This window comes from Mytilus edulis, chromosome 9, assembly GCF_963676685.1.
Source record: "Mytilus edulis chromosome 9, xbMytEdul2.2, whole genome shotgun sequence".
Lineage (NCBI taxonomy): Eukaryota > Metazoa > Mollusca > Bivalvia > Mytilida > Mytilidae > Mytilus > Mytilus edulis.
In genome coordinates, this window is record NC_092352.1 from 20,136,113 (window position 1) to 20,259,315 (window position 123,203).

Consider the following 123,203-nt stretch of genomic DNA (forward strand, 5'->3'; position numbering starts at 1 on the left):
TCTATGGACAAAACATATAGATTCAAAATGCATAACAGTTGTGCTATAACAATAGATTTAAATTGCAATTTGAAGTCATCATACATTACACCAGATTCCTCATTAAACCTCAGTATCATAATAATTGCATAATTTAGCTATCTAGTCCTTTATGTGTTCAACATATCACCAACTAAAGTGCAATTTATCTTCAGTGGGCATTATAATCAGCATGTAAAGTGTGTATAAAACTTAGTTGGCTCAATGTCTTTAATTGTTTTTACATAGGCAGTAATGGTAACGTTTTTTCCTGTAGCTCAGTCCATATCGTAAACTTGGATATGTATGATAGCTCGTTTCGAAGTGTGACATTTTCACATATGTGGTTAAATTTTCGGGGTACGAAGTGAGATTACTTTTTCCGTAAATTAGGAAACCCCGAACATCCTTTTGTGATGCGGCTCCTTGTGGTAAAATATCACCTTTTTAACACAATAAGTTCTTTGAAAATTTAATACTTTGAACACATTCAATAGCTCCATAGTTTTTACACATTTATTCTATGTTCCTCTACTTTCCTAATCACCACAAATAATTAAGTTCAGTCATTTGTTAAAAATAGAAACATGTCCAATATCACTACACAGAGATTTTTTCTTTACACATGACTTTTGAATTCCTCATTTCGAGGCGCATTAGGGATGTTGTCCCAGTTAAACCTATTATCCATAACAAGTATATCCTGTTTAATATTAATGATTTTGTTTTAGAAATAGGGTTGTTGCACAGTGTTTAGCAGACAGTCTTACTTTTTGTCTACTTTTAAAATCATGTTATGATGTTATACATGTACCAAATAGTTTAGTTTTTTTTTTTTTTAAAAGCATGTAATTGACATTTTTTTCATTTTGACATTTTTTTGCACTTTTAAGTATGTTGTTTTACCCCAGTATTTCTATGTCTCTGTCTTTCCATAGTAGATTTTAGCAAAATTGTTTTTTACTTGCAGAATATTTATGCATATAGTGAAGGTGTGCCTTCTATCAGGGTAATGGTATGATTTATTTACAGAATGATAGGTAGTTGAACAAGTCATGTTGGTTGGCTTTTCTTATTTTATATCAAATATGTCATAGGGTTGTAATAACAAAAGGACTTTATATGAAAATTTTTGGACAATTTTATGCTAAAAGAACTTCACTATTTTCCAAATCAAAGGGGCTCTTCATCTCACCCACCCTGAATTACTGCCATCATATTTGTTTTAGAGATACAAGAAACTAGAAAGGCACACAAGAAATCCTCTTCATTTATCAAATGTCAGTGTTTCATGGCATGGGCATACTTAGGGCTAGTTTTAATTTAATCCAAAAAACTATATTCATTAATAATAAAATAATTTGCAATTCTGAAACTTTTCCCATTACATTGTAACTTTCCCTTTGCAAATAAACGCCAGACGCATAGACCGACGTCTACAAAAGACTCATCAGTGACTCCAATCAAAAAAAGTTTAAAAGGCAAAATAAAGTACAAAGTTATAGAGCATTGAGGACCAAAAATTCCTAAAAGTTTTGCCAAATACAGCTAAGGTAATCTATTCCTGAAGTATTTCAAATATTCAAAAGTTTTGTAATCAGTTGATTCATAAATATGACCATATCAATAATAATTCATGTCAGCACAGAAATCCCTTTGCAATGTACATGTAATTTTTCCATGTAATTTTTCCATTACAATGTATTTTTTCCATTACAAAGTAATTTTCCATTACAGTGTAATTTTTTTAATTACAATGTATTTTTTCCATTACAAAGTAATTTTCCCATTACAGTGTAAATTTTTAATTACATGTAATTTTTCAATTACAATGTGTTTTTTCAATAACAATCTACCAGTATTTTTCCAATTTCAATGTCTATTACTATATATGTTACTATATGTTTATTTGTTTACAAGATGTGCAATATGCTTTTTACATTCAGAATTTCTCTCAATTTAATGTTGAATGCAAATGTTATTTGGGACAAATATTTTGTATTGAAAAGAAAAATACTGTATCTTTTATGTTAATGTCTTCAAGAATGACTTCTATAAATTATGAAATATTGTCAATTTTTCAGGCAACACTTGAATTTTCTGTTATGTAACTACACAAGCAGGTGTGACAACTGGTGTTAACACTTTACGATTAATACTTTTAGGGACTGTTTTTTCCCTGTTGTTCTGTTCCTCAGAATGTTGTAATATATTGTTAGTAGATTAATTTATTTACATTTAGATTTTGAAATTACATATGAAGGATTGTTGATTGTTGATATATTACAGCAGTATTTCAAATCTGTTTATGGTGCTTTATTTTATTATATTCTTTCAACTTTGCAAATAAAATTTATACTTACAAACCTTTTGTTTATTTTTTCTTCAATTTCATGTATTTCGTAACTTGTTAATAGTCAACTTCTTAGGTGCTTCATTTTAGCATCTTTTGGTATATTTGTAACTTACTTTATCTTAAATGGTTTACTTGGTGTCACTGTTGTCTTGTTCATCTGGTTGTATGTGTACTATATCTCTAGTTTATCTTACATTTATCATGTTAGTTATAGCATGGTCTATGTTGTTGGCTTACTTACCCCAAAGATCATTGTAAGATGTTCCTTTCACTATATAATCTGTTTGTAAAGGATAGCTGTTGCTAAGTGTCTTATCATTTTTAATATTGTCAATTTGTAAACAATCCCTGAGCCAATGTAAAATCTAATGAGACAGGAATATTTTCTATAAAGATCCTACATTTTCATTTCTGACCTTTGCATGGGCATCAGCTTGTTCAATAATTTGTTAAAATTTGTGATTGTCATCAGTGGTTGGCTTGTGTTATTTTGGATGTGCTTTTGTTATTTTGTCCATGTAGAGTTGATAGCAAATCTTTGATGGTTTTAATTTATCATATTTACGACTTTTATAGACTCCAAAAATTTAGGGCTTGACATATTGTATAATTTGATGAAGACTGCATATGCATACCCTGATGACTTTTGGTTAATATTTATCATGTGGTTGCTCCACACCATCTTTTATTAAAGCTTTTTTCACAAAGCTAGTAGTAGTCCGGCCGATTGGTGCAGATATAGAGCAGAATTGTTCACTTGATGAGGAAAGCATGAAACTTTGCATAGTAGTTCTTGGTTATATACCCTTTGATTTCAGCTATGGACCCACTCTGAAAAATCCAATATGGCTGCCATTTTCAAGATGGCGGAAAAACGGTATAAAAATCAAGATTGTCCTAAAGGTATTCTATATAATTTCGGAAATTAAAGTTATAATTCTTCAAAAATGGACTTCATGTTCTTAAATTTGTTATCAATTAATTTTAAAATATAAAAAAAAATAATTTGGTTATTTCTATTACACATACATTTGCAAATATGGCTGCACATACAAAAATAAATAGTGAAATTCAAAATGTTAATCAATATGTTACATGTTATTCTTTAAACGCTTCCAGTTTTAATGGTTGGAATGAAATAGGTTGAAACGAGTAGATTGAAAGTTAATATAGGTCGGTTAAATGTGGTGGAATAGTAGATAACTCATCTGAACTTTGAGGGCACCCTGTCTCGTGTCTCTTCAATGTAACGTCTTACGTCACTTATTGCGTTTTCATCTGCCGTTCGCACTACATCGTCAAATTGTTCTATGTAATCAATAGGTGTACCTTTCTTCAGGCGGAATATGCGATTCCCATCATTTAAAATGGTTAAGGGGCTACTATTTCCTTTTCCAACGACGTGCGAAACCAATTCAAAACTATTCAGTGAGCATGGTCCTAAAATGCACTCCTGATCAGCCCTTGTATTAGTTTTAATGGTAACAGTCATTTCTGAGTTTGGTGGAACTGTGATGGTTCGTTTTATGCAAACTTGCCGAGTTGAAATCTCGTTTCCACCGTTAACAAATGCCGCATTTATCACATTATTGTTGATGGTAATTGTGGGAGTACTCAGGTTTATCACTGCGCTCAGTATGTCCAAAATATCTAGCCTAAGTATAACATCGTTTGTTTACTCGAGAGTCGTTCTTTATAGTCTTCCCAATAACAAGCTGTTAACACAAACCATGTAGCGTTACGCTCTCAAAATCTCCATTTTCTGCCGGAATTAATTTCTCATTTACTAATGTTATCATTGCAGCAGTGTCCACAATCATGCTCACATTCTGGTCATGTATAGTACCTCGTTCTGCTAAGCTCTTTCAAATGGTTCGTCTGATGACAATATCGGACGAGGCCATGGGCCTCTGTTCGATTTTGTGATGAGGTGATGTTTCATGTCCAATGGACTTTGGAATCGTGCGTTGGCCTACTGGCCCGACCCTTTGCTGTTTAAAGACTCCATTGTTGGAGTAGCACTTTGATTTGTTCCGTATCCTTGTGAAGGTGATCGTTGTCTGAAATAACCGGGATTTCTGGAGTTTGCCGGTGGAGATGTTAACCGTTGTCTTTGGGGACTATATGATCTCTACATTAGTGGGTGTGTTGCTGATCGATAGGCATTAAGCTTGGGTGTAATCTATCAGGCGATCTACCGAGAATGTATTGCTCAGGAGATTCTCCATGTGTATATTGATCAGGTGATCTTCCATGATTATTTGATCAGAAGATCCGAGGTTATACTGATCGGTCAATCCACGGCTATGCTGATTAGTTGAAAGCATAATATCAGCTAGTTTTGTGACAATTTGTGAGAGGTTATGCCCCTCATTATCCAAAGGTCTGCTCATATTTCCTTTATCGGTCGGTGATACTGCGCCATCAGCAAAGTAGATTTGTCGATGGTTATAATTGGCACTTTTTGATTCATATATCGCCATCTGGTTTGCTATTGAGGTTTTTAGTTGATTCAACGCCTCGTTGAAATTTTCTGGGTTCCTCTTTATTACATGCCTTGAAGAATCTTTGTCTTTACATTCTCGATGGAATGCTTCGGTTCCAATCAGGTTTGGTCGTCTTTCTTGCTGAAGCGCTGCTCCAAATGAATGCCTTTTTAAGGCCTTGGAATCATCATCTGTGCGAGCGTACTCAAAGCCAACATCGGCTGGCAATATGGGGCCTACACACATTTTTCGGTTTTCCCGTTGTCATCTACCGGCAAATCGTTCAAATTGGTAAATGAACGCCTCCCAAGTCATGGATCCTCTCCAATTGCGTTTTTTTTATTTTTGAGAGCTGTGGGCTTCGTCTCCGGTCCCTTGCACCAAGATTTTCTTGCCATCGGGTATATTCTCTCTCCAATGAGGAGTCTGAAGAAGAGGTGTTGCCACACTCTTTTGGTTTCCTCTGCCCTTTCCTGGACCGGCCAGTGGAGTCAGCTTGCTGTAATGGGAAGCCTGTTAGAGTTCCAGTAGCTGACGAGGTTGTCATAATTGGAGTGATAAATGTGGGATTTGCCATTGACTCGACGTGGAGGATACCATAAGTAGGCACTGCATTCAGCATTGGAGAAACTTGATAGAATCTTCTTGCAGTCAGTTGTTTCTGTAATGGTGTGCTGCTCTGAACCAAATATTATTGACTCATAGTAGATGGTAAGTGTGCGTACGACGACACATAAGCCTGTTGCTGGTAACCTTGATAAGTACTAGAGGGTTTTAGTATGTTCTTAATTGGAGATTGTTGTTGAATAATTTGAACTGTTTCATGCAGGGCCAAAAACCCTGACATAGGACTTTTGACTTAAGGTGCAGACACCTTCAACAGAGTTGGCGCGGTTGCTGGTTCATGCGAACTATAATTGGGGAAAGACACAAGGCATGGATTTTGTTGTGTACTTTTGGTAAACTTGTGTTGTACTAGCTAAGGTAAATTTTTGGCTTAGATGATGTGTCCATTGCAGGAATTTTAACTTCTTTATTTCGATTGTCCACTAATTCACTTACAACAGATGCCAGTTGTTGGAATGTACCCTGCTGTTTAAATGCACTTTTAAATTGAACTGTGTCTACTTCCTCAGGTGTTGTCAGCTTGTCATTTCGTCTCACAACAGCATTGAATATCTTATTGTTCTGACCATAAATTCTGCCAAGCAATTATTGTGGTCTATCCTGTCTTCAGACTGCTGAAGTTGCTGAGATATTGCTCTCATCTGTTCGTTATTAATATGCATTGCCTCTTTATGTTCAGCTTGAAACGTAATGAGACCAACACATATTTTATCAATTCGCGATGATACGCTCTGTTTTATATTGCGGTAATCTCAGCTGTTCTTTGGGCATTAAATTTACTACCTGCTAAAAATTCTTGGTACAATTGTTTAATAGTCATTTCTGAGCTGTCCTCTGTTAAAGCATCCGAGTTCAGCTGTGGGTTTATCCATATCCCCAAGTGATTAATTTTCTGCCATTTCAATGTTCTTGTCCTTGTTGTCCCCAATTCCTGATATGTGTTCAAATGATTCTCAATTCTCAGTTTGATATCTCAAGTCACAGCTTTTATGTGTGACCCAAGACAACAAATAGTGCAGCTTTTAATGAAAGCTACTACTGCAGCTTTTTATGAAGGCTACTACTTTGTGTATGAAATGACAAGCATGGCAAAATCAAAAAGGACAGATACTAAATGACACTATATATCAATAAAGTGCTTATATTCAGGTCAATTCTCAATAATGAATATTTGCTCCTTTTTAAGGCGGCCATTTTAAAAATAGCCGCCATTTTGTATTTCAAAGATAGATCAAAACAAAATCTTGCTAAGTACACCAAGTCGATCATTCAAAATGTTGATTTTTGTGCTTCCAGCATCAAATCCACTGTGGTTTGTGTAATACTGGAAAATATTTTAGAACGTACGGCAGCCATCTTGAAATAAGCCGCCATATTGAATTTTGAGGGTGGGTCCATAGCTAATATTGCTCAGTACACAAAAAAGTACCATCATGCAAAAACTGGTGCTTTCCTCATTATTTGAGCATTTTTTTCACCGATCGGCCGGACTATAGGGTATAGAACTAGATGTCAGACACTTATATGAAATAATGCCATTTCATTAAAATACCTTTGTTTTATTCTTTCTATTGTTCAAACTAGTTTTTAGGTGTAAACTATTTCTTTAATGCTTTATATTTCAAAAGGAAGACATGGATTCTTCAAACCTTTTATGCAGATGCCTTATGTTATGAAGTTTCCATATGTCACATGTCCATTGTCCTTGACTTCATTTAAATGGCTCAGGGACTGCTTGAAATTTTTCTTATTTTCTTGTAATGTAAATTTCTGATTTAAAATGAGTAATAGGATAACTATATTAGGTATATTGATTCTTTGCCAGGTCTACATTTTGGACAGATGGTGCTCACCCCGACCTTGTCACTATTTCATGGATCAGTGATCAAGGCAAAATTTACATGGTCAAGTCAGTATCTCAGATACTATTAGAAATAGGTCAACTATATTTTGGTGTATGGAATAATTGTTACATGTACATGTCTGACTGGAAGAGCTCATTTAAGCTTGACTTCCTATTAATGTTCATTGGTTAATCTTATTTTTTCTAATATGGTCTTTTTGTCAGATACTATAAGCAATACTGGTAGGTCAAATATATTTGGTGTATAGAATGCTTGCAAGGTGTATATGTTGATCTGACAGGATTCATCAGACCTTTTCTTCATTTTAATGGTTCATTGGACAATATTATGTCAGTTTATCAGACACTATAAGCAATATTCCAGCTATATTTGGTCTAAGGTGACGTACATGTCTCTGACAGGGATACAATAAGCAATAAGTCAAATATATATGGTGTATGGTATGTATCCAACTTGGACCTTGACCTCATTTACATGGATCATTGATAATGTTAAGTTCATTATTCACTGTTCATATAACTTATATTTCAACATAGATTCAATCATGATAAGTAAAGCAGGTTAGACATTTCAGCATGTGTACTCAATTTTAAGAAAAGGACTGGATCTTAAAACTAGACCAATGGAGATGAAGGGGAGGACAGGGGGTACCCTTCTCCCTTCTCTCGCCCCTTTTCTCCTTTCTTCTACCCCCATTCTCCTTTCTCCCATTAGAATAAAACATCTCCTTTTGAGATAAATTAAAAAAAATTCTCCTTTCTCCAACTTTTTCTCCTTTCTCCCAGCCTTCCTCTCCTTTCTCCTACCCCCTTTCTCCCTGTCTCCCTTACCCCTGTCCTTCCCCTAGAAGATGTATGTATGGTTTTTCAGTGATCTTCATGTCGTTATTTATTTTTAAAATCCTAAACTATGTCTTGTCTGTGCCTGTTCAAATTCAGTATATAGCAACATTTGACCTGCATTGTGATGCTGAAGGGACTTTGGTAAAGTTTCACATAAAGGTATGTTTTTCCCCAGAAACTTATGTTAACATATCAGTGAAATTTAAAAATAGATGCGTTCTTCTTTGATTCAGCTTTCCAATTTAGGTGCCATTATTCATTTCTTTGTCAAGTTTAGTAGTTATTCCTTGGTAGCTGGATTGTGCAGGTTTTTTTTATTGTGTTTTATCTTGTTACTTATAGTTAAAATAGTTGAGGAATTAGGTTTGTGTATATTAAAAACTGTTACACCTTTTACATTTTGTGCTTGAACGTCTTTTTTTAAGTCTACTTTTTTAGAGGTGTTGATGACAGATGTCTTTTGTACCAGTATTAATTTTTGCTATTGCTGTTTGAGCCTGTTACTATATAATGGAGTATAAATTTGTCCATGAACCAAGATGGGTTATTATTTTCCCTAAGAAGGACCCTAGAATTGTGGTGGTGTAACTAAGTAAAACAAAAATAACAATTAAACTTTAATCAGTCATAAAGCGACTAGCTTTATTAACACTCGTCATGATGATTTTTTGTAAAATAGAAGATTCCAAAAAACAAAAATGAATAAATTTTACACCTAAAAATAAATCACTCTTTTTATCATGTTATATACAGACTTTGTAACAACGAAAACAAAAATAAATCTAACAAGATAACACATGAAATCTTAACATGTAAACAAAATCATTAACACATTGTATGTTCACATGTAAACAAAATCATTAACACATTGTATGTTAACATGTAAACAAAATCATTAACACATTGTATGTTAACATGTAAACAAAATCATTAACACATGAAATGTTTACATGTAAACAAAATCATTAACAGTATTCAGTATCTCATCTGAACAACTTCCTGAATGTTCTCTCAAGTAACTTCAATACAATTTCCTATAATAAAATAATTGATTATCAGCCAAAAAAAAATAAGAAAATACTCTACTGGAAACTGAAAATTTAGTTTTTGAATCACCATAATTTAATGACTGAATAGCAAACTAGTTTCTGGATAGGTTTTTTTTCATGAATATTAATATTTTGTCCAGAGTGAAAAAGCCATATGATATTTCAGGCTGCATAAATATAATTTAGAGAGGCAGCCATCTTAGGATAACTCACTCTATTTTTATCAATTGTATTTACAAAGAATTATATATTTCAATATTTGGTTTTAATACAAATGGCCCTTTTTCAGATCGTAGAAAAATTAGTCGAGATTTTTTTCTCCATTTTCTGTTGAAATATGAGATTCCACATAATACTTTTAAATATTGAAAAAAAATAATAAAGAATAGAATGTATGATTTTATTTGTTGTAAAAAATAAGAGTTTGGTTATTTTAGGCCATTAAATAAATGTTTGTTTCACAACCCTTGTCAGAGCCGAGTTTGTTAATTTCATTTCATTTGAAGATCTAAGATTGACCACTCAAATTAGAAATTTCTAGAAAAGAAGAAAGGACAAATTTGTACGTGTTAATAACTAAAGTTGTGGGTTGAAAATAAAACATTTCCAAAAGGAAACATTGATTTGCCATAAATATTTCTTAAACATAATGAGTACAGGAAAGGAAGAAGAAAAAGTGAAACAAACCCACCCTATACCATATTTAAAAGCTTTAGTAACAAACATTTTTTAAATGGTCTGCAACAACATAACTATAACTGAATGGCATCAAAAACTGTTTAAATTCTCTTGTATTTATACATAAATATATTTAGAATTTCAAACATCCCCATTAATTTCAAATTTTCCAGGTATTCAAGCTACTGAAGTTTGATTATATTTCTGTATAATTATTCATATATTAACTGCTGTCATGTTGGCACAGTAAACATAATTTGCATACAATAACAAAGTCCTGAGCACTATTGGTTGGACGGAATGAATGATATAAAAACTTAATAACAAAAAAATCACAGCACTAACTGTTGATTGGTTTATACAGCAGCTTTAATTACATCATTTCACCTGCTAGTAATTACATTGTACATATTTAATTACATTACATTTTAAATAACATTTAATCATTTAATAATAAATATTTTTAATTTTGTAGATTAAAACTCTACAACTTTACTTATCTAGCCAAATATTATTTTCGATACTTTACAAAGTTCGATATTATGACTGAATGGGATAAATGATCTTATGTATGCTGGAATAAAATGTGTAAACTGTGTCCTGTGACACCAACAACCTTTCAAGAGAAAAAAAGAAGTAAAATAAAAAGTATTTTTTCATGTTAAATCTAGAATGTTATGATCCATTCATTGATATGATCATGGTGAATATTCATACATAAAATCTCACTGTGAAGTTTTATTTCTAAAGTGGTTTAGTATTCATCTAATAGATATCACTAAAATTACACATGTAAAATGATACATAATGCACTGACAATTTACCCTTCGAAACAGAAAGACAGGACAACTAAATTAAAAGAGATATTTTGATTGGTCAATATTACTACTATTTATACAAAATTTATAAAAGTTAACGAAATATGATTACAAAAGATTTCCAAAACCCACCGCAAACCTGATTGTCAATGGCAGTATACACTATAGATACATATTTACAATGGTATAGCACTAGTACAATAAATAGCACATGGGATTATTCTACAAATAGTAAAATAAACAATGGTTTATTTAAAAACATATATTTAATAGACTAATGCCTCCTTTTAAGAAATTTATAGTAATCTGTACATAAATTAAAGCATAGAAATGCTAAACTGAATTTTCAAGAGAAAATGGATATTGTTTTAATTTTATTATATAAATAAATAAAAATATTCCTCCTATCAGTTATTCTTTAATAAAAACTAATATATATATCAGAAACATGCAAATGATACTCAAAGCACCAGAAAATAACCTTCAAATTCTTATAAAAAAAAGGCACTTGCATACAGGTAGTTGATTCATTTTCACTTTAAATCATTTAACACTCTAAGTAACTTTTTAAAATGTTAAATATATTCTTAAAAGAAGGCAACTTATTTAGCAGTTATTGTAAAGTAAAATACAATGAATGCAAATCTATAAAAAGGTAAACTAAATTTCAATAGTAAATAGATCAATGTAAAAACTAAATTCATGTATCAAAGTTATGTGAGCTGGAAAATAAATTACTTCATGAAATGGTTCAAACTAAACTACTCTCTTCTATACAAATAATTAAATACTATATTTAAACAACTTGGCACTTTTTGCATAAAACTATTCTGCCCTTTCTAAATTGAGGCACAAATGTTTAAATAAGGCATAACAAAACTAAATAATAACAACAGCCTCTATCACAGTTCCAGATATCACAAATAAACAAGTCTTTATTTCTCTTTCATGCCGAATAATACAAACAAGCACCTATTTTTATAAAAATGCTTTTTTTTTCAGTCTGGGATAATTTGGATCTCATTCTCATTGGGAGGCCTCCCCTCAACCATAGGAATGAGGACCCTATTACACTTCAAGTCTAATAAATGAACACACATATGTATCGAACACTTTTTGTTATTCATTCCAAGCATCCTTAGAAGGTTTAATACTCTTAATTAAGTTGTATATGGAAAATCGTTCTCTTGAATTAGTTCTTTTTGGCTGTGATGAAGCTCGTCCACCTTGATCACTCAGTGGCCGACTTCTCACACCTGTAGTCCTTGAATCGGGAGTGCCTAAGCCTCTCTTTGAATTGCCTGCTTCACTTCCTGTTGTTGATGTCCTTCTTGGAATTCTTGAAGCACGAACTGCACTTGGAGCACCTTTTGGTGGCTTATCTGACCAACTCTGAAGTTCTTTTTCATAGTTTTTAATTCTGTTTTGAAATTTCCATTCATCAATATTCTTTTGTGTTGTTTTAACCATTTGTTCTTCTTTCTCATCGAGACCACAAACCTGAAGTAATCAAACAATTATCAGTAAGAAACAGGATTTAAATCGAGTGCAATTCTGTGAATTTCAACTAAAATATAAAATTCAATTATGTTATTTCTGATTCTTTGTAATTAAGGTAGACATAATATGAACAAGGCTCCAGCATTTACACATCTCCCTTGAACTAAAGATTAACATCTTCAAAATCATTGATCTTTTAGAATTCAATAAAAATGCTTTGTCCCAAAAAAACAATCCCAACCTTATATGTTAAGAAACATGAACATTAACTAAATCATGCAAATCCTATTTCAATTTCGTTCCAACAACACCCTTCTTAAATAAATATCTTTCTGGTCAATCACTTTTTTTTCAGATTTAATTGTCATCAGTTGCAAGTTGCTTGGTTTTTTTCTTATCTTGTTCAATATTGATGGACAGTAAGTGATCTGATTTATTCATATCTTTTCAAAGTGTTTGTATAAGTTTTGCTCTTGTTAAATTTTTATTAGTTAAAACAGCATTGATTTCTAATAAATCTTACTCTTTCCAGTGTACACAAAGCATCTTCCCATGTGGCCTCTAAACGATCGGCAGCTTTAATGGTTGTTCTTTGATTTGTTTCAAATGGATCATAACTTAAGTTAGAATCTCTACTAGATGGACGACTAGATCTACTGGAGGCAGAAAATTGTCTTCTGTCAAAGTGTACTCTTCTTATTCCCTAAAAAGCACAAAAAAACATTTTGTTAGAACAAATATCTTGTGCTAACTATGGCTGATTTTAATACCTGTGGATAATAGAACAAATCCAATTATTGTATCGCTGGATGACTTATAATCTCTTCATCTCAATACAAAAAATAAAATCAAAACTGATGCAAATTTGGATGAAATACTTATTTAACCCCCAAAAAGAGTGGTGGGTTAGGAAATTGTTACTTTAAACTCCATGATGTATTTTTTCATAAAAGATAATTCACTAATTCTGTTCACTTTTTGAATTATCAGAGGCAATGTATATTCTTAGTCAGATATGCTTACAAAGATTGAATCCCGTCTCAGTTATGTACTATTTGACACTTATAGAAGACATTTTTGTGTGCATGGGTTGCTGTCGCTTTGACCTATCCAAAAACTTTCTAATATTTATATTCTTTTTAATGACTGTACTAATATTCCTTAATTATGTATGAACTTATTATAATCATTGGAATGATTTCTTTACAGCCGATTGCATTGACTGCGTAGGCAAAGGAAATATCTTTGGTTGGCTTGCTTCCTAGCTGAACCATGAAGTCATTATCAGGTAAGGTTAACTACCCTCCTTTAAGCATAAAACTAGTCTGACAGATAATGACAGATAACCAATCTTTCTGTCTGTAGGACTAGACTACTTCAAAGGAGGTAGGTATACCTTACCTTATAATGACTTCATGGTTCAGCCAGCAAGCAAACTAACCAAAACTATTACCTTTACCTACACACTTAATGCAATCAGCTGTAATTGACCATATAAATTACTTACAGTATGGCATCGATCAGTATTGTTCACATAACCTAATAATACATACCTGTTTAGGTTTATCTAAGCCTGCCCATAGTTTAAATCTCTTCATTATAAATTCTACCATCTCATAATCTTGCATATCCATGGTAGCTTTAAAGTACATTTGACCTTTGGTTGTTTTGTAAGTATCGGTCAGGACAGATATTATCAATGCCATTGTAATTCCATAACAGAAGGCATAATAAAAGTAGAGAAAGAAATGAGTGAAGATTGGTTGGTGATCCATTAACTTCCAGAATGAGTAATGTCCATGTAACATTCCTGTGAGAGACGTCAACGTGTGCCAGTATGTCTCAAAACCATCTATAGATCTTCCATACCACTGAAAATCATTAAATAATGGATATAAGTTCATATAATAGTCAAAATAGTATTAGAATTTAAATTTAAAAACTTTTGGGAAATTCATCCTTGTAGATGTATGAGGATTACCAAAATAGTGTCCCAATGATAAATTGTTTAAAATTAACCTAGCTATTGGCAAAAAAACTAAATATCTATTACAATCAGAAAACCAGTATTGCAATAGTATTTTGTTTTCATTTGCTGTCAAAATAAATCTTTACAACACCTCTTCAACTGTTTTGATTCTAATACATCCTGGGCTTTCAATAAATTGACTGTGAGCGTTCCTGGGGAAGATTTATCCAGGAAAGTGCTTTGAAAGCATAAAATTAATAATGTGCTGTTTTCATTTTTTTCTAAACTATTATTAAAGAGGTAAATTCCAATAATAAATGATTCTGCCTATCAAACTGTATAATACATACCAAGTATCCTGCCATGGCAAATGAACAGAACAGGATTATAAAGATGACAGCGATTCCAGCCAGTTTACCACAGGCATCACTCAATGTTCTCTCATATACATACAGGAATTTGACAAATCTTAACTGTTTCACAACCTGAATGAAAAACATAGTAATAGTTAAGATTTTACAGACATATGTTGAAATTATGATTTTGTAAGATTGAAATTTACTGTTATTAAATTTATAAATTTATAAAACGAATACATCTCCTCATGCAAAGTTCCTTGTTCAGATTTGGCTATTCTTTGTTTGATAGATCCTTTGTGTTTTGATGGAGTCCTCCTAATTATTTAGTAGGTTTTGGATTTTCATACATTTCAGCCTAGAGCATAACTGAAGAAACATTAATTTTTAAAATGTGCATCTGGTGAATAAATGTTGGTACCATTAAAACTATTAAAATAAAAGCAAAGATTAATTTTTAAAAATACCACTTATTCTCAGTAGATTTTTTTCTTTTTCTTCTTGAAATTTTTTTAATTGTTTTTTTAATCTTCAACAAATTTCCTTCAAATCTCATGGTAATCAATATGCCAAATGCCACAATGATCATGATGATAGAAGTTTTTAACGGCCTTGACTGGCTATACAGCCCTCTCACAGTTGGTACTAAATGCCACAATACCATAACATAACTTGCATAGATTATTTTTCGATCTCTGACATGTTAACATGCACATACAATACAGATTGCTTCACTCTGTCCTATTTTACTGCTTTGAAGGAATTGCAAAAGTTTACTAGGTACAGCTAAAATGATAATGGAGTAGACAAATTCATGAGGTCTACAAGAAAGTTTAGACAAATTTTCTCTCTGTTATATGTGCTTCAAAATATTCCTTCCATAACTTTAGACTATTATACCTTTATCATAAGGCAGAATATCAGAATGCCTTGAATATATCTCATAGCAACATGTGTATCAGAGATAGCCTCGAAATTAGTAAAGCCATTTTTGTTGTTAAAGTAGTCGTTAAAGGTACTGGAAGCCTCTGCCACACAACCAATATATAATCCATTGATAACAATAGCCATAAGTGTAGTCAGCATCTCAAACCAGTTCCAGGTATGGGTGAAATATTCCTTTCTGTGGTCTTTGATTGCATTGAAAATATGGCAAACTAGGTAGATATTCACTAAGAACAGGATACACTGTGAAGATCAAAGTAAATTAAGAATATAATTACAATATCTCAATGATATTTATACAAATTATCAAATTGCTACAAGCTGAAAAACTGCAGTATTTCTTCCCAATAAGAAATCAAATAAACATTTGTAATCTTAATAAGACAACAACAAAAATACCAATAATTAGCTACTGTGGATTCATTTATTTTCATGGGTACCAACTTTTTCTGGATGAAGGAAAATTTGCATGTTCGTGTACATTTAATTTCATGGTTTTGCTGAAGTAGGATCATAATACAAGTCTTCAGAAAATTTGTCATATATTGAACATTAAATTTCATGGTTCACCTATACCAACGAAATCCACGAAAAATTGGTATCCTACGAATAATAATGAATCCATAGTATCTAAAAATAGAATACTACAAGCTAACAGAAGAAGAAAAGATGACAACATACCTGGCAGACCATTAATGGATCCACAACTTCCTGTACAAATCTAAGTAATATCTGACTCTGTATATCTGAGGAAGTGTTCAAACCACCTGAAAAGATTCAGAATTTAACATGTACACATGTTTTACAAATAATTTTTTTCTAATCAATAAAACTTCTAAAATAAAAGATAATTTTTTTATATTATAAATCCTATTTCAAACACTTTTAAGCATTAAATTATTCCATAAAACTCTGTTTTAAAAAACCTAGGTATTATATTTCTATCTAAAGATTATGAATAAAAATTCTAAATATAAATAGTTTTTCTTTCTCCAGAAATATCCAATAAAATCTTTTCAAACATACTTCTGATAACATTCATTGAGTATACACTATCTGTTTTTATAAGCCATACTTGTAATTTATTTTAAGTTCGGTATACCTGCACCTCGAAAAAGTCTATGCATGTTTTGTATGACATACCTGTAAGTGGGAACTCTATCATTAAGTTGACAACAGTGGTTAAATCATTGGCAGCACTATACATGGTAAAATCTATAAATATGGCTCTGGTTCTGAAAAAGATAGTACACATGTATTGAAATAAGATATGATACTCTTGACAAAATGTACACGACTATTGATTTGCTTCTGATTAATCTCCTTTAATTGCAATCCTTTTCCCTAGAAAAACTGTTAATACCTACATTTTCCAAAAAAGCAACTATTTTAGATTGCATTTCACTTTTTAACGAGTCATCTTATATATCATAAACTCTTGAAAAGGTATGGCAGAACTTTAAGCTAGATTAATTTACAATTCCAATATGCAAACATTCATATTACTAAAAGTCTATGCCTTCTATCATTCAATTACTAAACTTTCCACAAAATAAAAAGGCAAATAGAGGTATACTAATGATCTAACTTAACATGCATTACTCTAAACAGGATACAATAAATGTTCTTTTGAGTAAAATAAGTTTCCATTCTATACAAAGCAATGACAACTTACTTTTCATCAATCCAATTCTTCGCCTGCAAGTCTTGTAATTTTGTAAGAGTATCATTATATGTTGTCCCTAGATTCTGCACATACCCTCCTCCGCCATACGTATATACATAACCATAGCGAGTTTTACTTCCTGTTTGGGAACCAGTAGAATATCTCCATGACAGATTCTGTGAATAATTCCATCCTTCACTATAGTTGTTTTCATCTTCATTGTAACCATAGTTACCCCAACATGTTCTGTTAGTGAGGCTGTCCAGTCCAGAGTGTAGTGGGTGTTCTGTTGCAGGACATGGTTCTAAAAGTAAAATAGTCCATTTAAATGTTTTCAAGGAACATGTTTTACCTTTTGACCATAACAACAATTTAAACAAGAATGTGTCCATAGTCCATGCAGCCCCTCTTGCACTATCATTTTTTATGTTTAGTAGACTGTGAAATTAGGGTCAAAAACCCTTATTAGGCATTACAATTAGAAACATCATATAATCATGAGGAACATATGTACTAAGTTTCAAGTTGTTTGGGCTTCAACTTCATCAATAACCACCTGGACCAAAAACTTTAACCTAAAGCAGGTTAGACAGACAGATGAACAGACAAACATTATCAGGATTACAAATATTTCTAAATTGTCTAAAACATTCTTAGTTATTCTTTAAAGAAATGTTTTTTCCTATACAAGTTGTATGTGTTAACATTTAGTTTTACCTTCTACACTTCTGACAAGCCTCATACGAGCCACTCCAAGTAATGTCCCAAATTCTAAATCTGTATACAGCTCTCTGTGGTGTAAACCGGAAACCAGAACAGACTGGCTCCAGGCCCAGAAATCATCCACATTACTCATGTTAACAAACGATTTCTCTGTACCAGGTGTTGTTGGTTGAATAATGGAGGTATCAACGGATGTCTTGAACAGATATGTGTCATAACTGAAGTTGACGTAGCACAATGTCATCACCAACCAGAGGTAAAATATGTACGCTGTAAACTGTCTCAGCATCAGCCTCATTCTCAGTATCTTGTGACCTTCTTCTTTAGCATTCAACAGAGCAAACCCTGCTAGTGGGGTAAACTTGTTTTCCTGAAATAAAAATTTCATTTATGAAGTAATGGCACCAAAATAAAGACTACAGAATTATAAAATTAAAGTTATTTTTCCACGGTTAATTTTGTATGAGTTTTCAACACATTCCATTGTCATTCACAAGTGAATTTTAGAACTGCATAAGGAACTTTGAAAGAAGGTCAATGGGCTTCCCCCATATCTAATTCAGTTTATTCAATCAATGCAACATGTTGTAAGAACATCAAAATAAACATAACCACTAGAGGTCTACAGTATTTCTTATTTGTGTTGTTGGGTTGATGTTTCATTTAAGGAATGACTGTAATATTTTTTATGTTATTTCGAATAGACAGAAAAAATATTACAGTCATTTCTTATAATTTAATTCTAAATTCAATTTTAAACCATAGAAAACCATGAAAAAACATTGATGACGTCGGTCACATGACTAAATTATGTCTATGGGCTCATAACAAAATAACGTCAGCCAATCAGAAAATGTGTTACATCCAAAATCAAACTATTTACATATATTCCATATCTCCTTTTTAATTTATATTTTTTCCTGTTTAAATACGATATTTACCTTGACTGTTTCATTAGATGTATCGACTGTTGGTTGTATATCAATAGCATCATCATCAATGGTATCTTCTTTCTTTAGTACACTTGATGCATAGAATGCTATAACTAAAGCCTAAGAAACAGTAAAATAAATAAGATTAATATATAGTGGTGCGAAATTAAATAGCATAGAAAGCCTAAATACAATTCTTCATGAATAAGACTTGTATATTGATATCTAAACAGCATTCAACAGTAAGTATATTATCATAAGGTTTCATGCTTTGAAGATGGACACATTCATTCAGAAAGCCCTTCATAGATATTTTCCAATGATGCAACATCATTTCTAAATTTGGTCCATTAACATTTAAAGAAATATTCTACTGATAAAGCATTGTCTTTTTGACAAGTTGATTGAAACTCAATTGTTGAAATAGGTCCATTTTTTTAAAATTTGTATATTTTAAACAACTTGGTGTACAAAAAATCTTGATGATTCAAGGAAATTAATACTTATCCTATTAACTATAAAAGCTACTGTACAAAAGCTAGTCTTTATTAGGTTTGCAGCATTGAAGTAATAAATTGACATAAAACCCCTGTTCTTTTATCATGTTCACATACCTTCAATGGTTCTATAATGATGAATGACATAGCAATACAGAACAGTAATGCCAATATCCATTGTAGTGCTATATCTGCTCCAAATGTCTGACCGTACAAGATAACCATGATGACTGAGGTGACACATAGTACAAAGCAGATCACATAGGCAACATAGACAAACCAGGCAGGTAATGTACAACTCTTAGAATCGTCACGTTTCTCTAATAACTGAAGATCTTCTCGGTCTGAAAATAAAGGTCAAAATAATGACATAAAACTAACTAGATACCACTGAGATGGGAGCCATCTCTGTGGGCCCCGCTGTCAATAACGTGGGGTAAATAAGTTGTATGGATAATCTGATATGAAGCATTATTTGAAGTTATTACATAGTCTCATGTGTGATTTTATTCTAAGATTTTAAGTTAAAACTGATAAATATTGACGGACAGACCTTTGACACACACTCTGGTAACACACACTCTGGTGTCATGTACAAACCGACAGACAGACGGTCAAGTATAAAGTATGAAATATTAACAGTTCTCGAGAGGTAGAGTAGACACAATTTGTTAAGAACAACGAACGGATGGACAGATTGACGGACTGACCTTTGACCTAGGATGCATACATTATGACACATTCTCTGGTGTTGGTTAATATATATGTTAAGTTGAAAATGTTTGTCAGGTATAAAGTATGAAATAATAACAGCTGTCCTCTCAAAATATAGTGTGGATCAAATTTGTTAGCGATGGACAGGCCAACAGACAGACAGACCTTTGACCTAGGAAGTTGTACATACATCATGACACACCCTCTGGTGTTGGTTAAAATGGATGTCAAGTATAAACTTTGAAATCATAACGGTTCTCAAGATAAAGAGCGGACACGATCTTCACCACAGGACACAGGGTTGTCAACTGAAACCAAAGTTTTTTTACCTTGACCTTTGACCTAGGAAGTTGTACATACATCATGACACGCCCTCTGGTGGTGGTTAATAAACATGTAAAGTATAAAGTATGAAATCATAATGGTTCTCTAGATATGGAGTGGACACAAAGTTAAAGTGTTACGGACGGACGGACAGACAGACTGATCACTATAGGACGACCCGCCTAAAGGCGGGGCCCTAATGAAAATGTATTATCAAGGGAGTAAAACTTTGTACTTTTTTAGCTCTAAAAGTATTTTGATCTGAGCGTATCTGATGAGTCTTATGTAGACGAAAAGCATGTATGGCGTATCAAATTACAAACCTGCTACCTTCAATAACTTTAAGTACCCACAGACCAGGATTTAAATATCTCAGCATGGAATTAATTAGGGTCAACAAACAATAGAGCTTATAGAAATTCAAGGTCACTCTATATGTATTCATATAAAGACAACAAGAGTGCACACACTGAAATGTCTCGCCTTCTTTACTAATCATTGATATTATGTTGAAAGTCCTAAGTATAAAGCTTTATTACAACTGTCACATACACTTAACATTGACCAAGATAGCTAAACAAAGACCAATGAACCATGAAAATGAGGTCAAGGTCAGATGAAAACACAAAAACTTAACACTGTGCAATGAACCGTGCAATTGAGGTCATGGTCAAATAAACCTGACATATAGATCATAATATATTTCCATACACCAAATATAGCTGACCTTTGGCATATAATATTAGATAAAAAGACCAAAACTTAAAAACTTAACTTTGACCACTGAATCATGAAAATGAGGTCAAGGTTAGATGACATCTGCCCGCTAGACATGCACACCTTACAATCATTCCATACAACAAATATAGTAGACCTATTGCATAAAGTATGAGAAAAACAGACCAAAACACAAAAACTTAACTATAACCACTGAACCATGAAAATGAGGTCAAGGTCAGATGACACCTGCCAGTTGGACATGTACACCTTCCAGTCCTTCCATACACCAAATATACTAGCCCTATTGCTTATAGTATCTGAGATATGGACTTGACCACCAAAACTTAACCTTGTTCACTGATCCATGAAATGAGGTCGAGTGAAAACTGTCTGACGGGCATGAGGACCTTGCAAGGTACGCACATACCAAATATAGTTATCCTATTACTTATAATAAGAGAAAATTCAACATTACAAAAATTCTGAACTTCTTTTTCAAGTGGTCACTGAACCATGAAAATGAGGTCAAGGACATTGGACATGTGACTGACAGAAACTTCGTAACATGAGGCATCTATATACGAAGTATGAAGCATCCAGGTCTTTCACGTTCTAAAATATAAACCTTTTAAGAAGTTAGCTAACGCCGCCGCCGTAGTCGCTGCCGTAGTCGCCGCCGCCGGATCACTATCCCTATGTCGAGCTTTCTGCAACAAAAGTTGCAGGCTCGACAAAAATCAAAACATTTATAAACACACAATCATTTACTTATTTGAATACATTTTCAGTAAATTGTAATAAAATGAACTCTCTGTAACATACCCAATCCTTCACTGGACTGCTGGGCTAGTCCCATGTCTGGTTCTAATGGACCAATTCCTTCTACTGCAGGCATGGAAGTACCTTGGATTGTAGTAGAGTCCATTGAACTAGAGGCCCTCAGTTTATTGGCCCACATAAAAGTACTTCCAGCAGATGGCAGCTTTCTAAAATATGGAGAGAACAAATTAACAACAAATTAACATTAAAGGCTACTAATTTTTTTTTATTTCATTTAGTGTCTAAACTCAGGAATTTGAAGCAAAAAAAAACAACACTTGATCATTAAAAATAAAACATGATTTAAGTAATCTACATCTGGTTTATAACTACTATATGTTGTTCATTGTTGTTTGTAAATCTATCTTCTTTGAGGAATTGCTTGTTGTTTGGTGTGGTTTGTCATTATTTTTTTTAGCAATTCTTGTTATCTTTTTATGTAGTGCACATATTGTACATTTTTGTATTACAATAGTGTTTTTAACTTGAAGTTTTGATTCAATTTTCAAAGTCAATCAGTCCTCTAATTGTCAAAACATAGCACACAATGTATTAAGTACAATAAAATCTGATAGGTACCTGTCTTGTCCATTAATTGTAGGGTCTTCTCGTGGGTTATATCCCTTGCCTGACTGTGATGATCCAGGTTTACCGTAGGAACCAATGGTACTGGTAGAATCCCTTTTACGTAATGGACGGGATCTTGATTCTTTTCCTTCATTGTCTGAATTTAGGATATCATCTATTTCTTTCCATTCAGTTTTCTTGGTACCTGATCTTCTACAATACATTAATCTCAGACTGTAGAGTTTCATTGTATTTTATTATTTCCTACCCTTAATACAGAGGAAAAAATTATATAGAAGATGAAATAAAATTCTGATCACCAATGTTTTTCTGTTTACAATGTTAAAAATTGTTTATTTCACTGTAATATTTGAATAAAAATAGGTAACTTTATCAAGGTTTAATGCTCAAAAAAATATTAAGCCCCCTGGTCCACGCCCTTATGTTTATGTACAATTTCAAGTGAGGAACTTCAACAGTGGTTTATTCCCTATTTTAAACAGATCATTAAAACCTTCATAAGGTCCTATTGACAGTTAATAGATTTAATATACCAAGGATAAAGATGATTAGCAAAGGAGCAAAGATGGTCTTCAAAGAAAACAATAATATAAAAGAATATTACTGCCCTTTCATTCTCATTGCATTAAGTCAAGCTATCTAAACATTTTTTTTAGGTTTTAGTCTTTAGTCACCTTGTTATTTTAAAATTTAGGATTTGTAATTAAATTTACTTCAATATTAAAAATTTGTAATTAAATTTAAGTATGACAGTGATTGTCTCCCCTTACTTACTTGAGTGTAGGTTTTCCTCCTCCTCCCATACTGTTACGTTTCTGTATGAGGGATTGTTCTTTAGTCATACATTCTGTCTCTACATCATCTAAATACTGAAGAATTCCATCAGCTACCTCTTTCATCTGAAATGTAGCAAATATGTATTTTACTTATTCCACATATATTCAGATATTTTTCTTATTTGTTTTAATGTCTTTTGTCTTCCTTCTCCTTTTCTTATTTTTTTCTTTATCTTTATAAATAATTTTTCTTACACCTATTTTTGGTCTTTCACCATCATATTTTTCTTTTACAAATTTTTCATAAAAATTATCTGGAAAATTAAATATTTCCTTTCAGCTATTTTTGCCAACTTTTTCCGTAATATTATTAGTTACACAGTCTGCAATTGTCCTAATACGACAATTTTATTGACCTGATAAATTCCGTATTAGGACAAGTGAACACTGTGTGACGAATTTATCCTGATTTTGTGATATAACATAATACTATATTCAAATTCAATATTAAGACAATATCAACCAAATATATTTTAGATATTTAATCTAAAACATTGAAAAATTAAAAATATTAGGACTATAAAGCAACTCAAATTATTTTTTTTTTATTAGGGCAATGGTATATAAAGGGAAATAATTTCAACTGACTTAATAAATAAGGGAGATAATTCCAATTGACATATTTAAAAAAAATTGAACTGAAATTTATTAGGACAATATCAGCCACTCAAATTGCGAGAAATTACTCTAAATCAGGAGAATATAGTTTATTATAGAGCTTACCTCCTCTTTTTTGTCTGTATTGCTCTCATTCTTAGTAATGTAAGTTTCATCTTTATGACCTACTTCTGTTTTAGACCATAAAGTTGGATTGTTAGTTCTCTTTAACTGTAAAATGATTATCAAATGATTACTGCAATAGTTAATAGCTACTCACTTGGTTGTAAATGTTCCTCTATTGGGAATAGTGTTTTTGCTTTAAAAAGTGTTTTTTTTTAAATGACTTCTTAACACAAGGCTGTCACAACGACAGCAAAAATATTAAAATTTGAAAAGCTTAGATTGAATGGTTCATGAGTAAATGCAACAACCTGAATGGAAACGCCATTTTACAATCTTTCAAGAACCATAACTCCTGAACGGTAAAAGTCAAAATCGTCATTATTGAACTTGACCTCCATTTTGTCATCAGTAACAGCATATTAAAATTTCGGAAGCTTTGGTAGAACAGTTCATGCATAAATGCACGGACACAACTGGAAACTCCATTTTTCAATCTTTCAAGAACCATAACTCCTAAACGGTAAAAGTCAAATTCGTCATTATTGAACTTGACCTCCATTCTTTCATTAGTAACAACATATTAAAATTTGGGAAGCTTTGGTAGAACAGTTCATGCGTAAATGCACAGACAACTCCATTTTTCAATCTTTCAAGAACCATAACTCCTGAACGGTAAAAGTCAAAATCGCCATTATTGAACTTGACCTTTGTATAGTTGTCAATAATAACATATTAAAATTTTAAAAGCTTTGGGTGAACGGTTCATGAGTTAATGCACAGACAACATTTGATTGCCGCCCATCCGCCCGCCCGCCCGCCGTACATCCCCAAATCAATAACCGACATTTTTGTCACAAAAGTCCGGTTAAAAACATAAAATATGGACCAACTCGTAAGTACTTTTTACAGATATTCAATAGCCCACTTACAAGTTTGTTGCTTTTCCGTCAAACATTTTGCTTTTAGTGGACGTCATTTGTAAGTTTCAGGGCATTGTAACTTCCTTACCATATTGAGCTTGTGGTTGAAAAATATGGTGCTATATTGCACAAATTATTTGGCAAATTAAATTCTTATAATTGATAATATGCACTGCTGTCAGTAGGAAATTGTGATTAAGTACCTATGAAACAAATACAATTTTAAGTGTATCCTGCATAATGAAGATTACAAAGATGCTTGAAGAATGTTAATGGTGCATGAATACAGGCGATCCCTTTTGTCTGGTAAATGATGTCATAGCGACACCCATAATTGACAAACATTTCCAATGAAGGACATAACTCTAAAGTAATCTGTTATATTTAAACCAATGTAAATACTGGGAATCCATTCATTTTCAGGTGAATTAATTTTCATAGAATGAGGGAAAATAGTGGCATTTACCAATTTTGCATACAATAAAATACAAAATATTTTGTTGAACCTCAACTTCATGGATCCCCATGGATAATTATCAAGAAAATAATGGTGATAAAATACTTTTCCTTTGCAATTAGACTACAACCAATTAGTACCTTGCTATCTGTACTAGCTCCAAGGCTACTGATACCACTGTCAATGGAGTTCACAGCTTTACTAAGACTATCATCCGTAGCTTGTCTTGTTATCTTCAAAGTTCTACTTCTCCTTAAATGGTTACGGGTCATACTTGCTTCCTGTCAACATAAATACACTATTATACACAATGTTACAACACAAAAGTTGCAAAATCTACTTAAATGATGACATTTTATACAACAGATCTTTCAAGTTTGCTGGTCTCATTATTCCTAATTTGTTAAGTTTTTAAACTACTGTAATTCAGAAATTATTGCAAGGTTTTATTATTGCGAAAAATGCTACTGAGTTGAAAACACAATAGTTTAAACTCACATTTTGAAATATTTTATATAAATAAAACATGATTTTTCTCAAACTGTAAAAATTAAAATTGCAATAATAAATGCGCTCAATAATTTCTGAATTTACAGTATTTAGAATTTTTAAAAATGACACATTTTTTTACTATAATTAAAATCTTACCACTAAGGAGTCTGTAGTGCTTTCTCTGTCATAGCATGATATTAATTCATCATTGGTTTTGAAGGAACCAGCTAAGTTTGGATCATAGTCTATCTCAATTGTCTGGGCTGTTCCTATTCTCTGTGCTGGCTCAAATATGTTATTCTGTAATATATAAACAAACACATTTTAGAAATGAATGGAGATTCTTTTTTATGAACTGATATATAGTTAGTTCTCACTCGTGTTGAAATAATATATGTGAAAGTGATCCCATGACTTCTGATTGCTTATCTCAATGAAAAAATATATACTTTCAAGTTGACATTAAACTGGTTGCTGTAAACCCATGTTTCACTACAAACTGTGTCACTGGCAAAATGTTCTTAAAAGAAAGTTAACATAGAGATAAATGGCTTTAGAACATATGATACAGCAAACAGAACAAGCATCCACTGTCCAAATTAAGTGGGACGTGCATAGAAAATGATTCTTTATACTTTTAGATTTACAATAAATGTATTACCTTAGATTTACTTCTCTTAAACATCCAGATGATTATAAGTGTGAATGGAAAGGCTATAACATTGGTAACAAGTGACAGAACTACTTCTTCCCAGCCAAATGCTGATATATTTCCATTATCCTCCTGTTTTAACAGTCCATACCAGATAGCATTGATGGCCATGAATGTGTACAGAATAGTCACTACACAAGTTGCTCGCTGGACACGTGTAAACCTGCTCATTGCTGGTCGATCAACGACAGAATACCATAAATGACGATCTGCCATACAGTTAGAAACAGCTCGGCTAAACATTCGGCCAAATTTCTGAATTTCTGAAGATCCTACAAATATTTGAAGTCAATTAAATCATTAATATTTTTTTCATCTATGTTCTCTATTTCATAACATTTTTTACAGTTTACAGTACAAACTGTGCATTCATTTATTTTTCAAGGATATCCATTTTAGAAGATTGAGGGAAAGTCTTATACAAATATTGAAAATAAAGCACTTATGAACTTGTATTTTGTTATTCACTGGAATATCAAATTCTGTATTTTCAAATGAAAAATAGCTAAAGATTAAAAGTGCAAGTAATAATAAAAAGTTTTTCTTGTCAATTTCCAGACTTCTATTACATATCTAAAAAAGTTTAATAAAAAAAAACAATGGTATAACTGACCTGCAGCTAATAATTCTTTCTGGATAAAACCTCTTTCAATTTCAAGTGACATCCAGAAATTAGCAAAAAAGTAATATTTATAGTCTGTCTGCAAATCTTTGACTATAACTTGAATGAGGTACCAGCTAGGATCCAGTCCAGAGTTGTCATGCCAGATCATCAACTTCTCAATATTTCCAAGGTTTGTGTCGTGTGCCATGATAAATGTGTCCTGACAATTTCTTTGGAATGCCCACTTTTTATCTAGTTGTTTAGAATTTGTTCTGCCATATTCTCCGTACAATCTGACACCAACATTTGCAGTAGATCCTGTTAATAAAAAGTTTTAAAATAGAATCACAAATATTTGCTCCAATAAGAATATTTATGGTTCTAAATGTATTTCACACAAAAATATGAAAAAAAATCTGTCACAAATCTCCCACTTTTTTATATTTGCTCTTTTGTTACAATCCTATTACAATTATGAATTCACTTCTATACAGGGAATTATTTTCAGTGTTTTCATACACACCATTCATTCACTGCTTACATTATAGATGTGCTTTTATATTCAGCCTTAAAATATTTCATTTTATTGACACATATTTGTTCTCTTTTGTTAATCTTTCTAGAACCATTTCTTAGATTCATCTTTTTTTTGTGGAAACTAATTTTTGTTGATAAGGGAAAAAATCTTTTTGAAGTTTTTTGATTTCATGGTTTTACTTTAGTAAAAGTAAAGTCTATAGCAAATTTGTACATTCAAATTTGTGGTTCACAAGTACCAATAAAATCCACAAAAAGAGGTACAGTAAGTAAGTAAATTATTTATTATAGTGACATGTGTAAATATGTACAGATTATAAACATATAATATATGATGAATATTAATACACCCGGCCCAATGGACTTTTTTACATAAATAAGGCCGTTAGTTTTCTCGTTTTAATTGTTTTACATTGTCTTATCGGGGCCTTTTATAGCTGACTAGGTATGGGCTTTGCTCATTGTTGAAGGCCGTACAGTGACCTATAGTTGTTAATGTCTGTTCATTTTGGTCTTTTGTGGATAATTGTCTCATTGGCAATCATACAACATCTTCTTTTTTATACTGTAAGTCACCTCAAATGAAATTAAATACTAATGAATAGAAGTGAATCCATAGTACCATTTACAAATCATTAAATTTTAATTAGGTATGTTTACATACCTGCCCCAGGTTGTCTGCCCGTGACTACAGTCACTTCGTATTTAAAGGAGCCGTCTTTTCCACATAATGGTATGGAAGATATTCTTTCTAGGTTACTGCGATCTAGTCGTCGACAGATAATTACTGCTATCACATACACCACAAATATCAAAGAACATGTCACAAACACGACAGGATTGTTCACAAGATCAAGATTCTGAAATACAAATTATGCTAGTTTCAGTCATTACATACCAATCAACAACAAAAACTCATATATCATTTTGATTTAAATGAAAAATGAATGGATACATATTTTTTTATTCCACTTAACTGAGTATAATTTGAAAAAAAAATTGCCTTAATTTTTCCAAATTTCTTTTAGCAGGCGAGTAAAAAAGGCAAATCTAAAAAATATCTCACTCTCATATTTATGTTTTTTGGCATTATTATATTATAATATTGAAAGCCTGGAACAAAAACATCAAATATTTAGATTCTTGGAAAGATAAATGTGCTAATTAGTTAAATTCTTTTTCCCTACAAAATTTGAAGAACATTTTTTCAATTTGACAAAAATGTCTACAAACCAGTAGAAACATATATCAATTAATTAACTCTGAACTCTCATACTATAAAATTCATTAAAAGTTTTGAAACTTACCACTAAGTCAGCAAAGCTAAGAGTGTTTGGTGGCGCCAACATTCCCCCTCCAAATGGTGTCAAGTGCTCACATTCACATACAGCATACTTTTCAATTGACTCGTCAGTAGGTGAGCATCCATTAGTATCCCACGTGTTAGCTGACGTATCAAAGAACTGACAGGTGGAGTAATAGATGGCAGCACTGATGTTTACATCGTAATTAGGATCGTCATTGTACACAGTCAGAGCATAGGACGCATCAGTGTCAAATTCACTTAAAAAAGAAATTAAAAAAACAGATATTAAATTCAGAGACAATCTCTCTCACTCTGGGAGTCAATACCTTCAATTTTAATATTTTATCAAATACATGTACCTGGTATTTGGTTTTGAGCATCAATGACACGACGTAGATCATTCAAAATGAGAACAAGATGTATGGTATCAATCAAAATTGGTCCCTTGGTTTTCTTTTCTTCATATATATAAGTATTATATAACCACAAATAATCATGGTATTTAGGCATTATAAGATAATGCTACTGTCAAATCAAAACTCAATAAGAAACCATGAAAAAGTACATTGAGTATTACCTATACTATTATTAAATTCTTCATTCTTTCTTAAACTATGCAAAGTATTTTTATCTGGATTACAGTTGAACAAAAGTTCTAGTTACTTGATAGATGTAATGACTTGGCAGATGCAAATTAAATATAACAAGTGAAACTGCGAGCTACTGCTCACTGATGATACCCCCGCTGCAAGTGGATAATATTAATAGTGTAAAAATATGCAAGTGTTCGGTAAACAGGAAGTTGTCAAGTGATGAATCTGAAAACGCATCACACGGTATAGCTGACTTATATAAATCCTGAAACCAAATTTCAGAAATCCTTGTATTGTAGTTGCTGAGAAAAATGTGACGAAAATTTTCAACTTGGCTATCATGTGTAAAATCATACAAGTGTTCGGTAAACAGGAAGTTGTCAAGTGATGAATCTGAAAACGCATCACACGGTATGGCTAACATATATAAATGTTGATACCAAATTACAGAAAGGGTGGATGTGTAGTTCCTGAGAAAAATGTGACGAAAATTTTCAACTTGGCTATCATGTGTAAAATCATACAAGTGTTCGGTAAACAGGAAGTTGTCAAGTGATGAATCTGAAAACGCATCACACGGTATGGCTAACATATATAAATGTTGATACCAAATTACAGAAAGGGTGGATGTGTAGTTCCTGAGAAAAATGTGACGAAAGTTTCATGGGACGGACTGACTGACGGACGGACGGACTGACAGACAGAGGTAAAACAGTATACCCCCCCTTTTTTAAAGCGGGGGTATAATGAGTAGCAGTAGGTGGCAGACATGTATAAGATAAAATCTCTGAAAATACCTGTAGACATTTACATACCTATGATCTACAAACAGTGTATACAGTCTATGATCTGCTTGGGAGGTCATATGTTTTACTTTGATCTCTTTTGTGGTCTCATAGTTGGACCGTGTAGCTTCATAGTTTTTTCCTAAGAATGTCTTAATAACTCCTGTGGCATTGGTTGTGGCACTAGGATTAGCCACCACAACAAATCGTATTTGTAAATGTAGAGCAGAACCTCCATACCCGTCAGATGTATCTATAACAACTTTCTTTGCAGATCCTTTCTCTACAACTACTGATGCAAATGTTAAACCTTCTTGTGGAGCATAGTCAGTACTATTAATTGGACTGCTAGTCAGGTTGTAGGCTGTTGCCTCATTTTTCAAGATAATAAATTTTGGTTTTTTCCCTGTTGGAATATTTGAGACAGATATTTCCTTGCCATTAGTGTCTGTAAATCCTGCAGCAATGACTTTAGTATTAAGTTCCACATCCCCACTACTTCCCCATGTAAATGGATTCTGGGGGACCACCATCATGATCTGAAATACCTCACTCTTTGTAGGGTATAGAGAACCTAACATTCCAGAACTCAGGACTGCCACACAACCTTCTGATGTATACATTTGTTCTATTTCATCTGACCAAGTTCTTTTCCCATATACTTTTATACTATCTAATGTTATAACTATAGGATCTTCAGCAGGTAGTTGTGTTTTTAAATTCAATATGACAATATCGTCACCGAATGTGAACGCCCTCGTAATGATACTCTGTTTATGATCCTCTGTGGATGCTGTTGTTGTTGTTAAGTCTAATGTACTAATAACTGGCTTGTAATCTGTCACTGCATTACTCTCTAGAGAAGTGACATTAGATATATTGACAGAGCTGTATACTGCAGCGTTGACAGCGTCCATGTTGTTAGATACAGCTTCTAGTAGAAGACTTGAAGTAAACTCACTCTTGTCTGCACCCTGAACAGCTTGGGTTTCCATATCATTCTTTAAGATATCAACTTCATTCAAAACCAAAGTTTGACATATACTGGTTTGAAATTCGCCAGGGTATTTCTGAAATTAAAAAAAATGTAGCTAATATTATTCTCTGTTACTTTTATTTTTCTTCAAGAACTTTTATAAAATTTCCTGTTAGAGTACAGTTAGATTTTTCATTTCCATAAAAGCAAACTTCTGAGGACTACATTAATGAAAATTTTCTTGTATTTTTTAATTTGATGTAATTTTGTTTTGAATGTAACTATTAACTATTCACATTCATATACATGTATTATTGAAATACTAACATTACAATCAAAATAAGCTTTTTAAAAAGAAAATACCAATATTAACATTCTTGTTAAAATGAAACTGCTTTGTATGATAATACAACTTACAGTTAGGTGATTGAGTATGAATGCCATTTGTTGTTGTTGGTAGATAGTTTCTAATGGCAGGCCAAGGATTGATAGTGTTATCCTATTCCTGACTGTGTTTCTATCATCTACATGGCTATAGGTGGGAGCGGCATATTCTTGTCGGGAAATTTCATTCATTTCATGGATAAGTGCTATACCATACTGTAGCAGTGCTGTTGGATTGTTGTCATTGACAAGGTTAATCAAGGTCGTAGTGGTGTGGGTCTGTACAAATGAAAGCTGGTTACCATAGGTTACAGTACTACTCATTGTTACATCTCTGCAAAATTAAAAAAAAACCAAACTAATCATAATGATTATTATTTTAAATTTCTATCCCCTTTAAAATCATGCTTTGAAAAATAAAACTGATTATAAGGAAACGGTTTTACTTATTCTAACTATACATTTTTTTTATACATTAATCTGTTTAGACATTTCATTGGTTGATTGTTGGTTTGTTGGTATGTTACACTACTTTCAGAAATCTCTGCATAATGGCGGCCAGTTTTTATTGGTAGATAAAGCCAGAGTAAACACTGAGAACCACCAACATTCATTTTAGATATGTTCAGCTTCATGGGTTTGTGAGGGAGAATTATAAGGAAACATGTAAACAAAATACATTAAAAAACATACCAACTTAGAAAACTCATAAATAAAAAGAGTCACAAAGTTGTATTGGATACCAGAGTACACTAAACTTTTGAAATACTTACCTGTCAAGAGATAAAGTATCTGTACCATCTTCATCAACTACATATACTTTGATGTTGACTGCAGTACGAGCTAATCCTGGCCACGGTGCCAAGTAAAATGCTGGTGAAGTGAGTGTCCCATAGTATATAACAACAGACTCATCAGCAGAGGCAGAATCTTTACTGTGTGACACAATCTTGTAATTGAGTTCCCCATTCACATTATCTGGATCACTGTACCCTATGCATGAGATTTCCACTTGGTCAATTAATGGATCAATAGCTATGCTGGTCAGAAGTGAACAGGTGCCCCCTGTTGCTTTGCTGTTAGCTTTTAGTATTAGTTCAGTTTCACCTTGTAAAGTCACCACTGTATTAGTTTTACTGATTTCCAGCTTGAAGATGTAGAGGGAATTAGTAGCTGGTAGATTTCCAGCAGTTATAACAAAATTTTCACTATTTATACCAGTTGTTGACATGGCTGAAGTAATTGACAGCTGAACTCTGTTTGAACTAGAATCAAGGGTATAAACTGACCATTCGTAGTATTTTGTATCAGTTGGATCACAGTTTAGACAGGTTCCAGTGAAAGCCAAGTGTTCCCCTTCATTGACAAGGTAACTACTGGTGGACTGACATGTAATACAGTTCAGTATTGGTACTGGTACATCACTGGAGGATATCTCAATCTGAAATAAAATATCAGTGGTACAGAAAATTCGATTTTTGAACTTTTGTCACGAAAGAGCAAATTGCTGATAAAAAAAAACTGTTTATGTATGCATCACTTTTAAAATGTGGATTTTATTTTGGTTTGTCACTTGAAAAATGTTGCTGTGTAAAAATACCTTCCAAAGGAAACTTAAATGAGTGATTTTTGTACTTCAGTAGTGTCTATACTCCATAGCCTTACAGAGTTTATATGCATGTTAATTTTCTACTGCACATGATTCTGTCATCTGTCATATTGATATTTGATATGTTTTAGTTATGTTCTTGTCACAATTTATAGTACCAGTATTAAAATTATAAACACAAAAACAGAAAATTTAAAAACTGTTGTTTTCGTAATAAAATACAAGTATAAGGATACCTCTTGTGTAAAGGTTCCAGAAGTTCTTCCACTGGCTGACACATTCAAGGTTATTGTGTAGGTCATTCCTGAGAGTAGGTGAGCAGTTGCCAAGGTAACAGTATTACTGGAACTTGTCCCTACAGTGGCACAAGCATCAGTGAAACCTGTTGGTAGGGTCTGTAAAAAAAAATAATTATATAATACATAATAATAATGCAAGGTGATACTTTAAAAGAAAAACTGCTTTATTGAGTAACAAATGTATATATATATATATTGAGAACTTTGTATCTGCTGTGTTTCATAGAACAGTACTGAAATTTAATGTTTAATGGAACTCAGACTTAACAAGTGAAACTGCGAGCTACTGCTCACTGATGATACCCCCGCCGCAAGTGGATAATATGAATAGTGTAAAAATATGCAAGTGTTCGGTAAACAGGAAGTTGTCGAGTGATGAATCTGAAAACGCATCACACGGTATAGCTGACTTATAAAAATCCTGAAACCAAATTTCAGAAATCCTTGTATTGTAGTTCCTGAGAAAAATGTGATGAAAATTTTTAACTTGGTTATCATGTGTAAAATCATACAAGTGTTCGGTAAACAGGAAGTAGTCGAGTGATGAATCTGAAAACGCATCACACGGTATAGCTGACTTATATAAATCCTGAAACCAAATTTCAGAAATCCTTGTATTGTAGTTCCTGAGAAAAATGTGACGAAAATTTTCAACTTGGATATCATGTGTAAAATCATACAAGTGTTCGGTAAACAGGAAGTTGTCGATTGATGAATCTGAAAACGCATCACACAGTATAGCTGACTTATATAAATCCTGAAACCAAATTTCAGAAATCCTTGTATTGTAGTTCCTGAGAAAAATGTGACGAAAATTTTCAACTTGGCTATCATGTGTAAAATCAGACAAGTGTTCGGTAAACAGGAAGTTGTCAAGTGATGAATCTGAAAACACATCACACGGTATGGCTGACATATATAAATGTTGATACCAAATTACAGAAAGGGTGGATGTGTAGTTCCTGAGAAAAATGTGACGAAAGTTTCATGGGACGGACTGACTGACGGACGGACGGACTGATGGACGGACGGACTGACAGACAGAGGTAAAACAGTATACCCCCCCTTTTTTAAAGCAGGGGTATAATGATTCATTTACTGTAAAACATTAATGAGTATATTTTATTTGATGCGAAATGAGACAAGAATTTAGGATTCAGACTTAAAGATGAAAAAACGTCCATGGTTGATTTTCAAAGTTATATCAATTTTGTTCAACAGACATTTGCTTTATCAATTAATTTCTTACAAAATAATTACTTTACAGCTTATATAAATAACTTTAAATGATTTTGATGACGGTGCTGTATGTGTAAAAAAATGTCAATCATATAAAATTACTACTGCAATTCCTAATGGGTTGTTGTTAAAAGAGTCTATAATGCATAACTTTTTTGTTCTATGTTGAAAGTAGCATCATAAATTGCTTTATATCTATAGCATACCATTATAAAATGTAGTTACTAATTTCAAAACACTATACTTTACTGAAATAATAGCAAAACCTATATTTCAACCTTGCATGCTCTAAAAATCCCTATATCATGCCTTCTTATTGCTGATTCAATGTGAACATGCTTTAAATGTGCCACCTTTTTAAACCACAAAAGCATTCTCAATACCATGCTTTACACTGTCACCATAATGCTACTGATATGTGTGCATTAACAATCTATCAATCTTTCAGTTGCATTTTAATATATTCAAAGATAATATGCCTTTTATTTTTTCCCTAATTCATCAGAAAGAATACTATCAATATATAAATTAACATCATTATGTTTCCCCCAAAAATATATCTTTGCCATATTATCTTTGAAAGTTTCCACATCCCAATATGCTTTGCTGAAAAGCTATATATGTGTGTAACCATAAACTTGAAGCTAGCTACAAAGTTAATAACTATCTTACTGTAAAATGTCCTGCATCCTGGTAAACAGCAGAGAAATATTATACAACATTAAAAGTATTGACAAACAACCATGATTCTACTGTAATATGTTTTAAATTATCACCCTATATAGGTTTTGTTTGTATAACATATTTTTTCAAGATTTTTTCCTCATCAAACACTTCATAATGATATCAAAAATAATCATATAAGTTAAAACCCATCATATTTATTTTTTTTAAAGTTTCTTTTCAGAGAAATAAAATATTTACACACTAAATTTTTTTTTAATTTTTGTGGTCTTATAAAAATTGATCATAAAAGGCTTTTTTCTATGATTTTATAACAAGTAATAAGAGCCAGTTCGAAAGAGAGATGACCCTAAAAGGAAAAGAAAATGAAAATCAGGAATTATTCATGTAGCAGTCAACAATGAATGTGTGTGGCCAATTTCTGAAGTAGAAAAAAATCCAACAAAATAAACAAGAATCCAATTTTGATTTGTTTTTTAAATTAATTTAAACATTTATACCAAAAACCATTCATTCGTTCCCCAATTTTCTCACAAATCTTCATTTTTTTCTAGATTGTTTTAAATTTGACAATTTAAAATCAACTATAACTTCTTAAAATTGTATAAACTCAGGAGGGCCTCAAGGTAGATTAGCGAAAGCTAATTGAGTCACCCTCTTTAAATAAAGTCATTACTTACTTACTTACTGACTGGCAAATTTTGATTTCAATGTCTAAAATTTACTTTCACAAATTGCTATAAAAAATGTAAATGAAACATGTATTTACTATCACAAAATCATGTGCTCTAAAAATCTATAAAAATAAAAAGGTGGCCTTGAATACAATGGGTGAATAGTTCAACATATTTGAAGAATCATAATGTTTTGTCATAAAAAGCTAAGAACAAATTCTACTTTAAGTACATGTACTACAAAATCTACAAAGACAAATGGTTATAGAGAAAACAAGAAAGGGTTAAGCTTTTAAAATAATTACAACAAAAAGGAAAGCAATAAATAGATGTAGTTTGTACATGACGTTAGAAGTGTTAGTTATACAGTCATACTCAAGTTTTCATGGTTAAGACTGATTTTATACAAGTTAATTCATTACAATTCATGAGCTTTTCAAAAGCAAGTAACACATTTGTTAGAATATTGCAAAACTAGAGAGTTAAAGTATTAAAAACAAGTTAAAATTATATATGCAGGTTGAAATAATGTAAAAGTCAAATTCACAATTAGATAAAAAAAAAAAAAAAACAGGTGCTCTGCAGGGCGCAGCTTTATACGACTCCAGTGGTTGAACCCTGAACAGTTAGGGCAATTTTGGTCACAATATTCAAGCTTGATTCTGTCTGAATTTGGATTGTGATCAAATTTTTGACATAATATAGGTTTTTGTCACAAAATTAATGATGAAAGATCTAACAAATCTATTGCACAATACTGTGTAATTGAAGATTTCTTCTTGAAACTTTTCATTAAATTCGAAAATTTTAAAAATTTAAAAAAAAAGGAAGCCCTTCAAAAAATGGTAAACAAAAAATCCCCCCCCCCCAACTTTTTGAAACCCCCTTGGAGCAATAACCCTTAAACTCAATCCTATGCTTTCCATTGCAGTATTGAACCTTGTAGTACAATTTCAGAGAGATCCATACACTTAAACACAAGTTATTGATTGTTTGGAAACTAGAAACATGCTTCTTTTTGGCCCTTTTTTGGCCCCCAATTCCTACACATTTTGGGCAATTAACCCAAAACTTAATCCCAGCCTCCCCTTTGTTATCTAGTACATTGTTGTACAATTTCAGAGAGATCCATACAATTACACATAAGTTATTGTCTTGAAACTAGAAAAATGCTTGTTTTTACCCCTTTCTGGCCCTTAATTTCTAAACTTTGGCCCCATAACCCCTAAAATGAATCCAAACATTCTACTTGTGGTTTTAAACATTGGGGTATGATTTCAGAGCAATTGAAATACTTCTACACAAGTTATTATCCTGAAACTAGAAAAATGCTTTTTTTGGGCCCCTTTTGGGCTCCTAATACCTAATCCCTTGGGACCATCATCCCCAAAATCAATCCCAACCTTCCTTTTGTGGTATTGAACCTTCTGAAAAAATTTCATGAAGATCTATTCACTTAAACTAAAGTTATTATCCGGAAACCAATGTGTCTTCGGACAACGACGCAGACGACGCAGACGACAACATCATACCATTATAAGATCCCAAATTTTTTTTTATAAAAATCAGACAAAAGGTAAGGTTAAAATAAAAGCAAGATGAAGAAAACATCAATGCCCGTTGTTACAATAGATTAAAATAGTAAAAAAAAAATTGTATATAAACTCACCAGCGGATAAGTGGCTGAACATCCCCAGCTGTACTGTAGAGTAGTGGAACTACTGTCAGGATCAAATGATCCACTTCCATCCACGATAATGTCACTTGACTGTGGATACTTCAGCTTACTACCCCCAGCAATGATGGCTATAAGGTTGGAATCCACCACAGTCAAGTTGTATCCAATTGTTTGAATCAATGGCGTGTCATCGTACCAAGTGGTCAGCTGTACACAGTATGAACCGATATCTTGCTTGCTGTCTAGCATTAGTTTGGGAGTATTTGTAACGGTGGCTGAGTCTAAAGTGACTTGATTATTGAGAGCTCCAGCACAACCTGTCAAAGAATTGTAAACCTTCCAATCATACTTTAGAGTGTAAGATGTACACCCCTTTTTGTCAACAGTGACTTCGAAAGTAGATGTTGATGATTTCTTTCTGATCTTCTCTGATTGACCTCCCTTTGCCACATTCATTGCATCACAATGTAGAGGATCTATGAAAAATGTTCCTGATATTGTGGCAGAACTTATGCCATTTGAGACTTCTAATTCATACTGGTATGTTGCCGATGTTGTAAATATCTTCTGTAGTAAGCTGTCTGATGTAGTGATATTTTCATTTATTGGTGAAAACCTCCAATTATACGTAACTCCAATAAGGTTATTTCCTGTGACCTGGAAATGTACTGTATAGTTCACAAAGAAATTGGAGTTGGTAGTATCGACAGCGAGACCTGATATAGGTCCTATAATTGTGAACAAGCACTGATGTGATTCCTGACTGACCTGATTAGTAGCATTCACATACAAATTATACAGTCCTGTTGTTGTATATGTGTATAATATTGAAGATCCAGAGCCTGTAATGGAGGATGAAGATTCTGTGTCCAGCCTGTAATTATACGTTACATCTGTTCCCTGAGTTACGTTGAAGATTGCTGATACAGCATTGTTGATCTCCTGAACTGCATTGCAATCTGTTATACCAAAACCAGAAATAGGTACTTCCACGACCACATTTACTACGGCTGTCATCTGACTAATATGATTGTACACTTTTATATGAGCTGTAAATGTGCCAGCGGTATTAAATATATGTGACAAGGTATCAGATGTTCCATTAATCACAGTTCCTTCTATTGTCCATTCAAACACCAAATTATCTGCCCCTGTGTTGTAATTAGCAGTAAATTGTACAGACTGTCCAGTCTCAGCCAAACTTGTGTTTGCCACCAAGGTGAGCGATGCAATAGAACCTTGAACATAGACTGTGAAGGAATAAGAATCAGTGCTAACAAGATTCTGTACCGTGACTGTAATCGTAAAAGTACCAGATGTGGTAAAATTGTATGGAAAGTTGATTCCACCGTGTGTAAGTGCTGTAGAAATACCATCTGCTAATGTCCAGGTTGTTGTGTAACTTTCTCCTGTGTCAATTACTGCTGTAAATGTTATATATGAGTCTACAGCAATATAGGGATAAGATTCGTTGACAACTGAGCTGATGTTGACACCAGTTACAGCTTCCATAACACTGATTGAATTATTTACAGTCTCCATGCCTAAATCATTACTCACTTCTAAGATAAATACGTAATCTTCTTTATCACTGAAAGTATAGGTAAAAGACTTTGCTGTTTCATTCAGTGTATACTGTCCTGTTGAATTCTGTAGAATCCATTTGTATGCAAGTTCAGTTCCAGTTGATGTCATGGCAGCAACTAATAAAACTTCCCCTGTTGCTATTGGCGATGTCTTATCTAAATAAATGTAAGCACCAGATATTTCTTCTTCCACCATAACATCAACAGTAGCAGTGTATTCACTTGATAGAGTATTCCAAACTCGGATTTCAACTTCATACTGCAGAGAATTAGTGAATGTGTAGGATAAATTTTTGTATATGTGTACTGGTGAGGAGTACAAAGTTGTTGCCCCTGTCTTGACCTTCCATGTATAATACATATGAGAGTTATCAGTATTTGCTACGGCTGCAAATGTATAAGCCTGACCTTTCGCTGCATACTGACCTTGAATCAAGTTGGAGGTCACAGTAACATTAGTTATATAATCTATTACTGAGATAAATTTTGATGCCACCACAAAGTTTATTTGATTCAATGCCTTGACTGATACAATGTAAGTTCCAGACTGATAGTAAGTGCCTGTTGTGTATACATCTGAGGTCTGATAGTTCTGAGCACATGTTCCACAATCCTGCCATGCATAAGTGATATCACTCCCACCAACAGGATTGGCTTGTAAGATAAATGTGGAGTTGACAAATTTGGTACTATTTGTACAGTTAATTGAAACACTGGTTATCTCCTCTTGAACAGTAATATTGAATGTTGCTATAACAGTGCCGACATCATTGACACCTGACACTGCGATGGTATATGTTCCTGCTGAGGTATATGAATGAGTCTGAGATATTCCTGTTCCTGATCCTGTGTCACCAAATGACCAGTTATATGTTACGTTAGATCCTGATGTCAAAGAGGCAACAAATGATGCTGTTTTCGTGGATTGTAGATAAGTGACACCACTGCTCTCCGTACAATTAAGACATGTAATTTTCAACCCTTCAACAGCATACTGAACTTTATATGTTGTTGTCCCATTTTGTGAACTAACATCATTCCAAACCATCACGACAACAGTTTCAGAAACTTCTGTTGATTTAGTTAACGTAATAAAGTTACTTGTAGTTGTTTGAACTGTTCCTCCTGTATCCCATGTGTATTGTAACTTATCACCACCTGTTGTTGATGCTGTGACTGTAACAACAGCAGAACCAGTTGAAGCCAGTCCCACCGGACCATCATTGGAAACTATAAGTCCTGCTACAGAGTCCTGTATTTCCACAGTAGAATAACCAGATACCACTACAGCCATATTTAATCTTGACTGCATAACTACAGTAAAGTTGAAGATTCCTGGTGTTGTAAATGTATAGGATGTAGAAAGACCTCCAATGCCCTTGACAAGGTTACCATCAAATGTCCATGTTATGGTTAAATCATTGATATCATAATATAGTACATCCACTGTAACAGCAAGCAGAGTATTTGTAGCTTGATATGCACTGTGTTCGAATCCAATAATTTCTAAAGTTGACGTATCCACAACATACAGTTCCTTGGTTACTGTTGCACTACTGAGGTCATTCCAAGCCCTCAAGGTTATATTGAAGTGACCAGTCTTAGACAAAGATGGATTGTAAACATTGTCAGTTATATTTCCAGATGACAAAGCATTGTCAGATATTTCAAAGCTGTATGTCAAGGCATTTCCAGTTGTTACAGATGCTGTTATAGATGTCGTGGTAGATACTTGGACTATTCTGTCTGCGGTAATTGTTAATCCTGTTATTGTATCAAATACTCCAACAATAACTGTATCTTGCACAATTTCAGCTTGATTTGAAACTTGAACTGTAATGTAATAGGTTCCAGCTGTACCAAAAGTGTGAACTTTTTCTTTTGACGGACTAACTTCAGTCGTAGTATCGTTAAAATCAAAGGTATATGACAATGTTCCATAATCTTTGGAAGCTATATCAGGAACAGTTGCAATAAAATCAATGCTTGATCCAGTCATAATTGATGTGAAACTGGCTGATAAAGAAACTGATGGTAAGTGTTCGACAACACGGATTGACTGAGTTTGAGTAGCTACAGTACCAAAGTCGTCAGTGATTGTTAATCTGAATGTATATGTTCCATTCATTGTATGTGTGTGGGATTTGCTAAGAGTAAGGGAAGTTGTTGTTGTTTCCAATGACTCTGAAACTGTACCACTTTCAAATTCCCACTGAACTGTAACATAAGCTTGAGCATTTACAGTACAAGTAATTTGAAACTGAACGGCAGTGCTTACTGCTGCTGTCGTAGGTACTCCAACTAAGGTTAGACTTTGGACATCTGCTGCATATTTACTGGTCACACTTATAGACTTGTTAGCTGTTTTGAAGCCATCTGATATTTCCACAGTGACTTCATAGTAATCTTTTGCAGTGAATGTATATGTGAACGTTCCAGAAGTTGCTGAAGTGTGCACTTTAGTTCCATTTACATAATAATCAAATGTTGTTGGATTTCCACTGCTAACGGTAGTTGTAAAGTCTATGGCCTTATTAACTTCAACAAGGTATCCATAACTAAAGTCTGTCAGGTTAAAATCAAGCGAAAGAGGCTGAAAGGCTTTGCTAGCAAATGTTTGTGTCGATGACCCAACCGTATTATTTACTGTGATAACGACTGGTACAGATGTGCCACTATTATAAGGAAATGTATATTGTAGGTAGGCAAATGGTTCAGATATCCAGTAATTAGTACTATCACATACAGTTCCAACTTCTGATGTTACACTACTTGGACATGAAGACTGGAAGGTAGATGTGTAATCATTCCCGTCAACTGACCATGAAACCTGTAGATTTGTACCTCTCTTAGCTGCAAATACTAAGTATGTTTGAACATCGGCTTCAACATAAAATGTACTGGTACCTCCGCTTGTTGATTGGATGGTAGGATATATCCAGTCTAAATCTCCAACTTCTTCTTCTACGGTAAATGTACAGGATTTCGCAATGTTATCATTTGGAAGACTTAACTCGTAAGTGTATGATCCAGCTACGGTAGAATACTGTAAAGAAGGAGGTAATGTAACTGTCTCTGGAATAGTATAAACTGCCTGGAAGTAACATGCAGTATTGTTACGCCATGGTGAGGCAGATGATGACATATCTACTTCATCACCAACAGCCATCCAAGAAGTTTGGATTTTTTGCAGTATATTCTGAAGCAGTTTTAAATCAGTGCTATCACATAATATAACATCAACGCTATTGTTTGTCTGGAATGCAATGATGTCTCCCTCACTGACTGTCAATCCATCAGCATTTACTGAAAAATATCCCGCTGGACCACTAGGTAGATTAACTACAGTCTGTCCTACAAGTCGATACTTTGGTTGATCTCCAACAAATGGGGTACTACAATAGGGATATGTTGTGCTGTCTAACTGGTTACAATTACAAGGGTCAGAGACTGGGATACAGTCATTGGTGTGATAACAACTTTCTTTCCCTTCATTACAATAAGGTGTAGCACTACAGGTGGTTACAGTACTTGAGCAGGAAGCATATCTGGCACCATTCCCATCACAGCCTAAAACAAAATGAACATAAATTTTTTAATTTTTAACATCAACTAAAATTAAGATTTTTTAAGTAAATTCATCCAATATTGCAATATATATGTGAATATATAAGATATCAACAGCAGTGGATACAGTGAAATGTCTTGCCTGTGTAACTTATTTTAAATAATCAAATTGTTAAAGATTTCTGTTATCAAGGTCAATTTCAAAGTTTTTTTTTAAACTGGTCAATCAATGAACACTGAACAGGATATATGTTTTGGTTTTTGTGTTGTAGGAAAACTGTCTCATTGAGTAATGATGTTAAGGTAATACATGTACTGGTTTTGTGGAAAATATTGATGTACTTAATCACTAGAAGGGATTATACCTGAGGATAATATCAATGTATTGACTATGAGATTTACCTAGTTATATAATTGTTCCTGATGAACATATCAATGTATAATTGACTATGGGAATTACCTGTGTTTATAAGTATTCCTAAGGAATGCATCATCAATATATCGACTAAGACTGGTTTTGTAAGTGTTTCTTGGGAACATATCAATGTACTGACTAAGGAATTTACCTGGTTTAATTAGAGTTCCTGAGGAACATATGGGTGTGTAGACTTGGAAGGAGATAACAGTATCTTTTGTCAAGGCATTAGTTCTGAAATTCCACTGCTGTATTTCTCCTCCGTGGGAAAACCATAATCCTAAAAAAAAGAAAATAGAAAATCAGAAAACAGAATTTCCAATAATTATAGCGACAAGACAAAAAGTCTTATAAAGACCATCACCAAATTATTATCAAAATTAATAAAACAGATGTTACCAATGCTATGAAATTATTATATGTACTACCAATCTTAAATTATCAATTTATTAATGAAAACAAAATTTATTTCAAATTATTTGCTGCTGATAACATAATTGCCACTGAAATACAACTTAGATGAAAAGGTGAAAAAATTGCCATCCTCTGACAGCTGAAATTGCAGAAATGGTGGAAAGACATAAATGGACAGGTTGTACATGTAGTACTTATGATTGGTATCATGAAATAGATATAAGAAGTTGTGATATGAGAGCCAATGAGACAACTCTCCATCCAAGTCACAATTTATAAAAGTAAACCATAAGGTCAAAGTACAGTCTTCAACATAGAGAGGCAATATAAATGGTTTTGACCCTTATAGTTAATATCCTTAAGGAAGCATCTCTTTAAATACTGGTAAGAAAGATGATATATAAGTATTTCTACTAGCAAAACTAAGGAAAACAAGTCACACAGAAGGTACACACTAAAACAGAAAACACTGTAAAACAAGAGGATCTTTAGATCCTTAAAGGCTCACCTTCATATGCATCTTATATCGCTGATAATTTTTGCTATATGCAGTTACCTACATCTCTATTATAGTTTTAAAAATAAGATGCAAAACTGTTCTACTTATCTGTAATAGTTTTCTTTATAAAGGGCAAAAACTTGTAAATAGGTATTTAATATACTTAAAAGCTCTTAACTAAGAATAATAAACATATTTTTTAGATCTTGTATTGCTGATCGTTTTTGTGATTTTAAATGTTAAGTGATTTTCTCTCTATAGTAGAAAAAAGTTCAAAAGATGTTGACACTGAAATATGTCTCTCCTATATGTTATTTTGATAGTATTATACAAGTTGAAATCAAAATGGCAATACCTAAGCTCTATTCTATGAACAAAATTCGAAGCCAATGAACCATAACTGAAGATGCAAGGTCAAATAGTCTCTGTAGAAATGAAAATGCAATAGTTGCATGCCAAAAATCATTGACTTATTATAACTTGTTCCCCTTAAGCTGTCATACACAAAACATTCAGTGCTTTTTGTACTATTTAGATGTTTTCTATATATCATAGTTAGCACGATATAAAACATATACTGAATTTTATCCTTATCTTCCATTTTTAGCCATGACAACCATGTTTGTTGATTGTCAGGAACCAAAAAAACATAAACTTTACACCAGATAACCTAACAATCATTTATTTAAATTTTATGAATGATTTGATTTAATTAGATCAGTATTTTCAAAAGTTTATACTACAGACATAGACAACAGCAATTGTGTTTGGCCATAATGGCGGGCTAAAAAAGGATATCATCATCTGTTAAAATTGGGAAGATGGCATGCCAATGTATCTCATTAAACCACTGTTAGGTGGTAATTTGATTTTTTTATAGTATAAGAAGCAGATGTATAACAAGCAAAATAGAAGATTGTGCCTAACTAAAAAAGCGAAAAAGATGCAAGTTTTCTCTCAACAATAATGTAATAGATTAAATGAGGGAAATAATCATAGACACTGCATTAAATCTATTCAAAAGAACAAGGTTAAAGAGACTGTCTTCTATGAAATCAGATCTAGTATTTTGTGCAAACAGCAAGCAGTAGAATGAAAAATGCAGCTAAATAAAAAAAATGTATTTAAAACATACCAGCAAATGCATTTACTACAAAATATTATCACAAAATTATATTAAGATTTCTACTTTAAACTAATTTACAAAGCTTGTCTCACTTTTGTAATTAATAAATGTATTAGAGCAATTACTGCTTACTTATGTCATCTAAACTCATTAAGATGTTTATCAGTTTTCTTGCATGCAATCAACAACTGTCTATTATGAAAAAGTTGCAGCCATCAAAACTACTAGCATTGTATCTTGTTGTTGAATCATTTATAAGTACAACTTAAAGTTGTGTATACATACCTGGAAACGTGTTTGTAATGGATACAGCATTGGCTGGCAAACTGGCGGAGGCCATTGAGGTCAAGCTATATGTTGACCCAACCGATACCAAACGACCAATCCCTGCTAGATATGTTGGTATCTTTACAGTTTCTGAAAAAAGAAAGGATATGAAGACATTCTAACAACATTCATAATAAGTATAGCAAGAAAATAATCATTATAATTCAGACTAGAGGCTCTAAAGAGCCTGTGTCGCTCACCTTGGTCTATGTGCATATTAAACAAAGGACACAAATGGATTCATGACAAAATTGTATTTTGGTGATGGTGATGTGTTTGAAGTTCTTACTTTACTGAACGATTTTGCTTCTTACAATTATATCTATAATGAACTTTGCCCATTAGTAACAGAGAACTATATTTGGTAAAAATTTACATAAATTTACCAAATTAATGAAAATTGTTAAAAATTGACTATAAAGGGCAATAACTCCTTAAGGGGTCAATTGACCATTTAGGTCATGTTGACTTATTTGTAGATCTTACTTTGCTGAACATTATTGCTGTTTACAGTTTATCGCTATCTATAATAGTATTCAAGATAACCAAAAACGGCAAAATTTCTTTAAAAATTACCAATTGGAGGGCAGCAACCCAACAACCAGTTGTCCAATTCATCTGAAAAATTCAGGGCAGATAGATATTGACTTGATTAACAATTTAACTTCTTGTCAGATTTGCTCTAGATGCTTTGGTTTCATAGTTATAAGCCAGAAACTGCATTTTACCCCTATGTTCTATTTTTAGCCGTGGCGGCCATCTTGGTTGAATGGCCAGGTCATCGGACACATTTTTCAAACTAGATACCCCAAAGATGATTGTGGCCTAGTAGTTTCAGTGGAGATTTTGTAAAAGATTACTTAGATTTATGAAAAATGGTTAAAGATTGACTATAAAGGGCAATAACTCCTAAACGGGTCAACTGACCATTTTGGTCATGTTGACTTATTTGTAGATCTTACTTTGCTGAACATTATTGCTGTTTACAGTTTATCTCTATCTATAATAATATTCAAGATAATAACCAAAAACAGCAAAATTTCCTCAAAATTACCAATTCAGGGGCAGCAACCCAACAACCCATTGACCGATTCATCTGAAAATTTCAGAGAAGATAGATCTTGACCTGATAAACATTTTTATCCCATGTCAGATTTCCTCAAAATGCTTTGTTTTTTGAGTTATAAGCCAAAAACTGCATTTTACCCCTATGTTCTATTTTTAGCGGTGGCGGCCATCTTGGTTGGTTGACCAGGTCACGCCACACATTTTTTAAACTAGATACCCCAAAGATGATTGTGGCCAAGTTTGAATTAATTTGGCCCAGTAGTTTCAGAGGAGAAGATTTTTGTAAAAGATTACTTTAATTTACGAAAAATGGTTAAAAATTGACTATAAAGGGCAATAACTCCTAAACGGGTCAACTGACCATTTTGGTCATGTTGACTTATTTGTAGATCTTACTTTGCTGAACATTATTGCTGTTTACAGTTTATCTCTATCTATAATAATATTCAAGATAATAACAAAAAACAGCAAAATTTCCTCAAAATTACCAATTCAGGGGCAGCAACCCAACAACCGATTGACCGATTCATCTGAAAATTTCAGGGCAGATAGATCTTGACCTAATAAACATTTTTACCCCATGTCAGATTTGCTCTAAATGCTTTGGTTTTTGAGTTATAAGCCAAAAACTGCATTTTACCCCTATGTTCTATTTTTAGCCGTGGCGGCCATCTTGGTTGGTTGACCGGGTCACGCCACACATTTTTTAAACTAGATACCCCAATAATGATTGTGGCCAAGTTTGGTTTGATTTGGCCCAGTAGTTTCAGAGGAGAAGATTTTTGTAAAAGTTAACGACGACGGACGACGACGACGGACGACGGACGACGGACGACGGACGACGGACGACGGACGCCGGACGCAAAGTGATGGGAATAGCTCACTTGGCCCTTCGGGCCAGGTGAGCTAAAAAAGTTTGCTTAAGTACCTTTGGTCAAATTTGGACAGGACAAAGAATTTTAGAAACAGAAATCTTTTAAGTTGTATACAATATATATTACATTTGTACTTATCAGGAATTCAATATCCCTTGTAAAAGAGCAAAATCAGATATAGCAGTAACATTCTTTAGGAAGTCTGAAAACCAGATTTATCTATGGTTAGACATTTCTGTAGATTATCTATAAACAATACTGGCAGATACATAAGTAAGATTTTGTATCCATCAATCACTTTTCTCAATTATTTAACAATGAAATTAACTACCTCTTAAAGAATATTGGCAAATATAGTAGTTGGATTCTTGACAACTGTAGTGAGACCAGGAACCAGTTTTGTCTACTGTTATGCAGTCTGTTTCTGGGGCAGTACCAACAGGATTGTAGTTGACTACTGATTGGTTGTTTGTCCACATCAGGTAAGATTCTGACACCTTGTCTGTAAGACCAATCCAAGCTGACTGTGTCACACTGTAAGAAATAAATCTATTTTATTCTCCTTGTAGTTCAATTAAGATTATATGATATTCGACATTATCTTTGACAAACCTTTTTATAGTTGTATCTTCTGTATCAAATAAATGTCATATTCACGAAAATATATGTATAAATATGAAATTGCTAGAAAGCACCCAACAATAAAATATCATAAAAGTGGAATTCTATGAATTTCTTTTTTCTTTACATTCATATCTAATATTTACAGATATCGCTATGTCTTCAAAATCATATGGTGAACTTTATATTTCCTTGAGCCTGTAAGAAATGAGCAGAGTAAAACATCAACACTGAATTACCTATGTAATACATATCTTTCTTAAAACTTCTTTGGATATATAATAAAATGGACAAGAAATAGACTATATTTTGTGATTTCCCCTATACCCATGAAATCCTTGACAAAGGTACTGACCTAGCATAAATCATTTCAAAATATGTCCCAGTTAACAAAAAAATAATATCAAATCTTCAACATTTAAGCAGTTCTTAAGTTTGAGCCTTTTTCAAATTATGAAATCAATTCTTATTGAACAAATGTTGGTTACCTATGAAAATTGATGTACACAGAAATAAATGAACTTAAGTCATAAAATGTGCAACTTTGACATCAACTGTAAACCATCCATTGGATGTGACTACAAACTTACCTTCCAAAAACACTGCTTATGATAAAAGAAGACAGTGAAAGAGAGTCTATAACAGCTAACTGTGACTGATTGGTCAATGATAGACAATTACTGGCTGCCACTGACCAATCAACACTGGTCTCATATAACTTGTAACAGTGGTTGTTGTCAGAGTAATAATGTCCACCATCGGAACATTCAGTATTTGGTACTAAAAAAAAAACAAAAATTGAATTGCTATGTAAAATAAGACTTTCCATCTTTATAATGAAATGTTTCAATAAGTAGCTATTAATACAATATATATAGTGTGTGTCAAAAATTTCATAACTTCATGCAATGAGTCACATCCTGGTATTTCATGTTATGTGACCAACATTGTTTAAATGACAGGACTATGCTATAAAAAAAAACCTCATCAAAGATACAAGACCAGGATAACTATCCACTACTGGTCTATATAACTGGGTCAAAATATACATGGATTCAAATTTTACAGCCATAATTTCTTCTCTTTTTATCTTAAATACACTATAACCACGTTTGTTTCTCCCATCAACAAATTAAACTGAACAGTACAAACATGTGATGTCAAGGTCATCTGGGAAAGTAATCAGGTGCTTTCTACAGACACAGTCCAAGGTTGGAGAAAATGTATGTATAATAGTTAAATATGTTATTATATTGAGTAGAGCTTATATGTTATTCTAATAATATGTAATCCTTGTGCATTACCTTTATCATAAATACTGGTATGATATAGGATGAAACACTAAATATCAGGAAATTGAAGTGTACATGTATGTCTTATTTTCTCTATTTTTGCAGTGGACATTTAACAGCCAAATTCACAATAGGCAAACATTACACATGTTCATTAAAATGCTTTCTAAAAGGCGATGAAATGCTAAATATATCTACAGCATAAATTTAACTGTCCTATAAAAGGCCCACTCTGCTACCAAAAACGGCCACATAGATAACCCAATGTTATAAATCATATGAACCAACTTGAATAGCTATCAAAAATCATTTGATGCTCAATCGTATGCCCCCATTGATGGACATTAGCTGATACATGTATAATCAAATATGTTGCTGAAATCAAAATTGTTTATTCTTAACAATAGTTATATCAGGGCCACCATTATTCCTGGCCTTGAAGGCATAAAACTTTGCTCAGTGCTCGGAGCACAAAAATCATGCTCGAAACATGAAATCCAGCAATTTGATTGGTTGATTTTCGAGTACGAGTACAAAAAACTGACTCGAAAGTTTTATGACCGCAAGGCCTGAATTAGGGAGGAGACTTTTCTTTCCAAGTCTGATAGGAAAATTTGAGAACCTTGAGTGACAAAAGTGATAATAATAAAACTAGAGGCTCTAAAGAGCCTGTGTCTCTCACCTTGGTCTATGTGCATATTAAACAAAGGACACAAATGGATTCATGACAAAATTGTATTTTGGTGATGGTGATGTGTTTGAAGTTCTTACTTTACTGAACGTTTTTGCTTCTTACAATATTATCTATAATGAACTTTGCCCATTAGTAACAGAGAACTATATTTGGTAAAAATTTACATAAATTTACCAAATTAATGAAAATTGTTAAAAATTGACTATAAAGGGCAATAACTCCTTAAGGGGTCAATTGACCATTTAGGTCATGTTGACTTATTTCTAGATCTTACGTTGCTGAACATTATTGCTGTTTACAGTTTATCGCTATCTATAATAGTATTCAAGATAACCAAAAACGGCAAAATTTCTTTAAAAATTACCATTTGGAGGGCAGCAACCCAACAACCAGTTGTCCAATTCATCTGAAAAATTCAGGGCAGGTAGATATTGACTTGATTAACAATTTAACTTCTTGTCAGATTTGCTCTTAATGCTTTGGTTTCATAGTTATAAGCCAAAAACTGCATTTTACCCCTATGTTCTATTTTTAGCCGTGGCGGCCATCTTAGTTGGTTGACCAAGTCATGCCACACATTTTTAAAACTAGATACCCCAAAGATGATTGTGGCCAAGTTTGGATTAGTTTGGCCCAGTAGTTTCAGAGGAGAAGATTTTTGTAAACGATTACTTTAATTTACGAAAAATGGTTAAAAATTGACTATAAAGGGCAATAACTCCTAAACGGGTCAACTGACCATTTTGGTCATGTTGACTTATTGTAGATCTTACTTAGCTGAACATTATTGATGTTTACAGTTTATCTCTATCTATAATAATATTCAAGATAATAACCAAAAACAGCAAAATTTCCTCAAAATTACCAATTCAGGGGCAGCAACCCAACAACGGGTTGACTGATTCAACTGAAAATTTCAGGGCAGATAGATCTTGACCTGATTAACATTTTTACCCATGTCATATTTCCTCAAAATGCTTTGGTTTTTGAGTTATAAGCCAAAAACTGCATTTTACCCCTATGTTCTATTTTTGGCCATGGCGGCCATCTTAGTTGGTTGACCGGGTCACGCCACACATTTTTTAAACTAGATACCCCAATGATGATTGTGGCCAAGTTTGGTTTGATTTGGCCCAGTAGTTTCAGAGGAGAAGATTTTTGTAAAAGTTAACGACGACGGACGACGGACGACGGACGCCGGACGCCGGACGCCAAGTGATGAGAAAAGCTCACTTGGCCCTTCGGGCCAGGTGAGCTAAAAATAAACATTTAACAAAAAGTAAAATTTAAGCAATTTTTCTAAATACTAGTTCAGATGGAAAGACCTAAAAGTAAATTGATCTCCATAAAGCATCTGCTTAACATAAGCATTAAAATTGATAATTTCAATGTAAAACTAAGGACATATGTTGCTTGGTTTTTTAAGCCTTGACAATATATAGGTTAATGTAGGTGGTATTTATATGTCATGCAAGTGAAAATTACATAAATGTACTGTAGTAAACCATGCTACAAAACTTACTACTGCTATTCTGAAGTTCTGTAAATAATTGTTTCATACTACAAATGCTATCTTTTATAACAACTTCAAAATATATCAATTCTTTTTTATGTTAGTTTTCAGTGTTGTTGTGTTTGAGCAAGTTTGTTTTTTAACTTTTTAGTGTTGTTTACTTTGTGCAAGGTGTTTGTGTGAAGTTTTCAATGTTTTTTTTACTTATTCATGTGTTTATGCCAGTTTGTTATCTAACTTTTCTGTGTTATTTCCCTCTGGGTTTCTCTTTTTATGAACGATACTCCTCACTTTTCTGACATTTTCATATATAAATACTATCCAAGTTTTATTAAAATTTGAATGCTGCTACCATACTCAGCTGTGTATAGTACGCATTTGTTTTTTATCCACAAACATCTTTAGAGCAAATAGTACAGTGAAATATGCATCCCCTTTACCAAATATGTCTTGGGTTAAAAAAGGGTTAAAAATACTTGCCCAAATATGGAAACTTTAATAACTATGGGGAAGTGAATTTTCTTTTGATTTGATGTCTGAAAACATGAGATCACAAATAAATGATTCATGCTTAAACAAAGAAATATGAATTTCAATGTAAAAAAAAGTACTCCCACACAACAATTTCTGCTGAATGAACTGGTATTATCTGACTAACAAAATCAAAATAAACTTTATTGCAATGCATGATGCCTTTATGGTTCACTAGTTTTTGCACAATTATTTGACCTTAAATGTTTCTCAAAGTTACAAACTATAAAAATTAACCTTGTTGACAGAGAATACTGTGAGAAGCAGCACAATCAATGCCTTTTAATGCTCCACTGGTTCTGTCAATCACAACACATTCACCAATAGATGAGTCTGTTACATCAGCTACCATGAAGTAAGCTTTATTCCCATTGGTCCATTTGTATCCATTACCATCTTTTTTGGCACCAAGTAATATTGTTGAAAAAGCTGAAAAATAAGGTCAAACTATTAGTAAATATTTTATTCTTTATTTAAATTTTTCATTTTGAGTAGTGGTAAATATAATTGATGAATACCAAGATCTATCAAAAACAAAGCTATATATGTAATTTCTTGTAGACAGTGCAACCATTTGAGATTTGTTTTAATTATTATAAGCAACAAGCGCACAATTGTATACTCTCATTTGTTCTGTATGGACCATAAAACAGATCAGTCTCTAGACTCATCAGTTAAATGAATAGTATGTAGTAATCCTTTCTATAATACAAATGTATCTTCAAAAACAAACAAATTATCAAAGAAAGGTCATAACATGAGCTGCGTGGAATAGAAATCCACCTTATGCAAGTGCACTTTGTACATGTATAAGATTTTTATTGATTTTTAACATTCAAATATGAAATAAAAGAAGACTTTTTGTTTTGTTTTGTAGGCTTCTTATATCAACTCAATTTTCAAACAGACAAAGAGATCTTTTAAACCAGGAACAAGTTTACAAATGAATTGATATTCATGTTGATATCTATCCAACACAGAACACATAATACATACATGGATATTGGCTGAGGACATCAGTTATTTCCTGTGCATAGTGTACAGTCAGTAAATGGCCACCATTACAAGTTGATGTGGCTCCACTATAGGTGTAAGAAGATGATAGATGTTGAAGGCACCGACCTCTAAAGAAGGCCCATGTTGCATCACACTGGCCCTCTGAAAATAAAAATAATCAGACAATTTTATTTGATTGAAAGTTACTAGCTAACGTTGTCTTTATTTAACCAATGATAGTCATTAATGTATAAAAACGATAAATCATTTTAATATTTCTATGGCTAATCAATAAAATATGAGTAATCTGAAATGGTCTCGATCTAGATATGGTACTGTGTCATGAGTAATCTGAAATGGTCTAGATCTTGATATGGTACTGTGTCATGAGTAATCTGAAATGGTCTAGATCTTGATATGGTACTGTGTCATGAGTAATCTGAAATGGTCTCGATCTTGATATGGTACTGTGTCATGAGTAATCTGAAATGGTCTCGATCTTGATATGGTACTGTGTCATGAGTAATCTGAAATGGTCTCGATCTTGATATAGTACTGTGTCATGAGTAATCTGAAATGGTCTCGATCTAGATATGGTACTGTGTCATGAGTAATCTGAAATGGTCTAGATCTTGATATGGTACTGTGTCATGAGTAATCTGAAATGGTCTCGATCTAGATATGGTACTGTGTCATGAGTAATCTGAAATGGTCTAGATCTAGATATGGTACTGTGTCATGAGTAATCTGAAATGGTCTCGATCTTGATATGGTACTGTGTCATGAGTAATCTGAAATGGTCTAGATCTTGATATGGTACTGTGTCATGAGTAATCTGAAATGGTCTCGATCTTGATATGGTACTGTGTCATGAGTAATCTGAAATGGTCTCGATCTTGATATGGTACTGTGTCATGAGTAATCTGAAATGGTCTAGATCTTGATATGGTACTGTGTCATGAGAAATCTGAAATGGTCTAGATCTAGATATGGTACTGTGTCATGAGTAATCTGAAATGGTCTCGATCTTGATATGGTACTGTGTCATGAGTAATCTGAAATGGTCTAGATCTTGATATGGTACTGTGTCATGAGTAATCTGAAATGGTCTAGATCTAGATATGGTACTGTGTCATGAGTAATCTGAAATGGTCTAGATCTTGATATGGTACTGTGTCATGAGTAATCTGAAATGGTCTCGATCTTGATATGGTACTGTGTCATGAGTAATCTGAAATGGTCTAGATCTTGATATGGTACTGTGTCATGAGTAATCTGAAATGGTCTAGATCTTGATATGGTACTGTGTCATGAGTAATCTGAAATAGTCTAGATCTTGATATGGTACTGTGTCATGAGTAATCTGAAATGGTCTCGATCTTGATATGGTACTGTGTCATGAGTAATCTGAAATGGTCTCGATCTTGATATGGAACTGTGTCCCACAAATTATACAAATCCAATGAGTTTCTCACTAATAAACATATTGAAAATCCTAGCAAGAATGAAATATATAAAATGTTAGAAGTCTTTATAACTGAATAACTCAGAGCCATACTACCAAAGTCTACTAATAATATGCTGTTTTGGAAGTTTACAGAGAAAATCAAAAGTTTATCCATTTTTTTTTTCTCCAAATTTCATTGTAATACCTGGTATCTTAAAGTACACTTTTTTTCATTTGTAATCATATGGTTCATAATACCTCAAAATTGCAACTTGACTAGTATTCTTTGACTGTGGTGTATACCTCAAATCTAAAACTTATATCACATACCTGTAATAGCTGTGACATTATCTGTAGGTAGTTTAGTCCACTTGTATTCTGTATTATATCCAGCACTGATGGTTCCCGTCACCGTTATTGTTGATGACAGGGATGGCGATGATGAGGGACATGTGATATCAATACTGTCTGATGAAAGTACGGGCCGTACCTCTACTAACACAGACAGGGTGGCACATGCTGAGTTGGTGGTACATGCCATAACTGTCAAGGTGTAAGTCCCAGCTGTTGCATATGTGTGGCTGATCATATATGTCATGCTGGATGACGTTCCTGTTGTAGTCTCAACAGAGTCACCAAATGTCCATATGTACTGAACAATGGTGGATAACTGAACTTCAGCTGTAAATGTCTGACTTTGTCCTGCCGTTACTCGATCAAAAGGACCAATAGTAAGTCCCGCAGAGATAGGATACACAGTACTGACATAGACAATATTAGTTGATGATGAGTCAATACAAGCCATGTTACTCCCATCAACATAGGCCTTTAAGTTACACCAACATTCATTAGCCGGATCTATGTGTTTGTATCCACACATACATAAACTGTCTTCAAATATACCAAATGTTGAATTGTTGTCGAAACACTTCTCAATACAAGTTTGATTGTCTGTTGCAGTTTCAGTGTTTGTAAATAAAACATCATACTTGACCTGGTCCTCTGCATCAAAGTAACAGGAACCAAGTCTTCCAGGACCTACAGACAAGAAATACACAATCTAATATGGGAACGTGGGAATATATGTACAGGAAATAATACATTTAATCCTTTAAAGTTTACAACTTATTTTTCTGCAAGGAAGAATAAAAATTTCTTAAAAATTGATGTTCATGTCAATTTTTTGGTAGTGTCTCTTAAATGTTTTTACTATTTGTCTAGACTCTGACTTTGACATATGATATAGGCACAGTAACACTTTTCTATTGTTAAAGACTGCATGTCAACTCTTTAAGTTCTTTTTGGGCTGCTGTTTTGTTGGCATTTGACAAATGGCACAGACATTTTAAGTAACACTCATCTATCATTGAAGACTGCATGTTGAACTCTAGAAATTTAACTTTTTTCTTGTTTTAATTCATCTTTGCAATACAAGTTGTTAAAAAAAGATGTTCTCAAGCGCAAGAACTCTTCAATGAGTAATCAGATAATTTCAGCTCAAGACTGATTTTGGTAGATTTTTGATGCCCTGATATTTTTCAAATATAATTTTCCTCTAGCTTTTATAGTTTTTAATATATACCGGTCAGTTAAAAACACGTAGATAAGGATTTCAAAGACAACAGTTCTTCCTGTAGTTTTCAGATAATTTCAACATAATGGCAATTTTGGTAACCAAAAAATACAGTTTTTGTCTTATCATATCCTTTGTAGACAGATTTCCAAGAATACTGTATCGTCCTGAACATGCATGAACTATTTGCCACTGGACATTGAGCAACCAACAATCAATCAATCAAAAATACTGTAAAATGATAGTATTGTATTTATTTTCAAATTTAGTAGCTTATAGACAATAGATAAAGGACATTTAAAATCTTGAAGATGACAAACCTACCATAATACATGTACAAAATGTACTTAAGAAACCTTTTTTGTTGTAAGCTGAAATTTATACTTTTTAGCACATTCAAAATCTATTAATTTATCATAAATTAAATTCAGTTTAATCAAATTAAAGCAAAACACACACTGAACCCTACACCTCTGCAATAAGCTATAAACTAGCACTACTTTAAAGTATGATAGTCCAGAACTGGACTACGATAAAAAAAAAAATGCTATTTTTAAATCAACTATAAATATATTGGTAAAGGATGGGGAAAATGTGATACATGTATACATATATAATGTTAATACACAAATGTGCATCTAATGTGGTAAATAAAATAAAAATATGAGTATTGAAACAACCATGATTACCTACAAACCTGTCATATCAGATTTCTATATACACATACATTTTTATTTTTACCCAGAATCCTTATCCAACTGATCAAAAAATCATTATCTTACATGAAGATAAGGAATCAACTGTCAATTCATTTATTTTCATTGTACCAATTTTGTTGGATTGAGGAATCCCTGTATAATTGTTGATATTTAATTTCGTGGTTTTTGCCAAAGTTTGCAAAGAAACTTATAGAAAATTTGCAATTTGTTGAGCATTTAAATTCGTGGTTCAAGAAATCCACTACAATTGGTATCCAACAAATAATAATGAATCCACGGTATTCTCATTTTAAAAATGACCACCATTTCTTTTTATCCGTAATAATCGTAAAATAACAACTTACCTCTTTATAAATCCTCTTAGACATATTCCATACCCATTATAAAGCTACCACACAAGGAGAAGTGAAAAAGAGTACCCTGGGACACCGATTGTATACTGACTTGATCATTCTAATTTATGCGTACATGGCCTATTAAACAATTATCATTAAGGTGAGGATTCAGTTTTTTTAAAAGGGGAGCCCACAAGGGCTTTACAAAAATGAGGGCGGCATCTTAAATATGTTGATTAAAACAAAAAGGGGAGGTAAGAAAAAAACACTTATATTCTACAATAAAAGTGAGCATATGCCTCATATACAACCCGTCCCCTGAAACCACCCCTGGTATAAAAAAAGTTAAAGGGGTGAAAATATTAACTACATTTTTTGCAAAATAACATATTTCGTTTTTATAAATTTCAATTCTTCTCTTTATGTTAACCCAGGTTTTACCATAGTTAATTACTGGTTTGAGATTAACAAGAATAATCAAGTCATTGTAGGGGATAAGACATTTCCAGAAGGGAGACAGACATTCCAGAAGGGAGACAAGACATTTCCAGAAGGGGGATAAAGATTTCTTGAGATATAATACCAAAATAGTGTTGGTTGCAAAGAATTATACAATATCTAACAATCTATAACATCAATTACACATATTCTTGAATATATTGATTGAATCTCATACTTATATCACAATATTGCAAATACATGTATTTTCATATTGTTGTGAATATTTCACTCCAGGTTCATCCTTAGTAAAATATACACATTTTTTTTCTAATTACAAGAAGTTGAGAGATAAAAGATTAGAAAAGAGATCATTAACTAGCTCTAATGATGGGCAATAGTAAGCTGTGACTCTATATTAAAGATAGAAATAGCTTTCCCACAAAGTCCCATCAACACAGGGGGGAACAAACCACAGTTAAAAGTGCCAACAACTGACTCACCGACACAGAATCTATGTGTGGTTGACAAGGAACTGCAATAACTTTTCCACGCTGGCGTTGAACGTTTTGATTTATGTGATGAACACGCTGTATGTGTTAGGAAATAGTGTTAATAACAAGCATAAAATAAAACAAAACAAAACATACTAAAAATATAGAAAATTTAAAATCAATTAAAAAGGCATAGAGTAAAATAAAATAATAGAAATTAATTAACATCAATACATAATACATTAAATATTCTGCAAGTTTAAACTTCAATCCAAAAGCGAAGCAATTGAGATTTAAATCAAATTTCAATCATACAGAACAATTCAGAAGATTTGTGGACTTATTAATTTTATTTTTAGAAAAACACAAAATTTGAGAACAATTTGGTAATTTGTGGAATTGCTTCATTGCTAAAATTCTCTACTCCAAAATAATTTTTCTTAATATTTCCGGTAGCTAATCCATCTTTCGTTTCGACTTGCAGAATACTTTATGATCTACCATTACATTTAAAATCTTTATTTGTGAACTAATGTGGTGCAATTTGAACTAATTTAATACAAGCTATAAAATATGTTTTGAAAATCAAAATAATAAAATTATTACAGTAACAATTAAATTAAACTACATTTAATTGAGATGTGCACTGACTCACAAGTATTAGCCTTTGAATCATCATTATTTGTGTACGTTCCTAGGTTTGATGTAGGACATAAATAGCCTGTAAATTAGGTAAATAAACTTCTAAATAAATATAAGAAGATGCTGTATGAGTGCCAATGAGATAACTCTCCATCCAAGTCACAATTTGTAAAAGTAAACCATTATAGGTCAAAGTACTGTCTTCAACGCCTTTGTGAGCGCACTGAACAGAAAGCTATAAAGGGCACAAAAAATTACTAGTGTAAATTGTAAAACCATTCAAACTAGAAAACCAATAGTCTAATCTATATTAAAAACAAAAACATGAAACATGAAACACTTATAAATCACATCTAAAGGCTACTTTTATGGTAAAAGAAAGTATATTTCTACCACAGAGAACTATTAAAATTTTACACTATTGTGTGAACATATGGAAGATTCTCTTCAAACTTTAGAACTATTTCCATGTTTTGATTGCAAGTTAATCCTAATATTTAAACCAATTCATAATCGTTAAAATTGGAACTTTTATAGCGATTTCGTAGAAATATGGTTTCAGATAAAACATTTATGAACATGTTTAACGATATACAAATGATTGTAATAGCTTACACAGACTCTGAAATGATGCCAATTATGCAACCCTTTGAGACCGCCTAGATAAAAGGGTTTAAAGCCTTTGAGACCACCTTGATAAAAGGGTTTAAAGCCTTTGAGACCGCCTTGATAAAAGGGTTTAAAGCCTTTGAGACCGCCTTGATAAAAGGGTTTAAAGCCTTGATAAAAGGGTTAAAAGCCTTTGAGACCGCCTTGATAAAAGGGTTTAAACATGGACTGGATTACTCTAAGGGTGGTTCCATTTAAAAATTGTCAACTATTGCTACAATTGGTTTTGAAAAAAAAATAATAGCAATATTAAACCCCCCTCAAATTAAACATAGTTAAATATAATTGTGTTTGGATATGAAAGTAGAAAAGGTTTATCTATAATTTATAACAGTCCATTGTTGAGGGTTAATTTGTCCCATCTGAAAAGTTTCTGATTTTCAGATTTCTGAAATGATTTTTTTTTTTAAAACAAAACTGTAGAATACATTCCTTATTTCAATTATGTTTAAACAATTAGTGTGAAATCCATTTCCTTAAAAAGTATACATTATTTGGGTTGGCTAAAGCCGCCTCTGAGTGAGGGAATTTTTCACTGTGTTGAGTTGAAGACCCGTTGGTGACCTGTCACTGTTTTCTGATCTTTGATTGGCTTGTTGTCCTTTTGACAAATTCTTTGTTTCCATTCTCTATTCTAAACTTTTTGACTCTATACAAAAGCTGATTTACATACAATGCCATACATATAGAAGCATCTCTGTGATATGCTTAGTGATAATATGTGATACAAATTATACTATTGTGTCAGTTAATAAAAGCATTAACAACTTATGCCATATTTTTATACTGCGTGCTCTCCCATAAAAATTCAATAATTCAATTTTTCATCAATATTGTATCTTTTTCTAAAATTTAACCACAGAAACTATTTCAAAGAAGCAAATAAAAGAAAGAAAGAAAATTTACTAGTTTAACTTTTTACCATTTAAACACAGGAAAAATTTATTTTTGTTGGGTATAGGGTTTTAAATTTCAAGATATAAAAGTTGAAAAACTTATCCAAAATAGAATTAACATTAACACTAACCCTATCGATTGAATTTTTTTTCCCCCAAGTACAGGTTAAATTATCATTATTAAAGAAAGCTAAATATCTTATCAAATATGAACATTTAATTTATATAATTTATACATATAATAAAAGGACTGGGAGAACACATGTGCACTATATGTGAGATGTTAGACTGATAAAAATAACATTGACAAACAATCACAAAATAATTCACTTAAATATCTAGTTTTTTTCTTTCACATTTATTACAAGAACTAATTTTTACTTAAATTACTTTAGATAAGACTTGAGAGAAACTATTCATTAAATTTCTAAGAACAATTAATTCATATATTGAGTATTTTGATGTAAATGTAAGATGAATATTTGGGATTGAGGATCACTACAAACTAAATAAATTGGGAAATCTACTTTTTTAAAAGAGATTTTTATCTTCAAATCAAACAAAAACAATTACCAAACGATATTCTTAACATTAAAAACACATGCATAAAATCTTAGCTTATAATGCATTTTTTCAAGAACTTAACAAATAAACTTTTCATGCACTCACAATAGACCACAAAAGTGTACACATTCATGTAAATGTGATAATAGTAAAAAAACTAAATTACATTTAAAGTACATTCCATTTATTTACATTACTTTATGCCTTTTTTAAATTGATCTTTTTCCTACAATGCTGAAATAAAAAACATTCTTGTTTGTGTTAGTAATCTTGCTTGATGTTGATTGGTCAGTTTTAAGCAGAAGCAGGGTTAATAAAGCTGACAGAATATATATTGTTAGTCAGGAGAAGGGAATGAGGAAATGGGAAGGATTTTAACTGAATAATCTAATATTTCTTATTTGGTTAGATATCTAATCATACTTATAACTTTAATCATATTTTTTTGTATTATTTGAGTATTTAGGGAAAAATAGTGTATTATTTTCCCTTTTTTTTATACGAAAAAAAAAAATCTACCGGTACATTTTTTAAATATTTAAGTCTAAATTAGTCACACACACCTAAGTGAAGTCTACAAAAAATTCAAAAAAATCTAACTTGTTATTCAATCAATTCATTATTTACTGCAATATTTTTACGAAGCAGTGGGAAGCTGCAGAACATGTACGCACAGCAATCCCTAGGAGATTGTTTTCCAGCAGAAAATTTTGTACGTAGCACAATGAAATATTCTGGTTACTGCAAACGTGGAAATTTTCTGCGATAATGTAAAATGTGCTGAAACATTCCCTGTGAAAATAGTTTGTTGCAAAAATATCCAAGTTTGCAGTATTTATTCATAGGGACTTACTTATATTTGTCTTATTGTACCAGTCAGATAAGAAAGCTAATAAAACAAAAATATTTAAATTTAAGTTTCATATTTGGGATGTATTTTTCAGATAAATCAAATGCATTAAATATTGTGACTGTAATGTATTTCTAGAAAGGGATATTGTGTTGTACTTATCACTAAATATTCAGAAAGTGTGAAGGGAATAAATGTTAAAAATGTGAATGTGAACCAATTACACCTATGACAATCTACATAAAACTCTGTTCAACCCAGCACCAGTGTTAAAACACATAAAACATAAACAATCATTATAAATAAAGGCAACAGTAGTATACCGCTGTTCAAACTCATAAATCCATGGACAAAAAACAAAATCAGGGTAATTATAAAGATAATTATAAAGATTTTATTTATATATCATCCATCCAACAAACTAACCAATCAAATTATCAGTATAAACCAAATTAAATTCAACCAAAAGCATGTTAAGATATTCCAATTATAATTGATTTACTCCAATCCCTTTTGCATGTTATTTGCTTTGTTGCATAAAATAGTTTTAGGACAAACTTATGGCCAGCACCACAATTTCAAACCAAATAAATTTATAACCTGCTGTTGCATAACCATCAAGAGATCGGCGCTGGATGGAATGTTGGCAAGCTACAATTTTATGGACTTCATTAAAACTAGTGCTATTCAAATTATGTTAACTTGCTGGCTTTAGAAACATAGCTCATTACAAATTTATTTTTATAAAAAAATTCTTTAAACATTTGGAGTTATTTCCCTTTTCACAGATGTTACCAAATATTTCTCCTATATAAATTAATGTTTTTCACAGACTTCTGAAAATCATATTCAAAGATTTATAGGTAAAAGAAGGTCAGAATGGTAATCTCTTTTGTAATAAAAGTAAATAAAAATGTAATACTTCAAAAATCAGAAATAATCCACTGACAAAAATTAAATTTCTTCAACACAATTATTGTACCAAGTTATAAACAAGTTAACCTGTTGGAACATTCTAGTTATTCTATCATCTTAATGGATATTTTTCCTAGAGCCAACAAGTTTATAAGCTACTTAAGTCTATCAAAGAGTGAAAAAACAATTTAAAAACGATAATTAAACATGTCTAATAATGACCACAAAAAGCTTTAAAAAGGAAAAACAGTGATTATTTTTTTTTAATGTGGAAACTTGTATTTATAGGGAAAGTCAGTTTATATATTTGATTCATTATTTTGTGCATATTTAAAATATCTTATATACAATATAGCAATGAAATAACGGAAAAATCAAACTAGATGTACATGAATTAACTATACAACTATATAATTAATATAATTTATAGAATCCCTTATTTCAGTGCTATATTATAAAAGAAAATCTTGAACAAAAATTCTAAAATGAAAATTATCTGGCTAAATTCTACTTTTGTTCAAGATTTTTTATCCAGCATGCTATAATAATAATATATTTGTATGCATAGATTTCAATGCACGCCAATCATTCATAATAGAGATTATATAGTCCATGCTTACACCAAAACCTTTCTGATGCCTGATCTAGGAGGTTGACTGACGGAGCATTGGAACAGTTGACATCATTTCTATCTTCAAACTCCACATTACTTGATGTTTCAAGCGTGACTAGTTCGTTACGGAAAGACAATAAATCACAAGTGCAGTCAAAGGGATTGTTTGCTATATTTCTGTAATTACAAGAGTAGGTTATTATGTATAATAAAATGGAATGCCCGATAAATAAAAATGAGGATACAAGGATTTATGAATCAACGGTCTTGAAGCAGTTGTATATAAATACAATTCCTAAATAAAAGTTGAATATTAACTACCAGATAAAAAATTCTAAACACCAACATGCAGAATTCGGAAGATATAAAAAAAACACAATTTACTTAATGGTTTGCCAAATCAGAAACAAAATGTAAATCATCAACCGCCTTAAAGAATTATTGTGTTCATTTATATATTTAAAACATTTACATCTATATATGCATGCATGAAAATGTATCACTTGATGTATGAATATTTTGCCGACTGTGCGAGGGCTGTATAGCCAAAATTTTGACATTCAAATCCACATAAGATTTAGCATGGATTCAACATTTTTCATTGTTAACTAATTTTCGTAGATTTTGTGATTATGTTATGTGTGCTATAATTATTTTTAGGTTTGTACAGCAATCTCTTGGGTTGACCATATCTTTTGTTTGATTTATGACTGACTTATGGAAGACACTAGGGAGGTGAAGTGCTATAGGAAAGTATCATTTCTGACTTTGAATTTTTGTGTGTCAGCATTACTTTTTATTGAGATTTCTGTGCATAACAGTAAATGAGCTTTGTTTAACTTACAATTTTTGTAAACTTGACAGTGAACTTAATACATTGGTTTGGAACGTGGTGAACTTGTTATGGCTAATATCTCTACAAAGAAATAATACATTATAATTAATATTCACGGCAATCTAGGTCAGTCTATTCAACTCATTTAAAATACAGGATTATACAACTCTTTTGGTATCTTAAACTTGTTAATACCCTCAGATTAAAACTTTTACCGTAATTCTTCCCAATTAAAATAAAAACAAAATATAGGACATGCTCACATTCATTTTAAATTTGTCCAAAATAATTCCAATTACATGTACATGTACTATTATTATAAAATCAGAAATATCAGAAATAAGGAGTAAAATAAATGTACTATACCATTATTTATATTAATATGTATTTCTTAAACATGTAGGTGAATAATAAGTACAATAAGGCCTTCTTGATGGAAGTAGTATCCTACTTATACCCTTTTTACCCCACAAAGAAAAGATATAATCTCTAAATAGAGGCTCTCAAGAGCCTGTAGCGCTCACCTGACTCTACCTGGGTTTTTGAAATCATATAAACAAAGATAAAATTTGGCTACAAAGTAACAACACTTGGCCAGCACCTCATTAGGAAATGAACATTTATGCTATGTTTGGTTTCATTCAATTCAGTGGTTCTCTAAAAGATGAAATTTGTATGTATTTCCCAAAGGGTCCTGTGTTAAACTAAGCCCCTCCCTGGAGGCCATCTTGGATGATGGATCAGCTACAAAGTAACAACACTTGGTCAACATCTCATCAGGAACATTCATGCTATGTTTGGTTTCATTCCATTCAGTGGTTCTCTAAAAGAAGTAATTTGTATGCATTTCCCATAGGGTCCTATGTTAAACTAAGCCCCCCCCCCCTCTGGCGGCCATCTTGATAAATGGATCAACTACAAAGTAACAACACTTAGTCAACATCTCATCAGGAACATTCATGCTATGTATGGTTTCATTCCATTCAGTGGTTCTCTAAAAGAAGTCATTTGTATGTATTTCCCGTAGGGTCCTATGTTAAACTAAGCCCCCCGCTGGTGGCCATCTTGGATGATGGATCGGCTACAAAGTAACAACACTTGGTCAGCACCCCATTAGGCACATTCATACTGGGTTTGGTTTCATTCCATTCAGTGGTTTTCTAGAAGTTCAAAATGTAAAAAGTTAACGCCGACAACGAATGACACAGACGACGACGGACGCCAAGTGGTGAACAAATTTGTAAGGGTTCCACGGAACCCAATGTCTCGCCTACTTTTGCTGTTAATCGCAGACTCAACAAAAATGAGGAAAAGCATCAATAAAAATTTCCCTCGCGATACTGTCTTTTGATTGAAAGAAGCTTCCAAGTTTGGTAAAAAATCCAGGATAGTTTATGAATCTAATAAATGTTTTATAAACTTTAACTGCAGACTGTATGTAATGTTAACTGGAAGAAAAACTAAGTTCATTTATAAGTAAAATACGGAAAAAGTGAATTTTTTTTTTACAAAATTTACTTCTGAATAATATCTTATGATCAGAAACAAGCTTTTGTCTAAGTTTGGTAGAAATCCAGGATAGTTTAAGAACATTATAAAAATTTTAAAAACTTAAACCACAGAGTGAATGTTTTGTTTCTGGCAAAAAAAATAAGTCCATTTATAAGTAAAATACGGAAAAGTGGAAATTTATTTTTACAAAATTTTCTTCTTGATACAAATTATGATCATAAACAAGCTTCTGTCTAAGTTTGGTACAAATCAAGGATAATTTATGAAAGTTATTAAAATTTTAAAAACTTTAACCACAGAGTGATCGATGTTTCCTCGCAGAAAAACTAAGTCCATTTATAAGTAAAATACGGGAAAGCGGAAATTAATTTTTACAAAATTTTCTTCTTGATACTATCTTATGATCATAAACAAGCTTCTGTCCAAGTTTGGTACAAATCAAGGATATTTTATGAAAGTTATTAAAATTTTAAAAACTTTAACCACAGAGTGAATGCAATGTTTCCTCGCAGAAAAACTAAGTCCATTTATAAGTAAAATATGGAAAAAATGGAATTTTATTTTTACAAAATTTACTTCTGGATACTTTCTTATGATCATAAACAAGTTTCTGTCCAAGTTTGGTAGAAATCCAGTATAGTTTAAGAAAGTTATTAAAATTTCAAAAACTTTAACCACAGAGTGAATATTTGTGGACGCCGACGACGACGACGGAATGTAGGATCGCTAAGTCTCGCTTTTTCGACTAAAGTCGAAGGCTCGACAAAAAGCTCACTTGGCCCTTCGGGCCAGGTGAGCTAAAAAGCAAAATATTGCCTTTGTCAAAAATGTATTTTTCATAGATTTTATATGAATTATCTCCCTTTCCAGGACAATGGATGGGCTGCTAAAAATATTTGTTAATGTGATAACACAATAAAACAAAGAGATTTTATAATGATCTACTGAAAAATAAATGATGATAATACCATGTTTGCTTTCTTATTGTAAAAATGCACTAAACCAACACCTTATATATACAGAATTATAAAAGAAATATGTTAGTCAGTAACTGTTTCCCAAATAAGCATCCGCTCCAAGGGATTTTTTTATATAATAAAGACAAAATGAAAGAAAATATGCAAGATGTAAGTCAGTCTACTTTCTGTCAACTAAAAACGTGATGCAAAAAAGGAATAAGCAAAAATAAAATCAAGCCTCCTAAATTAAAATTATAAGTTCATTTAAATCATAACTTTGCCCAAAGGACAAAATCTTAATAAATATGAAACAAGTTTAGACTGTAAATGTATTTCTAGAAAGGGCTATAAATAATTATGTCTACAAATATAGAAGTTCATGCCATTAAGTTAACAGTAATACCATATGCATTAATTTTACTGTGCACTTATTGCTCTTCGATAAACAATGAAATGGCAAAGAACTTAGCCATAATATAGTAAGAATTAAGATTAAGATTAAGGGTAATTAAAGGAGAGAAGTGAACAAAATAAAAACTACCACCTGTTTTAGTTAGTTATTTCTACATAGAACAATTTCACCAGTTTACTTACAACTCAACTAAATTTCTCAACTCATTAAAATCTAATTGAATAGATCCAACACTTGCAAAAGCATTTCCTCCGAGCTTACTGTGAAAACAATATGTATTTGTATAATAAACAAACCCTTATTCAAAATAATTTTAAATATTATTAGAATACTTAATGAAAAACTTTAATTCAGTATGTTAGCAGCAAAAGTTTGCATGCAATAATATAGCCTAATACACTAGTGCCATAATAAACCTTCAAATTAGTGATTTCATCAGTGAAAAAAAAATTTAAACAGATTTTTAAGCTTGGCTATAAATGGATTATTGTCTGAACACTGTTGAATAGTATCCATCTTACAATAAATATATTGTGCTCATAAGCTTGCGCAATATCTAAGTCAAATTGGAACAAAATTAACCAATATGCATGTTATAATTCTTTAGTACAATTAAGAATAGAAATTTAAATTAACAAAATGAAAATATTTTAACAATGACACCTAAATTTCTATTGATTCAAAAAATTGATGACAGCATGAGGAACTACCATTAAATGTTATATTGAAACTTTTTTTTGAAATTATGTTTAAATTCATATGTTAATTTAGTTTAGAAATCTTTAAAGCTATAATAAAAACATGTTCTACAATTTGTTCTAATACCAATTAGGCAACATACATTTTTTATGCTTGCGTGCTCATAATAACACAAACTTTACACCTAACATTTGAATGATTATAAAAAGCTCTAATATAAAATACATTAACAACATACTATGTTGCAAACCAAGTGCATCTAATGCAGGTTTCACTGTGAATCAAATTTTCAATTATATTTACTTTTTTCATTTCATATGAGTTACCTCCCATTTGCAAGAGCTGTTTCATGTATAACAAGGAATTGGTCAGTAGCCTGATTTTTTGAACTATAGTTGACAAGATTATCAAAAAAAGCATTTGTATTTGCATTTGATGAAACCATCTATTATTACTTTGACTAAAATGTTATTTAATATGCCTCTTACTAAAGGGAAGTAACTTCTGTTGATGAAAAAAGTTTCATTTTTTATCACAATAATACTTACACTACTTCTAAACATCCTAATGTTTTGAAAACATCTATAACAACACTTAAATTATTCCAGCTTAAATCCCTGAAAAAGAATAAATTTATTTTTCAGTTCTAAGACAATTTGATATAATCCTTTATGTGCTAAAGGAAGGCGTTTACATAATTGTGAAGGTCAAGACAGAAGGAATTAAGATAAACTAAAGATTCATGTCCAATGAATTTCTCCTACAGTTGAAAAAAACACCATGTTAACATAGTTGATCTGATAAAGTTTCATAATAGTTGACTTCTATGTCATTTGGTTTCTGGTGGAGTCTCATCAGCAATCATACCACATCTTCTTATTGTTACAAATGTATTGGAATACAGACCACAAAAGAACCTTTTTTTTTAATAAAACTGACATGCTTTCTATGAATAATGTTTACATGACCATTTGATGACAACTATTTATTATGGTTGCATGAGATATTGGGTTGCTGTCTCATCTTACTATTCCTTTATTGAAAGTTAACATTTCTCAATGCTTTCTCATTGAATAAAGAACAGCATATTTACCAAAACAACATATTTTGTTCTAATCATAAAAAAAAACATATTTTAAAATGGATATAGAAAACTAACCTTCATAGAACTATATGCACCAAAGAAAGCTTCATTTCAATTGAGAAACAAACATACTGACTACATCTGAATATACCTTGTTGCTCCTTTATAAACATTATTGAGTCTAAATGCTGTACAATGCAGAAAAAAACTCATTTGAATATTTTCAAAACTACCGACACCACAAACTTGCACTTCTGGTACTAATGATTTTTGTATTATATATTTTTCATAGGATTCCAGATTTTGGTAAATTTCTTGGATATAATTGAATCACAAATTCTATATGCTTGTATGCAGAAATTTGAAAATATCCTAAAAAATTGGTGACCTATAGCTGTTAATTTCTTTATCATTTGGCCTCTTGTGGAGAGTTGTTTCATTGGTATTCATACCACACCCCCTTTTTTATATCCACATAAATATGTGAATCCACAGTATACAAATGTTTAAGAATGTTGTCATACTTCTACCATCCAGACTACTTACAAATTTTTCAAGCACTTAACATCTTGAAAAATGTTATCTGGTAGTGTTGATAACTGTGTATGGCTAAGGTTTCTGAAAATAAATAAAAACATGGAAAAAATCAATTTAATGGTCAAAATCTATTCACAACCACATTGGACAGGGACCCTTTTTGGGAAATAGTATGAAAGAGAAGACTTCAATTTTAAATTGTAAGATTAGTATAAAATACCTATGTAAGTTGTCCAATAATTTCCTTCATCAAAATTCCAGTTAGGATTAACATTTTATACCAGTAACACTTTGTCAAAATAGAAAATACTATTAGTATATTTACTTAAAACCAGTTAACAAATATTAACATCTGCTATGTTAGGTGCAAGAATAAAGCCCCTTGAAATGAAATAGAATTGAACTGGTCACTTTTCAGATTAGTGAAAAAAGCAAAGTAAAATACAACATACAGATTGATATAAATATTACTATTATGATTATGATTTGCTACAAAATATGAATGATCTTGTTTGAAGATGTATGTTAAGTAAGCTACTATAAGAAACCAATTAAACTTTTTCAATATACATATATTATGACTAATGCTAAACTTTTAAGAGTGTGTTACCTTTATACACTTTAGGAATTAGATAAGTCTAAATAAAATCACTAAAAAAAAGCTCTATCTACATTCAAATAATCGGTGAATGAAGATTTTTAAGTGTCTTCACTCTGGAACAGAAAATTGTAAATAATAAAAATGGAACAGGATGTCAACCTTATTGCATGAATTTTAAATTGTTATTAAACACTTATGATATATGCATCCCAAAATGGCCTGAGAGGACCCCCACAGTAATTCAAAGTTTCAGCAATCAAGTTTTGTTATTTTAAAATATCCATGCATCCCTGACTTCCATTTTCCTGAAAGGACCAGACACTTATCTAGTGTCTCATCTGAAAGGACCAGACACTTATCTAGTGTTTCATCTGAAAGGACCAGACACTTATCTAGTGTTTTATTATTATAAAACACCCACACAACCATGCATCCAAATTAATAGATAGGACTCAACAATCATTTTGTGTTTTTGCGTTGAAACCTTTTTGAAGAGATAAATAACCATCAATTATAATTTATTTTATTTTCAAAATCATTTATAATTCAAAATGACAAATAAGACAACTCTAAATCAATGTGGAACTTGTTTTCAACATCAGTCTATTTACTGTGTTTAAATTCCATCAAAGTTAATCAAAGCAGTCGTATTTAGTGTGACAGACAAATGTATATGTATTCCTGTCAATGAAGGACCATTATCAATATGTATCCTGTCAATGAAGGACCATTATCAATCTGTATCCTGTCAATGAAGGACCATTATCAATCTGTATTCCTGTCAATGAAGGACCATTATCAATCTGTATCCTGTCAATGAAGGACCATTATCAATATGTATTCCTGTCAATGAAGGACCGTTATCAATATGTATTCCTGTCAATGAAGGACCATTATCAATATGTATTCCTGTCAATGAAGGACCATTATCAATATGTATTCCTGTCAATGAAGGACCATTATCAATATGTATTCCTGTCAATGAAGGACCATTATCAATATGTATTCCAGTCAATGAAGGACCATTATCAATATGTATTCCTGTCAATGAAGGACCATTATCAATATGTATTCCTGTCAATGAAGGACCATTATCAATATGTATTCCTGGCAATGAAGGACCATTATCAATATGTATTCTTGGCAATGAAGGACCATTATCAATATGTATTCCTGTCAATGAAGGACCATTATCAATATGTATTCTTGTCAATGAAGGACCATTATCAATATGTATTCCTGTCAATGAAGCACCATTATCAATCGTATTCCTGTCAATGAAGGACCATTATCAATATGTATTCCTGTCAATGAAGGACCATTATCAATATGTATTCTTGTCAATGAAGGACCATTATCAATATGTATTCCTGTCAATGAAGGACCATTATCAATATGTATTCCTGTCAATGAAGGACCATTATCAATATGTATTCCTGTCAATGAAGGACCATTATCAATATGTATTCCTGTCAATGAAGGACCATTATCAATATGTATTCCTGTCAATGAAGGACCATTATCAATATGTATTCCTGTCAATGAAGGACCATTATCAATATGTATTCCTGTCAATGAAGGACCATTATCAATATGTATTCCTGTCAATGAAGGACCATTATCAATCTTTAAATTTTTGTTCATTTTATATACTGTAAACCAATCTATTTTCGCAGATACTTTATTTCGTATTTATTCCTTTCTATTCCAAATCACAGCGATTTAGTTTTGATATTTTCAGATGTTCTTGAGGTAATCAGACAAGGCAAATTACAAGTTTAAAATTTTTCGCAACGATTTATATTCACGTTGTTTATATTCTCGTGAAACTAAAGAAATCAAATCGCTCACGAAAATTAGTTGGTTTATGGTAACTGTGACATACAAAATGAAATATTCTTTTAATCTGAGGATTGTTGCTTATGTTGTTAAATGATTTACAACTAAGATCAAGAAGTGAAAAAAAGTATTAATCAGAGTGATCTAAGACAGAAACAATAATTTGAGTTTAATTTTTCTAGTCTCAAATGGTAACATAATACTATCTGATTAAAATAAAATTCCTGTGTCCACGATATGACAACACTCCATTCTACTTTCTGTTCTAATAATTGTTATATCAGCCAATGAAATTTCAGCCTCCAAATTATTGAAGGTGTGTATCATAATGACATTACAACAAAACCAGAGGATCCCAAAAGGTTTTTAAAACAGAAAGTGAAATGGAGTGTTGTCAAATCTTTGTAAGCAAAGCTTAAACATAGGACCTGGATTCTATTTAGCTTAAACATATGACCTGGATTCTATTCAGCTTAAACATGGGACCTGGATTCTATTCAGCTTAAACATAGGACCTGGATTCTATTCAGCTTAAACAAAGGACCTGGATTCTATTCAGATTGAACATAGGACCTGGATTCTATTCAGCTTAAACATAGGACCTGGATTCTATTCAGCTTAAACATAGGACCTGGATTCTATTCAGCTTAAACATAGGACCTGGATTCTATTCAGATTGAACATAGGACCTGGATTCTATTCAGCTTAAACATAGGACCTGGATTCTATTCAGATTGAACATAGGACCTGGATTCTATTCAGCTTAAACATAGGACCTGGATTCTATTCAGCTTAAACATAGGACCTGGATTCTATTCAGATTGAACATAATAGCCATATAAGGCTATAAAGTTCATATGTTAATGTCATCTTGCATCATAACAAAAAACAATTATGATTCTATAATCCATAGATATTTTTATTCTTCGTTGATTGTAGAAAATATTACAGGCACATTAAGAAAAAGGTTAAGAATGTATCAATATGTTAAAAGTGTGTTGACTAAGAAAAGGGTGCATGTGGGGTGCATAGTATACACAGCAAATCTAAAACAAATGTATAATGGATAGGGCAACTGGTTATTTCCCTTAAAATAAATCACACAAAGAAACCCTTCTGAAGAGTTATGGTTCTTCTAAAAGTTTGTTATTTTCCAAACACATGACCTAGATTTATTATGGATTTTTTTTCCTAACATGCCCCTACTCCTGAAAATGAAGGTATTTAGAAGTACATAAAAAGCCAGTTTTAATACAAGATATAATTGTCAAGAAAATAAAATTGTATAAAGTTAATACCAGAAATAAACCAAATGCAGACTTACACTGTTTCTAATTTCTTGGTCTCTTTAAACAATTCATCTTCAAGGGTTGCAATAGGATTATCTGACAAGTTTCTGTGGAAAACAAGTGATTAGAACTCAAATAGGCTACCTGCTTGATCATTTTGTCCTCGTAAAAAATCAAGTAGACCTTTAATTCCATTTACACAGTAATAACAATTAAGGATAAACTGCAGACACAGAGATATATCTGGTCTGTGTGACCTATTTTGACTTTCTTCACCTAAATTCACCTGTTACATTTCTGAGAGAATACATACAAGGATTGATAAAGGAAACTTCGTATGCCCCACCCACATTATTTTAGGTTTTTTATATGAGGTGAATGAAGGTTATGAGAAACTGAAGAGAGTGAGATTTCAAAAAACTAGTTAAAGCATGTCACATTTTTATGAACTTGTGTCCTTCATCTGCAACCTCTGCAGTAGTTGTTGTATGTCAGATCTTATGTTTAGAATTGGGTGTTGATGGCAGACCTTTCATTGTTTCTGTTAAATTTATCACTTTTATAGATTCTGTACAGTCTAGATCTTGACCTATTGACTCATGTCTATTGGTGCACACTTTATGATTCCCTCTTGTTGTCTTTGTTATCTTTGTCTTTTAGTTGCTGTCTTATTAATGTTTACCCACATCTTGTGTTTATTTCAGAAAAATAAATGTTTCTTACACTGTTTTATGCTTTGGATATTTTAGCCATTACGTTTCTATTTGTATGTAGATATTCACATCTAAGAATTCAGATATCTGATTAAAGAATAATTCTTAAAGCCACTTGATTTATAACTGCAACTGTTACTAAAACAAAATACTTAATCAGTCCTGTGACTTTACCAATATAGAAATTTATTGTACATCCTTATATGCTATGAGAAAACATGAAATAGTTCACCTATAAAATGTGCAGATTTTCTGCTCTGCCTTTGTGACTGAATTAGATGAATATTGATTAATACTGAAGTCACCAACAGAGCAACTGAAAACATTCAATTCCTATGTATGACAGTGTTCTCCCCACAAATTTTGGATAGCATCACATTTGGCGTAAACAAATAAATTGTATGTTTTTCAATGTAATTTGTCGCGTCGTGGCAATGCTCTATTTCCTTCGTGTTATTTACGTTATTGTTTATTACAAAATGTATTATATTGTTTGTATGCTATAGAGGCCCTTATTTGGTGAATAAAATACTATTCCACCCTATTCTTTGTGTCTATATTGATGACTTCATAACTGAGAATACAATAAAACTATAACCATGATAACAGTATTTTCAGTTTATGTTTTCTATATTCATTTATAGTTACAGAATAATTTTTTTCCTCTTGGGTGAAATAAAAATATATGTGTGTTTCCTGTTTCTTACCTACCCAGCTAAATGAATGAATGGTTTATTATAGTGCAACCTGTATAGATACAATTGCACTAAATATGTAGGAAAAAACACTGGTTCTTAAAAAAAAAAACTAAAGGCTCTTCAGAGCCTGTGTTGCTCACCTTGGTCTATGTGAATATTAAACAAAGGACACAGATGGATTCATGACAAAGTTGTGTTTTGGTGATGGTGATGTGTTTGTCATGCATGTGTCTGTCGCAACTTCATTTTATACAAAATGTGCACCAGCCTAGTAAACTCTTAAACCTAATCAATGATTCAAAGTCATGTACACATATTTCACTCACCTGTGTGTTGTACATATATTTCACTCACCTGTGTGTTGTACACATATTCCACTCACCTGTGTGTTGTACACATATTTCACTCACCTGTGTGTTGTACACATATTTCACTCACCTGTGTGTTCTACTTTATAAAGTAACTACTGTGGATTCACTTGTTTTCGTGGATACCAATTTTCGTGGATTAAGAAAAACTTGCATATTTGTGGATATTTAATTTCCTGGTTTTGCTGAAGTCTTCATACAAACCTATTGAAAATTTATCATTCGTTGAACATTTAATTTCGTGGTTTAACTGTGCCCACGAAATCCACAAAAATTGGTATCCAACAAATAATAATGAATCCACAGTATGTTTACAAGACAGCTGCTTGCTTTTCATATGTTTCTGATTAACAAGGAGTAAAGGTTAAACTGTAAAAACTAATGTGATGATCAAATATATGTTCTACCACAAAATAAAACGTGAAATCAGACAAGCCATGTGACATTGGGAGTGTTTGTTAGGTTTGTAGAATCAAACACACCTAGTTATATTTAGAGGGATCCATCAATGATAAAGCAATGATAACACATAGTGAACTATTAAGCCAGCCTGATGTATGTCTATACTTACATAGTTATCAAATCACGATTATCATGAAAAGCATTTGAATGAATACTGTTTAAATTATTCCCCTGTAGGTATCTGAAAATATACAAAAAAGTGACATGTCATAACCTTTTATATTATTATACTGCTCCTAATATATTTGGGACTCCAGTGGCTAACATTCGAATGCTTGATTTAATTCAATACAGATGCAAAACAAATATTTTTTATTCCAAGTTTGAATTTAAAGAACAAACAGACAATATGAGGGGAGGGTTGGGATCCTGCTAACATGTTTAACCTGGCCACAGTCTGTTTGTATATGCCTGATGTCAGAAGCCTGTAATTCGGTGGTTGTCTTTGGTTGATGTGTAACATATTTGTTTTTCATTCATTTTTTGTACATAAATTAGGCCGTTAACTTTCTTGTTTGAATTGTTTTACATTTGTCATTTCCTGGCCTTTCTATGCAGTATGGGCTTTATTCAGTGTTTAAGGCCATATGGTGACCCATAGTTGTTAATTTTAGTGTCATTTTGTCCCTTGTGGAGAGTTGTCTCATTGGCAATCATACCACATCTTCTTCTTTATATATGGACTTTGCCAATGCTCTAGTGTCTTTTTTTCTACATAGCTTATGAAAGTATTACATCTATGAGAACAACACAGGATATTACAAAAAAAAAGGAAGGCATATTTTGCTTTTAAGGGAGTCTGAATTAAATATGATAGAATTTGTTCATACTTTGCCAAAATGTAGTATCTATTGATATATGTTCTAAAATATAATACAAATGAAAGGTCACAGAGCATTTTCTCAAGCTACAGGTTATGGCAAAATGACACATTTTGTATGGATTATACAGGAAAAAACAACATTCTGTAATTAGAAGCTAAACTAATTGATAGAATTGTAAAATAAAATATGTGAAGATAGCTTTTAGAAAATACTTTGAGAATATCAAAAGAAACGACATGGTCACTGTGCGTTATTTCTGACTAGAATTCAAAATTGCAAAATTCCATGTAGATTTCTTTAGAAAATGCACTATTTCAGAGTTACATGTACTCCATTTTTATGAAAATCTGGACCTTGATTCTCTTTTTTTCACAATCCAAGATGGTGAAAGACACCCATACGACCTTAAACTACTTAAATACTTGCTTTTAATTACTGCACACAATCTCAGAAATTATATCGTGCAATATGAAAACTTTGAAAAGTATTTCATATGATTTAACAATGGAAATGGGGATTGTTTACCCCTTTTTATTCAAATTTGATTTGTTCTATGAAATATTGAAATAATCCTAAGATATATTTCGTGTGTGTGTGTGTATGCCTGTAAATTGCTCTGTAGCTCCATATCAGTATTTTTAACAAGATAAGTACTGTTATATGTCATAGTACTTACAATTCCTCCAGGTTCGTCAAAAATGATAAATCATTGGCACCAATAGAAGTTATATTATTATCACTCAGATCACTGAAAAATAAAATCTAAACATTAAGATATATTCAAATTAAATAATTATTACTAAGATCAATGGAAAAATGCAAAATTTATTAATAAACACAACAAAAAGCCCTTAGAAGACCCAATCACTCCTCTTCACACATTGTTACCATGAAGGCATTAGTCTATACTTTACTCTAAATACTACCTACCAAATCAAGACTATTTACCACGTTTGTAATAACATGAGCAACACAACGGGTGCCACATTTGGAGCAGAATCTGCTTACCCTTCCAGAGCACCCCCAGTTTTTGTAGGGGTTCATGTTGCTTAGTCTTTAGTTTTCTATGTTGTGTCTATTGTTCTATTATTTGTCTGTCTGTCTTTTTCTTTTGAAGCCATGGTGTTGTCAGGGTTTTTTTTATCGATGAGTTTGACTGTCCCTCTGGTATCTTTGGCCCCTATTTTATCTATTGTTGAATACAGTATCTGGACTATTAAATGGCTTTTTAATGTGATGTGGGGTTGTTGTTACGTTTACATATACAACAATGTATTCAGAAATTTTGGCATGCACTTATTAATACTTGAGCAATGTACAAAAATGTAAGATAATTATTGCACTTTCATCAATAATGCACACAAGTAATGCTATAACAAGAATGTGTCCATAGTACATGAATGCCCCACTAGCACTATCATGTTCTAAGTTCTGTGGACTGTGAAATATAGGTCAAAACTCTAACTTGCCATTAACATTAGTAGGTCATATCAAAGAGAAGATGTGTACTAAGTTTCAAGTTGATTGGACTTCAACTTCATTATCAAAAACTACCATGACCACAAATTTTAAGCTGAAGTGGGACAGACGGACTATCGATCATACGAATGAATGAACAGATGAACAAATGGATGCACAGACCGTAAAACATAATGCTCTTAGATGGGTCATAAAAATATCATAACTATTAGGAATAGATATTAAAACAATGTTTAGCTTTTCACATTTTCTTGATTTTTCTTTAATTTCAACATGACACTATTATTCAGTAGACAGAAATCTAAGGTAGAACCCCCTTAGTACATAAATTGTATGACTCAAGTCAACTTTAACTTTGATTCAAATTTGTCCAATAGATTCTGACAATTGGATCTTTGAAAAAGTATCAGGAAGTTACATTCCTTGGTACTCACTATTTACAATTAATTAATCATTTTTATAAATTATATAAAAAAACAGCCAACATAAGATTATTTCTGACTTATCTAATCTAAATGGATTTAGATGAAAATTTACAACATACAAGGTATAGACTCACTAAATCTGTCATGGAAAAGTTATCAACATGTTTGTCTTGTAACTAAGATATGCACCAAATTTGGGTCTTTTTATTACAAGGGATCAGAGCTAGAAAAATTGTTAAATTAGAACTTCACACTATTTTTATGTGTTAGCCACTCATTTGAAAAATATTACGAAAAAAACTTCTTTTAAGTCATGAAGACTTCAGTATAACTTACAACATATTTGTGCTGTAAGAATTTCATGAACAGTAGAGCCCCAAATACATAGAGTTAGTGCTTGTCTTGAGTTATCTAATATATATTAATACTTGTTTTCAGATAGGATATTGTTTTTTTTTAATCTATTCAACTTGACGAAGCATTCTTCAACTAGAATTCCTAATTTTGTATGTAATTATTTTTTGAAGACAGATTATTTAAAGATAGAGCAATGTTGCTCGTTACTGGATTCTATTTGTTGAAATAAAGTACTGTTTGATCTAACATTGCATATATGATTCATTGAATAACGTATTGTTTGAATCAATATACCAAATACTTAAAAGTCTTTGCAAAAATTGGAAGAACTATAGACTTGTTGTCATCCCTGGTCCTCGCTCATTTATCTAAACTAGTCTCTATTATAAGCCATACAATGAAGTAGAATAATTTTGAATCATTATTAAAGTCATTATCCCTCAAGTCTGACCGAAATTCATTGAAGCATAACTGCTGCTTTCATCACATTCTCAGAAAAGTAGACCAAATATTTCAAAACAGGAATTCCCTCGACTATAAGAACCTTTGAAGCATGACATTATATTTCACTAGTTATCAAAAATCTGGACCAAAGAACACGTAATTAGACTTCCTCAAGAAATCGTTAGATACCTACAGGGATAAATCATCATTCATCCTTCTAAAACATATCAAGTATTGGTCAAATACTGCCTAAAGAATGTAAGGTTATAGACCGGGAGCTGACCGGACAAAAAAAAAACTGGACTTTAATGCTTAAAATGATATTATATATTCAAATGTACACAAATATCCACACAAGTCAAAGAATGTTGAAAAATATGAGAGCAAAAATGCATTGAAATGAAAATTAAATATAATTTTACAACCAGAAAACTATAGCTAGTTGAACTAATGTTCAAACATTAATTTCTTATTCCTTTAAGAGTTTCAACATTAAAGCTCATCAATTTTATGTTTATATATAATTATAGGTAAAAAAAATTACAACATCTTCTACATCAAACCTTTTGATTTATATTAGAACTGGTTTCAAATTCAATATCAAGTTCAGGAATGACATAATTGACAAATTATAACTTTTATTAAAAGGACCTAGAAGAAATGTAAATATAGATTTTGCCTAAACTTCGGCCTGATTCAGGTGTTTTCTCAATAGCGATGATAAAGTTGAAAACAATATAACACTGGGTTAAATCTTAAGTCATTAGTAATATCGTTGAACTTGGTTTGATTTTATTACCAATAAAGGTTTTGGACTAAGACTTTTAACATTGATTTTAGACATAATTTAAATCCCTCTCATACTGTCTTACAATCTGCTATATTGATCTTGCGAAAATCAAATCTTAACATTCATATCATTTTTATCGACCTACATTTTTTTAATTACTCATACCAAATGGTACTTGTCATGAGGGTTTATATGATCTTAGTTGATACTTATTCAAAATTACATGTCAGAAATTATAAATAGATGCTTCTGTTCGTTTGTTTTTAAATAAAATTTTCATTTCTACAATCCAAGTCTTTTATGGTAATATAATTTATAGTCTTATTGTAAAAATGTAGCATCAAGGCTCTTTGTAGTCTCGTTATTGCCATTGTGACGATCGCTGTGACAGCTTTTTTTGGGTTTTGCCCGGGTGTGTGTGTGTCTTGCACCCTAATCAAATCTAAAATGTCAGAGCAATCTAGGACTAGGCTCTATGTATCACAGAGCCATAATTCAATCTTAAATATTCATAGTGAACAAGCTATGCTATAAATGTATATAGGTCCGTCTTCATAGTTCATGTTTGTTTTTCAAGGATATAATAATGATCAGCCTGGTTATAAAATGTAAAAATACTGTAGTTAAAAATTGTGATTGCTCCACATGTCTTTTCATTGATGTGACAAAGATTTGTATGATGAAAGAACTACCTGACTTTATTGAAGGTAAATGATATTGTTGGCACACACCAAAAGTATAAGGTTGCAATCATTTAGCATATATTAGCAAGTCAAAATAAAAGCCTTGAAAATGGACTTAAAACTTCGCCAAAAGGTAACTAGTTCAATGGTCAAAACATGATCACCCAAGTATTGCATCATTTATCTGACACTGACATAATTGATGAAATGTATAGTACCTGGTACATGTATTTGAAGAGATTTTTACTTTTCTGATTAGTAATTTTTCAACACCTTATAGTGTACCATGACAGCACTCCTTAATGCATAATACATTAATGTTTAGATCTTTACTTTATTTGTTCAAGTTATTGATTATATTAAAGTAAGGATCAAAACATTTAGGCTAAAGTTCCGACTGAGACCCCCACCTCAAAATCAAAAAGATATGCATTAATAATGTTTACTAATCAAATATTATGGATTTTTGTTTCCTTCTTTATTTGCTGACATTTAATAATAAAACTGCTGGGTTTTTTTTAAACTGGAACTTAAACAAAATTGGATGTTATAATGTGTTGATTTAATATAAGTAAATACAGACTAAAACTGTAGTAATTTTACAGGTTATAGTAATCTATTGCTGGTTAATAACTTGAATTAAAATCAATTAAATGTGAAGCTGAAATTCTTTGTAATTTCCAACTTTTTTTTAGTTTTGGTATTGAAGATTACAAAATTCCTACACCTAACAGTACCTTTTTCTCATTAGATTCATCAGAATACCCAATAATTAATTTAAGAGGACATCAATGTATATATATATTCACCGTATTATTTCAAATTTCAACTCATTACTTGGGACTTCAAAGCAAGTTTTCTACGTATGATTGGTTACTGCCAATACTGGAGTGCAATTTATAGCTTTCATTTTGCTACATTTAAGGAATATTTAGGAATATGTCTACTTCATGAAAAGCTATGATTCCTTGTCCTGAGTATGCAATACTTTATATAGGTTATTTTTGTTTTAACAACTCTTTAAAATTTTTATAAGCCTAAAGGAATCCAATTTGACTTGCTGTCAAGCAAATATGTTGTGCTCTATGATATAACTTTAATCTTCATAATCAAAAATTAGTATGTGCATGTCATACATATCAATATGGATATTTTATGGGTGCTGTGTGCATCATGGTGCTCATATTGTTACATTTACAGGGAAGTGGCAAAAATGCCTTAAAAAAAAAACACTTTTTAAACTTTTTACTTTCATCTATTTAAGGAATGACTGTAATATTTTTTCTGTCTATGAAGAAATAACATAAAAAAATTGGTGCACACTGAATAACGCGCGTAGCGGGTTATTTAACAGTGTGCACCACATTTTTTATGTTATTTCGAATAGACAGAAAAAATATTACAGTCATTTTTTATAATTTAATTCTAAATTCCATTTTAAACCGTAGAAAACCATGAAAAAACGTTGATGACGTCACGGTCACATGACTAAATTATGTCTATGGGCTCATAACAAAATAACGTCAGCCAATTAAAAGACATGTTGCATCCAAAATTAAATTATTCTTGATTGTGATCACAATAATGTGAAATATTGTTTCATTTTGGTGAATTTACAAGGGCAGATAAACCTTAGCTGTGGAATCAAATGGTCTGCAAAACTATCAAAAATTAGCATAAGGACATATGAGCTAAAGTTCCACAGCTAGATAAGCATTTGCCCTCTCCTTATTATTATAAGGAATAATTAGACTACAAATAAAACACATCATTATAAAGTTTTAACTAATGGTCTCTTTTCTTCTTAATCTGTTTTAATATTTCAACAGGAATTTTAACTACCAAAAATGCACAAAAGAGAATATTAAAACCATGTTCTATTAGAATCTGTAAAAATAGAGATCATGAGTATAAAGAATTTATTTTCAAGTATTTTGATAGGGAAATGTTCAAGATGTCAAACTTTAATAAAGTAAATGGTTTGGAAAAACAAACAAATAACAAAGAATTTGAAATAAACTTTTTTATACCTGAATGGGAATTAAAATTTTGGAGGACTTTCCGAAAATAATAGTATTAGCTATTAATGGCAAATTTACAAAGTAATAAAACTTATTCAACCCTTTAAAACTGTCTTAAGTAAGTGAATAAGTTACTTAGTCTATAAAACACTATACTGCACAATAGAACCATGCATGGTAATTTTTTATTGTCTTTTTTAAGGTCATCAAAGGTCATAACAAAAATGTTAAAAAAAAATGACAATGAAGATTTTGTACCAAGAGATTTCCATGTCAGGTAACCCGACGATGTCATGTAACCTGACAATACTTAGATAATATAAGTGAATAAAATACAGTAATATAAAATTACAATATTGATAGAAATGATTTCATATTACAAAATATTACAAATAAAAGGAGATCTTCCAAATAGGAACCAAAGTTGTATTCTATTGTTATGAGGGCTGTCAACCCCAGGTAATCTTAATTTCAAGGTTCAATACTAAGTTCCGATTTCATTAAGGTTTTGATTTCCAAAGTGCAATCTATGTCACATGTACAAAAGGAAATCTATATATATATATCCTTTTTTTCTTTTTAAGATTATTATATCTTTACAACTAAAAAGAGAATAATAGATCTATTCTTATTAAAATATAAATATCAATATAACTAATCGCTCTAAACTTTGTTTCGTCTACTTCTTAATGCTTTATTTTAAAACTTTTAATACTAGATTTCAACAATTATATTAGTATGTAGTGCTTACTTTGAAATCAAATGGAAAAGTTTGGCCAATTCAATAAATTAAATACTACCCTTGATATTTATGATAATTTTTTTAAATAGTGACATTTCACCTTATCTTTAAAATATAATATAGATATTAGTATTATTCTATAAAAAAAATTATATTGCAAGTCATTTAATAATATTAGAATTCTTTCTCAATTGTCAAAACCTAACTTTTCTCACATTTAAAATATTTAATTTTGCAATACTTAAAAAAATACAACTGCCAGAACAAATAAAATGACCTTCAAAAAAGGTATGCTATATTTTTAAGTACAATTATTACTCACAAAAATAACCTAACTGAAAATTGGATAAGTAGTTGAACTCCTTGAACAGAAAAAGATTTCATAAACCTTTCAAGACATATAACATAATTTTAATGCAGCATGTACTTTTTAGAAATCCTTTAGAAAAACTGCAATTTAAAAATGAATATACGTCATTAGATCTTCAATGACAGACAAATTAAAATATTCACAATTCAATATTTTATTTACACCATATGTATCACTCTCTGTGCATTGGCAAGAATTTTTAAGATGTCAGAATTATTGCAACTGATATGGCATAAACACAGTATCATGAAAACTGCAAGCCTGTTGTACAAGCCAGTAAAAATGTAGTAGGGCTAGTTACAAATCTCTTACTAGTGGAGCTAGACATACAGAAATTTTCTGAAAATTGGATTTGAAGTAAAAGTTCATTAGAACAAAGTCCATGGGGATTATCAAAATTTAAAACATGTTACACAGGTTAACTGTGGTATTGTTATTTATAAGTTTTTATGAGGACTGAACCTTTCCCCTAACATTTTAGTCTATGGAAGAACCTATCAACTCTGTCAAGGTTATTCAACAGAACATTTTATACAGGAGACCATACACAAAGACTGTATTCAAATTGTTAGGATCATATAATAAGAAATATTCAGGTCAACTTATAATTCTCGAGATATTTCAACACAAACTGACAGAAACTTTTTTTATACTAGTAGAGAGCTCCTGCATCCTTCACATGTGTAAAAGTTATCTTATTTATTATAAACAAAAATGCTAACATTAAATTTATTTTCCAACAGTGTTTAAAAAATTTATATTCTACTCATATTGGCACCTTTACAATCAGTCTGAGTTTTAATGAGAGTAAACTTGAAATGAAAAAAAAGGTCTTAATAATATGAATAAAAATTATGTCCAGATCAAGACATTGTCAGTTTTCCAATATATACCAATAATTCCTATTATTTATTAAACATATTGGTTCAAACAAATTGTGTCAAAGTGAAAGTAAAAGGTTCAGTATTGATATTTCATGTTCATTCACACTTTCAATCTTAAAACTATTGTTCAAAATACTTAGACCAAATGCTCCTTTTTTTTCTTTACATTTTTTCTAGTCATTCTGCCTACCTAATGTTTGTATAAAATACCAGAGTGTAAATACATATATTCTTTACACTTAATTTACAATAAAGTTTGTTGTTATTGTATAAAAGATTTTAAAAGGTTATTTCTAAGAGGGAGGTACTTGTCTGTTTGTAATCTATGAACAGACTATGGTATATTGGGTCCATGTTTTAAATTTACATTTTTTCAGTTCTGATAGCTCGGATAGGGAGACAAAACATGTCTTTAGTTATTAAAGATTGTAATATAACAAATCTACAAAAACATTGATTCCTTACAAATTAATTTCTTAGCAGATTGAACATGATGATTTACACATGACAAATGTGATTGTGCTCTATATATTCTATACATACAATAAAAATACACCATTATCATACTTGAAGGGTCAGCATGTTCATGACATAAATGGTAATATGCCAAAACATACTGATGAAAACAATCAATTATTATACTATGGTAAATTAACTGCTATAGATGTTAAATATACTAAGGTCAACTCAGGACATGACGGTCTCCAAACTGGATTAATATTCAAAATTGAAAAAAAAAAAAACAGTAAAATTTATGCCTACTTATATATGCTGCTCAAAATAGTTTTGGGTTTCTTAACATTCATTATTTCATTAAATTCTTTTAAATTTTAAAAATATCTACCAATTAAATTGAGGAAATGTTAAAAAAATCATCAAACAGGCACTCACTTTCCAATATCACATGGAAAAAAAACTAATTCTGGAGATCATCAACTGTTGACAATATTTATTCTTATAAAAAAAAGCTCTACAAGGCACCCAATTTAATGTTTAACAATTCAAAAGGAAAGGCAAACTTCATTTTCTATTTATTCTGTACACTTGATTTCATCACCAGTATACTTATTGCAAGTCATCTTTTATTATTTAAAGCTACATATGTCCCTTATATCTTCATTCTTTCATTTAATTTTTTACCATTTTTAAAAATGATTGCAATGTTGAAAATTTTCACTGACAAAACATCTAGTCACTTATTGAACTAGCTTTGACAATACTTGAAATGTCATATAATTATCATTTAACTCATCCATACCACCTATACTTAATCACAGCCAAAAATCAAACCACATATGTATTCATTGTATGTCCTTGATCAGATATATTGACAACTGTTTTGTTTCAATCATGTCTAACTAGAACAAGGATAATACCAATCAAACAAAAAATACAGGCATTTAAATTTAAAAGGAGCACTTAAGAACAGATAAACATGCTTTATGCAATCCATGGATTTCTTTTGGACTGATTGTGGCTTTCAATGACTAGAACTAAGACCCTTAAAAACAAGCTTAAGCAAACTCCCCGTACTTGATGACATAGCTAATAGGAATGACACTTCCCTTCACTTCATATGTAAGAAAAGACTTCACTAACCACCGTGCTAATGAAAGTTAGAATGGGGCACATCACTATCTCGACTAGAACTAAGACCCTTAAAAACAAGCTTAAGCAAACTCCCCGTACTTGATGACATAGCTAATAGGAATGACACTTCTCTTCACTTCATATGACATGTAAGAAAGGACTTCACTTACCACCATGCTAATGAAAGTTTGAATGGGTTACCCCTCATGACCAATAACTGAAACCTTTTTTCTAAACAATAGTTTTAAAAAATTTTCTCTTAGAAATTTAAGTTTACAAAAATTAACTCTTTTGAGCTTGACAATAAGGGGAGATTCCTACTCTCTTTTTAAAGTAAAATTTGTTGTAGATCTAAAACCATATATCATCACAAAAAAATGTAAACAATAAAGAAACACAAAAATTAAATTCATTTAGGTCAATACCATTAGTTTAATATGCTACATGTTCATCAAAGCTGTTGAAAAAAATCAGTAAACACCTAAATCAAAAAATTGTATCAAAATCAATTAAAAAAAAAAATTATAGTGATAAAGGTAGAAAAGCTTAAAACTCTCTCATTTCAAAAACAAAGTATTTTTTTAAGGGGAGCTAGGAACACTAACGGGAAAGATTGATAAAATCTCGGACTCCCTGAGACTTTGGCAAAATTAATGGATTTTTTTATCATAGAGTAGATACATTTTTTCATATAAAATAACCAAAATAAGTTTGATTTATTTGATGTGAAGTGTTTTACAATGAGAATCATTGCGGCAATCGATGCCATTTTTGTTTATTACCCTGTTTGCATTGTAATGATTGTGCATCATTCTGTGATGAAATTAATGTAAAGTGACAGAAAATAAGTTTGATACACTGGCATCACTATATAACAAGTGTGAATGAAATTTTATTGATATCAGAAATTATAAGAATATGAGCAAGTCTGTATTCAACACTTGTATGTCCGTTTCCGTGTAGTATCTTTATTAACTATATTCAACACTTGTATGTCCGTTTCCGTGTAGTATCTTTATTAACTATGTATGACCCGACAATAAAATAATTAGGTAGTGTCAAGTCCCGTGGGGGAGTTATTAACTGTGATTTGCTTCGTTTTTATCAATTCTGTCACCTAAAAGAACATGTGAGTTAATTATAAGTAACAAAGGAGATGATTTAAAGAATAAAGTCTCATTCATGCATACATGAACAGATGAACTATAAAATCCAGGATTGAGAATCCAGTGCCAAGAGCAACACCTACGATTATATAACACTAACAGATACTAGGTTATAATTTATCAATTAAAACCTATATTAAAACCATGAATCTCGTCATTTTTGGAAAGTGAGCTTCGCAAGCAACAGGCTCGAGGCAACAGGAGGCTCGCAACAGTGACGGAAACGTCCGGGGAAAGAAACGACTTGCATGAGCTTGAAAAAACTCAGGTCATTCTGGTGAATCTGGGCAGAGACATATGACATAATGTGTATATGAAATATGTCTCTGATCTGGGGCATAATATATATATTAATATTCTAAAATGTTTTCCTCCCTATAACATTAGTTAAGTCAATAAAGCCGGAAAATACGCTTTGCAAGCAACAAAGTCTGGGGAAAGAAACGTCTTTTCTATACTCATGCATCTATAAAAAAAATTAGCTCAGCTACAAACTTAAGTTTGTTGACTAGCTTGCTGCTTATATAGAAACATTGTTTCACTCTTTAATACGTGTGCATGTAACAAAATTCGTTGTAGGGGGTCTAAAGACAGCACAAACAACATTTTCCAAAAGACCAAAGAGTGAAAATATCAATTTTAACAAAACGCTAACAGATCGAACAACTGATGTTCTTAAACCATGCTGACTGCCATTGACGATTGCCAAATAAATAGATTGCAAGATGTAACAAAATTGATCTTTTATCGATTTAATACCAAACAGTAGGAAAAAAACATGAAGTGCTAAAAAAATATTTTTACACCATATCCGGATTTCGACAATTTATGTCTCTTCAGTGATGTTAGAGATCGAAACGGTATTTGGAAGGCCCTATAATTTACCTCAATTTAGGATAGACTCTTGAATTTTAAAGATTCAAAATAATATGAACGGATTATATAAACCGGAGAGAAAATATAATACAAGCCCAAACGAAAAAATATAAACAAGTCTAAATTGAAAACAACATCAAACCTATGATTGGGTTGGATAAAAACCACAATTTTTATACGTGTGCATGTAAAACAAATTTCGTTGTATCTAGGGGTATAAATACAGCACAAACAACATTTTCCAAAAGACCAAAAAAGTGAAAAAGTATACTTTGACAAAACGCATATATTGTTCTTTATGTCCGTGCGTCGGTCACGTCTTACTATTTCGTACGATTAGAGAACTATATATCATCTGAAAGCATGTATTCCTTTGAGCTGAACGAATCATTGGCAAGACTTCAGGAGAAAAAAACAACAAAAAAACTGCAGATTTTAATTCGAAAGTAACTTTAGTTCATGCAAGGACTCTACACGGTCGTGTAGTTAGAGAGGAAATTGAACATGTCACGTCCCCATACGGTAAAATAGACCAATGCCAACCATACAATACGGTACCATTGCATAAAGAGGATCTCTAGACCAATATCTATTTCTTCTTAAAAAGACTGAATATTTTCAGAGGAAAATAACTTGATTCGGAATAGAATATTCATGATTAGGCTTGCCATGAACAGGGTACAATAAACTCTGGTAATGAAACTCTTTTATAGGAACCATGTGACTCAGGAGCCAAAGGATTGAAATAACAAAAACATAGTAAAAGAGAGAATTCTATAAATGATATAAATATATATAGTGTTTTTTTAATACGTACAAATCGTCTAATATCACTTCAAAGGTACAAAGGGCAGATATTATACACAAGCCAGTATTTAGTTGAATTTAGTAAAGCTGTTTCGAACTTGTATCGAAGCTATACAAACTGTCCCAGGTTAGGAGGAGGGTTGGGTTCCCGCTACCATGTTTAACCCCTCCACATTATTTATGCGGTATGTTCCCAAGTCAGGAGCCTGTAATTCAGTGGTTGTCGTTTGTCTATGTGTAACATATTTGTTTTTCGTTCATATTTTATAAAAATAATGCCGTTAGTTTACTCGTTTGAATTCACGGTTTTACATTGTCCATATCGGGGCCTTTTGTAGCTGACTATGCGGCCACAGTATGGGCTTTGCTCATTGTTGAAAGCCGTACGGTGACCTATAGTTGTTAATGTCTGTGTCATTTTGGTCTTTTGTGGACAGTTGTCTCATTGGCAATCATACTACATCTTCTTTTTTATATGAATGTCGATGTCGCAAAGATTCTAGGAGTCTTAGTGACTGGATCTACTCTCCTTTTGTTTGTTTAGTTATACGGTTTGTTTTGGGTGGGAGTATTTCTTTTATTCAACTCAAATGGAACTTTTGCTATATAGCGATGCCGCTAGAAAATTATTTTGTATTGGTATTTTAAAACATGAAACACATATTTAAAATAAGTTTCATCGATTATATGCCAAGTAAAATTTATTTTTTATTAAATAGTTATTATAAGCATTGTATTATGCCATCTTCCGGTTTGTGACGCTTGGTACTAAGTATTTAAAGTCGTTTTGTTTGTAAAACTATAAAATATCTTAACATAAAGTTTATTTACTAAAATAATAACAAAACGATACAGTGAGTTATAATCGGCTTTCAAATAAATCCTACCAAATTTGATGTGAAATTAAATATAATGCAAACAGAAGTTCCATAAGAAATATAAATCTTTGATCAGAAGTCTTATGATTGTTAACCTAAATTTTGTACCTAAACACTGTATGTACTACAAGCTTATCGGTTTTAATTTGACCATGCCGCAAAGAATAATGTCAAGTCTGAAGTTACCGGTACATGTATATGAAAAAACTCTGTTGTTTCGAGCCAATGCATGAAGCATGTCTATACGACTGTGAATAAAGTTTTATTCAAGTAGTTTAAGTTAAGTTTGCAACAATGTTTCGTTTGGAATAGTAATTTTATTAATTCATCCTGCAATTATTCACTATACTCATATACTAAACAACTTCAATTGTGCAAATAAACCTTAGAGAATTCTTATATACACATGTTGTCCCCTAGTAGCCTACTTCTATACGGTAAACGCCATAAGTTGTGTTCTTTATACGGTTCAATGGTGTCAAGGCAGTGTAGATTATTTTTGAATGTCTTTAATCAATGCCTGGAATTCTAGCCCACTGCCCTACCGATGCTAAGTAGAAATTTGGACAGGATCACAAATATTTATGAACAAAATTTTAAGCCATTTTTTTTAAGTAATGTCGAAAATAAGACGATTTGAATTTGTATGTATATTTCAAAATCACTCTGTAATGTTTATGCCATGTTGTAATTAATGTTATGCTCTTAATGGGCCCTTTAATTTGGAAAATAACAATATTGTATTGTATAACAGATGATTTTTTTTAAATGAATTCGGTTGCCGACTTCAACAAGCTGCTGATCATGATCGTGTGTCAATTTAACCGTCTGAAGAGTTACTTTTAATTTATCTCGGGTCGCCAGTTTTTCCATTATTGAACTACTTTCTTTTTTTAATTGATGCGTTTCATTTGCTGTCGGCTCAATCCCTTTTGCTTAGACTAAAACTGACCCAGAGTTTTTGTTTAGACTAAAACTAACCCCAAGGTTTTGCTAAGACTAAAACTAACCCAGAGTATGAACATGTACTTTGATGTCTATGTTTCCCCATTTATTGTCTATACTTTAATTAGTATGTATACAGATTTTTGTTGTCCTAATTTCTTGGTGAGTATAATTTGTCAATTTTAAATCAACTGGATAAATTCCTTGCACATTCTACCCGTATGTTAATTACGTTGTGAACCTTAAGATACCATATAAATTGTTTTAAAATTCATATACTACACGCATTTAAATTGAAATTATCTGCTAATGGATCCCGTCGGGTACCCAGGGACATAATAAAACCTAGACTTTTTTTGTTAGTTCGGTCTGTGGCCTCGATTCTATTCAATAACATTAACAGTTAATCATTTCGTGTATTCAAGGCATATTGAATCATTGAACGGTCTTGAAAAGTAAATTCTCCCCTGTGTTGTGTTCAATAAAACCCGTTATACTTAGTAAAGAACGGTCATATAAAGAAAAGATCAAACACCAAATATCTATCTGTAAATATCTACCTGACCTGGTTTAAGGACGAATTTATATGACAATTTGATATTTATAAAGTTTTGTTTTATTATGAATGTCCAGGCGTAGTTTTCTGACAACGTATTTTTGTCCCTTTTCTCGATTGTTTGTCTCCTGAACCCCCCTTCAGTTTTATCGATCTACCGTCTTGATTCATGCTTTAAAGATTAACATACAATGGCCGAACTTTTACAGAAAATTTAATGTCAACTCTTTCATTGCACAACATAAGTAAATAAATATTTCTTATGTATATAAAGGTTCCGATTTAAAACGTTAAAGCATAACACGATGTGTATTCATTATAAAGGTTAACTAGACTCATATACTGTGGTTCATTTTAAATTCTGACGACTTTTGTTATACAAATAATTCATACATTCAAAAGAAAATTTCAAAGTTGTTAATTATCACAAAAGCAGAAACATATTTAACAAATTAAATATGTCAATACATAGAGAATAACATTTATTTGTAAATTAAATTAAATTTTCATATACCCTTATCGGTATTTTCAGTTTTATAAATTTGAAATAGTGCCAAATTCCAATCGATATTTGTAAACCTGTCAATGCTGACCCTTGGAATAAAAGAGCACATTTCTTAAACACTATGTGTTGGAAATCAAGCCTTTTGAATTACATAGCTTGGTCAGATATAATCTTATGTATTGGGCAACGTCATGGCTTGTTATAAAGCAGGATTTGTCAATAGAAAACATCGACTTAAATAAATTACAATTTTATCTTAAGAGTATTCAACATTTATCTATGCTTTCAAAAACTTGAAAAATTGTATATATCTTTGACTTAGTAAAAATGTAGATAAAAATCAAGAGAACAAGTATGACAAAACAAGGCCCTATATCATTGATGTTTCGTAAATATACAAAAGCTTTGAAAATAAAATAGTCTTATTGCCTATCATTGCTAAGAAGCTAAAGCATGAAATCTACTATTCTTCAATTTCTTTATATACTTGTTTCAGACATCTACATCTAGCTTCACGTTCACTTAGGACATTTAGTTAGGTTTTTTTTTATCAAACCCTCATATTTTGAATTGTCAGTAAAAAAAGTTAATCTGAACAGATGATACTCCATATTCTAAAATTTTACTCTCAGATGTTGTTGAATAGTTATCAAAGGTACCAGGATTATAATTTAGTACGCCAGATTCGCGTTTCGTCTACATAAGACTCATCAGTGACGCTCATATCAAAATATTTATAAAGCCAAACAAGTACAAAGTTGAAGAGCATTGAGGATCCTCAACTCATAAGTACGAAAGAGGAAAACTCAGGGCTTTACTGAAAACTACTAAAATCGAAAATGTTGAACAAGTGACTGCTTATAGGTTAACTGCCTCTGTTCGTGCAGACACTCATTTTATTATTTTGGAAAACAAGCGGAAAAAAGTACAAAAAAGAATTACCGAATCATGCCCTTTGTTCATTTTATATGGTAATATACATAATTATAAATTTGACTATGCCACTTGAAGATGAAAAATTGCAGCATGTAAAAAAAAATAAAAAAATACAGCTTTCTCTCTTTAATGGACCTTTTTTACTTATATCATTCATATAAATCTACGTCACCCTATATATTTAAACTGTATTTCTTGTTTAAATTTGTGTTGATAATGTTATTCGTCACTTGCAAGTCAGTATGCCATTCTATCATATAATGAGCACAAAAAATAAGAGCAATATATCATTTTTTTTAATGTGCATGATATTTGCCACTGGACTCTAATCAAACAACAAATAATCAATCAATATTTCCATTAGAACCGCTTCAAAGCTACTATAATTTCTGAATTAAAAGTCTTACATATATTTCAACTAATTTATTCTGAAGATCTTTAGGCAATTGTTTCTGCAAAATACTCACTGATATATTCATATAGTCTTAAATATATTAAGTTATAGGGCCTACACAGAAAAAAAAATCCAGTTAACTTACAATTTTCGAAAAATGTATATCTTTTTTTTTTATTTCGGGGAGGGGGGTGTATGAAATTTTGATGTATAGAATATAAAATATATTTGATTAAAAACATCCCAAAGAATATATTAAAAAATAACTTATTGTATATTGTTTTTTATCTACGGGAAGACACATTCTGTTGACTTATCTTCATGCACATTGGAAGATAATTTGTGATTTGTCTCTATTGTCACAGTCATTTTAGGGGGATTTTTTTTTAACAAGAGGCTTCAAAGAGTCTTGCTCGCTCAATTTGATGAATATTGTGTACCAACAATATACTAGATGTTAAAAGTAGAGCAATTTCGGAAGATGAAATGAAACTGGTCACCTTAAAAGAGCAAGAGCGTATTTTTTTTGTATTTTTTCATGGTCAATTAAGCTAAAAATGTAATTTTCCACGAAATTTCAATAATATCTAATCATCAATAAGTGTGTATAGTTTTAAAACCATTTGGACTTGGAGCTTTGATATTTTTTCTAATTCTTCAATAAGAATCTAACTATATTTCTTTTGATGCCACGTTTTTCTCTGTATCGAACTACCATATAGATCTTTTGTACACCCTATGTGTCAATATTTTTGATATGTATGGTCTTTGAGTTTAAAAGGAAAAGTTGAATGATATGACTTTTCATATAGTTTAAATGGGCCACCGAATCCGTCATGTTTGCCCCTCTTCCAACATTTAGGGTCATAGTAGAGTTTTTTGTAAATTATCAAAAGATTCCACCTGGTAGCTAACATCAAATGATCTTTTTTGTAAAAGGTCCCCCAATCTACCTGCAAAGTTTCAAAACATTTCGCATTGTTGTTTCAGACATGATTCTATAAATCTTTCAATCAAAATCGAAGATTTCCTTGAACGGCTATTTTTTTTTTTTTCTTTCTCCGAAACTAAATAGTGTATGTTCATTTGTGTTACTACGTCTTTTGATTGAGTTCAGCCATTTCAATTGATATTTTTTGGTGTGTCTTTCCATGATGAATGTAACAGGGGCTCTAATTTATTCTGACAAGGGTGAAGGTTTGGTACCATTAAAACGTTAAATCCGCTGCAATTGTTTGCACCTATCCTTAGTCAGGAATCTGATGTTCAGTAGTTGTCGTTTGTTGGTGTTGTTCATAAATGTTACTCGTTTCTCGTGGGTTTTTTTACATTTATAGATTAGACCGTTGTTTTTCACGTTTGAATGGTTTTACAGTAGAATTTTTTGGGGGACCTTTATAGCTTACTGTTCGGTGTTAGCCAAGACTTTGTGTTGGAGACCGTACCTTGAAGTATAATGGTTTACTTTTAAACATTGTGACATCTTCCTATATCTATATATAAGCATCTTTTGGAGTAAACTTCATACACCATTCGTATCAAGTTTGATTTTAAAAATTGACGATGTAGTTGCAGTTAAAATAGTAAAATCTAATTCGTCTAGGATTTCAATGTGTACTATTTTACACCAATACAACAATGTTATGAATATCGTTCGAAGAGAGTTTCAATCATCCTGCAAATTTCAAAGCATTTTGTCTTGTAAAGGCGACCATGTTTTTATTGGATCGCCGTAACCAAATGGTATCAGAGAAGAAGATGAATACGAGAAAAAAGGACAACAAGCGCCAAGTTATGACAATAGTCCACTTAGTTCTTAGGCCAAATGAGCTAAAACAGAAAGAAAAATGATTTTTAGAACATTTCTAGAAATCAAAGTACTTCAAGAGTAAAATACTTGATCATGGTATATAGGAAAATAGATATAAGAAGATGTGGTATGACTGCAATGAGAAAACTCTCAAGTAGACTACAACACGGATCCTTTCTCTCTCACCGAGCAGCAAGCTAAAAAGGGCAACAACAAAAAAACGACTAGTGTGTAAAACCATTCAGACAGAAAAATAAATCATATGATTAAAAAAAAAGAAATTCATTTCTGGTGACACTACTCCTTTTTTTACGTTTTAATTTTACAAGAAATCTACAGTAGTTTCTGTATTGAAACACATGTATGATTTATCACTTACACTTTTGTTTCAATAATCTTTCAGAACGCTATATATAATGTTTTTATTTTAATGAAAATGATGTTTTTCTGAATATCTGTCCTTTGGATTATTACTGCGTGTATCCTACTCAGCTGTTAAATACCAATTTGCAGTACACGCTGTATCTTACTGATATTTGGTACACTTTTCTGCATTCAAATAAAGAACTGAACATGCGATAAAAATAATTAAAATGCACATTTACATTACATGTGAATAGTTGAGAAGCCTCGTATAGTGGGATACCCGCACGGATAGACACTTCATTTTGTTAGAATACATAAGCCGTCAATACAAATATTGAATATTAGTATCATGTATTATTCCAGTATATTTATGAATTTGTCAAACAATTTTAACAGAAGTTTTTATTTTTATATATGTCAGAAATGTGGAAATTGATGTGTAATCAATATTACTCTCCCGCGCTAAACATCAATTCTGTGAATAAAGGAACCAGTTGACAAGAAGAGGAGCCCAGAATGTTTCAAATATTTCAAACAAAACATCTCGAATTTGGTATCCTAATTAAAAAAAAATCATGATAAAACAAAATCAGCACAATCAGTTGTTCTCGAAGAACCTTCAATAGGAAAGTTCAAAACCAACAAATTAAAGCCAAAAACAGAAAACACATGAGAGCATCGCAATCAAAAATGCCTTCACAGAACAGCAATATCCTTCTTGAAAAAGAGGTAGTAGATATTTTCTCCTCACTTGTTTCACTCGCGGTGTGAACCTATATATATAAAGGTTGTCGATTCCTACTTAAATTTGGATAATTAAAAGTGTAAATATCATATACCCATAACATTTTTCGACAGTTTTGCGCATCTACATGATCTTGAAAGTGAGGATCTGTTTGTAGCATTTGGATACAAAATTGCGTGTTTTCAGTCAAGTTTTGCAATCAAGGACGTCGCATGCCAAAGTTATTTAGAAGTCTTGTATGAATCCAAAAGATGATGCTTAGCTATAATATGGGTTTTGGCTAAGGATGTTCTTCTTATACACACTGTTATCTTATAATTTGGTCACCTGCTCAAGTTAGAAATAATCCGTAATAGTGTTAGAATCTCGAATAACACATGTGATCACATGTAGCTGATATACTTTATATTTTAGTGTAGATCAAATTGTTCGTTCACAAAATTATAAATCATAAATCATTTAGATCCTATTTGTTGATACTGTTTGGATTCTTATCCATCCTTAACGTTAAAAAATCGGCTGATGATGGGGAAAAAAGCACTTCGAACGGATGAAAATTATAACGTGTTATTTTCACCCTTTGAAAGACTTTTAGAAAATTATGGCTATGGTGTGAAATAACTTCAATTTATAATTTATTTATAGACTTAAAAAAAGGTTTGGTGTTTGGGTTTTTTTTAACGCAAAGTTACGAATAGCATATGCATATTCAGAACAAAAACACAATTCATCAGTAGAAAGATCCAGAAACAATGAAAGGCAACTTATGAATGAGATATATACGTGTTAAGTTTTGAAACCATGATTGCGAAACATGTTCATAAATTAAGTATATTTTTTAGCTTTCTATCAGAAAATTTAAACAGAAAAGACAATATCAATAACAAACGTATAAAACAACAAACTCACAGAATAAAAAAAATATACCAAAAGAAACAATCGGAATCTATTGCTATTCTTGATCATGTTAAATTAGGGTAGATGTTCAAAGATACGGCAAGATAAAGTCAACTCTTGAAGTGACTTTCAAATGAAAGATAAGATGCGTCGGTACGGTAAGTAAATCCTTGAATGTTCGGCATTGCCTTATTATTCCACCGGTTGCAACAACGAAAAATTAACCATATATTCCAACGAACATTAACCACAATTTCCAACGAAATTTATTTTCATTTTAATCAAAAACATGTTTTACATAACTTTTTATATGTTTAACAAAACCAACGGAACAGTTTTTGTCATCACATATATTTGTATTAAATGTATATAATTAATTTAGACAAAAAATCATATTTATGATTTTATTTTAAGCAATTTTAGTAGGTTTTGATATACTTATAGCTTCTAAAAGTAACTTCGCCACTGAAAGGGGGGTGCAGCATGCAATACCAAAGCTGTCCACACTAGTATTCTAGTTATTTAGACTAGTTTTATTTTGTAATTGCCTTAAAGGATTTGTAGTGTGTTATTCTCTGCTCAGTTTTATATACTTACAATATTTCTATGTGATTTCCACTGTTTGGTAAATCCGCTTGCCCTGGCACCCCAGAAAGTCCAGCTTTTGAACAGTTGATTGTACATGATTTACCGCTGATTTGAATGCAAGTACATCCAGTGGGACAGGGGCTTGTGCACCCTCCCCATGCCTGTGTCGTACACAGGAGGTACACGAATAATCCATACAACATAACACTTGGAATTCTGGGGATACCATATCGGCCTTTATGTTCTTTGCATAGAAAATCCAGCATGCTACGGTAACGAAACTTTTTGGTATTGTAGTCCCCCTCTATGGATACGCGACATGTATATGACCATAATGGGGATGGCTTATATGATGGTCTCTATTTTTGGCACTGTGGAAACCTGAAATCAATACACAAACGACGTTCATTAGTAAATCTGTAAAATTATCTTCACAGTAAATGTTCAATACAGTTAATATTTGTACAGGTAGATTAATACCTGAAACAGGTATTTACAGGTAGAAAATGAATTTTAAAATTATTATTTTTGCACATGGGGTTCTAAAAAAATATACAGACCCAAAACATTCGAATCCGTTGTCCAAGACTTACCGGTTTTAAGTAAAATTTGTCGAAATATTATATCTTAGGTTGAAAATGTCGTTTTCATGTCTTCTTCGACCACCATTACGTTTGTCAATACCGTTAAAATCACGTGATATAAGTTCTTTGTTGCAGTTTAAATGCCTTTAAAATTTGACAGGTAAGCGATCACGACCTTGTCCTGTTTCATGGCAACCTTATGACGCTTCCAAGCCATGGGACGCTCTTTTAATGGACTTTTTTATGGTTTTTATCATGAAAAATAGCCGTAGACCTATGTTTAAGTACCTATCCAAGAAGCTGGATTTGTATTTATTTCCATATTGACTGACAGCCAATATTTAAATACAGAAAAAGATCTTAAAGCTTGATCAATATAACGATCTATTTGTCATTTTCTAATTCTTTTTACTGAATAATTCTGTGAAAGAAATGTTATGTACATATTCATATTTATCTTTGACTAAAAATACAAGTACTATTGAATTGAAAAAATAATAATCACAAATTTGTTTTGACAACATTTTACTCAACAGCAGTGCAGAGATATATAATAACAATAACATTTAGAACATACATCATCCAACGCAATCATAGGTTTGAACGTAGTTTTCGATTTAGAACAAATAGATTTAAATGAATTAATTGCTTGTTGGTTCCTTAACGTTCAGTGGAAAATATTTCATGCATGTTAAGGACGAGCAATTGGAGTAATAATTGTCAGTGTATTGTTTATTGTTGTTTTTCTTGTACTTGTGTTTTTCTATTTACATTATATGGTTATTATAGAGCTAAATCCTGGACTGAATCTTCTTTCAAGCTATTTTGTGTATCTTTTGATAATTTTTCAAATGAAATTTGAAAAAAGGCAGGACAGGATTTTGAGGGAGAAAAGGCTGGTTTAGACATTTTGTAAAAAAGAAAGGCATCCTGCCAATTTATGTAAAAAAAAGTCACTGGATAAACTAATAAAAAAGAAAGGACGGAGATTACAACTAAAAATATGCAGGGCAAATTTTTTCATCTTCTTTTTCCGAATTACATTTTGAGGTTTATAAGCAAGGGCTTTTGCATCGGATGTTAATGATTCATTGCATTTTCCAAATATGAGAAATACTGTTGCAAAAATTGTCATGTGGATGCACACATCACAATGTGCATTTACTTACTTAGATACATTTATGTGTTACTAATTTGAAGCTTTTTTTTAAATTAAAAGTCGACATGATGTTAATACCAAAGAGAATTGACAACCTCGATATAGGTGTTTAACAAATCCTCGCGTAAATAAATTGAAATATCATTTGTAAATATAATAATCAAAATAAATACATTTCATAAGAAGATAAAGACCTAGGTCCGCATTAATGAAGAAATTATTCTAAGCCATCCTGTTAGATCAAGACCAACGGATAGTATTTCTTTTAGTCAAAATTAAAAGCTACACCTCTCAATTGCAAAGCCTAGAATAATTACTGTATCTCAAACACGAAAGTATAAGTCCCATTCAAGATAGAATTCTGGACTTTGGTCCGTTGTGATTTGTAACACGCTATATCATTATTATAGATGATTTTCTTTTCAAATATTTAAAATTTATTTTTGTTTTTGCAGAAAGGCATGTTTAAATGTGCCGATAAGAGTAACACAGGATATTGGTATGTGTGACAGATATAATGATAATTTGTGTATAATTTTTATAGATCCAATGATCCGTTCGGTTTGTGGATGACTCTGCGTTCATACAAACAGAATCTTTTGTACAGAAATGTAGGACCTGGAACGATTGATTTTTATCCAGGCTGCTGGAAACCGATACATCACTTAACTTGTTTTAAATAAATAGTAAAGTTCAATGTCATTTTATATATAATCATCCACAATCTAATCAGATATCCCATTCGAAATGCTTTTGAATTTCGCATCCTCAAAAATGGGCGTTTAACATTTAAAAAAATATTGAACTGTTTTAGAGTTGTATACGACATCTTCATAGTTTTTACACGTATCTATTATTCATATCAAACTGTTGAGGTTAACGAATCAACTGACAAAAAGTTTTAACTACCATTATATTGCTTTTAATTGCAAAAGAGGGGCGAAAGATACCAGAGGGGAAGTCAAACTCATAGAATGAAAATAAACTGACAACGCCATGGCTAAAATTAAAAAGACAAACAGACAAATAATAGTACAGAAGACACAGCATAGAAAACTAAAGACTGGGCAACACGAACCCCACCAAAAATTGGGGGTAATATCAAGTGCTCCGAAAGGGTAAGCAGATCCTGCTCCACATGTGGCACCCGTTGTGTTGCTTATGTTATTACAAATTCGGTAAATAGTATAATTCGATAGGTCCCATTCGTGAAAAGGGAAGGGTATTGCAGTTACGACATAAGGAACATATCCGATATCATATGTGAATCGGTTATTCCATAACGGTCAACCAACTCGTGATAGCGTCCGTAAATTTTACGAAGGGATGATTTCAACTTCGAGTTTGGAACTCTTGGTTCAATAGCTTCCTTGTGAGTAGCAATCCCCTACCAAGAAAATTATGATTGGAAATACAAGACCGGGAATATTGTATAATTGGGAGATATATACTCTGTATGCAGTCGCTGCTGGAATGTTGCTACATAAAAATGGAAAGTTCACAATTGGGAAGCTGAAATCATCTCTTTTGTCGTAAAGTTTTGTTTTCAACCGACCCTCATTGTCAATTTCTAGATGTAAGTCAAGATATGAGGCAGACTTAACTGTATCTGTAGTATCCTTTATCTCTTGTTCGGTGGGATATGAACAATGCATATTTTCATTGCATTTCCCTTTATCAAGTTATCACTTGAATTATAATAAATAATCACGAAGCAAACCAAATCGAAATAAAACAGCCAAGACCTAACGAAAAACAGCCGAAGACTTAGTTCTTTCTCTGTCCTAGGGAGCTAAGTTACAATCTCGTCCGAAGCAGTGGCGATACAATAGAAGTCTAAAAAAAAATCATGTTTTTTTGTGAATTTACTTTCACCCCTTTGGTTTTAAAACTAGCGTATCAGTGATCTTTCACTTGGTGTCTTCTTTTTCTACGTGTAACAGTATCGTTGTCACTGTTGGTTGCCGATCCAGGATACAGGGTAAACATTGCTGTTAAATTACAAACGAAACCAATACAAGCACTTCCTAATGTGATGGTAGAAAAATAAAATTCAAGGCATAGTGGCAACAATGTTTTCTGTATGTAAAAGAACTCTTGCAGCACTTTTTTGAAAATAATATCAGCGAAATTAGATTAACAAAAACATACGAAATTGAACTCACAGTTTCGAAATAAAAATTACATGATATCCGGCCGACATGAATGAACTTCCACTTTATAGACTTTGAAAATGTTAGCTTTGTTATGTGTTGGACAGTAATTCCCGAAATTGGGCCCATTTCGTTTTTTATTGTAATTATGTTAAACAAGTTTATATAAAAGCATGTTACATTCTCTTTCAAACACCGCAAAAATCCAGTCTTTATTATAATGACTATAATGAACAGCAACAGAATCGCAAGATCAACGCTATATTTCGTTGAAAAAAAAACAACATTCAAATGATAAGTTTTTTTAAACTAATGGTAGCTAGAATATGTGAGATATTCAAACCAATGCTTGTGTAAATGACCTCTATAGATCTTTTTCTGCAACGGGCAAGTTGCAATAAATCAGCTATATCACAGATTGTTGATAAAATTTGAAAAAAAATAGTGCACGATAGATCCCTAAATCAATTTATCAATTGTAAAAAGGTGGGGTTTTTTTTCAATTAAAAAAAAAACTTTTTCTAGAAAATTAAGAGTAATTTGAAGTCATAAGGAAGTTCTCAAAAAGAATTAACGAAATTTTTTTGTTCTTCTAGTCGCATTTGTTACCAAACACTCATTGTGTGAAAATGGTAAATCTCTTGCGTGATTTACGACTTTTCTTATGGAAGGCTCTAATGTCAGTATAAAAATGTTTGAGTCAATCAAAAGAGTAACTGCATTATTTGTCATGATATTAAATCGACAAACGTAAAAAAAAAAAACGTGAATTTTTCCTAACAGTAAAAACCTTCGAAGTCAAATTCGGTGAAAATCCTTTTACATTTTAAAAAGAAATCAATTATTGATATAATTACTATTCGTTTTTTTTTTTATTTCTAAGAATTTAAATATTTGGCTTACTTCATACGGGAAATACGGAAATATATAGATATTTATTTGTTTGCCTCTATGCATGTATTTAATTTTTAACTGTTCATCTTTCAAAGAACCATCAACTGAAATTCTAAAATAATTCTAATCTATGAAAAAAATATTCTGCTTTGTAAAGAAAGGTTGTTATTTAGGAATGACAGATATATGATGTAAGACCCTTCAGTTTGGAATCTTTAATACTCTAATAAATAATCAATTCATACCATATCTTATATTATTGCATAAAGCAATATAATATTTCCCACGGAAAGTAACCAAAAGTTAGCGTGTGATGTTCATTGATTTGATTATATATTTTTTTTCTATAATATTGAGATATTTCAACTCAATATATATAAGTTAGTAGCCGCATGAATAGACCTAGTTTTTTGTTTAAGAAAATATCGTCACCTTTGATAAAGTTTGTTTATAAAATAATAATTGCATCATACTAAAGTACAACATAAGAGTACAAATTGGTATAAAATAGTAACACATTACTAAGTATCCTTAGAAAATCCACTTCGTACGAGGGTTCATTGATGTACGTCGGGTCATCGTACAGCAGACACTAAAGCAATAAAGCAAATTCATTACTTTAAAAGTGCAATCTATAATTTTAATTTTTGAAGAATTAAAATGAAACTGAAATACACTAACATATTACCAGACTGATGTCTTAATGCAATGACTTAAGACAAATGTTTTGTGGTATTGAGTTACTTATAGGAAAAGGGGGGGGGGTAAAAAATATACTGTACTTAGTATAGTTATAGCCTTCTGATGTTACATATTTGAAATGGTAGTTTGTTGGTATGTCTAGTGTTGCTGCTGCTGATGAGGTATTGCAATGGTTCAACCTCTAAGAGCTCAGTTTGCTCGTTATTATACACAAATATTTCCTTCGATATAGATCATAACCCTCTTTTATTGCTAGTACTTACAAGTACGAGAATAAGTGTAACATGCAGAAGTTTACTGGATTTGGAATCATGATACTAACTGGACAAACAATTTTACTAGGTTATTTTTCACTCATCTAGTGGTGCATGAAATCTCTTTTCGCCTACTTGGCATATAAATGTACAAAGTACCTTGATTCACTCTGAAATCTTTTCATACTAGTTGGATGGAGAGTTGTCTCATTGGCACTCATACTCACACACATCTTCTTATATCTAGTTGCAAGCTTTCAGGAATTCCCGGCTTCATATTACGCCTACATTTTAATCGTTTATAATCATTGTATAACATGAAATATGCTTAGTTTCTTTTTGTGATTATCTGATGTGTTTATATTAAAATAAGATGTGAAATGATTGCTAATGAGACAACTATCCACCACTGTTTAAATGAAGTGGGTTTATTATAAGCAGGAACATATATGTTCCCAGATTAAATCATTTTTTCTGCAAATTTTTAAAGATTACTTGTATGATGTGCTGTTTTACCACGTGATTTCGATTTTTATAATTTTTAAATATATTATTAGTACGTTTCCGAATTATAAGATTTTATTGATAAAAATTGTGGGGTTTCAAGTTTTTGGACCATAACTCACAAGTGCCTCCAGAAGTTTTCATGACACTTTGGACTCTGAACCGCGATGGTACTCCGAACTGCGATTGTCACGCTGAAGTGCGATGGTTCACACGCTGAAGTAAAATAATCTCCCTTTAGTTTTCTTTTTATATATAAATTTCTGATACCTGGATGGCATTAAGGAGTTATAGAACTAACTTTATTCTTTGAAAAAAATGGGCGTATCATGCGCTCATTGCCCAGCTCTTTATTATATTTGCTGCTTTATTCGTACAGGGTCAAATATCAGAATCCCAGCACCTTCTGGATAGACACTAATTCAAAGTAAAATCTCAAGATTCTATACTTTAGACAATGATGAGTCTTGTATATAGATCATTTAAGCTGATATTGTACGTCCTATATATCTATATCTAGTCTATCTTTATTACACTTTTCTAATTTGATGATACTTCATAACTAACTCTAGACAAGCACTTCTGTCACAGATAGGAAAAATCAGTAATTTCTCGTAACTGGCATATATATAGACCATAATGGTTCATGTTACCGGTATTTACAAACGCATTAATAATAATCTACGAAAAGATTAACAGATTTTAGACCGATAAAAGAAACGTTGAAATGCAAGATTTTAGTTTTCAATGTATCTGAGTAACATTGAAGATAATAGTTTTTTGCGAGAGAAAAAACAAGTCTACTGGGAGTGATTAACGTCCGTATAAACCAACAACAATTTGCCTCGCACGGACAACTAAGCAACCAGGTAATGATGATTCTCTTATCGTTTCATGACTTCTCCAACTCAAAATCAAAAATAGCAAGTTTGCTGCTTTTGGCGAAATTACTTGACTAAACTGTATCAAGAATTACTATGGTGCAAAGGTGTGAAAGAACCTAAAATCTGAAAGCTGTCTATTATAATAATCTTGACCAAGAAAGGTTGAAAATTAGAACAAGTGAAAATGACAAATTCCATCCACGAAAACTATCCTGTGGATATCAGAGTAAAGAAAAAACTTGTACATGCATTTTGGGAATTTCTGTCACACTTCAAAGAAATAAGTCCAAAAAGAACCGTGCAAAATTGGCGCTAAACCTTTTTTCGAAAGCAACACCATTATTGTTACAAATATTTCATTTCATTGCCAGTGGGTTGGCAGTAGTGGTCATATTATTATATCATGAGTCGGGATTGGAAAAAGTTTTTTTTTTTTCAATATATATTTTAGAAACTGCATTTTTATACAAATGTTTACAATGCTGCAAAGAAGTATTAACATCGATATAGCTACTTTTATTTTATTAAAACATTTGACTGTTTCAGCTTTCTGTTATCACAAATTTTAATAATGAATAAATATTTCTATGTTGAGGTTCTTCTCTCTTCTCATATCTAATAACATTCAGTGACTTTGGTCTAGTTATTAAAATTATCCACTTTTCAAAATTAGTTGACTGGAGTAGAAGTAAAATTCTGTTTACTGTAAACAATTTTTGGCATAACTTAAAGAAAGGATACACAAATAAATTGTCTATTTAAATTCGCATACGAAATGACAGGTTAATATAAAAGATTAAACAAACATGAAACATGTAGTAAATTGACAAATTATTACACTGATCTTGTATATGCACCTGCAATTGCCTTATCTGATAAAACTGTCAATTGAAATTGATTTAAAAGAAGACCCTGGTATTTTGGCAATAAATGGTCTGTAAAATATGACATTGTGCAAACTAGATTCCCAAAGAAATATCCCAAGTATTATAATATGTTTGCCTATTATATTGTAATTCTATAAAGTTCGAGTTTTTATTGATGTATTCAAGTGAACGTATGTAAATTATGTACAGGAATCTTGTGAAGGATAATGGTCAAAATTGATTTCCACTGTAGAAATTTTACTAGTTTAAACATATTTTATTGTTAAAAAAAAAGACAAATGGATTAGACATAAGGCATTGTAGAAATAATGCCTCATGCATTAAGATATCTTCATTAAATCATTCAATTGCAGAATGAGCATCTACTCATTGACCTCGATTAAAACTAGACAAAGATAGTAAAACCAAATCCTTTTAACTTAATTAACAGTCAGACGTCACCCGAAGCATTTCAGTATATAAAATCTAGTACAAAAGGATCCTCACTGAAATACACATAAATATACAAAACTCGAACAATTTGATGCGAAACAAACAAAAAGACGCACATGAATTATTCAAGCCTATTATTCCGAGGAACGAATATCTGATTTACGTACATTTATCAATATTAAGTTATTTTTGCTGAGAACGTCACTGGTTTCAGTACAATTCATTAGATATGCAAATTTAAAGATATAAAATTTTAGAAAAAAGATATGTTTGCCAAGGAACGGAGATGATGCAAACTTCAATCATTTTAATTGAGGCTTGGAGCTGGTATGTCAGTTAACTGCTAGTAGTCTGTTGTTATATATGTATTATTGTCATTTTGTTTATTTTCTCTTGGGATGTTGTCTGCTCTATGGTCGGGTTGTTGTCGCTTTGACACATTCCCCATTTCCTTTCTCAATTTTATTGGTGAATTAAACCCAAACTTTCCAAAAAAATAAGCTTTACAGACATCATCACTACATATATACTGTATTTATTCAAAATGATATATAAATAAATGTAAATAAAGTCATTACTTACTTACTTACTTACTTACTTATATACTAGTATGAGGGTCTTTTTTCAAGTTGTCCATATTCTTGTACGACTGACCGTTGAGGAAAATACTGTTTTATTATCATTTGAATGTTGGTGTCCTGCATAGTGCAACGAAAGTACTACTGCTTGCAAGAGAAAAATAAAGAATAGGTCAGTGGGTTTTCTTGGAAATCGTGTCCAAAGCTCTAAAATTATTCCAAACAGCATGACCCAACTTCAAATACACCAAAGCTCGTATCAAAATAGACATCTTTACAATTACATAAATCTTACATTTTTCTGTTTTAAGACAGAAAATACACTGTAGATTTTAATTTTAAAGCCTTCAAATAATTCTTGGTTTTGGGTTTAAGATTTATCTAAATGTTTTATAGTGTACTTGATATTTTTTCAAGTACACAACTATTTAAGGGCATACGATACAGTTTTGATCCCGTATTTACAGTTTGATATAGGCTAATCTTTGCCTGATTAAATCAAATATGTAATAAAAAATATACCTTCATGTGCTACTTTTTGAGTTAAATGAGGTCGAAATTTTGTATATTTACTAAAAATTCGGATTTCTGGCCGTATTTTCCATTTCGAAAGAAATCCATAACTTTTTTGTTTTAAAAGATAAACACAAATTGTTTTTTGTTAAATCATTTGTAATTTCTGTATTTTATAAGTATCCTAAAAAATTATGTCTTTTTTACTAAAAAATAAGTCATATTTATCAAATTGTCATGAATTGAGAAAAAAACGTAATTTTTTGCCGTATACTTATCAAAATTAAAAAAAATGCACTATTTACAGTTTTATAAAATTTGGCCCACATAATCTCCCTGCAAAATAAAACAAAATGTCTTTTTAAAAAAGAGGGGTCCATGAACTCGTTATCAAGTAAAATCAGTTTGAATGATAAAAATCAGTCGAAAACTGCATCTTTTCCCGATAAGTCACCGTTTGACGTCGCGAAAATAACATTTTACGTTAGCAACGTCATTACCTTCCCTGTAACTGTATCGTATGCCCTTAACGTTTTTGCTTGCTTCATATAAATTCTGGCGCTCCATTTTTATCCAGCCTCAGCTATAACTCTCCATTTCATTATGATAATGGAAGCATAAAAAGCTAACTCTGTAAATGGTATCATCAGTTTTTGGCTGTTTTCTACTCTTTGGTCGTGTTGTTGTCTCTTTGACACATTCCCGTTTCCTTTCTCAATTCAATTTAACATGAAATCAAAGATTTAGCAAAATGAAACCCATTAAAAATCGAAGGGAAGAACCCAGGTGGTTAAAGGATAGTACTCAATTCCTGTTCCACTGGTGGCACCCATCATGATGTTCATTGCATCAGATGGTTAGTTACATTAGGTGAAGTTATAAATGAAAAATAGAGGACGGTACAAACGACTACGACTAGGGGAACATATCCGGAACAAAGACAATTTATGAACGCGGGTACCAAACATTTAACTTGAAGGTGGCACGGTAGTATTTCCTGGCCCATAAGGGATAATGATAGCCTTTTTAGAATTTTCACCAATTTCTAACACTGCAAAAAATTCTACATTCACAGTTAACTGAAGTACTTTCATTTTACAGAATTGAATTTGAATATGTATCATGACCGTTTACTCTTTTTGCTATTTCTAAAAACCTAAGGTCACTAGTACTTTTAGGTCTTGTATGGTGCAGTGAAAACAAAATTCTCAAAAATTCTCAAAAATTCATTTTCATCTGTGTGTAAAATTATTTCATATTTTTCTACACCTGATTCATCCCTCGGTTTGGGAAAGTATGTTCAGTTGATACTGTATTTTTTGTCCAATCACACTGTTTAGATACATTTACAAAAGAGCAACCTAAATTCTGGAATGCAAATACTACCGTGCCACCTGAAAATCATCCAGTTGGGAATTATCTTACCTCACCTTGCTTAGATATATTCTTTCATAGATACATAAATTTGATAGGGTTTGGTTGTACCTGCAGAATTAATATTACAATTGATGTTTCACATCATAGTTTTTTCTACATAAAAACAACTAACTGTAAAAGTCAGGTGAAAAAGGCTTATAGGTGTGTACAGATCGATGCTGTTGTTAGTGAGAGTATGGTTTATTGGGAGTTTATTCGTTTGAAATTTCAAATTTTATCAAGTCAAATATATATCTTACTATCAGTAAAGGTTTTGACCATTATTGTTCATAATTAGCATAATTAAGAATGCATAAATATTTTGGAAAAAAATAAAATGAGGGTTTTTATTGAAAGTTCTGTAACTTTCCGTAACACAATTAAAGTTTATATTATGATTTTCTGGTAAATTATGGTGAACAAGCATCATACTCATGGTAAGCCTAATTCGATGGATTTATTTTAAATTTTTGAACTTTAGACATATGGTGACATAATTTGACTATCAACAATTTCTATCATAAATTATGATAATTGATTTAAAATTCACTCACTGAAAAGTATGAATGCCTGTAGACCTACCTGGTTAACTTTTCTTCTACTATACATCCAAAGTTCAGTAAATCGGTTCCTGCAATTAAGATATTCGTTGCAGAAGTCCCAAATACCAGTTAAATGGATCATTGACACACCACAAGTTCAATAAGTGTATATTTGCAACAACCTTGTACTGAATGTACAAAATTAATTTGACATCAGATATCATTTACAATCGAAGAAATATTTTTATAATTTTTTTTTTTAGAGAATCGGGGATCGCCGACCATGCCTAAACGAAAAGATCTTCCTGATATAAGTACCGTGATAATTTTTTTTAGGAGAATAGAAATGGTTATCGAGATACTATTGCAACTGTTAATTGTTATGACTGTCGCGACGTAATATAAAAAAATGTACACATACCTCAAGCAAATGTCGCGAATTTGACCTATCAAATATTATAGGAGTTACGGGTTATCTTAATTAGCCTAGCACGAGGTGACTCAACTCTGTGTACTAATTAAATTATTACGTATCATTTAAGGGCATACGATACAGTTTTGAACCTGTATTTACAAGTTGATAAAAATTTGCATATAGGCTATTTTTTATCTGATTAAATCAAATATGTAATAAAAAATATATATTCATGTGCTACTTTATGAGTAAAATGAGGTCGAAATTTTGTATATTTGCTCAAAATTCAGATTTGTGTCCGTATTTTCTTTTTCGAAAGAAAGACATAACTTTTTTGTTTTAAAAGATAAACACAAATTGTTTTTTGTTAAATAATCGGTAATTTCTGTATTTTATAAGTATCATTAAAATTATGCAATTTTTATTCCGAAATAACTCTATATTTATCAAATGTTCATGAATAGAGGAAAAAACGTCATTTTTTGCTGCATGTTTATCAAAATTAAAAAAATTGCGCTATTTACAGTTTTATAAAATTTGGGTCACATAATCTCCTTGCAAAATGAAACAAATTGCTGTTTTTAAAAATAGGGATCCATGCACTCGTTTTCAAATTAAATCAGTTTGAATGATAAAAATCAGTCGAAAAATGCATCTTTTCCCGATATGTCAGAGTTTGACGTCGCGAAAATAACATTTTACGTTAGCAACGTCATTACATTCCCTGTAACTGTATCGTATGCCCTTAATTTATTGTTGTATGATCTTGTATAAGTTTTGTATTATTTATATTCAATGTTCCCATTGGAAACCCATTTTTGCAAAATTCACAGATAAAAAAGTATTTTTGAAAAATCAATATTTAAAAAAGAATTTATACATCAGTTCATATTTGCATTGCATGTATCATTGTTTCGCCTATATATTTAATAGCATGAAATATTTGCCACTGGACATTAAGGAACCAACAATCAATCGATAAACTGTGATAATTACAGGTTGCAAGTAGCTGAAAAGAACTATACTTTAAGATAAAGTACATACGGTGTCTTCGTGCATAACTTTTGCGTTCTGTGATCAAGAATCCTATTTGGTTTCTATACTATAGTAGCTTTTAACATATAAACATATAGGCTAACAACTGGGCAAACGTAGACCTACTTGAAAAATACTATTGATTTAGTCCTGGAAGAGACATTTTCTTATATGTAGACCAGGTTTTATGCATTCACTTACCTTTTAATGTCTTGTTTACAGTGAAAGTAATTTCAATTTGAATGGGGCCACTGCACTGGTGTCAATATTTAGATATATAAAGTGTCTAAGTATAGCTATACTTCGACAGTTTTATAGATATTAACCATCAATGTTCTTGAAACAATCCGTGTGATCTCTCTTGTGACTGGTATTTCAGGCTAATGACGTAAATACGACAATTCGTTTTGATATCAATTATTTTGTACTATAAGAAAACAGAAGTTACATATGTCAATATTGTCTTTTAAATGGGTTTAAATATAAATGGGAAAAAAATGACATGTAATGCTTTATGTGAAAATTTAAAGATAGGAAAGCCGAGCCTGTTACCTTCAATTTAATTTTTCAGTCTTTTTTATTTTATACGGATAAATTCGTAAAAGGAAATAACAAATTTTCCCTTCTTAATTGCCTGGATTTTAGTGATATAGCAGACCACAGAGGCTTTTCCGTACCAAAATTAAAGCAAAACGCTACAAAATACTGTTGATCAAAATCAAATCAAACTGACTGATAATAGCGAATCATAATTGCTCTACTTGTAAATGTTTGAAACAAAACATGATCTATTTCAATTTTACTGTCAAAACCGTAGCTTATATATCGTTTCAAATAACATTCAAGGTGAAATGAAAGTTTGGTATGGTAAGCCTGCAAGAGAAATAAGCTTTCATCCAGGCTAACTAACAAGTTTTATGTAGTTTATCAACTCCTGATTATCCACTACAAGCTAAGTACTTTGGTCCATACACCCATTAACAAAAAGATTCTTGTGAATTAAAAGTTGTAACTACTCATTGGCGCCACAAAGAAAGAAGGGTGTGTCATATAAACATGTATAAATCATATTATAAAAGAGAAAATTAATGCCAATTTAAACCAGTTGCAAATTGTAAAGCTGTTATTGCACCTGAAAAGATTGTATCTCGTAAAATTAAACGTAATGAAAAATTACCATTTTTTTAGTGGCTTTTGTCTAATTTCGATAGTGAATTGTCCAATTTATTATATTGAAAAAAAAACCAACGAGATAAACAGAAACTTACAAATGAGTTTATGAATTTCTTTCCTAATACATGCACACAGTGAAACAACAAGTTTATATCACGATGAAGATGTTAATGTAGCTGACGTTGAACAAATAAAGCAACACCTATATCGAGTTAGTCTCATAAAAGTACAATTGAAAAAGGGAAATACAACTACCATATGCTAGAAAATGACATGATTTAGCATATTGATAATTTAATGGAGCTAGGTCACCATGGCCTTAAGTTCCAAAACCTGCTAATTCATCTCAAAAGGATAATGTTAAAGCTTATCTTCTGGATCCTGAAACATATCCAAATATAAATAAAGAAAAAAACTGATAACATACAAAAAAAATGCATATTCATACAATCATTTACAACAAATGTTTCAAAAAAATATTACTAGAGACTATTCATATGCAGAGATTATAATATTATCTTTTAACTGGGTTTTTAAAATAGCAATCTTTTAATTCTAAAGTAAATTATCCCATACCATGATTTTGCGCATCAGAGTGCATTTAAAATATCAAACAATCTCGATGATGGTGTTATTATATTAGCTTCTAAAACAAAACTTTGGCCTCTTTAACAATTTGTCTAATGTAGCAATACCAACTATAAACAACTCCCCAGTTATCCAATATGTGTAACAATTATCAAATATTTGTAGAATTCATGCATCAAAATTAATAAATCATCTTTGCACAGGTAGTTACTTGCAAATCTTTATTAACAAGTTGATGGTATTCAATATTACACATGACATCTTTCTAGTTTATTCTGTCTAGTTTTAATTTGCTGCAGTTCTTTTACGCCAATTGCATTTATTAAGACGTATCATGAAACCCCCATAATTATTTTTGTAAAGGTATCAATTGCATCAGAACAAAGAGTTCAATTGCACCAGTTTATCATGCTTTATAATAAGCATATATATATATATCAATTTAACTTTCATCATTTCAGTTATGTTACTTTAGGTACAATAATGTATGGCATTAAAGGGAATAGTGGTGCAAAAGAAAATCTAGAAAAGAGGATTAAAGTGGCGTTGTACAACAACATATTACTTTACTGCTATCGTATATTGAGTACAGCATTTCGTGATTGGTTTAATGCAACAGCCATAAGAAGCAGGAATTATTCAGCAAAGAAATATTTGTCGTTGAAAAAAATCCATCAGTTTAAAACAAAAAAATCGTTAAAACGCTGGCCTTGTCAAAAGCTACAAATTTTACTCTTTAATCTTATGATGTTATTTGACAAAAATAGCTCGAAAAATCGAAGAGTTGGAGGGATTCATTATTTTTGTAAAATAAAGATTTTATCTACGAAAATTAATGATACTGTATTAGTTCACATAAGGCTAAACGTGCAGCCCCAAACGAATTACTCGTGTTTAAACATTCAACTGCAGTTCCGTTCAGTGATTCAAACTCAGTTACCTGTGTAATTAATACATATTGAAAAATTATAACTCTTATAATTTATATATTTTAAATAGTTTCAATATCCGTATTCCTTAAAGTTTTGCGACAATAAGGTCGGTATCTATTTTGTACGATCACCTCCTGCTACAACTTTGAATTATGAGCCTCTAAACCATAAATATACAGATATATCATAATATAAAGATCTTTTTACAAAAAAACATTATAAAAACGATACTAAAGTTGGTGCGCTTAAATAATACTTGATTAGAATAATCTGTATCTTGTAGAGCACAGCAAATTAAAAACATAACATAATAATTCAGCTTTGAAGTTGATAGAGACGTCAATATAAAAAACCAACAAAACGGCTTAATTTGTGTAGATTTAGACTAAATAACCATAGTCTTCAGATTTAGGTAGTTATGAAAAATACAGTCGGTAGTTGGGGCAAGTTGGTTGTATTTCATCTTTAAGATAGAAATGTCAGCACGTGAAGTTTTAAATTATTCTTCACTGTTAGTCGGGATTTTAACCTGCAAATGTTACAGTCTGAGAGAATATGTTTGCGTTTAAAGCTATAAATTATACTCTTTAATTTTTTTATACCCATTGATTCATAAGTTTTAACTGCCATTTTGATAATAATATAAAGATTTTACCTGAAAAAATGCAGCAATCGTATATTTGTTTTTTTTTGGGCGAATGATACTAGTCTTCGAATTAAGAGAGGTCGTTGTGAAAAAAAACCCACTAAATACTTAATAGGGAAAGACAAATAATTGTATCTCATCTATTAGATAACATATGTCAGTTTGAAGTCCCAATTAAATTATTCTTTGTATGTTTGTCGGAACTGAAACCTGCAAATGTGGTTTATCTAAGCCATTATCGAAATTTCAACAAAGAACAAATCTTGACGATATTATTGTCCCTAGCCAAGATACCACTTCATTGTCATTGAATACTTGTTACATATCGTCGAAGGGAAAGAAAAAGATCAACACATTTTTACTTGTTATTAATCATAAACATATTTTCAACATGATTAGATTTATTTCTCTAACATATTTCAATCAATTTCTTAAATAGGAACTCTTGTCAAGCTAAACAGTATTACATGAAACACTTATTAACTTTGTGGCGATGAAAAAGCCAAATGTCTTTTTATTTTTTTTAAATTCCACTTGCCAGTAGCCAGGCGCAAGGTCAACACTCGAAAAAATGTTTGCACCTGTTAACGTATCGCATGTGTATAGCATAGCTGACTTATAACCAGATATAGTTTGTGCTTTACGTTTTCTTAAAGAAGAAAGGTACATTCAGAATTTTAAAACTTCTGTAAAACGTTGTAGAAGTGAAACTATATTGTTTTCCTCTAAACCAACCGTCATATTTTCGTATTGATTGGTTGGTGTGAATGATGTTTACAAGGTTGGTTAATGTGTACTAGCAGATCTGACAGACGAGGTAATTTCACGAGAGTAGCTATCAGAAGTTTCCACATCTGACGATACCAAGATTGTCGGTCATTTTTGCGCAAATAGCAGAAACACTATCGTGTCTTCTCAATCTTTTGCAAAAGAGGGGCGATTGATACTAGAAGGACATTCAAACTCATTAATCGAAATTGAACTGACAACAAGATGGCTAAAAAAAGAAAATGACAAGTAGACAAACAATAGTACACAAGACACAACATAGAAAAGTAAAGACTTAGCAACACGAACTGGGGTAATCTCAGGTGCTCCGAAATAGTAAGCAGATCCTGCTCCACATGTGACACCCATCGTGTTGCTCATGTTAGCACAAAGCCTGCAACACGCAAGGAACAAGTAAAATCACAAAAATACTGAACTTAGAGGAAAATCAATTCGGAAAGTCCATAATCACATTGCAAAATCAAATAACAAATCGCATCAAAAACGAATGGACAAGAACTGCCATATTCCTGACTTGGTACAGGCATTTTAAAATGTAGAAAATGGTGGATTAAACCTAGTTTTATAGCGCTAACCCTCTCACTTTGATGACAGTCTCATCAAATTCCGTTATATTTACATTGATGCATTAACTAAACAGACACAATAAATAAAATAGTCAAAATATGGGTACATCAGTCATCATCGTATAACAATTTTAAAAGGAAGTTAGAAGGCATACTCCTCTCCATTTACAGTTAGATCATCTACTACTTGAACTGCTTTCAGGAACGGGTGAGCTGTAGCTAACATATTTATAATTTTATACATATTTCCATTCCGTCATTTTGACAGGGATTTTCCTTCTCGATTGTACATACCATCATGTTTTCTTTCCCAGGAAGTAAACTGCACGCATAAGTATTATGGTTTTAATACAGTTCCGGAAAATGTGCACCTGTCCAACTTCTTAAAAAATATGTTGACTTTTATTACAGATTCCTGAAGAGCTAAATGTACAATCTTAAACTACAACCAATTGATATCTCTATGATATAATGACTTTGGACATATTCCTGACGATTGTTAAGTCTCTTAACGAGCTTACAGTTCTTTTGTTTCGAAGCATCTATGATCAGTATGAACTGGACTAATGGCGCCTGTAAGACTTTCATTTGAATGTATTTGCTATATTTGTCCACATTTTAGGTAGGTACATTATTAAACTCGTGCATACAGGAATAATCTGAGCCAAAAGTAAAAAAAAAATTGACTCTGTTTGATTCACTAGGAGTCCAAAATCTAAAACTAAGTTTGTAACATTATTTATCTAGTTGACAAGCAACGCCTTGCAGAAATTGACTGTTTACCAATCTTCTAGATACTCTAATAAACTTTATGGAATTGAAAACGTAAAATTTCTTTATACTCCCGTTTTGATTTCACTTGCCAATAGCCAGACGCAATGTCAAAACCCGACAAATGTTTTGCACCTGCTAACGTTTTGTATGTGTTATCGCTTCGTAAAAAATGAGTCTGGGTGGTCTGTTTGGTTTCTAAGATTTTGTTCATTTAAGAATTTGAAATCAGGAGTAAAAAACTGTTGCTGAAGGGTATCTACTTGTATTGCAATTTGGTTCGGCTTGTATTTGTTATGTTCTGCCCCAGAAGGATTTGGAGATGCTGTCCTGCATCTCACTTACACTAGTTGACGTATATTTTGAGGTTTTATATATATCTAAGAAATAACAACCAAGTCGGTTTTCGATTTGGAATCTTACTTTACTATGATGTCATAGTTTACTTTCAATTTAGGAATGGTTTTACAAATGTATGGTATGATTAATCGTGAACACAACCATTGTTTCTTGATCCAGAAAGCCAAAATAAAGAGCAAACCTTGTACTACAGCTATCAGAAAAAGTATTTGGAAGTCAAAGTTTTAAATCAAGGGAATCAAGAGGTTCGAAAGAATGTTTGGCAGTATGTTTAAAAAGTCAAATAACATAAATACCGAAAATTCAAAACGGAAAGTCGCTAATCATATGACAAACACAACAGCTCAAATCCATCAAACGATTGGATAACAACTGTCATATTCCTGACTTGGTTTACTGGTAAATTTTAATAGGTATGAATTCATATCAAATTATCCTTTCTTCAAGAGGTGTTTTGGAACTGCTATTCCAAACATTACGAGTGTTTGGATAACATATTCAAGAAAAAAAAAAGATACCTAAAAACATCTGCTACTTTAGAAATAGTTGAAGGAGTGGGACTAATATTTTGACAAACACAACAGCTCAAATCCATCAAACGATTGGATAACAACTGTCATATTCCTGACTTGGTTTACTGGTAAATTTTAATAGGTATGAATTCATATCAAATTATCCTTTCTTCAAGAGGTGTTTTGGAACTGCTATTCCAAACATTACGAGTGTTTGGATAACATATTCAAGAAAAAAAAAAGATACCTAAAAACATCTGCTACTTTAGAAATAGTTGAAGGAGTGGGACTAATATTTTGTTTTCCTACACCAACAGTTATGTGTCCGGAATGATTGGTTGAATAGTTTTGACTTTGCACATTATCAGTTTCAGCACATAAAGGTTTTATCTTGGCGATACATATTTTCGGTGTCTTGCAATGTAAATCGTTTGTGGTGTGTTTCAGGCTTCAGAACCTTTTTTTTAACCATAATAAACGAACCTTTTAAAGGATATTTAGGTGGTTTTTTTTGGTGTTTTTTTTTCTTTTTTTTTCTTTATCTTATTAGCGTTTAATCTTGCCGATATGAAAGAGGCAAGTACATAACCTGTATCATCCACAGATTAAGATTCTATATTGAGGACTGATGCAATTTTATTAATAAAGATAGTTCCCTAAATTGGACGTTTACATCTGGTGTCCCTTGTGGTATATCCACTAAAACACAGTATACATTCGATATAAAACCGAGCCCTGTTTTTCATGATTTTCATCAGTTGCATAACATGACACCGGATCCTCTATGATTGACTCTTATGTTGAAATTTTACCTTTGCTCTGTAGCAAATATTCAGAAGCACCTGTGTTTGGAGTATATATTTTCCATTTGATACTATATTTCAGAGTTTGCATTTCTTAGATAGATGGTTGGTGATTATAAGTTATTAAGAAAGAGGTACCAGTGGTGAAGTTGGAATCATCCTAGACACCGTCAAGAGTTGGCTGAATGTTATGGAATATCTGTTTCACAGATGACGACGTATATGTTACAATTGTTGTAACTACTATCCCGTCCACTTTTTCTCTAATATGACCTATCATCGGGTTTGTACTTACATGACTAACACGACGGGCGCCACATATAAATCAGTTACCTTCGGGAGCACCTGAGAATTACCCGTGTTTTTGGTGGGGTTCGTGTTGCTCAGTCTTTAGTTTTTTGATTTTTGTAAACTGTTGTTTTGTCTTTTCGTTGTGTTTTGTTTGTTTTTTTGCTATGTCAGTCAGATTGACTTCGACTTATGAGTTAGAATATCCTTTTGGTATCTTTCGCCTCTCTTGGTCATCATAAGGTTCATTTTTTTTTCAAATTGTAGACTCCCTTCTTTGTTCATCATTAGCTTTATGATCTAATAACTTTTACTTCAATGATCTTCATGACTTTTCTAAACAAGAATGTGTCCCTAGCACAAGCATGCCCCATCAACACTATCATTTTCTATGTTCAGTGGACCGTGAAAATGGGGTAGTTATTGCACTTTCACAAAATACTGCATACAAGTAATGCTATGAAAATTAAATTAAAATGTGCGTCTAATCTTTAGTAACATCAATAGTATCGCCTTTCTTTAAAAATCATAAAAACATTGCAAATAAAATTGAAAATGGAAATGGGGAATGTGTCAAAGAGACAACAACCCGACCAAATAAAAAACAACAGCAGAAGGTCACCAACAGGTCTTCAATGTAGCGAGAAATTCCTGCACCCGGAGGCGTCCTTCAGCTGGCCCCTAAACAAATATATACTAGTCCAGTGATAATGAACGCCATACTAATTTCCAAATTGTACACAAGAAACTAAAATTAAAATAATACAAGACTAACAAAGGCTAACAAACAAATCTCTGAATTAACAGTACCATACACAACTTTTTCTTTTGACCCATCCGCACTATCATTTTCTATGTTCAGTGGACCGTGAAAATGGGATAAAACTCTAAGTTTGCATTAAAATTTAAAAAATCATATCAAAGGGAACATGTGTACTAAGTTTCAAGTTGATTGGACTTCAACTTTATCAAAAACTACCTCAACCAAAAACTTTAACCTGAAGCGGGACGCACCGACCAGAAAACATAATGCCCATAAATGAGGTATAAAAAAAACTTTTGACAACACCAAAAAGGAATTACTTATTTCAAATGACATGCCATGATCATTCGAAATATTCATATTTATGGGGCATATCAAACAAGATTTGACACGATTCTATTTTCCAATTACTTAAAAAAACACCCTAAAATTGAAGATTTCTAACTTAAATGTATGAGTAAAGAGTTAGAAGTTATAAATACGTCGTGAGTGTACTGGTTTACTTTAGCCCTTCTCGTAAATTGTCTGATACTTAGTGTCCTGTGATACCTTTCGACTTGTTGTGATACTTTAACACAGTATCCCTATACGATATGAGGACTTTGAGATGCAGAAGATACAAAAAGGATATTCAACCCCTGGCTGATATCTTGGTAACCGGAAAGAGTATTTAGATCCTGCTCCATATTAGTCATCTGTCGTCGTGTTACACGTGCAAGTACAAACTCGGTGATGCCAAATCTAAGGGAAAGATGTAACACAGTTAGAACATACCTATCGACATATGTGAAACAGATATTCTATACGGTCTCTTAACTTGTTTACTTCCAGATAGGAAATCTTTAAGGTCCCCAGCTATTTTCATAGAAAACGTGAGATTCCTTGAAAACAATTCCTGCACGACAGTTTTCTTGTCTAAAGTTGTATCAAAATTGCTTGTGTTTTCCCAGCAAAGTAACCCACACGGTGATCAGAAGTATCAACTTGGTCACCTCTCATTTCCTTCTGAATTCTTTAGTTATACGTCTTTGCTTAGCAGGAGTTCTACCATTTCTATACGTTTAGCAAAAACTCAACATATACCCTCACGACACTTACCAAAGATGAAATCCTGAATAATCATATGTCTGTTTCTATGGCATTTCAACCAAAATCGAAGAACTGGATCTTCCATCACTATTGTAGATACCTAATCTACATAAATGTCCTTACACACAACGGTATATTGCTGGGTCTTCCAAGTGCTCCACGAAACCTCTTTCTAAATTATTAACATCTATTTTATCAGCAATCAAAGCCGGGCTTCAAAGTTATTGTGAAACTGCCTAGTCTAGAGGTGGCACGAATCAGATGTGGATACTAAAAAATCCCAAAGATCTTTTAGAGTACATACAATCTAACTCTCTCTCATCTTGCAATGGTATTAAAACATTTGACTTTTCTACACTTTACACAAGTATTCCACATTCCAAACTAAAAGACAAATTGAAAAAGTTGGTATTGCTGTGTTTCATAATAAAGAATGACCAGCGTAGATATAAGTATCTTGTCTTAGGGAGGGATAAATCCTACTTTGTAAAGGATCTCTCAGATTCAAACAAAAAATTCTCTGAAACTGACATTATCAAGATGCATGCTTGATTTCTTGAATGATAACATATTTGTTACATTCGGAGGACGTGTTTTTCAACAGACTGTCAGCATTCCAATGGGAACCAATTGTGCCACTCTTCTTGCCGACTTGTTTCTTTATTATTATGAGGCTGACTTCATACAGGAACTTCTTAGGAAGAAAGATAAAATGTTAGAAATATCCTTTAACTTTACTTTCCGCTATATAGATGATGTTCTCTCACTAAAAATTCAAAATTTGGTGACTATGGTGAACGCATCTATCCCATCGAACTAGAGTTAAAGGATACAACAGATACAGTTAAATCGGCCTCATATCTTGACTTACATCTAGGAATTGACAATTAGGGTAGGTTGAAAACAAAACTTTACGACAAAAGAGACGAGTTCAGCTTTCCAATTGTGAGACTTTCCTTTTCTAAGAAGCAACATTCCAGCAGCACCTGCATACGGGGTATATATCTCCCAATTGATACGATATTCCCGTGCTTGTATTTCCTATCATGATTTTCTTGATTGAGGGTTGCTGCTCACAAGGAAGTTATTAAACCAAGATTTCCAAATGGTGAAGTTGAAATCATCCCTTCGTAAATTTTACGGACGCCATCACGAGTTGGTTGACCGTTATGGAATAACCGTTTCACAGATGATATCGGATATGTTCCTAACGTCGTAACTACAATCACCTTCTCTTTCATGAATGTGACCTACCAAATTAGACTATTCACCGGATTTGTTATAACATGAGCAACACGACGGGTGCCACATGTGGAGCAGGATCAACTTACCTTTCCGGAGCACCTGAGATCCCTATTAGTTTTTGGTGGGATTCGTGTTGCTTATTCTTTAGTTTTCAATGTTGTGCCATGTGTACTGTTTGTCTTTTTCATTTTTAGCCATGGCGTTGTCAGTTTATTTTCGATGTATGAGTTTGACTGTCCTTTTGGTATCTTTCGTTCCTCATTTAGTTCGTGTTATGACTTCTTGAATTATTATACAGTTGTGCATCTCTATATCATCACTTACATTCCCTGCAGAGGATTGCAGCGTTTTAAAACACCTGGTCCATTAAAAGGCTAACTACCAAACACTGCAAACTCTATATTTTTTTCAATAGATTTACCTATATTTCTTTTTATATTTCTTAAAAAAAAAGTTTCTTTTAAAGAGAATTGAATTAGCCATGGTTATTGTTGACAATGAGTCATACTCCAAAATATAGTTCTTAGTGTCTAACGTCTTCCACCCTATCATCCTCACTTGTTGTCTCAAAAGTTGAAATCATATAGTGCCATAAGACATAGCTCGGAAAATTGTGTTGACTTGACTTATACATCCGACAAAAAACGTCATCTAATTCTCTTTGCAATTGTGAGAATTGTAGTCCTCAATATTGTCAGAGGATTACTGAAAAGATTAAAATCATCCAGGTACAATCCACCATTTTCTACATAAGAAAATGCCTGTACCAGGTCACAAATATGACAGTTGTTATCCATTCTTTTGTTGTGTTTGAGCTTTTGATTTTGCTATTTGATTACGGAATTTCCGTTTTGAATTTTTGGTATTTTTTTTTATTTTTAACATTTTTCTTAACTATGAAAGCCTCGTCATACCTACAAAGAACAACTCCCTTTTCCAATGCCTCCTTTTCCATATATTTCATCATAACAATGGTACCAGCTTTAAATCTTGCTGATATGCAGGGAGTCAAGTACCTGCTGGACCATCAGGAACAGGTTCTATCTTGAGGACTGTTGTCGTTTATAAATAAAGGTAATTCTTCAATTGGACCAGGTGCTCCTTTGTTGCACTCAGTGTTTCTGTTGTTTCGTTGTTTTCCTCTTATTGATGATATGTTTCCGTCAGTTTTAGTTTGTAACCCAGCTATGGTTTCTCTCAATCGATTCAAGACTTTCGATCAGCGGTATACTACTGTTGCCTTTATTTGTAATAACTCTTTATGGAGGGCAAGTATTAATTTTTAGATGAAAAAAAGAACCCTAATCATCAAGATCTTCATCAGAAGCATGGCATGACACCTGATCATCTGTTTAACATGTGATCATCATAAGGTGTAAATTGTCTACTTGTTGACTAATAATTAAATCTCTTTATAAGCATAATTAACAACTTTTTCTTGTATGATCACCCAAAAGATCAAACAGTACAAGTACTCTCAGTGCTTGTGTTGCTAGTCCTAGATGTACGTTCACTACTGCTTTAAGATAATTTGACAGCTGCCTCAATAGACAGGATTGTATGTTCAGCTGGCAATCCGTTTCCACTTCCAGATTGAAGCAGTTTAATGTTAGTTTTTAGTTTTTTGCAATTTTTTTCTAAATGAATTTTTGTAGACAATCGTTTGACCACTACACCACAAGTGAATGACTCATTGCAAATGCGATGTCAAAATCATTCAAAATATTCATCTTGTTGGGCATATCAAATAGGATTTGCACCAATCCTCAATCCAAATGATCCAAAAATGCCCTTTAATCGAAAAATATAAAATAAATGTTCAAGGAAAAATTAAGAAGTTGTGATTTAATGGCTTCGTGAGAACACTGATTTACTTTAAAGAGAAATAACTAGAGGTATCAAACTAAATATTCTATAAATACGAATATATGGGAAAGATAGAGGGAAATTTGTTGAATTCT

General features: G+C 31.9%; 1 protein-coding gene across 14 annotated transcripts; it reads right to left on the reverse strand.

The window, feature by feature from the left end:
• Positions 1 to 8,804: 8,804 nt before the first annotated feature.
• Positions 8,805 to 98,473, reverse strand: LOC139487783 (polycystin-1-like). 14 transcript variants are annotated; one of them, XM_071272862.1, is made up of 46 exons: positions 98,359 to 98,473; positions 97,775 to 98,146; positions 77,188 to 77,259; positions 75,797 to 75,868; positions 73,482 to 73,553; positions 69,727 to 69,798; positions 68,645 to 68,713; positions 67,580 to 67,657; positions 64,524 to 64,595; positions 63,687 to 63,856; positions 58,540 to 58,626; positions 55,302 to 56,009; positions 53,525 to 53,686; positions 52,766 to 52,957; positions 52,007 to 52,024; positions 49,089 to 49,278; positions 48,209 to 48,411; positions 45,893 to 46,024; positions 43,720 to 43,848; positions 37,992 to 43,156; positions 35,637 to 35,654; positions 33,663 to 33,821; positions 32,591 to 33,258; positions 31,851 to 32,151; positions 30,488 to 31,527; positions 29,081 to 29,336; positions 28,438 to 28,633; positions 27,246 to 27,554; positions 26,582 to 26,904; positions 26,077 to 26,220; positions 25,569 to 25,709; positions 24,052 to 24,156; positions 23,267 to 23,391; positions 22,484 to 22,684; positions 21,908 to 22,071; positions 19,445 to 19,671; positions 18,840 to 18,950; positions 17,893 to 18,268; positions 17,185 to 17,479; positions 16,653 to 16,744; positions 16,191 to 16,276; positions 15,465 to 15,752; positions 14,559 to 14,693; positions 13,793 to 14,110; positions 12,763 to 12,942; positions 8,805 to 12,239 (listed from the first exon to the last, which is right to left on the reverse strand). In XM_071272862.1, the coding sequence occupies exons 2-46, from the start codon at positions 98,029 to 98,031 to the stop codon at positions 11,859 to 11,861; spliced, it is 14,559 nt and encodes a 4,852-aa protein (XP_071128963.1). In that variant the 5' UTR covers positions 98,032 to 98,146; positions 98,359 to 98,473; the 3' UTR covers positions 8,805 to 11,858. The 14 variants fall into 14 exon arrangements, with proteins under 14 accessions (XP_071128963.1, XP_071128966.1, XP_071128967.1 ...); XM_071272865.1 differs by lacking the exon at positions 58,540 to 58,626 and adding an exon at positions 59,186 to 59,251; XM_071272866.1 differs by lacking the exon at positions 58,540 to 58,626 and adding an exon at positions 62,752 to 62,802.
• Positions 98,474 to 123,203: the final 24,730 nt, after the last annotated feature.

Coding starts and splice junctions, on each gene's coding strand:
- LOC139487783 (XM_071272862.1), bottom strand. CDS start 98,031: ATGCTGGATTTTCTATGCAAAGAACATAAAGGCCGATATGGTATCCCC. Junction 63,857..64,523: donor CTGTCAAGTTTACAAAAATT/GTAAGTTAAACA, acceptor TTGTAATTACAG/AAATATAGCAAACAATCCCT. Junction 23,392..24,051: donor ATACAGACAAAAAAGAGGAG/GTAAGCTCTATA, acceptor GCTACATTTCAG/ATGAAAGAGGTAGCTGATGG.